Source organism: Pezoporus flaviventris, unplaced genomic scaffold (genome assembly GCF_033815535.1).
Source record: "Pezoporus flaviventris isolate CSIRO_AGI_PZ_B2104156 unplaced genomic scaffold, CSIRO_AGI_Pfla_v1 ptg000013l, whole genome shotgun sequence".
NCBI classification, from domain to species: Eukaryota; Metazoa; Chordata; class Aves; order Psittaciformes; family Psittacidae; genus Pezoporus; species Pezoporus flaviventris.
Genome location: NW_026892561.1, coordinates 10,252,151 through 10,374,046, shown reverse-complemented (window position 1 = coordinate 10,374,046; position 121,896 = coordinate 10,252,151). Strand labels below are relative to the sequence as shown.

Genomic DNA, 121,896 nt, shown 5'->3' with positions numbered 1-121,896 from the left:
TGTCACACTTATTAAACTGAAAATATATTCCTTGCTGCATAAGAATGCTGCAGAAATATTATGTACAAATACCCAGCTAGGAGTTATCAAAGTCTTCTGCTCAAGTCATGGCATCTGTCATCAAGGGTTTAAGCCCTAAATGAAATCAGTAGCAGCTGTAACCCATTTAGATGCCAGCTAAGGAAGAGGAAGCTTGTTCACCTCTTCAGCAGGTGGGTTGCATGGAAGCAGAGAAAAGCAAGGTATATTCTTACTGAATTTATAGTGCAAATCCTAGTACAGGATAATCTTCCTTCTTATGCTCTACTCTGGTTTGTCTTTGTTACAATCAGCACTTAATGCCTGTAATTATCTCCTAAAGACTTTGGGGCTTGACTCCTCATTCTCAGACACAGTGATGCACACAGTGCCTCTCTAAATGAGTGGGGCAGAGCCCTATATCCACTCCCACCACCTCAGCAGACATTAATGAGGACATACCTATGCACAGACTCTCTCCTCTGTGGTGTACCTAGTACCCACAATCTACTGCCCAGCTGAGGATGGAGTGTAACGTTCAGCTTGGCAGTGAGTAAGGGATGTCAGTGCTGCACCAGGAAGGCAGAAAGAGAACTGTGATACAAAGGTTAAAATGGCAGTGCTTGGCCGGTAACAAAATGAAGGAGTGAGCATGTCCTAACTCAAATATGTAACATTTTCAAAGAGGGAGGAAGGAGGAAAGATTACATTCTGGGCCAAAATGCATAGCTGAGAGCTAACACCTAGAGAAACACATGCTTCTCTGTCTGAATAACAGAACTTCACAAAAAGGGAATAGTGATGCGGAAGGGGAGGTGATGACATTTAAAGGAGGGGACACAATAACAGATTTATGGATTATAGGGGAAATGAGAGACACAAGGGTGTCTGCCCTGGAGATAAACAGAAGTGAAAAAAAGATCAACTGAATCTTAAAGCAGCTCCTAATGATGTCCTATATGCTACCCTTTTAAGGAATGATTTGTATGTGATATTTCTAGGCTAAAAATATTACACACTAGTGAAATAGCATAATCCTGCAGAAACAGCAGGAAAAAACTTAACAACAAGAGAAGAAAAGGGAAAGATCCTCTGTTTCTGCTCAGCTTCCATGAAGCTTATGCTAGCCTGTGAGATCCGGTTGTACTGTCATATGGCTTGAATGGTCTTGTTTGGTCAGGTTTTTTCTCCTTTAAAGCGATTGCTTTCTTCAGAAAGACATTGTGTGCACAGAATACATATGCTGTAAGCTACAAATGAATAGCATCCTTCCAGATCTGACAACCTGTGCATGTGTCACAGAGATATTCTTCTCGTATGTGTTGTATGTCTGTGCCAAGAAGGATGAACAGAAATATACTCTGTACTTATGCATAGTGTACAGTAGTTACATAAAACCACGTTTTAACGTAAGCTGTCCTTTCAAATGATTCCTGTTATCTTAACTATTTGAATGACCAAAAAGTTAGATTGTTTCTACTCTGCACCATCTAATTCAATCCCATTCAGAAATGATCACGTTTCATGGCTATTTTAGACCTCCTCCCCCAGCTTAAAATTCAAGCAGTACTAATGGAGGATGTTAGAAGTGACAGTTGTACCATGTCTTTTCTGTGTACAAGAGCTGCTAGTGACGGGCTGAATATAATGACAGTGAAACAGTATCTTCTCCAGGTCTCTTACAGTGCCAGTGCAGGCTGACCTTTGTGGCTTTACCTGTCAGGTTCTGCAGATGAGTGTTATGAGCTGGTTGCCAAAACAAACATCCTGGGGAGTGCAGCCATGTTTCAAATCTCCCCTTTCTATAGGAAGGGAATTTGTAATGAAAGCATGCTCTGGATGTAGTTCTCAAGCATGCTGCATGCAGCAATGAAAAAATGTCTGCTTTCATGACAAAAACAGTGGTTGAGATGGGCTCTAGTTCAGATGCCAGATGAAATAAATTTACAGAAATAGCAGGGCTGATGACAAGTACAGAACTAGTGCATGGCTCCAGCTGTATGAGGAAGGGATCATCTGAGGCAGGAGGCCGGCACTGTGCCATCAGGGATGGTGGGAGGCAAACAAGACTCAGCCCAGGAGAACACACTGCCAGGCCTTTGGCCGGTGTGCAACGACAGAGGCTCCCAGGCAAAGCTGCGCTGGAAGTCTGAGATAAAGTGAAGGGGGTAAAGGGAAGTGATGTTGTTGGCATTAACATCTCTTGCTCTGTGTTACAGGAGAGCATGTTTCTGTGAAATGTACCACTGGCACATTTAAGAGTACAGGTTCCTGGGATTTCACAATGCTTCACTTTAGTGACCCTAAATTTCAAATTATAACTCCCACATCTGTCACTAATGCGGGCAGCAAAACTTTAGAGAGGTCTGAAAGCCATCTGGAGCCACAGAGAGCAAAATCCCTGGAGCCCAGACCAGGAGGAAGGTATTAACCCTCTTAGTGCTGGTGGAAAAGCAGGAAAGCCAGTTAATATTACTAAATGAATGAGTTTGTGTGTATCTCAAAGCCATACTGCAATTATCTGCTTTCCTTACCAGCTCAGGGCCCTTGAAAGCATAATTATAACAGAAGCACACAAAAAGGCTGTATTGTCTCTTTGCCCCTGCTTGCAGACAGGAGCAACCTGAGGGTATCATGCACAGGTCTGTCGGGGGGTGGAAGTGGCCGCAGGGAGCATCCCAGCGTATCCTGCCTTTTGAAAGGCAGGAACTCATTGTTCTTAAACAGCTCAGTTACCCTAACAGGGGTTGCTCTCAGAGGCTGCATCCGATTGTAGCTTCCTAGCTCTGGCTTGGTTCTTGCAGATGATATTCCTGTGACAGACAAGCCTGCTCCTCTGCCACTTGTTTAAATGAGTTCAAGAGTTCTCAGCTTCCTGACAACTCTCCCCCCCCCCCCCCCCCCCATTTGTTTTATACCAATCAGTTAATTTGCTAACATCACCCACCATATCTTCTGATCTTAGGCAAGCTGGCTGGGTTTACTGGTGCCTTTATCGCCACAGTAGAGCCACAAGTGAGGAATGCAGGTCAAAAGGGAAATAAGGAGGAACAGCTCTTTTGAAATGGGGAGGAACAAGGTCAGGGCTGCGGGGCAAACAGGAGAGGGTGGAAGCTCTGAAAAGGGATGTACTTTAAAAACAAACTCATGCTGCACTAATCCAACTGCTATTCAGCTTTATCCTGCTTTGCTTATACATTGCTAGAAACCCCTTTTTATCTTCCTTTGTTTCTTTTTTCTTTCTCTTTCTTATTTTGCCAGTTACAAAGTCTTCAGGACACAGCCCTATTTTTCTTATCTATTTTATAAAGTGCTCTGTGTATTTCACATGGCATACTTTTATTAATTTCTGATCAAGGAATGTTTCAAATGGAAACATTAGAACTGATCAGAAATGGGAATATTTTTTTACAAAAGGTTGCTGTTTGGAGACTGCTCTACCTTTTAGTCAGAATTTCTGTCCTAACCAACAACAGAGCTTTTTTTTTTGCTCTCTTCCAGTTACTTGAGATTTACAGGGGTGTGAATGAAAACAGACTGCAACTTTTGTCTTCATTACAAAAGGGCAGAGATTTAGAAGAAAAAGATTCACTGAGCAGTTTTATTAGAATAAAATGATCCTATTTGGCTTTGGCAGATTTGTGCTTGTTTATGTCTATGGAACGATCAGATATGCTCATCTTTGTTTTTTTCAATGATCTGCATGTCCTAGGTGAACAGGACAGTCTTTCTTTAACTCTCACAGTGTTCTTCCAGATCATGGTTGAGCAGAGGCATGACCATGAAGAAACTTGCTTTTACTTCTTCCAGCCATATACCAGTCAATAGAGAAATCCATTTGCTTTCTACCTAGCACTAAAGTAGAAAAAGAAAGTGTCTTTTGTGTGTGTGTGTTTGAGCACAGCAAAGCAAACAAAAGTTTAGAGTAAACTTTTTCAAATAACTCTTTTTCCTGGCAGAACTTTCGCTGCTTTCTGCTGGCTGAAGGGCATTGTAATTCATGCAATAATAGGGGAAAAGATCTGCTGGTAGAAACTATTTACTTTAAACTTCTGTTTGTTTTGCCTCCACTCTAGGAAAGAATGCAATATTTCTATGAAGCTTTGTTAATTTTTTTTTCCTCCCTTTGACTGACTTCAGCACTGGTGAAAGCACCCGATCAACAAACAGGAAAGAAAAGGGCTTTCATTCCCTGTAGGACTGAGATAGCATGAACTGCTGCACTGCAATCCCCTTTGTGAGCGAATGGCTGTTACCTGGTAATAACCCATGTACTTGGGCCAAAATTTTCAAACAAGTCTCCTAAGCTCAAACACTGGCACTGAATTCAATGGTGGAGTCACTAAACCACTTCAGACACTAATTTTAAAATAGAATAAGGTACATAAGTGCCAAACTATGGGTTTAATCGGTTCATTGCCATTTGTGGGAATGCTGCCACTTTGAAGAGCTGTGTTTCAGATCCAGTTACCAGACACACTGACCTGGGAGCTGGTCCCCACATGAGGACAGAGATCCCTGGGAGGTGAAAGCCCCATGGTTATTGCACCCATTCATGGTGCCTCATTGCTTTGCAGGCAGCAGAACATGAATTCCCACCCTAAAGCAGCTGGAAAGTGAGTTTCCAATAGTTTCCCTTGTCACCTGCTGTGGACTCTGTGAATGCCTGTGTGTGTGTGTGCTTTTCTTACTAAAAAAAGCTGAAGATGAGAACATGCAAAGGGTCATATGGATAATGTGCTCGAGCCAAAGTGTTATTTTTCAGGGCGGTGTGGTATCTGACATTTTGTACTACTTTCTCATATGTAAGGAAAAGGTTGAGAAAGGAGGAGAGTGGAGATAGTTTGTCCTCTCAATGCAGAGGTGATTCCTAGAAAGAAAACTGCTATCGTATGTGCTGGATCCAGTGTTTCTGGGAGATGTACCCTATATCCTGTTGCTTAATAACAGTGCAAGGGTTGCTTTTTCCACTCTTAATTCATATCCAGTGGCAATGGCAACACTGAACCACTTAAGTGCCTAGTAGCTGGGAGCAGTGGATCTGGGTAGGGCATGCTCCAGCTCCTGTAAGGGTTCAGATCTACATCTCTTACTTGTCAGGAACACTTGGCAGTTGCCTGCCCATAAGCTGGGATTCAGCAGAGTAGGGGCATGTTTTCCTGACAAATCTCAGCTACTAAAAACAAAAAAACCCATGTGGCCAAGAGGAGCCTGAATGTCTTCCCCTTTGGAGGTGCTCTGAGCCAAGAAGTGGAAGTGCACTGAGCCAGGAGGAGGAAGCCTGTGCTCTGAGGGCTCCTTCCAAGACTTTCTTTTTTTACCCTTTTATATTGTTCAGCTGCTAGGGATGAGCAGGAAAGGAGCAGGAAGAGTGAGAAAACAGAAATAGCCCTGAGACTAGAGTCTAGAAGCCAAGGCACCTCCCTGCTAGTGTCTCAGCTGCAAGGCTTTACTGCTGGAATTTAGTGCTCCAGCTTTTTTATCTGCAAAGATGTGTCAGGGAAGGGGTAAGCAACTCCTCTCTTTCCCTCTCTCATTATGTTAGGAAAGCGAAGTTCACACTACGGTGATTTTGAGGCAGTCTGCCGTGATGCCAGAGGTGTCCACTGGCCTTCCCCTTTGAATGATGCCATGGAGGGGGCTGGGGAACCATTCAGGCTCTGTATCACAGCAGATCTCCATGTACCTGCTCTTCTCTGTGTGAAGGCACAGGCAGAGCTGGAGGTGCCTGCACTGTCAGACACAAGCAGAGAGGTATTTGGTGATTGCAAGAGAGATACTGATTGCAGATTTGAGAGTCCTGATTTTGGCTGCTGGCCTTTAAAAAGCTCCTTGATGTGTCTTGAGCTTCTATAAGATCTGACCCTACATATTGATCTAGAAAACATTAGATTTATTTTGGCAATATGAGCTCCATTCCCAGGATGTTCAGGAACATAGATCTTCAGAGCCAGAAGGGATTAAAAACTTCACCTCCTGTGTAACAAAAACCTAAGAACCTTATCCGAGAATGTCTGCCTCAAGCTCATAGCTTGTGATGAGATATTGCAAGAGTCTTAAAATACCAGGATCTCAAGAATTCTTGCCCATTCAGCCCCCTTCCCTTTCTCAAGTCTGCTGCAGTTCTTGAATAAAAAGCTCCTGAAAATACGTGTGTAAATGTGGGGAATTTTACAACAAGCTTGCAAAGGAGGCAAATTTGTTAGGCCTTTGAGGAAGCATGAATACCATAGGATTATAATTCATTGTAATGTCATGGCAAACTACAATTTCAAAGTCATAAGTCTTCCATTTTTTAGCCAATAAAAAATTTAAAGGAACAAAACCCCAATTTGCTTTATAATCAATAAAATGGACAACTTTTTTATCTTATTAGAAGAGGCTGTCGGTTGCAGTCAACCATTGTCAACAGGCTGTTTGATCTGTCAGTGAAACAAATCATTACCAGGAACACAGTGCTGCTGCTGCGGCTTTTGCGGTGTTTTTAATGAAGACTGGCAATACTTCTATTCCATTACAAGATTCGGAAGTGAATTTGTTGGAGTCACACCCTGGCTTTAAGTAGAAGAGTAGGGTTTAAAAATAATTAACTGTCCTATTCCAAATAACTCAATAGATTCAGGAATCACTCAGAACAAAGCAGCTCCCTGTCTCTATGAATGGTATTTAAATCTAGGGTGGCTTTTTATGCTGGTCTGCTTCACCCTAATTTTGGCACTGCATAGGATTAAAGGGCACACATGGCTGCTCTCGAGTAGGCTAATCGAGGCAAATAAGGAGTCTGCACCCTAATATGTAAAGAAACAGGAGGAGGAGAAAATATGAGAGTGGGAGGGGGTGAGGGGCTGCTTGGCAGGTGTTTCCCACCCTGGTTCTGGCAGCCCCTGTACATTTTGGCCCTAAAGTTCATGCTGGCATCCAGCACCATTGTTTCTCTGTGGCAGGTAAGGTGGCCATCCCTGGAAAGGGGACCCTCCTTGCCACCCTGCACATTGCTGACTCAAGCCCTCCACACCTTTCCTCTATGCTTTCATGTCCTCTTAGGTGTTGGGCCATATAACAAGGTAATAAAGGTGAGACAGGGCAGGCTGAAGCCACAGCCATGTGTTTCTGCATTAAGAAGCCCTGCAGCCCCATAGCATTTCTCCTGCAGCACCATGACTGCTCACTTGATGCAGTTGCTGAAACATGAGGGTCAGGACAGAGTTTCCTTCCTACCAGCCCTGAGGGAAAATGTGCAGCCTTGAAAGGAGGGGTACCCTGGGATTAAAACTAATCTGAGGCTGAGATGATAAATGTAGGATGAAAGCTCCTGTGAAAGGCATCTTCCTAATTCAAAGGTGATGCTAATGGAAGACATATCCTTAGGTCACATAATTCCTGAAATAAACTACAGAGGGGCCAAGTAAATTAAGGACAACTGATTTGCAGGTCCTCCTTCACCTCAGACTGTGTCTTAGTGTCTTAGGCACTTAGGTCATATAAAAAGATCTCATCCACCTGCCAAAATAGAGGGGGCTGGGAACAGCAGCACCCCTGCTGGGTGCTGCCTATCATTTGTTCTTTGGGGTGGGGGTGTGCTTGAGAGAACAGGTAACTCTGCCCCTGGGAAAGGGTTATCCTGGGATGTGGCTGTAGGTAGTCAGTCTTGTCCTGGCCATGTCTCCCTGAGGAGCTGGGTTTGGGAGTCCCCTCTGTGGCCTTTGGAACTGTTTCAGAAGCTGCTTGAAGCTGGATGGGACCCAGAATTGTCAACAAGCTGAGCAGCCTCTCACAGTCCTGCTGTGAACTGATTATCACATCTAACAAAATAATTTGCTGGAACAAATAACACTTCAGGCTCTGTTGTTTCAGGTGAAACTTAGTCCTAGTAAGTATAAATTTATAATAACAGCCACAGCATCACGAGTTTCCCAACCATCAGGCTTAATTCAAATGGATATTTCAGACCCTTATGGGGACACTCTCTTCTTTGTACACTGGAATCTGGGGATTTGCACACATAATTCCCTTTAGAACTAATAGGAGTTACAGTATGCACATATATTCCCCTCTCACTGCAGACATTTCCCCCTGAGGATAACAACTACGTTTTAAATTCTCCTTCTGTGACAGGTTGCTGTGATGTTACATATGCTCAGACTTAAGCCCCAGCTCCTTCCAGGAGGCATGCACCTTGCAGCCCCCTGGCAGCACTCCCACCTCGGGCTTTCCTTTGCAGCGCGGTGAGACTTCCCGTGAGCGACACCGAGGCGTTCACAGCAGATGCTGCTAAGAATTTAAGCACGGAAAGGGCCTCTTTGCCTCGATCCCAGAGATGAAATAGGTGCTTGCGGACCCCCCTTCCTTGCTGTCCGCCAGCCCGGCCTCGGTGCCCGAGTGCCCGCCAGCGGCGGAGCCCGAGTGCCACCTGCCGGGGGGTGCCGGACGCAGCTGGAAACAGCCTGAGAGCGGGTCCCGATGGAAAACCCCAGCCCAGGGTGAATGAGGAGGCAGAGGGGACATCAGAACTGCTGCCGGAGGCACAAAAATCTGTGCCAGTTAATAGCGGTGGTGTAACATCGGGGGGTGTTGTCTTTGGTGGGAGAGGAGGAAGGAAATACCTATTTCCTTCTAAGTCCATGCAGAATTCATGTGTCTGAAAAACAATGAGTAAGGATTCTTAGGGCAGATAGCTCAAAAAGGGAAAGAAAATGAGAACTGACTTCGTTCTGCTTCCTGACATTTTTTTCACAGCCATTAAGAGCACTGCTGCAAAACTTCTGTAAGGCTCTTCGCTTAAACAGGATTTAACCTGATGTTTAAATGAGCTGCCCAATCAAGGCCTGCAGGGTACTAGAGTATACTGCCTGGAAATGTACTCATTATACTATGTTGCATTTGCAATGTTTTGCAAAAGCCTGCTCGTCTAAGGAGATCTACTCCCATAAAATGCATTTGTAGCAAAACTGTAGTGGTGAAAAAAAGGTCATAAATATTGTGCTGTGCCTGACCAAAACCAATTCATTGTGTCCCATTCCCTTTTTAGTGAGTGTGAAGTTGACCCTGTTGAAATTAATGGGTTGATGCTTTTACAAAGCATGTGTGATAGATAAATCAGATTATGTAGAGGTTGATAGGGCAGTTGCTTTTGAGAGCAATTTTGGGGTTTGTTTTTTTTGATGCTGATAGCTTCAATGATATTCAAGGTGCTGGTAGCTGCAGTGCTCCTCTGGCAGACCGACTATGTTATTAGAGTTGGAGTTGGCTGATCCCCAGCTTGCACAGTGTTGAAGAGCTGAAGAGAGAGTCTTACTGATCCACACATCCCTATGCTGTGCCTACAGCTGAGACGGTGATGTACCCTGCCTGCTGAACTAGTGTTAGCCACCATTCTTCCATGAACTCAGAACTGCTATTCTGTTGTATGTATGAATTACTAATAAGAATTTCCCATCATGCTATATGTAAAAGGCAGGACACAAATTTATCTAGCAGCAGAATGTGGAATGCCCAAGTCACCTTTTTCAATAGTTGTGTTTTAGCCTGAAGTGGGCTGTAAAGCTACAACCATTTTGTCAGCTTTTTCCAGCTTCTTTACAGATTTAACCTCATAGAACTAGCAATTGTTACATGGAAACCGTGTCCCCATGCACACAAGCACACACACACCAGAGTTCATCCCTTCTTCACACATTAAGCTTCACTACTTTATGCAAGCTAAGTATTTGGCCTTCTGTGTATTTCCGTGTCTGCAAACAGAAAATCTTTCGTAATAAGTCTCTTCTGTATGCTACGAAATTCTGGAGGATCTCCCAGCTCATTGCAATTGTGCGTATTTTAGATCAGAGAGGTGATGGCTTATACTTGGAGGCTCTGAAGAGAGTGTTGCATGTTATGCTAGTGACACAGCTTTGGCTATGGGCCCTGATCCAAAGCCAGTTGCAATCAACTAGTCAAAGGTCGTGTCTACACAGCATAAAGAAATTGTAATTGCAGCTTGTCCTAGAATTACCCTTGGTAGTTTAAGCCAGCTAGTATGCGAAATAATAACACAAGCAAATGTATAGTTGAAAACTACCAAAATACAAAAATCTCTAATGTAGGTGGATAGTGCCTCCTGAAGCCCACCTCCATACATATGCAGAAAATGACCAAGTCCATGTCATGTTTGTAGCCAACACTGGGCCACCTCTGCACCCTGATGCTGCAATTCCCTATATGGCAGCCATGGTTGGAGGGGCAGCAGGACTCTTCCCTGCCCCAGCTCCTGCTGCAGTCCCCCATGAGTCACACAAGGCCATGAGTGCCAGAACAGGTGTCCCAACTGCCCCTTGTCTCCAGACCAGAATAAACCTGTCCACATACCAGCCAAAAAAGGCCAGCTGCTGGAAAGTGATGATGGCAACACAGTGCCAGCTGCCATTAAAGGGGAGAAGAGTCTCATCTTCATAGCCTGTGGAAGGGCAAACTTTGAGAACATGAATGAATTTTCGTAAGAGACAGGAGGTACTTTTAAAAATTAAAATATATGTTAGTCATACAAATGTATATAACTAATACATTTAGATGTCTCTACAAGTATTTTACAGTATTTGTATGATTTCTTTAAGCTACCCTCCATATTTTAGGATCTGGACTATGATTTCAAAGCATATACCCTTTTTTTAAGAACACAGGCTCTCTTCTTGCAATAGTGAGAAGCAGAAAGGAAAAGTTGGTGAACTGGACTTCTCCTGTTCCATTATCCAGACTTTTTGTGTTACCTATCATATCTCTAGGAAGTTACTGTTGAGAGCTTATTTTGCTGTTATTTTTTAATACAATAACAGTGGCCATTATACAAAAGCAAGGAGATCTCATACTACTCTTAAAAAAACACAGAAACGATCATACATTTCCGCAGCACGTGCCTTAGAAGTGGTGTGGCTTGCCATAAGCAGTCACTGATTGTTTTAGCTCAGTATCTATGAATGCTGTTGGGCCAACCTGAAACTGGGGGAGAAGGGAATGGGGAAATTGGTGAGCGGGGAAACAAAGAGGCAGAAGAAAAGAAAGGAGAAAGAAGCATTACATTGCTGACCTTTCTTGAAGGCAGACTTCCAGCAGATCACTTTGACCTGTCTGCTGTCTACCTGTCAAAGTGATTATTTGTTGTTTTGCAGTGCCTAGAACAGTTGCAGGGTAAGGGTTTATTTACTGTTTTGCATCATATTGAAATCATTTACTTTTACAATTGTGGACAGCTGGAAAAGGAGTTAGGGAATAAGATAGGAGAAAAAAATTAAAAGCGCTGGAGAGAAGATGAAGGACTTTAAGACAGGGCACCAACCGTTTTTAATGCTTGAGATCACATAACAATCCCTTATTGAACACCAAAGACTACCATATCCATAGCTGGAAAGTAAAAACTCTTTTAGTCAAATGTCTATGTACCAGTAGAAGAGTAATAAACATGAGCAGATATGTTTATCTTTCACCCATACTTTAATGAGAATTAAAAACTTAGAGAAAGGAGTTACTATCATCTGTCCCTGATTTAAGACATTGAAGCCTAAATCAAATGATTTAGTAAACATCTGAATAGGTCATTTAAAATGCTCTGGTCTCTGCTTTTAGCCATGTTGTTTGTTCAGTCCCATATAAACTCTCGCAAAGCAAAAACATAATACCCTGCCTGATTTTTAAAATGAACAAGACTTCTTTTGCAAAATCTCTTCTCTACTACCCAGAATTGTTGGTGTTTTTTAAAGCTGATGTGGGTTTTGGGGTTTTGGGTTGTTTTTTTTTTTCCTTATGAATTTACTACTATTGGTTTTTATCTGTTGCACTGATTTTGACAGAAGAACGTTTTAAGACCAATAATATAATGTTTAGGAATAATAAACCTACTGCCCCATGTTGGCAGTGCTATTCTTACAAAGCCAAGAATTCTGTCTGTGAGAATAACCAAAAAACAACACCTAAGAAATTTTCTTTAGAAAGCAACAAGCATAAGTAATATTTTCTTAGTGTTTCCACCAGCGGCATTGGGTCTTTTTTGATCCAAATAGGATAGCTCTGTATTGGCCTTAATGACTATTTGCTTACGAAGATTTCCAATTAGTCATGTAAATTTTTCAATAGCAGGAGTGTTATGTGCTTGAGGACACATTCAGTGCAGAGGATTCTTCTTTTGTTTTGAAACTGCTACTTGCACTTTCATTTGATTTGCCCAGTATTCTTATTAAAACACAAAACAAGCAATTGTTTCCACTTCCTACCTAGTCTTTCCATAATTAAAAAATAATCAGACCAGTTTCTGGGTTTATTCTTTGTAAGAAAAACAAGTTTCCCTGATAATATACTTACAAGTATTTTGCCAAGAGAACTCTTCTCACAAGTTCCTATGCAAATATAGGTATACCTAGGATATGTGCTTATATTTGAACTCCTGTCTGTAATGCTCGTTTAATTTAATCAGAATTACATGCTCACTAGGATCCAGCATCAGAAAGTGCAATATTAACTTACAGTGCCAAATTAATCTTTCAAGATTTTTTTCTAACTGTTCATTCATATTTAGGTTGATTTTCCTTTCCCTCTACCCAGAAGAAAGGACTTTGCAGCTCATGTGCATGCAGTGCTGCTTGTCAGCCGTCCCCGCCTTCTAGCTCCTGACACGTTCCAATTTCTGGTCAGGCCCTTCAAAACAAATCACAAAAGTCTGCGCAAATATTTCATTTACTTTATTCACAGAGCAGGTATGTGAGAACACTAAAGCTCTGTGCCCTTATTGATTGGGTTTTAGTGAAATCAGAGTAAAAATTCATGTACCAGATGATTTTCAGACAGCCGCTACCACAGAGCATTTCACTGATGGATGTCACCAAACAGGAGGTCACACCACAGCATATGCACTCGATTGTGCTGTGGAGTGACTTCATTTGTATGCAGCAAGGACGGTGAAGCATGGAACTGCCTCTGAAGTGTAGAGTCAATCCTGCAAACATTTATGACACTGCAGGCTAGTCTGGAGAGTTTTACCTTGCCCTTGTCCATATAAAATGTTTTGTCAATCAAGATTATCTGGCCAGAGCTTTCCTGGAGTCTCAGCACTACCAGTTCATCGATCAAAGGGGTGGAGGGACATCAGGGAGAGTCTTTATAGCATGTCTTATGGCATTTTTCAGAAAAAGCCACTGAACCAGAACTTGGGGTTTCAGACCTCAGTTTTCAGGGATTGCTTTGGATAAACAAGAATCTTTTAGCCTTTCCATGTATTGCCATAGCTTAAGAACAGAATGTAGATCTTGTCTCTCTGTTATGTGGAGTAAAGTCATCTCTTTAACACTGTCTTGTGTCCAAAGAAACTTGATCTCAACATTATTTTGTAACATGTTGAATAATGAACATGTAATCAAAATCTTACCAAATATTTGTCTGAAAAAATTACATGAGGGTAGAAGAGCTAGATTCATATCTGTACTGAACTTTGGTATAGGAGAAATCTGAGCCTAGGTTTTCCACATCCCAGACCTTATTCCTACTCCATTTTGTGGAGCACCGTTACTTATTCTCTTTCTTCAATTTAAGCAGGGCTGCTTAAGTCCCTGTGAATCAGATTTTTTGTTTTCAGATTCTTCTCATTCTATTTTTTAAAATCGCAGAAAATAATCACAGTAAAAAACAATTCAGATAAAAGGAAACATTTTTATTTAACCCCAAGCAATTTTTATTTCAATTGTGGATCATTCTGGAAGGAAAAAAAAAAAAAAAGAAAGAAAAGAAAGAAAGAAAAATATTAGGCTCAGATGGACATCAAATTACTTGGGGATTTTTAAGAAATGTCAGTGGGATATCAGAAAAATCAATTATTTCCACAGGTCTTTTCTTAGCTCTTTATTCATACAGCCTGCATGTCTCCCATTCCTTTCTCTGTCTTTCTCCTTTTTTTTTCTGTTCTTTTACCTGTTCTTCTTCTCTCAAGATCATTTTTAAGAGTCATCTCAGGTTTATATTTTCAGGCGTACTGCTTGTTATCTTACAGTCTGCAAGCAAATAAAAATCTTCTGTATCTTCTCTATCCCAAGGAGGTCAAATGCTACAAAACTGAAGCCACAGCAGGCTTATCTTAAATATAGTTTCAATGACAAGGGTGGGTTACTTATATGTGTCTTCATATGTTGTTTTCCTGAGAATTTAAAGTAAAAATTCATTAAGTTTTACTGAATCTTGGTCACCTCAAAAAAAAAAGAAAATCTAATTAAATAAATTCAGATTTTTAACTTTGTTTTTTGTAAACCAGCAGTAATTGTTTTTACTGTGCAGTGATATAACCAACCATACCAAGTGCTATGCTGAAACTGAGCTAAGTGATGAAAACATTTAACAGCATACTTAGAGAAATACAGAAGAATAATGAAAATTGTGAAAAATCATAAGTAGACATCATGCGTGTGTATACGTGTATCTCTTTCTTAAGATGCATGCTAATTCACAGGTTTAAATTAGTACAGATCTAGCAGAAATGAGGTGAAAATCAGCCCCACATTTTATAAGTGACTCCTTATGCGGTGACAGCAGTGATGTTTTGCCAAGTATGTAAATGTGCTCAGGTGTCCATAAAGTCGAAAGGGTTACTCCTGGGTGAAGCCCGCTCTAGCACAGCCTGGGGTGTGCAGGCCAGAGATATCCCAATGCAGGAGCTGTATGTGGATGTGCGGGTATGGGTTGCAGCATACAGAGACAACAAATTTGGCTGGAGAGAAGCCACAACAGCAAAAGGCACATGCTTATGTGAAGACTCTGACAGAAAAATAGCTGGTAAAGGAGGAAAATGTGCTTAAGGACAAGTGGCTTTCAAGAGAGGAATCAGCAGTGGCAGGGAGACGGACATGCCCGAGATTAAGTTTTACTAATGACTCAAAGCCACACTTTGACTAGTTTACCTCCACAACAGCTCTAGCTTCACAAGTTAAGCTGAAGCATACATTCATAACTTCCATTTTCTATGTATGAGTTTTGTAGGCACACAGTTACACTAAATCTGGGCATTTGGATGTCTGCCTGCCCAGGACTGTGTGTTTATTTCTCGTTTGGGAATAGAAGCACTGGGTTTGCTCATGGAAAGTAGTGAATGAACTCCTCTGCAGGTGCAATCTTAATGTATTCTTAAACTGCTGGCCTCTTTGCCTTTTCAAGTTGAGTTTTATAGTGCTGTTTTGGGCTTGTGTTGTGTTGGTTTTGTTGAGTTTTTTTACAAAAGTAGTCCAAAATGTTCCTTAAAAGAGATTTCTTTAACCTCCCAGAATCTTTTTAACTGGCTTTGCCCAATGCTTAACAATAGCAGGGAGATGGAAGAGCAGGGAAAAAAGGTACACAAGGATCATTTGACCATTGGCATATGATGCCAAACACCAATGTCTATATTCTTTGTTCTTTCTAGTAATGTAACTTTCCAATCATGTAAAGTACAGCATGCCAGGAAACTTGTAACAGTTAATTCATTTCTGGCAGTTCCCAACTGCCAGAAGTCAAGGGAGCAAAAGAGAACATAGTGTAAGCCACAGTTCACATGGCTATGCTACAGACCACGAAGACTGTTGATTGATGCAGTGTGAGTTTACCCTCCAGGATACAGCTGAGGTTATTGGTGGGACAAGGAACTGAAGATTGTGTTGCAGCTATTGGCTCCATTCATGAATTGTTAATGTAGAGGAATAAAAGAATTCACTCAAGGCAATCAATTTCCCTTTAAAAATACAACAATTCACCCCAAAAGAGTGAAAGAAGGCTTAAGTGATAAATTGCAGGAATATTGCTTTCACATTTGACACCCATTAGCCCTGTTTTATATTGGGAAAATAGTATCATTAAGCAAAGTAGACAGTGCTTTACAACTATTAGCTTATGAAAAGATTCAGCTACTACATAAAGATAACTGTTATTAAATAGGAGCATTTTGCAAAGCCTTTAAAGGATAAGAAGCAAGAAAAGTTGTCTTTAGTAGTATAAGTCTTTTTCTACATGCTTTCACAAAAAAAAAAGCACGTCTCACATCTTTAAGACAGAACAATCGGAGCTATTTGAGTTGAGAGGCACTTAATGGGAAGCTAGTTTCCCTTAGCAATAAATGCATATGCCTGTATAAGCTAAAGGAAGTTGCTGTCCTCCTCTGAAAGCACAGAAGTGAAGTAATTACTGTGCGCTGAATTCCCCTGGTGAAATGGTAGTGACTATTGTTTTGCCCCAGGAGGAGCCGTTGAGCAGATATAGGGTGGTCAGTATCCAGTTCTCCAGGGTTAAGGGCCAGGCTAAATAGTGCCTCCTTCATCTTCACCAGCCTTTCCAGACAAGCTGAAACAACTTTCACCAGCAACTTTCTTCCTATAGTCCTTTTCCAGCACAGATCATAAACACTCACTCAGTCTTATAATACACTATCTTGTAAGCTGTTAAACAAATAATATGTGACCGAGTTTCAAAACTCCTGCCAAACAAACCTTCCTCCTAATGTCCAGAAACTGCTGTCCTTTCTATCTCTGTGTCTACTTTAAGGCAGATAAAGCCAACTTCTCACCATGCTTTATCCATCTGTAACATGTCTTCCGAGCACATTACACCCCAAATGCCCCTTAGAGAAGGAAGAGTATAAGGCTGATAGAGAGGGGCAGTTCATTTTCTAACCTATGCCCTCTTCATTCTGAACCGCAAGCATATATGTCTGTTGAAACCATTAGCTTTCATCCCAAGTGCCCAGTTATGTCCTAAAGCAAGACTCAGCAGTATTGCAGATGCAGGGATTTGTGAAAGGAAAGAATGATAGAAGTAGGATGGTGAGGACTACATAAAACATCAAACCACAACACACAGGAGCAAGAGAATTCAGAAGAAGGTTTAGGTTTTTGGACTGAGTGCTGGCTAGAAAAAAAAAAAAAAATTTAGAGCTCTCGTCCTTGCTGTTTCTTATGCTTTCTGAACTGTGGACACGTGAATATATAATCAGGTATTTTCCCCTTAATCTTTACCCCCATATTTGTTTTTTTTTTTTGAGGTGAAAACATTTTCTAGTTCCATAAGAACTTTCAATTCTAGCTGGCGCCAAACTCTGAGGTAGAAATCACTTAGGATAAGCACTGATCCTTAATGACACAAAGCAAAAAATACTTAGAAAGACTTTGTTACTAGCTTGTAAACATAGGGGCAAGGAAATGCCTTTCAACCAGCATGTGTTTGCCTTTATTTTGCCAGGACCCTGTCTTAGAGTTAGTTCAACCATCACTTGTCCAAGTATCTTCTTCCTTAGTCTCAACAGTTGTCTGCAGGAGCAACTGCTCTTCACCATCTGCTGACCAGACTATCTTCACCAACTCATTTTCTTCCATCAGTTACTCCTTCATTCTGTTTTCCCTCACCTCCATGATTCATTTTATTTTTTGCCAGCCTTCCTGATCTTCAGCAAACAAGAGCTGTCTGCCCCCAGCATCGCAACAAAGCTAAATGCAGAAGAAAATCTGAGATACGCTCCAGCAACCAGGGGAAGCTGGGAAGAGACAGCAATATTTGTTTTCATTATTGATCAGTATTTCTAATATAGGGTTACCTCAGCCTCTCAGTCAAGACAGATATTTCTTTGACGTAGATGCTGAGTCTTCACCTAGTGAGAGATTTTCTCTGCCTTAAAACTTTTATAGTCCAACAGGCATGACATACTATCCACATTTTGTATTAAGCATGATTTGCTCCAAGAGCAACATGGAACCATAAATTGAAAGTGGTTCTTCTCAGGCTGTATCCACTGCCTCAACCACAAAACCAAGTTCTGTGACTCCTGCAGGCTATTTAGCAATTGGAACTAGGAAATATTTCACAGTCTCTTTTTCTTAGTATCTGTAAATTGGGTCTTACTGAAGCCAAAAGGGTTGTTTCATTCTGGTGATGTTTGTAAGTTTGCTGTGTTTTGTCATGTTAGAATTCAAGCTTATATACCACTACAGCTTTTTGGTGCTAGATGAGAATTTTTCCTCAGTACTAAACTATTAAAAATATTTAAAAAATCAGGTCCAGAAGTAAGTACACTCTTACTTCAGCTGTACATCAGCAAGCAATTCCAGCATACTTTGCTTGCCTCCTTTTCAGAGCTACATCAGAAAAGTTAGTGCATAGCACATTATGACTACTGACAGGTATTTTCAAGCATGCCACTGTTTTGTAAGAAGCTTTGTACTTGACCTTCTTTGTAATCAGGAAAGGTGTTACTTGGACTTTCAGATGCCTGTCACATGCATATCTAAGTGATCCAAATTGTATCTCTGTATATTGCAATTATGCTTAATGTCACCGTTCTATCCCACATATTTCATTCTGGCCACTTATGAAGTGAATGAGCAGCACTTTTTCCCCAGCCAAGCATTCATACAGCTGTGCTGAAAATTCGATTTCATACCCATGTCATTTTCTCCTACAACTTGCCCAAGTTTTATTCAAGTTATCTACAGATCATTCTATTCTTCCCAGATCAACAGCATACATTATATTTGCAGTTGCCATTTGATTGGCAGCAAGCATACTATTAGGTGCTAAACAAATCTGAAAAAGTAGGTCACATAAATTTGCAGAGTGTAGTTTGCTGAATACCTGTGGAGATTTACGTATAGTACATTGTATGGATTTCTTCCGAGCAGCCTTTGCCCACTATGTGCATTAAGAATGATACGGTGGATGGGAATGTTCTTCTAGCAAAACACCGTTCATGCTTTCTATAGGACTATCCTGGAGCCAGAGCCAGTGCACCTTAAAACTTGAGCATGAGCTGAGGAGTATAAAAGCAAGAAAGTAACTTAAGGACCAAGAATATACTAAAGACTGCGGAAACAGATATCAAAAAGGTACAGAGAAAGAAGTTATTTCACACTTATAAAACTTTTTGCCTAATATAATTAAATGGAAGCCAGGAGTAACTCTCATCTCATCCTCTAAATACTTCCATAGTCCTCACAGCACATCAATGTGAGCAATATAGTGTCAAACTAAGTCCCAATCTAACACCACTGATGTAACTCCAAATTATCAGGTTAGATAGAGGCAACATTGTGCAAAAATCTATAGCCTGTGTTACTAAAGCCCCTAGTTTAGGTACCATAATGGTTTCTTTTGGCCTGTAAACCTTTGAAATGATCATTCTACTTTTTAAAGAAGACTCTTAAACATCTTAAGGTCATTGCATTGGGTTACAATTGCAGCTATAAAATGACCAGTAACAAACCAAACACATTTTTCTGAAACATGCTTCTTATGTTGCAGACACTGCTTCTCTCACTCATTATAGTGAGATCCCTTATTGCCCAGTATTGTACTAACTCCGTCTGGTCTATTGTACTGTTGTAACACTCCTTTGCCCATTGTATTAGGTTAGCACCTCCTTGGCTATAATAAGTATGAAAAAAAATTCAAGGCTTAACTTGTCAAATGGAACTTTTCAGTGACTTATTGAAAGAACCCCTGCAGTATTACAAAATGCAGGTTTTCTGTCATCTAACTAAAAGATCTCTTTAGAAACCTTCATTTTTTATGTGTGTAAAGACAATTTCTTCTAGTGAAACTCTTTGATTCTTCCCTGAATGAAAGCAAGTGTTTTAAAACTTTTTGAGGTGCCCCAAAGGCTCACTTCTATACTACGGAACGTGAAAGACTATGAACATCTCACATAATCGCCACATAGACACATTGCAGTGTGCTCCTGGCAGCAATCGTTCATTACATTTTGCAGGCTTTCATAAAAAAAAAAACCAAAAAAAAAAAAAAACCTGAATAAAACCAGGGAAGAGAAACTGTGAACTGTATTTCTTCATCATGAGAATCTGGGGGAAGCAAGGCTAGAAAGAAAGCAGTTGTCAGAGGTTGTTAATGAGGTTAAGATAAATTGTTGCTGCAGAGTTCTTACCTAATGAAACATAATCAGAAACAGAAATGTGAAGCAAAAAGGTATCCTGCTAACCTCCTTTAAGCAGATATACTCCAAGTGTTGCTGTCTTTTGTACTTTGCAAGAAAATCGTAACATTTATTTGTACAAGAGAAGCTCATAAGTCAGCATTCTTTTCTGTCCCCTTAGGTTCTGCTTGGAGCACCTTCCACCCGCCACAGCATATGAATTTCTGCCATCAGAATAAGTTGCTGTAGGTGAATCAGGTCCTTGGACTATCTTCTTACATAGTTGCTGTTTCTCCCTTTCTCATCATTCGTTACGCTGTAATGCTGAGGTGAAGCTGGGCTTTTTTCCCTTTTAGCATCTCTATGGCAGGCATTAACATACATTATAATGAGCATAGCATACACATGGGGAAGACAAAATATTTTATACAAATAACTCTGCTTTGGTCTTTAGGGATAATTTTGTAAGGGGTGTTTGGGGGGGTTGTTTGTTTTGTTTTTTTGGGGGGTTTGGGTGGTTTTTTTTGTTTTGTTTTCTTATTTATTAGCAACAGATATGGTGAACACCAAAGGCCAGTTTTGTGAATGTTTTTTATGGAGACAGTGCATCCCACATCTTTGAGTGCGCAAAGGAGGGAAGAGATGGGGCAATGTCAGTACCTAACTTGCTGCCGCAGGGCACCACAGGAAGAGACAGCAGCGCCTTCAGGATGGTTTAAATGAAGCTTCCCTTCCATTTTCTGAACAGTTAAGAGGAGTACTCATCTTTGGTTTTATTTGGTCTGTTTCATAGTTAGTGCAGTTTAAGTCCCTATGCAGTGATGTAGTGAGGGGTTTAGAGAGCTGCAGCTTGGGCTGTTTAGGAGATCAAGGAGCCATCTGATCGTATTGTTGCACTGTGCTTCTCATTCAGCTTTGAGTTTGGGGCAGAGTCATTGTGTCTACAGTGCCACCGAGTAAGAGCCAGGCTGAAAATGGTGAGAGATAAAAGTTAAAATAACTTTTCCAGATAGCAAAGAAAAGCCAACTGGGGAAAACAGAATATATGAAATTCAGGGTCTTGCAGAAGTGCAAGACTAAGAAAATACCTGAAGCTCTCTTTATATTGTTCTGAAGGATACAGGAAGGGATCAAAGAGAAGAAAAAAAAAAAGTTTACTTTTGCTTCTTTTTTTTTCTGCATTGTGCTCTTGCTCCTTGCTTCAGATGGGAGAGTGAAGTAGACACCTTTTTCCAGCCTTCTCATCTGAAGGATTTTAAATGGGCTTCAAAACTGAAAAGTAGAATTTCCTATATATAGCTATCTTTTTATCATGTAGCTTCAAATAATTCTCATTTGTTTCCAGAGTACTGTTTAGTGTACTTTTATTTAAGCTGTTTAAAATATCTCTACCTTCTTTTCTTTATTTTACAAGGACAAATCTGAATCATTGTTCCCTGGGACAGAGAACCAAAAATAGACTTCTTAATGCTGAGGTAATAAAATGGCCAAATATTACCAGTGTGTTTCAGTTTAAATCCCTTTTTCCCTCATGTTATTTCAATCTGGCTATTGAGGGGACTTAACAGTGTCTCTGTAAAAACAATAGGTTTCCAATTAAGTATCATTAGGTGGACAAAAATATCTGGTTTAAGTCAAAGATCTTATGAGGCTCCAGAGTAAAATGAGTGACAGTGAAGGTAAAGTGCTATGACAAGAAATCAAACAGCTCCTTCACTGGGAAATCTGGCATCCTTTCCTTCTCTCCAGATCAATCTGAAGCTGCTGTTGGCTTCTTGTATGCCTCATGCTCTTTAGCAAAGTACACTCCTCTTATATCTCAGGATTGAGGAATACCCTTGTGAAAAACCCAACTGTTTCCCTGAACCTGCTCTTTCATACATTTACTGAAAGTTTTCTCCTCACCCCTTGTACCAACTTTCATTGCAGGCGTGTAGAGCCCACTTCAGTGACTAGTCTTTTCACTGTTTATGAAGAAACACACTGCCTTGTTTTGCCTTTGGTTGTTGTTGTTGGCGCCTTATTTCTCACAGGCAGAGGTCCATTGGCTCAGTCCAGGGCCATTGTGAAGATCTGTCCACAGGTCTCATCCTTCCTACGGGGAAGAGGCAATTTGCCCATCAGATGGAAACAAACTCCCATTTGCTGTAACTTCAGGATGAAAAGGCAGACTGTTTCAAGCCCATTGCTAACGTTCCCAGAAATACCTTTAATGGTCTTCATTTCAATATACTTTGAACCTGCTGCTTCTGTAATTTATCTTCTTCAGCATAAAATTTGGCTCACATACCTGTGGTTCCACATGTAGTGTAGACAGTTCTATAACATTAGAACCTATTAACCGCTAACTTAGAAGTCTATGGTAGCTATATTTTGTGAATGCTTAGTGAGGTTTGAGCTGGTAGCCTATTTGCTTGGGTTTCCTTTTTTCTTGTTTACCAAGTGACTGGCCTGGCTTTTCAAACTGTACTGTGAGATCAGTTTCTTTTCCATGCTTCATTAAGACAGAGCGTTTGTTACCCTCACTTCAGACATTGCCTAAGTCTTGGTATATGCACTGCTGTCACTCCCTTTTATCTTTTTCTATACATTTCCCAATGTGTTGGGTGAGTTGAAATTTACAGATGGAGCTGCTGATGTGCTTTCATGTAAAACATATTTTCTTTTGCAGCTGTATGTCTCATATTTTAATTTCCCTTTGTTGTTACCAGCAGTTACTTTTATGCCTGGAAGATGAGCTGTTCCTATACTCCTCCATAGCTTCTCCTAGACACATTTTTTTGTAGATTGCTTGGTGAGGAGAACTGAAAGGTTATAGGGCTGCTACCTTCCAGAAAGACACTGAATTATTTAGTATCAACACTTCTACCTAAAAATGATAGCATCTTTTGACTCTAAGTTCAACAATGGCATTGCCGTCATCAGTTAGAACAATGGCTTGAGCATACTGCTTTTACAGATAGCCCAGAAGCTGTCTGGAGAGCCTAAACATGGACAGATCTGTAATGTTTATGAGTAACAGTTACACTGAGAAAGAGATTCAAGTTTATAAACACAAAAAAATCTCATGTTAAAAGTCTTGGCTGTGTTAATAGGCAGTTTTGCTGTAACTCTGTGTGAGATGGCAGCCACAGGCACTGGCGTTGAAGAATAGATGCCTGTGGTGGCCAGACCAAAAATGCAAGTGGTATAGAATGTTTGTATAACTTATTAGGAGTTAAAATAATACATATGTTTAAATTCATATATTTATTATACTGTATAGGGTTATATACTGCATGTATTTGTAAGTGCACAAATACAGAATGGAGTGGTAAAGTTAACATTCATTTCAGAAAACTCACAGATACATGAATCCAAATAGTTTTGTTATTTGTAGGAAAGGCCTTAAATCTATGTTTAAAGAGTATGCCAAATTCTCATTTACTTTTACCTCTTCAACTCTTCATTTTAAGTACAACAGTGTCCAGAAATTCTGGGAAGATTAATAGGAATGTTCGGATTATGTATTAGATAATACTTATGCTTCTTTGTATTTTGTAGCATTCAGTTACAGGGTTTATGCACTAATGATCAATTCAAAGGAATCTAATTGTTGTTATAAATTCTCTATAAAAATAAGAAGGTAGTATCAACCGATATCTTCCTATGTTAAAAATTTTGAAATATTGGGTTAGATACAGAGCTGGGGTAAACTGACTCAATTCAATGTAATTTGACTGAGCTACACCAGTTTATCCCAGAAGAAATTCTTTCTGTGAATGAATCACAACTAAATTTCAGGGGAGAAAGGAAAGCCAATAAGACTAAACTGTAGAAAATGTTCATGAAGTCTCTTTGGTTACATTCCATTGCCTTCTCCAAAGAATTAAAAGAAAAAATTGATAATTGTGTCCAATTTCAGTTCTGAATGCTCTGGTCAACAACATTGTTTGTTGACTAGTGCAAAAATTCCTTGAAAATCAGTTTCAGAAGTTGCTTTCCCAGTCATTTGCCTTTGAACACCAAGAAAATAATAATCCTCCTAGTGTTTATCCAAAGGTAAGCAAAATGAAATTAATTTAGATATGACAATAAAAAAAAAGTATATGAACATTAAGAAACTGAATTATTTCTGAAATAAAGTCTTAAAGAACATTTTCAAATGTTCTGAGAGGCACCTATGATAGAGCAGATTTTCAAGCCCTATTCATATTGAGAACTATTTTATTCCTTGAGTGTTTGTACTGAAGTTACAGTGATTACTCAAAGAACAAATCAGTGTCAGTATATGCTAGATATAGCTCCAGTTAAACTCCGTGAACAGATACCATTAACTTCAGTGTCAGGTAGTGAGCGTAGTGAGCCAGAGCCTGCATTTAACTTTTGCCTATATTAATACTAAAAAAAGCATTTAAAATAGGGTTTGAGCAGCTAAACATTAAGGCTGCATATACCATGCTGGAGAATGGCCTTGTAGTGCTCTGGCCATGCTAAATTCTTCCTGCAGCAAGAAACATTCCCTATTGTAAGTCTCTTAGAATTGTTTCAGTCAAATTGGTAAGAAATTTTCTGCAAGATGGGAAACAATGCAGGTGTGTAAGACACCGGTAACCTGAAAATTGCAGGCCTGGATTTGTATCCAGATCTTGCATCTCCTGAATACACAAATTTGTTCTCCCTTTAGTCTCTATATTAGAGGGCAGAAATTAATTCTTCATAGTCCTAACCAAAGATGTATTCAAGAGTTAGTTTGTCCTCTGATATTTACAGGCACCATGGAATCATAGCACTGTAGTCCTTCATAAGCAGATATGAATATCAGTGCTTCATTTAATATTTTAAACTGTAATTGTCTTATACAGAAAATAGGATTATGATTAATACATGCTGTACTGGCTATAACCATGTAGCAACTTTCTTTCCAAGTAATGAAACATACGGTGCTCGATTCATTATTGAACTGACTTTCACAGTAACTTAACTAAATTGTGTTCCTATTTTTATATAATTATACCTTTTAATCTTTAGAAGTTGTCGTCATTGATTAAATACTGGTAGGGGATTTTGCTGCTCATTTTTTATTTTGTTGAGGGTAAAGTCAATGCTTGTTGTTTGAACTGGCAGAGCATTATCTGCTCCTTCCTCAGGAATAATACACGGCTTATCTGACCCATGACCTAATGTCACTGTGACCCAGTGCTGTAAAACTAAGGTATCAAAACCTCATATATTCTGTGCCAAGAGTAAGTTCATACTGAGCTTGCTCCTGATACCATAAACTTATCTGATACTCTGACACTAGAAAGTGATGATACAGATCCATTTTGTACTTGCAGTGGTTCTGTGGTATAAAGGAATAAGTCACTAAGGTGAAGGTCTATGAAAGAGAAAAATAATCATCATTATACCTGAGGATATAGGCTTCTGGGGAAAAAAGTCAGTGCTTTCTCCTCCATTTGTAAAGAATATTGCATATTTTGGGTGGAACACCAAAATAAGTAATGATTTTGAGAATTCATTACATATATATATACACACTACTCCACACCTTAAAAAAAAAACAAACAAAACAAAACCAAACCCCAAAACAATCACAATTCCTTTCATAGGAGAGCCTCAAATTTTGCCCAATACACTTGGCCTGATGTAAAGAAAAAGGAAAGACCTCAGAATTTTCTTCTTTTTAAGATTTTTCCATTGATGCCTCAGGCCCTGTTCCTCCAAGAACAGAAAAGCATCCTCATGCAGGGTTACATAAGATCATGTGTCTTTTTCTGAAGTGACAACTTCTTTATGTGCTCACAACGACTCCTGCAAAAGGTTTGTAGATGCTGAGTCTGCTAAACCTGGTATGCTCCCTCTTCCAGACATCCATCCTAAGGCACATGGGATGGCCTGGAATCGCCTCACCTCCCTGCAGCAGCGCTCACATTTTATACAGTCAGAGTACATTGGAACTAACGTTACACAAGTATTTTTCTATCTGGACGCATTACTTGCCGTGATAGATCTAACTAAGCATGCAATTACAAGCAGTACCTCAGTTTGTAGGTGAACTTTTAATGTAGTGCACAGAGCTCTCCGTTATCCTATATGTGCAATCACCATTTCATCCCCAAAGTGACCAAGGTGGAGGCATGACAAGGCTAAATTTCAGGGCCTTCTGATTTCCTGTTAGTACAAATGCCACAGCAGCTAATCACTCTGTGACCATGAAGTCTAAGTTAGGGTTAAGATAAACTTGAAGAAGTTATCTTTAGTGCAATAGAATTGCATAGCAAACAGCAGTCCTCAAATATGACATGACTCAGATCTCAGATGGCAAATTGTCTAACATTTAACCATATTGAATGACTTGGGAAATAGTATATACTGCATTGGGGTGGTGAGGGTGGGGGTGGAAATCCTGAAGCCACTTAATCAGTATGCTGGCTGACGAGCCAATGACGATAGTGACAGTAGTGGGCTGTTAGGCTTCAGAATGTGTTTTCCATATATGAAAAAAAAAACCCTTTGAGCATTTAGGATAGCTGAGGTATACCATAACAATCTGTTTTCAGATTGAGAATGTCAGAGTTTAATTCCATGCTAGTCTTTTTCTCAGTTTCATTTTTTTCTCTGGAAATGAAAGGCAAATCCATGTTAGGTGTCAAGAATAATCCCACTGACTATTCCATCAAAATGCACAAAGATGTGGCTTTGGTTTAACAACGTATATTAACTAAAATATACCAAAATAAAATTCTCAGCTATACTACAAATCTAGACCAATAGCATCTTTCAAACCATTCATACACTGAAAGCTAGACAAAATAAAGATAGCATTCCTACCTCTTTCATTTTTCAAACCTTGTTTCCAAATCCCACAGTTATCACTCCATTAGGAGTGTGCTAGCATCAAACTGGGATAACAGGAGGGAATTGGGCCTGTTTGTTTCTTCCTAGTAAAAGGAATGGAGGTAAAAAAAAACAAAACCAACCCCTTTTAAAGCAAACTAATGTAACAAAATCCCTTTGTGAATGTACTAGGATCAGCATATGACATTTTAACCCAACCCAGAACACATTCTTATTCATAAGACAATGCTCAGAGTCTCTAGAGAAAATAATAAACATTATCTTGGAGGCTATGTTACAATAACAAATGCTGAATATTTTGAGGAAAAAAATCAAGGATGAATGTTATGAAACAGGTGTGAATTATTTTTTAATATATTTTGAAGTAAGGTTTCTTCATCTTTAGAAATGAGGAAAACTGAAGGCTAAAAATCACTCTAGCTTAGCCAACTGATTATATCTATTTTAACCTGCTATGGTTGCTTGGCAGATCTTTTGCTAATCCCTGCTCTGTCATTAAGCTATATATTAGCAGGATGGAAATGCCACCACCGCACCATAATTCAGCAATGTGAATACAGAACCAGGAGAGTGCAGAGCTATCAGCAGCAGTACAACAGGAGATAACAAGACCCTGTTACTCAAGCAGAATGTGTTATGTAAAGACAATTGCAGTGTAGAAGCAATAGCTCTAATCAGGTTAATTAGGCTGTATTCATGTTTCATTTATGGTACAAGTGACCTGTAAATTCAAAGCAGTCTGCCTCATCTTATTGCACTCCTTATACAGCCATCATGTTCTCTGTAACACTCAGCACCATATAATTTCTTTCTTAAAAAAAAAAATAAAAAAATCCCAAGATATCACCTGCTCCTTTTTAAAAGTTTTTTTTTAATTGTTTATGACTAAGAAAAGAAAAAAAGGAAAAGATACAGGTTGTGTATAAAGCCCATGCCCACATTAAAGTTCCTGCCTTTGCAACTGAATTAGGCACTTGGAAGTTGTTTGTGGAGGGCCTATTTAATTGTGCTTTTTTTTATTTTTCATGTATTTTCTTGCTCACTAACGTGACATGTTGAATATTTAAGAAAAATTGTACTGGCTTTGAAAAGTGTGGCTCTCACCTTTCCTCCTTTTATCCACTTCCTTAAAGTGATAGATTGCATGTTGATTCCCTCAGAGCTAGTTGGAAGGACATGTCTGCTTTGGAGAAAGTATTAGAGCCCAGTGCTGTGACCCTCAAATTCTAGCTGTGTCTTCTCTTTGCTTCCTGAACGTATTATGTTGTCCCTTTAAAGTAATAATGGGTCCACCAATTCTAAGATCACTTTTTCCTCATCCCCAAGAAAACAAGGCTGGGTGGAGAAGAGCTGTTGAAAAGAGAAAAGACATGCTGCAGATGAAGAAAGCACAGCAATGTATGCAATCTTAATTATTTTAACTCAGTGTCCAGCAATCAGGTATCTGCATGCTGATTGTGAGCCTAGACTCCGTGCTCCCCATTAAAAAAAAAATGCGGTATTTTCATTAAGCAGTTAGAACAAAATTATTTATGTTATGCTTTAATTATAGTCTTTTATTAAACTTGAAAAATGCTACAGCTCCATTTTAATGTCCCTTAAACATTATTTCCATATGCTGTTAATGCTTAAGTGAATAGTCTTTCTTGTACAGTTCTGCATATAATATAATATATGTATTTTCTTATACATTCTGTCCTGTAGAGGTGTGGCTGGTTGAACAGAATAACACAGTATCACTGCAGAGGTCCAGTTGTTGTGCTGATGAGCAGTGTCATAAAAAGCAGGATGACAGAAGCAGGAATGTTTTGCATGTTACCACTTACAGTATTACACTGCTGCTGTGCATTTACTTTCATTCTTGCTGCAAAAAAACGTGACTGTAGGGAATTTCTAACTATATTTGACAGCGAATACATGCCAGAAAAGGCATGCCGCTGAATTTCACAGGGCCCGCAAACTTGGCGCATCTTGTCATATCTCACACAAGTTAACACCCTGGAAGAAAACATCAGGGAAAATCCATGTGCACTTAATTTTTTACCATCTGAACACACACTGAACCAACAACCCAGTTATTAATCTCTTCTAATGGCTCACATGTCTATCATATATTTTTTAATATTTTATTAGACACACATGTAATTTCAAGGAAAGCCTGACTACTCATCCAATTCCATACCTTTCCCTTTATGAAAAAAAAGCTGCAATATTAAAATTCTCCAGATTTCAGGAGGTATTGGTAGCAAAGCTATCCAAACAAGACAGCCCTCATTTACTTTCTGACTTTCCCTGTTTTTCCAGCCCAGGCAGCTGTGAGGAACAGCAACAGAGCAGAGGGGCCACACCACTGCTTCCCTGACTTCAGCTCAGGTGCACTGGCACCACAGTAATAAACTTCATTATTCCTCAGTCAGGTGGCACCACTCCAAGTAAATGAAGTAATCCTGTAAAGGGACTGCTTGATGGAGCCTGCAGTAAATATATTCTCAGGCCTGATAGTAGAGACCTCAGGACCTGTGCTGAGGTTTCATCCTTCTCCTCCCTGATGAATAGCAACAGCCAAGAAAACCTTGTTCTCCTCCTGGAGGGTAAAGTCTAGCTGCCTGACTATGTGCATTACTTGCAGGTATATTGTACCTTTCACAGCTGCAAGCAAATACCAGGTATACATTCCTGAGCTCTCCTTCCTGACCCCTTAGTAACCCTTGTACCCAGGTGGGTTTTTTTAAGTGATATTTAGTTTACCATTTGACCAAAAGACAAGATTGAACTTCAAGTAAATGTTAAACACTTTCAAAAAATGTTAAACACTTGCAAAAGATTAAAAAAAAACTTGCAAAACCAACATTAGGGTGTAAAATCCTTTCTGATTTAGTTTTGCTAGGGACTAGTCTAAATGTCATTACTATAAGTACGAAATTCTAGATGTATTTTCTCAAGAGTGGCAGCAGCCAAAGACTTTTGAGAACCCACTGAGAAGGACCTGATACTCCCAACTCACAGAGGTTCTTCTTGAAATGTGGCTAGGTTTTTATTAGATTCTTCTCATAAAGAAATTAGTTTTCCTCCCTTTTTCATAGTATAAACTTTCACCATTAGCCAGAAGCTAATGTGAAGGTGATAATGACAAGGTTTTTCTTCCCAGGTGTGCGTAACAAGACGTGCTTGCAGACACTGTGGCAATTAACCGGGGAAAAACAGTTTCTCATTGCATGCCTATGAGCTCTAAGGTATCTCAATCCTAAGTCTATGAAATCAATCACAAATTCCTCTCTAAAAGTAGAGTTTCAATATGACAGCAAGGTGTGTGTCTCCAAAGCTGTGACCCTTATGAAGAGCAAATTATCAGGAGGCTGAAGACATGATTGGAGAAAGCTAAATTCTTTCAGGAATGATTGAGGATCCATTTTTATTTATCTTAAAATTTTATAACTACAATGTGGAGAAATGGGGAAACAAGATATTTTGAAAAGGAAATCTCTATTTCATATAGAAAGTTAGTAGAAAACATGAGGTGATTTGAAGTTGTCCGCATTCATGACCTCAGAGATGTTTATTTTTGATTGATCAGTAAGCATTCTAAAATACACTTATTTATCAAACTAACATGCCAAGAGAAACATGTGATAACCCATGCCTTTATAAAAGAGAACCCAGCATGTTCACCTTTACTTTTTCTCCATCATGAGGGGCTTGACATTTGCCCTGGTTTTAACAGTGGTGGGTAAGTAACTTATCTGCTTTGATGAATTTAAAATAATATATTGAGGAAAATGTTTCAGAATCTAAACATGGTTCACTTACAAACATGAACTTTAGCATTTTATAGAAAAATTATGAAAATTTTTTCTTGTTTAGGGAAAAAAGTCATTTTGCTATATGCTGAACTAGAAGTTAATTAGAAAGAGTTATGCTATATGTACAAGATGAGATATAGCCTTTCATACTAAAATACATTAACATTTTGGGGTTGGGTTTTTTTTTTTTGCTTTGTCATTTCATTACTCTTTCTTTTTTTTTTTTTTCCTTCTCTTTCAGGGAGCCAGCATCTTAATTACCGTAAGTAATTTCCCTATCAGCTAATATAATTATAATGAGTGAAATTCAAAATAGAATCTGAAAAGTATATCAATGTTTAATATAATTTTGCAACAGCTAATTTTTCTCAGGTGCAATACAAAAATGAACAAATTCATCTTTTTTGTGCCATACACTCTAATACAGGTACTTTAATATGTTTTGTACAGTCTTTATGATGTTTTATGGAAACCATTTCTTTGCAGAACCCGATTTCAGTGAAAACAAGGTTTATTCATTTAATTATGAAAGCATACTTCTCAGTGGACTTCCAGAGAAAGGACTTGCAAGAGCTGGAATAAGAATAAAAAGTAAAGTGGAAATTAGTGGTATTGGGCCAAAACTTTGTCTTATTAGGGTAAGAAAATGTATTCAGTTTGAAAGGTAAAATTTTCTTCATACTTGACTTATTTTTTTAAGCTTTTGGGAAGTAATTAATTTTCATCATGTGTTGTGCTTACTCAGGGAGAATGCAAGTAACACTATTTTTTTTTCATGCAGTGCCCTAAATTCTATTTGCACTTTGTCAGGTAATTCTCAGCTCAAGCCAGGCTTGGGCTTGAAGGATTTCTTCTGCTTTGTGGTCAGGGAGACAATGGAATGTAATTTGAGATGCACAATAATTTATTACTGGATCAATCCAATTGTTCCAAACTGTACAACCTAAGATTATTTAATCAACTGATTTTGTAACCAGCAAATGAAAGGCAATAAAACATGCGACAGTAGCTGGATGTGATTCAATATTTAGCATAATTAATGTCATCTGGTGGCTTCTTGTTCTGCAGGGTCCCAAATGACATTCTTTGTTATCCTCAATTGTATATTTTTACTGCATGCTGAGTAATTACTAAGAGTTTTGATTATGTGAAAAACACTTGGCTTTAACAGAAGCCTATACGTGCCTCTAATGAGTGTATTGAAATGCATCCCTCAGTTGCTTTGCACAAACTCCACTTAGTCTTCTGCATACGTGGAAGAAAAATGATCTTTTTAAAAGCTTTTATTTGGCAAATTGAAAACTGCAGATTAAAAAGACTGGTGACTGTCTGGTAAATGCTTGTAAATGTATAGCCTTCCAGCCTGAATTAGCCTTGTGTTACTAGATATTTTTGTAAGTTCAAATTCTAATAGATATAGATGAGAAATATTGCTTTCCATAACCTTTGCAAGTGGCTGGACTTTTTTGCAAAACAACAAATAAATAAGAGCCACACATCTACACTGGTGAGTAGAAGGCTTCCCCAGCAGACAGAAGGCAGAAGCCACCTTGTGCTTACCCCACATTCTCCCCCATTCCTACTGAAACAGCTCTTGGGTAAGTCTTCAACGTTTGACTCCTGTTCCCCAGTGCTTTTGGGAAAAAGTTTACGTTTCAAAAATAAATACAGAGATATTTTCAGGCAAGAAAAAGAAGATAAAAAAAAAGATATTTTGGGGCAAGTTCTAAGGGGTAAGTTCTAAATGTAACTATACATTTCTTCCCTTCTGCTCTGGGAAAAGTTTATTTTGCTGCTATTATATTTAAATTAGTTTAGAGGGATGGTTCAGGGAATTAATCTTTCATCTGTAGCCTAGTAGTTTGCATTCAGCCCAAGCAAAAACCTGTGTTCCCTGGGCAGTTTCCAGCTGACAATTTTTTCATCGCAAACCTGCAGGTATGAATTGCCAGATGTGTTCAAAACTAGAAGATAGCATAAGTCCTGACTGGGCCCTGAGGGCTGGGGAAAACTACCTCATCCTGATATTGCAGAGCACTCCCAAACTTGCCTATATGCAATATGCCAGAAGCATGTCCGAGAGGCAGCATGAAGGATTTGCTCTGTAACAGCCTCCTCTGTAAGCTTCAGTTACTGGGGTTGGCAGTGATCTCCACCAACAATAACAAAAATAAATATGAAAGTGCAATCTCCAGAGGTTTGCTGTATGAGGATTTAGTTTGTGTGGCTTTTTGAGAAATTAATCCGCATCTTGCATCACATCACCAGCCTGAGGTGTCAGAGAAAAGTCTCTTTAAATTGTCAAAATATATAGAAGGGAAGGGTCCTCTAAGAAACTAAGCTAAGCATGCCCTATTCCCATGGGGTAGAAATCATTTGAGTTATTCATAGTTCAGCACAACTTTCTACTTGCTTGGATGTGCCCCAGGTTGAGGCTGGAGTATGAAGTACAAAGTGGGGTTGGTGCCTAAGCCTTTGGCTCTGCAGCAAAATGCATAAGGAAGGACAATTTTTGTAATCTACTCTCCACTGCTCAAACTAATTACGACTATCTGGCTGGCCCAGCAGCCATGTTGTTATTAGTTTCTGACTGCTGTCTGTGCTCTGTGACCCCAGCGAGAGAGACGACAGAGTTCACAACAGAAGTTAATGATGCTTTATGCAACATTAACTTTCTCCTGCAATTTCCTGTAGATCTTCCATACCACTTTTGGGTAGCAACCTGCTTCATGTACCTACTCTCTGGCTCATTTCTTCATACAAGTCAACCTTTGGCAATATGGATTACCTATGAAACAGAACAGAGTGCAGTGACTGTGGAAATATCTCAGTCATTCACATTACTCTCTCTCCTTTTATATATGGAAATATGCATATTGATACTAGCTATGTTAAATTGTAACTTTTAAGATTTCTCTTTGAATAGGCTCTGTGTTATTTAATAGTGTATTTTTGATGTGAGTAAAGCTCTAGATGCTTGCATGCATTTAAAAAAGCTACTTGAAAAAATTAGAGAGGAATTATTTTCCCCCTTTGTTCTAGATCCACTCAATCGAAGCAGCAGAGTACAATGGTGTCTGGCCTACAAGCTCATTCTCTCGGTCTCTCAAACTGACCCAAGTATTAACTGGGGAACTTAGTACTCCCATCAAGTTTGAGTATAGTAATGGCCATGTTGGAAACCTTAAGGCTCCTGATTCTGTCTCAGATGATGCTCTGAACATCTACAGAGGAATTCTGAATGTGCTGGAGCTAAGTCTAAAGAAGATGCAGCATTCATACAGCTTACAAGAGGTGAGCATCTTGTTTTAGTCATTGTGGTCACTTTCGCTTCAGATTCTTAATACCATATTTTCTGAATTTGTTCTTGACATAAGCTTCTTCACTAACAAAAAACACCTAAGCTTGGAAAATCATGATTAAGTTGTCCTTACAGAACAAGATTTGATGGAGCTGTAGCTAAACAGGATGACTGAATAGCAGATTTTTAATCTGGTTGATCAAAGTATTTCTGTAAATGTATGTACAGTATTAGACCCTTAGCAAATCGGGCTTGTGATTCTAGAGGAAGCAAATTTTTGTGAAAGCTGAAGCCTAAATAAAATTTGAATAGTGTATTAAAACAAGCTTAAATGTGCAGCACAAGATTAAAGCTAAAATAACAGTAATTTGACTTTTTTGGCAATCATATATACTTTAATCTCTTCTAGCTCCTCTTTTAGGAAGGAAACAGTATATATGCCATGACATTTTTGGGGCTGTTCAGCCTGGAGAAGAGAAGGCTGCGTGGAGAACTCATAGAAGCCTTCCAGTATCTGAAGGGGGCCTATAGGGATGCTGGGAAGGGACTCTTCGTTAGGGACTGTAGTAACAGGACAAGGAGTAATGGATTAAATCTTAAACAGGGGAAGTTTAGATTGAATATAAGGAAGATATTCTTTCCTGTTAGGGTGGTGAGGCACTGGAATGGGTTGCTCAGGGAGGTTGTGAATGCTCCATCCCTGGCGGTGTTCAAGGCCAGTTTGGACAAAGCCTTGGGTGAGATGGTTTAGCGTGAGGTGTCCCTGCCCATGGCAGGGGCTTGGAACTAGATGATCTTACGGTCCTTCCCAGCCCTAACTATTCTGATTCTATGATTACTGTAATAGCTTTAACAGTTGCAGTTGATGCTGTAGGAATTTCCACTGTTTTTCAGGTTTTAATATCTTAGTCAAGGTAAATCATCTGATATTACTATTCACCACAGAAATTGCAATGTGTTTAGTTTTTGCAAAACCATATTTACATTGATTAGACTACATTTGATTTAGAGATCAGCAAAAAAATTGAAATTCTTATACTTTCATGTTACTTTTAGTAAAAATGCAGACCAGGGTAACTTTACTTTTTTTTAATTTATTTTTATGTAAGTAGATTTGTTTCTGGGAAAAGAACTGTATGATTTAATATTTTCATGCTGTTTGTTGTACATAAAAATCCTACTGGTGGTGTCGCGTATTCTGCAGTGCTATTTTCTCATATCTCATTTTACATCTTCATTCTTTCTAATTCAGTTAGCAATATGTCCTACTCTTGCTGTTAGGCAATATATGTGACTTCACCTCCTAGAATAATTTCCAAGTTTTCTTTGCTCTTCTCAAACAGCAACTGATTAATGAGCTTTGGCACCCTTCCTTGACAATCTCAAGTCACTCTGTAAAGGAAGATAAGCATTATTAGTCCCAAAATCTGAAATGCAGAGAGGTTTAAAGGACTTTACCTGGAAAAGTCTATATTGCACCCTGCTGGGTGTCGGGCAAGAGTATCTGAACTAGCCATGAACTGCACACAGCTAGAAAGTGAAGCTAGGCAGGAGGCTACTTCTTCCCACTGAGCCCAGTGGGCTGGAAGCTCCTATTTGAAGTATAGCTGTCTCTGCCACACCCTGCAGTCTGCAGAGGAGCCTCACACCCGTACTCACAGAGTACCAGTCTGTCAGAAAGCATGGGCAATTCTTATTTCCAGCTCTTACCGAAGTCATAGTGTTTTTAGGAATACTGTTAAGCTAAAGATGAAGTGGGTATGTCTTGCCTCCTAACCACCACATGACTATTTTGCTGTTCTGACATAGCCCAGAGCTGCTCTCTGGAGTGGCTATGTTATAAATAACAATAAAAAAAAAAATCATGAAAATAACCTCTCCTCCTAAAATGCAATCTAATACTTTCCTCTTCAAAACTCTCATTGACTGAGGAGATTCAAGAGCTCTTATAAATATATATGCTTGAAATATTATTGAAGATCTGAACTAAAAATGAAAAGAAAACCCACAATCAAAACTCTGCTGTCTTGAAATTCTTTTAAATTATTGCAGTTCATATTATGACAGATCTGATATTTCAAGGCTTGTTCCATAGGCATGTATAAACTGCCTATAAAAGCAAATTTTAAGGGCAGAATGTCATCTCCAACCTTAAAATACTTTGCTGATGAGATTTTATTCTGTATGATCAAATTATTTTGTCACTTTTTATTAATATTCCTGAAATCTTATTTCATAATTGACAGCTCCAACTGGCAACTGTTTCTCACCTTTCTGAGGCTCCAAATTTTGTCTTAGTGAAATTCTTGAGAATTTTAGTTCTGTCAGTGAAACTGATTTGCCTTGCTGGAAACCTGCACATGTGAAAAAGAGGTGAAAGTAACAACCATCCCAATTTTGCTTCTGAAAAATGCCATGAATAAAAAAGCATTCATTTCTATTAGGAATTTTGAAAATACAGAATTAACCAGGAAATTCTATGTGGGGAATAGATGAAGCTTTGCATAGAAGTGCAAAGCTTCATCAATTATTTCTGATCACATTTTCATTTTCACCAGGCTGGGATTGGAGGTATTTGTAACACAACGTATGCAATTCAGGAAAACAAGAGAGCAAGTCTAGTTTATGTGACCAAATCCAAGGACCTGAACAGTTGTGAAGAGAAAGTGCAACTGCTCACAGGTTCAGCATACACTCAACCGTGCCAGACCTGCCAGCAGGTAAATTAGAGTGGTATTATGTAAATGTATTTTATATTCATATGCAGACAGCCATTTGGCATCCACACTATCTCTTGCTTTGTAACACTTAAAAATGAGAGAAGAGTCAGACCTGATATATCTAGTTATCAACATTTTCTTTCTGTGTGAAAAATCAGATCACAGAGCAGCAGAGGTCTGTGCTGCAAACTGTCATGTACTGCAGGCACACTTCAACTAGCTCAAACTAGATGGCTTGGAAACCATTAGTTATCAGCATGAGTTAATTCACCTACTCTGTTTAGTAAGCCAGGTAGTCATGATGTCCAGTTTCTGCTCTTCAAGATAGGTACTGCTGCATCTTCACATAAGTCTGCCTTTGAAATAAAAAATTGTGTGGCTTATACTGCTGCTTTCCTCAGAAAATACATCTCCTTCTTAAGGGAATAACCAATTACTTATGTTTGGGGAAAGTTAAAACAAGCTAACACTTCTTAGTAGTAAAAGTGAGAGACTCACCAGCATTCCTGCCCTCTCCCATGGAAGTGTGCAAGCAGAATTCACATAAACCCTTATAGTGCAAATGAACAAAACAGCCCTAGAAAATGAATGGATTGAAGTGAGTGATATGATAGCTTCTAGTCACAGAATTTACAAGTTCAATGACTCTCTTTGTTTCTTTGCTTCTTTATATTATAAAGAGAAACAGGAATTCCCGGGCAACTGCTACTTATAATTACAAAATCAAGTATACACGTAATGAAGCTGTAATTACACAAGCTGATGTTGAGGAAATCCACCAGTTTGCACCCTTCAATGAGATAACAGGAGGAAATGCTATAGTGGAAGCAAGGTACTGTACATATGCCTGTAATTCACCAAATAACTCAGCATCTCGGTAATCTGATCAAAGTCCATAACTGAAATACTTTACTTCCACAGCCTATTGTTTGCCAATATTTAATTACATAAAATCCCAAACAGTTCATAAAAACAACCTTCACTGTTGTAAATCTGAAACATTCACATCACTATCCAAATTTTATTAGCTAAACTTGGCAGGGTTTGACTATTTTATTTTGCACGGATATTTGATTTATGTCAGAAAAGCCAAAACAAATGTAATTCCATCTGAAAAATTGTAAACTAATATATTTGCAGTAAAATATTTTGAAAGACAGTTACTGAAAGAGAATTTCCTGGAAAATAATAATACAGTAAGAGACCCTACAGACTTTCACAAGAAACCTAGATAGAGCTTTGGATTCTGATCTACTTCCTAAGCACAGACTGCTTGCAAATCTACCATCAAAACTGTTTCTTGATAGGAAATTGAGTTTTATTGCAGAAAGATTGGGTACAAGACATGTAAAATGTATTTGCTTTTCCGAAGCAAATTTTGCATATTTCTTAAACAGGTTTGGGCAAAATGAGAATATGATTTTCTAAGAAATATTGCCACTGCTCATTTTTATCTCAGGCCCCCAGATTTTCAACGTTTGAAAACTTTTTTGTCTATATCAACATCAGTTGGAAAAGTTTTTAGTTACCTGCTTTAGTGATGGACTCTGTAGACAGGAGTGCCCTTCTGAAGAGGGAGGTTTTTTGCATAAAAGTCACTGTACAGAAGATATACCTCAATCCCACTCTTCAGTTTCTGTATTCTTGCATTGCTCCGTTGCTTCTGCAAGAATCTTGTTGGTATAATATACAGTTTTGAAAACTGCAGCATCAGAAAGTTCATGTCAATAAATCACTGATTAACTTCATTAATATGAAAAGCATGTTCAGTTTAGCTAATCAACCAAAAAAAAAAGACAACAACAACAAAGAAACAGTAAAGTTGAAAGTGGCTTTACTATCTCATGCAATCAAGGTGAAGATAGGTACAGTTGTAGTGCTTTTACATAATTACACTTTGTTGTAACCAAGCGTTAGTCCAGAGCCAATGCACTTTTGCTGATTTAAACTGTCCTGCAAGCCTGCATACACTGTTTTTCCTCAGGTGTTAAGCCCTCAGAAAGGGTAGTGCCTTTTCCTATTTTCTGTGGATCTTTTGCGTTACGCAGCAGAACGGGCCAAATATGAGATAGTTGGGAAGATGTGGATGTCACCCAAGTCTTCAGAAGTTATTTCCACAATGCGCTTTCTGTGCTTAGAGGGAAAAAAAAAAATAAAAAATCTAACCTCAAGGACTTAAAACATTCAGAGCTGATTTTTCAGACCTCTTCAAAATAACCCTCTTGCAGCACCTTTCAAAGTCAAGACAGGTTTTACTATTGTTTCACTGTTTTAATCCTATCTTTAGTATTCACTTACTCTTCTCTTCAGAGTATAACATTTTCCCATCTATTCTAGGCAGATATATATCTTCCTAAAATTATGAGAATCAAGAGATGATAGATTCATCATGTTCTGGAAGAGAGAGTAAAATCTGTCTCAGTGTACCTGATGTTATACTTTCTCATCCAAATGCCTTTTCAATAATATTGTGTAAAATTTCAAGAGAGAAAAAAAATCTCTGCTGTTTCTGTAGCAATTTCTATTCAAATTCCAGTGGCTTGCAAAGCAGTTATATGCTATTTTCTGCAGCAGTTCTCTGCAATCCATATGGAAGGAGTGGATAGAAATGGTACAGAAGATCATCATAGAGATTCCAAAATAAACATGCCAATTTTCTATAGAGATTTTGAGATACTGTGTAGTATAGTAACATTGCTTTTGGGATGTTTTCAGTTGTTCAGTACAAATGCCTAACTTTATTATAGTGTCCTAAATGACCTATTTCAAACATAATTGGGGGGGTAAAGTGCATCCCTTTAGCTGAAAATGTAGCGAAGATGATAGAAAATATTTACAAAGACAGTCTCTCATTGCAGTTACTCTTAATAACAAAGGATGAAGGTTCTGTTCTCCTTGAAAAGTTTCCAAAAACTTAAGTACTTTTTGAAAGACTAATCCTGAATTTATCTGGCCCTTTTTGTTTGGGAAATCCAATTTGAAACTTCATGAGAACCTTTTATCTTCTGCAGTCCCCAGGACATTCAGCTTGCCAAGAAAAATGGGGAGGGAATTGTAATAGTGCAAGTAAAAAGATTGTAACATTTCTTATTGTATCTAACAATTTTCAATTCTTTTTGAAGCTTCCAGGAGGCACAGAGACATAAAAGCTTTTATGAACTTCTTAAAATGTTTAGATTAAGTGATGATTTCTAAAAAAGTTTCCACCAGTTATTTTTCTATAATCCTTAATTCCCTCCTTAAGACACAACACACGGTTCCTGTGATGTTCAGGCAGCAGCTTCTCACCTCCCTCTTCATCCTTAAATTCTCAAGCCATGTTATTCCCAAAGGAAGGCAAAGGCTGGCTCTGATCTGAGCCCTGCTTTGTAAGTGATGACCTTCTCAGAGTACAGTTCTGAGCATCATGTCCAAATGTAGCTGTTTTTTTCCCCTCTATAACAAAACCCTTTTGATAAAATTGCAGTTGCATTGCGATGCAGGGAGACAGAATTACTGATTTATTTTTTATTTGTACCCTGTATCTCCCTGGGTTTCTCCATTCCAGGCAGAAACTTGCTTTGACTGATGTGCAGAAGGAAATGGCAGAGGTCCCACCAAAAGAATTTCAGGATCGTGGGTCACTTCAGTACCAGTTTGGCAGTGAATTGCTTCAGCTTCCTGTCCACTTATTCAGAATAAAAAATGTGGAAAGCCAGGTAATGTTCAGCTACTGGATGGACTCTTTGTAGGAGCTTGGAATCTGTGCATGTGGGAAACAATGTGTGTGAGCTTCCTGCATTTCAATCCTCCTGCAGATAGAGGAAAGTCTGCAAGACCTAGTAGAGACCACATCTGAACAGCTTCCCAACGATGCACCAGCAAAAGCCCTCAAGCTTATGCACCTCTTCCGGGCAGCAAATGAGGAGGATTATGAGTCGGTGTGGAAGCAGTTCTCCAGCCAGCCAGTGTACAGGTACAAGCAATGCAAGCAGTGATTCCTGTGCTGACAAACTCTTGAAGACCATCTGGAATAATTATGTTTAAATGCAGATCTGGAAAATGGTCCTTGCCTTTCCCATTACAGGCGCTACATTTTGGATATAATTCCTGCAGTTGCCAGTCACCGTGCACTCAGGTTCTTGAGGCATAAAATGGAAAGGCAAGAACTCACCAACTGGGAAGCAGCTCAGACGGTGCTTGTGGCTCTGCACTCAAGCACACCAACTAGGGACGCAATGGAGGAAGCAACGGTAGGATTCCCTAGACACTCTCCAGTCACTACTGATTTTAGTATCTGTTGTATTTGTTACTTTGAAAGGATGGCAAAGTCTTTGAAAATATAAAGGTTTTATGTCCTCTAGTTAGGTTGAAAGGAGTTTATTTCCTGTCTGTCTTAAGGGGAGGAAAATGCAAATCAAAGGGGAAAAAATGAATCCAGAAAGAAACGGGAAAGAAAGAGTAAAAGTACCCCTCAGGGACAGAAGTTATTGCTGCAAACAATGGTGTCTAGGGTCCCTTTGTCCAAATGTACTTTATAGTTACATCAGATTGGAGTTCTGAGTGTCTACAAAGACTGGGGAGTAAGAAATACATATTTGTTATATCCATTTGTCCTGATTGACCTAGCAGGATGGGTATAAATCAGAGCGGATCTATCAAAATCAAGGGAATTATGTCAGTGTGGACCCCACGTGGGAGTAAGTCCAATGATTTTTACAATTTTTCACTCTTCTGCAGGGTTTAATTCTATCTTCAGACACAGGAGCTTATCTCTGCCTACCCTAGGTAGAGAGCATGAATCTCAGACCAGCGTTTTGCTCTCTGTAAAAGCCATGACAGTCTGGCTGTTACTGTGCAGTAAGGCCCTACTTCCCACTCAAGGAAGCAGTGCGCTGGTGCCTCCTGTCAGCTCCTACATTTATATGAAATATTCCTGTCTGCCCAAAGTACTGAGGTCCATTCACAATGTACCTCAAGGTTTTTGTACCTATAGGTGAAGCAATTATAAAACAGTGATGAATGTTTCCTGAATAATATGTGTTTTTCCTTCCATTCCATAACTGGGTGATTTCCTCCCTTTGGATTAAAGTCTATGCCAAATTTAAATCTGAAACTCTATAAAAGTAAGAGATCAGTCTTCCAGATGTTACTTGGAATTACTTTATGTTTGCATTGTCAAATATAGTAATATCCACTGATTAACTGTAAATACATTGATACAAAAATATCAGTAGCCTGGTTTTACCTTGCATTTGGCAGAAACATATTTTTTAATTTTTTTGCTTTTCATTAATGGTGGTAATGAATAACTGCTTTCTTCCCAGCTCATTGTGAAAAAACATTGCCCACGCTCAAGTACTGTACTTGGAAAGGTTTGCTATCTCAGCTATGCGTCACTGTGTCACAAACAGTGCTCTTCATCAGACTCCTGCTCTGAATGTCTCCAGGTAACCATATAGTTATTTATCTTTTAAAAGAAAAATTAAGCCATGAGTACTTTCTTCATTATTTAGAAACCTGTATTTCACTTCACTACAGTGTTTTCTTTGGGGAAAGGAACCCCAGTTGGTTAACTACAGCATTTTTATCTCTAGATTAACACAGGAAAGAGTGAGAGGAAGAAGCACATAATTCACAGCACTTTCTATCTGAGTATCTCTGAGTGCTTCACTGCCAATTAGTAATGAAAGAGCATGGCATTGCTCTGAAATATTTTAAATATAGGTACTTGTACATACTTATAAATAAACTAAGTGACACAAAAGCCCATGTTTTTGCCCGGAGTCATGTAGCCCAGCCATTTCTCAGCCAGAAGCAGAGCCCAGTCATCCACAAAGGCTGTAAGCTTTAAATAATAGTAATACCCTCCCTGTTCTGCACTGCTTTTAATCAACAAGCCTGGAAACAATTTAAAGAGGTAGTAAATAGCGTTTGCTGTTTCTAGAGATGCACATCATGGTATACAGAGCTTGGCCATTCTGCAGTGATAGAGAGTAAAAGAGAAATAGGTGTTTTCTTTAACACTGGTCAGTCCACCAACCCCAGTAAGAGCAGGATGTGCCTGCCATGCCTGCATTTTTTTCCTGTAGTACAGAGACATGGCCAACATTCCTACATGTGTCTGTTGTGTTACGATTACCACCAGTGCTCTTGAGCTAATTAAATCTGAAAAGACCGGTTCCAGGAATGGAAATTCTTTCCCAAAGGAAATGATTGTATAGGCTTATTCAATGCATTTCAAATATCCATTCATTTGATTAGTAATATCAAATAGACTGTTTCTGCATCATCAATGGATCTCAAATGTGATATTTTATAGCATAGGAACTGTATTGAAATGATTCTATAATGTCTCAGGGTTTTTTTTAGAGCCATTAGTTAACATTGAAAACAGTTTTCTATTAGGATTTAGTTCTTATATTCAGCCTTCACACAACTACTTCTAATCTTGCCACGTGAATATTAGTGTGATCAAGTTGCTTACAACAAAGGCTGAGGGATGACCTGATTATCTTGTTGCCAGCTATTAATCCGTACTAAAAAGTGGCTGTCATAGCTGAAGTTTAGAGCATCTCCACTAGCTATATCTTCAGGAATCTTGTTTAAGGGTCTGAAGAATTTAGCTGTATCTACATTTTTCATCTGTCTTCAGCCAAGAGATATTCAAACAGCATTATTGCAAGGTTCCTAATTCACCCCAAAAGGCAGTGGGAACTAGCTCCTAGCCATTATTTTTCATTTTAAAGCTCTTACTTGATAACTTTAAGGCACAGTGATGAAGAAACTGTTCATTGCAGCATTCTTGGCTATGCTCGTTCTATGAATAAAATGTCCTATTCATGAGGACAGAAAGAATTTGAAAATATTTAAAGTAAGTGAATTGAACAAACTGAAATTATCAGAGTCAAACCTCAAAATAGTCTGGGGGATGGGATATAGATAAGAGCTGGAATTGAACTCAACAGAAAATCTGTTTTATTTTTTCAGCTACTTCATGGCTTTGCAGGAGAGGTATTGAGCAAATCTAACACAGAAGACATTTCCCTGGCTTTGAAAGCCCTTGGGAATGTAGGACATCCAGCCAGCATCAAGCACATCAAGAAATTTTTGCCAGGATATGCAGCTGGTGCCTCAGATTTGCCTCTCAAGGTCCATGCAACTGCTGTGATGGCCCTGAAAAACGTAGGCATGAAAGATCCAAAACTGGTAAGGAAACAAAGCTGCCTCCTTTGCACCTATGACAACCAAACACAAGGTTGATAATCAATGGGTGATGAGCAGATTTTTTTCTTTTTTTTTTTTTATTTTTTCAAGTATACCTTTAATATGTTGTGGGTTTTTTAAAATACTTAGTCATTCCTTGGTATGTCTTATTCCTTTTGACATTAATCTCTAGTATTTCAGACTGCAACAAAAATTCCATTAAAATGATAGTCATTACCCTATTATTGAAGACAAATCAGTATTTCCATTGCAAACATTTATTTTCCAAGCACATTAGACAGAAAGCTAAATCATTGACCAAAATATGTTTAGTGCTACTTCAACTTTGGTATGTGAAAGAACCACAAAACAAGGTTTTCAGAGAATTGACATTTAATACTGTCACATCTAATTGTAATTCAAGACCAGATCTTACTGTAAATAGATACTAGAGGTTTGCATCCTAATTACAAATTTACAGACATTGTGTGGGTTTAAGTCATAAGCAGAACATTTACTAAATGTGACTTTTGTCCCTGAACGGGATAATGATTAGATATCACATACAATGGTTACACAGGCATACTCTCATCCACCACAGACATCACTTTACAATCGTTTTCAGTTTAAAACAAACTGCTTCAAAAAGAAAACCTTGCATTTTCAAGATATTTTTTTCTGATACTGATTTTTTGTTTTACATGTCTTTTCTTAATGTAAAAAGTAAAAGAAAAGCTTTCATTAACTATTCTGCTACTAATCTGTCTGTTTTTTCCGTTATACTGTTTTTGCATATGATTCCCAGGTTTGAGTGAACATATTGATCCACAGACAATAGTGTGCCAGGGTATGCTTTTAAGTTAAAGAATAAAGAAATTTACCAGAGTGCAGTAGCTAGACAGGGAAAAGTGGGAGGAGGAGAGAATAGCAAGGGTAGGAGTTACAGTATTTGCCAGGGAAGAAAAAAAAAACAGTTTAGTGTTTGAAAATGATGCTGTGTCTCTGATTGCCCTTTGGCCTGGCTTTCCACATGTGACCCAGACCACTGTTTAGTTCTATTTTCTATGCGTTTTCTTTGGAGAAAATTGATCTGGAGAAAGTCAATGCCTGTGGCTGGATTTTTCATTGTTCAAAACTAGTTTAATGCCTGGTTTGCAGCTAGCTACACACCCATATTTGCATTAAACAGACTTAATACACAGTCTCCCTTTTCTATTTGTTTAACATTTAATTTGAAATGGTAGTAACATTTAGAAAGAGGCTACTGCATCCTTGACCACTTTTACCTTGGTATTTGATAATCAACATATTTAAATCAATAAAACCAGAGTGCTTCCAAAATTTGTGGGAGTTTTCTGGATCAGACTTTCATCAGAGAGCTAGGTGTGTATCGTCCCAATCAGGACAGGACTTTGCAGAGGGACTACCAGCACGGTGTTACACCATTCACATCCATTTCGAAGCTAGGGTTAAAGGCTTCAGCACAACTAGTGGAAACTGCAAAGGTTCCAGTACAAAATTAGTCTTGACACTGAGTATTGCTGAGGTCAAATATATGGGTCATATTGGTCACAGGTAGTACTGTGGAAATTACATTTGTTGCGTAAACTTTCAGTTTTAAGCTTCCTAATTGGCATAGAGATTTCTGGTAATAAACTGGATTTTATTAATTGCATTTTTATTCCATTATTTAGCAGAAGTGGCCCCAGGAGATCAAATGATTAGAAATAAGGCATACCAAATGATTAGAAATAAGGCATACCTTTATGGGTAGGGATAAGTGATCACTGAAACCCCTTCTCAGGTGTGTAATGGATCTGTGAAATCTCTTTTACCTAGTGTGGTTATGCTCCAGATACATTTTGCTGTAGCTCAAAAAGAGGTAATGATCTTGATGTAGAAGTTATCCAGCAAAGTCTGATTGTGTAGGAAGTCAGACTACATTACCATAATGCCTCTTTCAGCCCTCAGACTGTGAAACCAGGCACAGTATTGCCATAATAACTAAATACTACACATTTCACTGATGATGAATGGCTATTAGCAAAATGTTCAAACACACTGTAAATTTGAGCGCATCTATTATTTTCAGGTCCAGGCTATTACCCTTGAGATTTTCCTGAATCAAAAACTTCATCCTCGGGTCCGAATGTTAGCTGCAGTGGTTTTGCTTGAAACCAAGCCAGGTCTTCCAATACTAATGACAGTAGCTGATGCTGTCCTGAAGGAACCTAGCATGCAAGTGGCAAGTTTCATCTACTCTCACGTGAGGGCCCTGGGTAGGAGCACAGCTCCAGATCTTCAAGCAGTGTAAGGAAAATCTGGATCCCTTCCTTAGATGAAAAACTAATTGCAAACTAATTGAAGTGCTAATGTGCTCACTGAATTTTTCCAGGGCTTCTGCCTGCAGAATGGCCATCAGAGCATTAAGTGCCAAATTTGACAGATCTGGATATCAGTTCAGCAAGGTTTTCCGGTTCAGTATGTTTAAAGGTAAGATTCAGAAGATTTTGTAGATATATATATACAGTTCAATGAAAAAAAATTGTACAGTATGAGAACCCAATTCTCCTAGCCAGCTGTTTAGCTGCATGTTGTTCCTCCCTTTTCTCTCATGTTCCATGAAAAAATAAATAAAGAAATAACAATCTCAGGCTTTCCATTTGGAGAGTGTTTATGTCCCCATGTGTTTTGCATTGTACACTGCCAGTATGAAATTACCAGAGGACTTGTGGGGCTCTAACCTTCCATTTTCATTAGCCAGAGAGGCACATGCTCCTGTATCTAATGCTGTAATCTCAGTGGTGCTTAGTAATTTCATACTATTGTTCAGCACCAAACAAACAGAAGGGACCTAAATTACTGCTGAAGTGAATTAATTTCTACCAGTGCTGAACACCTACAACTCTTACTGAATTCAAATATGACGCTAAATAATCTTCACCCCCAACAGTAGTGCCCAGTGAAAAAGAAACTCTGCAGATGTGACAATTCATTGCACCCATAAGCAGTTAACTCAGGCTTATTGTCTAAAGATTTTTCTTGCATCTTCCTACCAGGATTCTTTTCTGGAATGAGCAGATCCACATATGGGAGGGATCTGGAGGCTGATCAGTTACATCAATGGGAGCTGCACATGAAAATGTATTCAGGAGGGCCAGATTAGAAAGCAGCTCTTGTTAGGCCAAATTGTAGCTATTTCTATTTTCCATGTGTGTTATTTTTCTCAATAGAGATTTTTCAAGCAACTCACCTATGTAAATGACCATGACAGCATCAGTGATTTGGCATATGCAGGTGGCAGACTAGGGAGATCATATCTACCAACACAGTCTCCTTACACATGCTGTTTATATAAGAGCACCTGGATGTTTTTAGTGTTTTTGTTATTCACTGGTACATGCAAACATTATTTTCAAAGTGATCAACAGAAAAAGAGACTCTGAAACACCTGAAATGCACAGTGCTAAATGTACAAGTTCTTTTGCCTTCTTTTTGGAGGGAGGGGAGTTGTTTGAAAGATTTCTGTAGATCTTATTGTTTCCTGCCCCTGTTTCATCATTTTTACATGACCATTTAAACTGCTCAATAACAAAAATAAATGTAATACATACCACAACAATCACAGTAATAAATTATACATATGCTTGCTGCCTCAAAGGTGGAGACAGCACGCAAATAAATACAGTCAATTTTTTACCATTTAAAACGCATTCAGGAAGCAATACATTTTCCAGTAATAGGCAGATGTGTGTTTCTAGTTTTAGGTACTCATTTTCTCATCCTATTTTTGATTTTAAAATGAGCTATCTGGATTTTCACACAGTGAAAAAGAGGGGTGCAGTATGCATGAGGGTAGCTGGCAGAGGGATATGTAAATAGCATCTGTCAGACATGGTCACCACAAACAGTGCTTCCTGCTCTACACACTGCCACTGAAATCTAAGGGATGACCCAGCTTCTGCTTAACGTGAGGACTAATGGAATCTGACTCTCAATATGCACAGACTCATATTATTAAGTCTGTGTACTAATGTTCATAGGTACCAAAGACTGGTTTCTTTGATCACTGATATTTTTTCCCCCCTTCCCTAGGGCAAGACATTTAGTCAGATACATCCAGGTGCCATCACGCTGTCACAGTAAAGTGGTTACAGTACATGATCTGACTGTATCAGTTGGATTTTCCATTGAGAGACATTGTCTGGAGAGAGGTTTCCTTGCCCATGGCAGGGGGGTTGAAACTAGATGATCTTAACATCCTTTTCAACCCTAACCATTGTATGATTCTATGATGAGCATTAGCGCTGTGTGAATGCCCAAGGTATGGAAAATATCCATGCTCTCTTCTCTTATGCCATAGGAGGTGTCATAAATACTTGTATTTTGATTGTAAGAGCTGTTATTGAACCAGTGCGTTTTAGGTAGGTAGTGCCTAGCACTTTGGTTAGCGCAGGAGCTATATACAGCAAAACGGTGAAAACAATTTAGTAAAATGCCAGTTCATACAGACCTACTAGGCTAAGTGGATTGCTTTTCCAACAAACTATTCCTCAAATGCATGAAAAGTTGGAATCTGCCATGATAAATTAGAAATCAAAATTAGTCCTAGCAATCTGACAGGAAACAACTGAATATGAGGAGTAAACAAGGGTGAAGGATCATCCAGATCCCTATCTGCATGCATGGATTCAGAAGAGAATAAGAAAGTGTTGACACACAAGTGAGATATTATCTGAAACCCAGAGAGTGGCACTAGAGAAGTAATGTGGGTGTGAGTGTTCATAACACCCCCATTTGTGAACCAAGCAATAATCTTTTCATTAAATTTTGGCTAAATAATTTATGAGAATTTATGCACTGCTTTTCTGGGAAGAGGTCAGAGACTCACTCCCTCTCGTAATATTTGAAAATATATTCACCAATAATTTCCGTGCAGGCACTAAACTTACTGGTCTGGATCTTCCAGGGCTCTGCAATTGTTCTAGCTGTACTGGCTTCCCAAAGCTTATTTCTGGTGGTGCTAGGATTTAAGTATTTGGTGCCTATGTATAAAATGAGAATAGCAGAAAGTTAACGTAGGGACTCCTAAAATACTTCCCCGTCTTCCAACTAGTGTAGGATGAGAAGAGAGAGGAAGTCTGGAAAAAAGGAAGCATAACAGAGATGCCTACATATCATGACAGCCTTGTTCCTCTTGAAACCTATGGAAACTTAGAAAAGCCTTTGGATTACATTAACTCAGAAAACAGGACTGTATAGACCTGTGCCAAGATCAGGAAGAATAGGTGACTGTGCTCTGCACATAATGTCTGTATCTAAGAACATTATAGATGACAAATCTAATGTAGAGAACATAAATAGACTCAAACTATGCTTACTCAAAGTTCACTCAATAGTTAACAATTACTTAACAATTAGTACATTTCATCTAAGGAGTTACAGAATTTGGAACTAAATGTATTAAATTGCCTCTGAGTCATTTGAGAGACAAATCTACACCTTGCGATCTGTCCTTATAGGACATCTTTATCACTTTCCCTAAATGATTAGCAAAGGATGGCAAATCTTTTTTTATTTCTAATCCCCTTTGTCAAGTTGCCCTAAATGACGTCTCATAAAAGCATTTCATAAGCTGACGTTACAGAATCTGAATGGGTGTAAATGATATAGCAGAAGCAATTGGAAAAATAACATAATCACCATGCAATGAGCAGGGGACTTGTAATTTTACCCACTAATAGTTAAAAAATGCAGAATATTCTGTTTATAATTGGTTTATAACATCAGTTTTATAGCTGGGTTTTCTGGCTTTTCTCATATTGTGCTGTATCAGTTGAATTATGCAATTAGTAAATTGATACAATCTGTGTACTGTGGCTTTAAAAATTAACTGTGATGTATCTTACTGCCTATTTCTCTTCAGAGATTCTTATGAGTGGACTGGCAGCTAAATATTTGGTATTGAACAATGCAGGCAGTTTAATTCCAACGATGGCAATGTCCCAGCTGCGGACACATTTCCTAGGCAGAGTTGCTGATCCCTTGGAGGTAATTTAGTCTACCTGCAGTTTGCCCTCTTATCCCTTGTTATGACCATCATCCAGATGGCATTTACACTTTACTTCTTCCTGCAGGTTGGAATAACAGTTGAAGGACTGCAGGAGATATTTGCTACAGGTTACTCTCCTGACAGGGACTGGGAGACCGACTATGACTTCAAGGAAGTCCTGAAAAAGGTAAATTCTCAAGGAAAAGAGAATCTTTAAGGTATTGCTACCTGAAATGTTATGAATAATCAGGCTTTCTTCCTCTTCTCATGCAGCTCTCTGACTGGAAGGCATTCTCCAGTGACAAACCTTTTGCATCAGCCTACTTGAAGATGTTTGGCCAAGAGCTGTTTTTCGGTGGACTAGATAAAAATGCCATTCAAAATGCATTGCAGGTATAGTTTTGAAAATACCACCACTAACACATCAAATGCTTTAAAATTTTATGCTTTCACAAATTCTGACTCTTCTTTTAATTTCTGATTTCAGGAGGGTGTTTTGTCTTTAGTATTAATAAGGTCAAGCTATAATCATTGCTAGCAGTCTTTCCTCTGAGGCATATTTAATGACATGCATCATGATATTCGAGTTCTGTTTATTTACACAGTTTGAACTCTGTAACTGCAGGCATGGTATGGACCTGAAGAAAAAATCCCTTCGATAAGGAAAATAATCAGTAGCCTTCAAAGTGGTGTAGCAAGGCAGTGGACCAAGGCCTTACTCTCCTCTGAGATCCGTCGTATTGTGCCCACCTGCACTGGGTTTCCAACAGAGACAAGCTTCTATTACTCTTCCATCACAAAAGTAGCAGGGAACGGTAATGGATTTCAAGACCTGAGTAATACAAACATTCTTGTCAGGACTGGACGGGATTTTTAACACTCTTTTTTTTTTTTTTTTCCTCTCTGTAATAGTTCAAGCACAGATTACACCTTCTCCAAAATCTGATTTCAGATTGACTGAATTACTAAATGCCAACATTAGGCTGCGATCCAAAATGAGTCTAAGGTAAATATTTAGTATAAAATAAAAGAAAGTTTCTAAGCGACAGACGCCATAAAAATTCACAGCTGTCTGAACATAATCTTACCTGCATTATACCTTTTCAGCATGGCTAAGGAGATGATCTTTGTGATGGGGATCAACACATACATAGTACAAGCAGGGCTGGAAGCACACGCCAAAATAAATGCTCATGTACCTGTGAATGTTGTTGCCACTGTCCAGATGAAGGAAAAAAATATCAAAATTGAAATTCCATCATGTAAAGATGAGACTAACATAATTACTCTAAGGTAAGACATAGCACTTATTATCTTTCTTTATAGCAATGCAGAGTCTACAAATAGAACAGTTGCTTGTCTTTGAATGACAGCTTGGGTAACTGGCAATGATCACTGTAGTTTATTTGTTTTAAATGAAGTGACATGTACCAAAGCTTTCCTTGAAAATATGCATTACTTCCTGTGGCTGCAACCTGAGAATGCTACTTAGGACTATTTCTCAGTTATTGAGACCCATAAGCTATTTGAAACACAAATGGTATAAAATTTCTAATCCAGTGCATATATTTGGACTGGAGAAATTAAGTAAGATATAAGCCAGATGAATGCTACCATTTATAACAGATAACCCACATATATTTGCATTTAATGCCTTGAAGCAGAGAGGATTTTGTGTTTCTTGTGTTTTTACCTTGTTTCCCTGTGGCTGCCATTTGGTTTTCTTACCTGTTAGGTTTACTTGATTCATTATCAGTGCATGCAGTTACAATACACTCTGGAAAACTGTTGCAGCCAGATGCCAAACAAATGAAAACAGATGGAAATACAACTACAAAGAGAGGGAGGAAACAGAAAGAGTATGTCCAAGGAATCAAAGCAGTAGACCAAAGAAAACCTTCACACATACACATGAAAAAATACTGAGAAAGACAACCCGAAAATTCATCACAAAAGAAAAAGCATCACTGACAACAGAAATCAGCTATTATACAATACACTGAAATGTTAACAAGTTTCTGCTTTAGGAATACAGCCGTAACAAAAGAGCTCAGTTGCTTGATCCAGCTGCAATTAGCATTCATGGCTGCTGGCCCAGAGAAGCTCTGCAGGTCCCCCAGTTTAACCACCGGTTAGGCTAATCATTATTCTCCCTTGCCCTTTAATGGTCACAGACCATCCTGCATACTCCTCCCTAAGATGATCCCTCTACTCCATCAAATGTGATTGTAATCAGGTTCTCTGTGCAGACTGGGGAAGGTTTGGGCAGTTCATAGAGCTAAAATTAGCTGTGTGTTTTCTTTTGTTCTGTTTCTTGTGAAGACCAGGACAGTCTGCTCCCAGGGTCATCAGGACAGCAGGCACCTGCTCTCCCTAGCCCTGTGTTGGAGAGGGTGAGGTGGATATTAATGTGCTCAATAAGGATGCCGAACTGAGAATTTTGAACAGTGATATGGAGTTCAGAGCCCCAAGCAGAGCTGCAGGTTTTAGCAGAAGGATCCTCTCTGCAAAGCAAAATAAAAATAGTTTCCTCCTTTGACTTAAGGGGATATCAAATCAGACACAAAAAGGGTTAAATGCATTGCCAGTATCATACACGAGGGATTACAGCAGAGAAGTCCATGAGTTCCAGCCCAAGCACTGTTTTAGACCCTGCAGCATTATCATTTATAAAGTGAAGTAGTCACTCGGAAATAGCTCTATAATGCTAAGTATGTGAGAAAACTAAGATTCACTAGCTAACTTTTAGTACCATCAAATTTTCTCCAAAAAGTATTCCTGTTCACTGTTACAAAACAAATGGTCAGTGGAAATCACACAGAGCAATGAAAGAGCAATGAAAGTGCAATAAGTGAAGGTAAAGCAATAACTAGCAAATATAACATTGAACTACATCACTGGCAAGGTCAAAGACCAAGAAACGTAAAATCTTACAGCTATGAAGAGAAACAAGCAGGCATGATAGAGAGAGAAAGTGTACATGTGTACTTTATATAGAGTGAGTCAGTTTTACATAGACTTTCTCTTCCTTTTGCATAAATCCTATAAAGAATAAAGGACCTGTTGAATTCAATATTTTAGAGATATTCTGACAACTTCCCTTGTTAGCTTTAAATATCCCATTTAAAGAAACATTTCCAGAAACTATTGCTCTTTCATTTGTTTGTGAGCTCTCTTAAAAATATTTTAGCATTGAGTACTTTGTCTTGGTGGTCAGTGGGTTACATTCTCTAGTACTATGTCATTAGAGGAAGTCAGGATGTGATTTTATTTTCCACTTCATCTCTCAAATCCAGTCAAGGGAAGCAAACAGTCTTCAATAGCATTAAGGTTGGTTATATCCTACACACCATACAGGTTATAACCTGTCACAGTTGTGGGGATTTATATAAATTTTCAGGAGCTGAAGAGAAACTCAGGTGGGCTATCACAGACTCTAAAGAAAAAAATAATGAAACCTTTTGCAATAGAGAGATTACATTCCCAAGATAAATCAGCCCATTACAAACTCAACTTTCTTTATAGAAAAATCAGAGCAAAATAATTAATCATACCATAGAGAGAATACATAACATGTGTTTCAATTCAATCTTATCAAAGTTAAATTTAATTAAAAATAATAGTTATTTTTAAGGCTCTTTTAACATAATTATTTAGCAGATGGCTACTTAAACATACTTTTTAACAAAATTTACAAGAAGAAGTAAAAATCAAATAAATTTCAGGGAAAATTAGAGCCCTGTGATTAAAGTATAAATATGGAGAGCTGCCAGGAAATGCACTTTGCAAATATATATTTATAATAACATGCTACTGAAGTATATACATAAGCTTGAATACAGTTTGTATCACAGAGCTTTTTTTGCTGGTTTTAACTGTAGGATAAGCACAAATTGCTTCACATAGGCATTTTATCAGATGAATTATGAAATTACAGCACTGTGTACAACATGTATACAACTCAGGTAGCTGAAAATGCAGAAGAGCCAGTGAACACTGTGAGCTCACAAGGCAGCATGGTGTGTCTGGAGAGCAAGAAGGGAAATGCCTGGTACTCCAAGTTGCTGGTTTTATAACACCTTTCAACCAAGGTCAGAAGGATGAGGCATAGGAAAGGCAGAAATTATTGTTTCGCCAGAGCAGAAAGAATGCTAAAGATCTGTTTGGAGGACAGTCCCTTGCTCCTCATTTATCTGGGTATAATTTCATGCTGTGCTTTAAAACCTGGAAAAACAGTTTTTTGCTGGGTGGCTTTTTTTGTTGTTGTTGTTGTTTTTTTAAACTGCTCTTCTGTCCCCATGTTAAGGATGTATGTAAGGCCACGCTCATGGAAACATTAGTAGGCCCAACACAGCTGAATTGCTTGTCCTTTACCCCTGCAGTGAATTTGGCTTATATTATAGCACAGCTTCTTCTCTCATCCAAAAAATACACTAATACATATTGGAAAATCTCCTTTTTATTTTTCTCCCTTGTGTGAGATCAGAGAGTACAGATTCTTTCATACCATAGCTTTAGGCCTTCTTTGTGACTGTTTTTCTTGTTAAAGCACCAGAGCTGGCTCTTGTAGCCTATTTTTACTGTGCCGTGTGATTCTGCAGACATTGACATGTGTCACCTGTGATGCAGCTACATTTGTCAGCTCTCTGTGCTCAACAGGGAGGAATCGATCTTCCACTTTCATTAGGTGGCAGAAGTAGACTATTGGCATAAAAAATACTACAAAAATTGGTAAGAAACCCCAGGGCTTTCTGCTTGGAGACCCAGCCTGCAGTTCAGTGGTCATTTGAATTATTGAATGGGATTAAAATAAAAAACATTTTCCTTTTTGTCTCTGTACCCAGATGAGCCATCTGAAATACAAGTTGATTTGTATTTTCTTTCATCCTCTCAGCTTGTTAGGGAGAATACTTTATTTCAGATTCCATTCTTCAAGGTTCTCCTATCACCCAGCGTGGAGCGTTGCTGTCATGTCCTTATCTAAAAAAAGAAAGGGATGGCAAAGAAAACAAAGCCCACTGGTGACACACATTTTATTGAGGTGTTCCATGAGAAGAGCAATTGTGTGCTTTACACTGCACACAGCACGGTAGGAGCCTTCAAGAGGAAGAGAGGGCTATCAGATGAATACAAATTCATCTTTCAAATAGGTTAGACTGGAATTGCTTAGGCTACTACCGTGTGGACTGTATTAAAATAGAGACCATTTTGCAGACCGTCTTTCCATTCACTGTCACAAAGGCCACCTCCATTGGCAGACCACAAAAGCCCCGGGGCAAGCAGATCAACTTCATACTTGAGAAACAGCACGTGGGGAATTTTGAGCTGGATGTTAGCACTGATAAATGGCTAATAAGGTAGAGTTAGCACTTTAATAGCTGAGAGAAATAGGTTTTCATCTCTCAAAAGTGTTCAGCGTTGAGGATGTTTCTCTAACCCAAGCCAAAACTCACAGTTATCACAGCACTATAACAACTTCCATGAAGATCATGGGGTATGGAGCTGGGGGGTCAGGATATTTAGCAGTGAGAGTCTCAGTCTCATGCTGCACCTTATGTCACCCTTCTTGAGTCCTGACTAATACTGTTAGAGTCCACAATACTGGAAACAATGTTCTGAGCACATTTACGTAAATAGGCTCTTAACCTTCCTACACATCTCTCTGTGATGTCTTGTCAAGACATGGCCAGTGCATTTAAATCAAGCTGGAGACACTTTATTTGATCATTTCAGGCTCCTTTCTTTAATTTTGCTTTAACAAAAGTTGCATAGGAAGCAGCTTTCTGTAGCCACCAGTCCAACAGGTTGCTTTTTGAAGTTACGGCAGTATTTTCCCAAATATAATGTCAAAGAAAATGAAAAATAAGTAAGTTTAGCAGTGAACGCACAGAAGATGAGTTTAAAAATTTAAAAGTCCAGAAGATCAAAATAGAAGACTCAAAAAATTCAATAATTGACAGACATGCTTCTAAGTAAGTGGTCTGCTCTTCAAGGTGTTAGGCTTACAGACATCCCATCAACCGCAGTGCTTTTAATCTGTACATGTGATTCTAAAAGCCTAACTGAGCTATCTGCCTCCGAGATTGGTCTGTGCCTTTATTCAGTCTTAGCAGCCCTGAAAATACAACAGGAAAAATGCTGTAAATATCTGTAAAGCAATTTGCAAGGTATGACACTTGTTGCCGAGTACATGCTACAAGGCATTATTCAGGTCTTTTCCTCAGCAGTGCTCTATCAATACAGGTTTCCTCTAATGTTTTTTCTGCAGGTCTAAGACATTTGCTGTTACAAGAAATATTGGGGATTTGGATGCTAGTAAGATGACTCCGGTTCTTCTACCTGAAGCAGTGCCTGACATAATGAAGATGTCCTTTGATTCAGATTCTGCATCCGGCGAGACTGATAACATCAGGGTAAGTGATGTAGTGTCCAACTATTCTTTTGGGGGCTTTAAATCAGTGGAGGCCATTTATTTTCTCCATAGAAAAATGTATAATGCACCTCTGACCAAATAAGTATCTCAAAATAAGTCAGGTACAAACTAATAACACAAATAGCCCTATAGTAATATTATTTTAAAATATAGAGCGTAATACATCAGATTTGCCTCACTTTTTCAGAAGTAGAAACATTTTCTTTATTAATTAATTTTACACTGCCATCTACAGGATAGGCCCACAATCTTTAAAATACTTTGCAACTATTATGCAAGCATCACGTTCCCACGGCAGCCACTAACATTCCACAAGACACTCCATTGCTCAACTTATAGAACCAAATTTAATGCTTTAAGCATCCTGATTCACGGACAAATGGCAGTTTGTGCGTCAAGTCAAATGGCTTCCTGAGCTGCAGTTTTCCATAGCAGCCAGTACAGGCTTTCTATGATGGGCAGAGTTGTGAAAGCATCACCATGATAATCCATTCAGTGAAAGACTGACAGAGATGTGGGATACACCGTCCTGTTCTGGTTTCATTGTTGTCCTGCAGCTCTGAAGGCTCTTCACATAAAATGAGAAATGAACAGAGGATGAGTACGGCACTTTCCTATGGAGAAGTCAATAGGCAAATATACTTTCAGTGGCAGAAGTTTCTAATATACTGGAACAAGTAAAGTTCTGCTTCATGCCTCTGTGCTGCCCTTCTGAAAACTCAGCACTCTGCAATTATTCTTAAATAAACTGCAATTGAAAAATGGCATTTACTGAAGCATTCCACAGTATCATTAGAATTTCCTTTGGAAAGCAAATAGCATTAAAACTCCAGTTTTTAATTTGTTTTTCAGTGTGATTCATACAAGTTTGGAATCTTGTGAAACATGGTAAACTGAGTAAAAAATTAATTCCAAACCCGTATTACATGTGAAATGAAAGCTTATGATTATGGGTCTTTAGCTACTTGCTTTGTTGCTCCAGGAAGTCATAGTTTTCATTTCATGGATTTGATTCCAGTTTTAATTAATCATAATTTTTCTGCAAGCATACGTAGCACATGTATAATTCCATAGTTTTGAGCAGAAATTTCGAACATCTGATATTCTTTGACCATCTAGTTAATGTAGTCTCATATTCATGTCAGACCTCAACCGAGACAGAACTTTCATGCACACAGATGAAGATTCTGTTGTTTGACCCAATCAAAAATCAAAGGAAAGAACTCCAGTCAGTCTAGAGCACTCTCAGATTCATCAATAACCTGTTAACACTGTCTAATACTTCAGGAAAACAAAATCAAATATTTAGAATTACTATGCGATATGATTTTCCATTCTTATAACCTGAAGCTCTTTTTACACTAGATAGTCTAATCGAGCCATTCAACTAGTAATTTTGTCCATTTGAAAGCCAAGTTATCCTACGTCACAGCATTGCTATCTCAATAAACTGATTAATTCCCCCTGCAGAACATAAGTAACTATTACCAAAACAATATGAATCATAACACTCAAATATTTCTCTTACAACAGATTAAACTGCTGTCCAGTTTAATCTGACATCTGTATTATCTAATAGGACAGGCAGTCTGCAGAAGATGCTTCACTGGGAATTTACTTTGGACGCTCTTCTTCCCGAAAACAGCCATTTGTTCAATCTATGTGCTTCAATGCAAGTACATTTGGGGTTCAAGTGTGCATTGAAAGGAAAAGCATACATGCAGCGTTTATAAAAAATGTGCCTCTTTATTACCTATTTGGAGAGCATGCCCTTAGAATGAGCTTCAAGCCAGGTAAATACAACCATAATGGGTGTATAAGTAAGGGTGTGTATATGTACATGCATATTTCTAGATATACATATCTTTTGTATCTTAAGTACCACTAAAACTACCATTAGACCTACCACCCCTGCTGGTATTGGCAACAGAGTATGCTTGTAGCAGGAATCCATTTCTCCCCTACTCATCTGAGCAGTGATTCCTCACCTCTCCCAGCAATGCCGCTCAGCAAGGCTGGCATCAAGCAGAGCTGATCTGTGCCTGCAGAGCGTGTCTGATGTGTCCTGAATGATTGGATTTGGGATTCAGGCACAGAGCAATTGGACATGGGTAAGAGATCTGATGCAGTGTCCTGTAGCTACACTGTAAAAAGTAGACTTTTAAAGGGTATTATGGATTAACCCTGCCAGGATCTAGTCCTTAATGTCTTAATCCATGTCCATAGGAAGTGAAAGCACGGCAGGCTGCCAAATCTAGATTTCCTAAGTATCAAAATGAATGGCCTAACCATTGGGTCATTCTTCACTGTTCGAGAGTTGAGCCCCAACTCCTCCATGATGCCTAATTCACTATCCCCTACTACATTATGTAGTTAAGCACTTGACTTAAATCTGCTGACCATACTGTTTATTGACTTGAAAATAATCTAGTATCATGTTAATATTTAAAAACTTGGTTACTGCCAGTATGTGCTTTAGCTGTTACAGAAATTTTGTAACAAAGTTTCTGAATACCAAAAATAATCAGTGACCATGTACTTTTTCATCTGGGGAAGAATGGCTAAAAAAAAAATTATAGCCAAAAATGGCTTATGCCATCATCCAGTTGCTGATAGTAACAGCAACGCTAATTGCTGCGTAATTTCAGTTTATACAGAGGCGCCTATTGAAAAACTACAAGTCACAATTCAAGCAGGAGACCAAGCTCCTACAAAAATGGTACGTTTAGTAACATTTGAAGATCCAGAGGAACAAGTACCTTCCAGAAAAGAAACGCTTAAAAGAGTGAAGAAAATCCTTGATGATACTAATGACCAGGTACTACCATAAAAATCCACTTCTAGATTTGTGGGAGACATTACACAAAACTTAGTTATTTGTATTTCTTTATCTTCCTTTGCTTAGATAATACAAAAAAGTTGGAAAATAAAGACAGGGTTTTGGGTACACAGTCTTTCTGCAGGTCTTTTGCTTGCATTCATCTCTTCTGCATGTGAAGAACATTAGAAAGAGCAGGCTGGTTTTCTAGGCGTTTCTGAAAATCTCTTGGAAGACACAAAATAGTTATGTGCTCAAAAAGGTAATCCATTCCTTCCAGCACTGTAACTGGAGCAAAAAGGAATGATGCCTACCTAGACAACTTGCCCTGAGATGTAACAGCTATGGTAATGTTATTACATGTTCCATGTAACTGCATGATCAACTATTTCTACACATGTTGCATATCACAAAAGTGTTTGATGTATTCTTCTGTGTAGTTTTAACATGTTATTATAAATTTGCCTGCTTGTGATGTATTGCAAGAATGCTATCAGGCATACATCGTGTCTCCTAAGGCAGCAGAGAGACTTGTAGCTCTCTGTATCTGATTTTACTTACAGTTTTCTGCAGCAGCACAGAAAAATAATTTTGTTTTTCCCATGATACCATTAACCAGGGGATAATAAAAGCCAGAAGCTCATCGTCCAGTGCGAGCAGTGCCAGTGGAAGTGCCGAAAGTGCAGCAAGTAGCCCCTCCAGCAGCGACTCTGACAACAGAGTGTCACAGGCAGCCGCCCAGATAAATCTGAAAAGAAGACAGTCCAAAGCCAAAGAAAAGAAATTCTACCCTTTTGGGGACAGTGGTGGCAGCAGTAGCAGCAGCAGCAAAAGCAGTAGTAGCAGTAGTAGTGGCAGTAGTAGCAGCAGTAGCAGTAGTAGTAGCAGGAGTAGCAGCAAAAGCAGAAGTAGTAGCAGCAGCAGCAGCAAAAGCAGCAGTAGTAGTAGCAAAAGCAGCAGCAGTAGTAGCAGCAGCAAAAGCAGTAGTAGTAGCAGCAGCAGTAATAGCCCCAGCAAGAGCAGTAGCAGCAAAAGCAGCAGCAGTAGTAGCCCCAGCAAGAGCAGTAGCAGCAGCAGCAGCAGCAAGAGCAGCAGTAGCAGCAGCAAAAGGCCGAGTAGCAGTAGCAAGGGGAGCAGCAGAAGCAGTAGTAGCAGCAGCAAAAGCAGCAGCAGTAGCAGTAGACCTAGCAGCAGCAGTAGCAAAGCATCTGGTATAAAGCCGAAGGCTAAGAAGCAGTCCAAGACCACACCATTTCCACTTGTCAGTGCTCCTGAAGAAGAGAGAAGAGTCCATGAACGGAAGCCTAAAACACAGAGTAGCAGCAGTAGCAGCAGAAGCACCAGCAGTGGCATCAGCAGCAGCAGTGAAAGCACTGGTGCTTTCCACCACCATAGCAAATATGACAGACAAGCTGAGATGAAACATGTCAAGTCCCAGTTTAACAGTCACAGTAATGATGTTTCTACAGAATGGGTAAAATTTTCTAATGCTTTGACTCCTGCTGGGAGGTGATCTTTACTGAGCTGTAGGTAATAACTTCTTTTGGAATTTTGCAGGAATACCACCTTCCAAAAGTATACCAGCTCCGCTTCAGGTCTGCTAAAGTCCATTGGGTAAGTCCCTAATTCAAATGTATGTTCTCATGATGGCTATGTTTGATATGATCAAGCATATTACTGAAGGACTTTGTTTCATTTCAGTTGAGAATGCCATGCTGTCCACTAAAATGTTGACAATAGCCAAAATAAGAACATTTATTACTAAAATGCTATTATACTATATCCTTCTGTTGTTGCAGCACTTGCAATCCTTAAATTTGGGTCTTTGGGATAGATGCTGTACAATGCAATAAAAATTAAAGTTAACAAAGACTGGGGGGGGGGGGGGGGCGATTATAAAACAGCAGGATCTTCCAATGGGAATAACCATGTCCAATGTTTTTAGGCAATCATGGAAAAAAATCATCAGGTATGTGGACTGTATCAGAAACAAGATTCAGTATGCATTATGTCATAGAGGTATTTTAAGTATATTTTAGGATGACAACATACTGGTTTTTGTAGGTGTTATCCTTAAAGTTATTATGTATGCTGCTTGTGAAACAGGAAGATGATTTACAGTGTTTTTCACTAATCTGTGATCTCTTTCATATTTCTAAAGTGTCAGTTTTCATGGACAATGTGATGTTGCTCTTTGCAGTCACTGTCTATGCAGCCTTCCTATCAAGCAGAGATGCAGATGGATCCAAGGCGTATTCCTATCCAACATATTTCATGTCTGCATATGATAATAAAAATAACACTCTAGATATGTCTATGTTACCTACAGAGGGAGGCTAATAACTCTGTCGTTGATGTCTATACTTGTAAAACTAGAGGCCATGTCATAGTTTTTTAACCATGTTTCTTAGCATCCAGGTCGTAAGATATCAAGCAGCTCATCGTCATCTTCCTCTAAGCTGGAAAGCAGCCACAGCAACAGCAGCAGCAGCAGCAGCCACCACCATGAAGAAAATACTGACCACAGCTCAAAGAGGAAGTACGCGAGCAGAGGAGACAGCAGCCACCGCAGCCGAGGATGCAGCCTGACACGCGAGGTACTGCTACTACCTGCTTGGTACAAACAAGCAGCTGGGCTTTGCTGGGTGCAGAGCAGGAACTTTAGATGTGGTGGCACTCGAACCAGCTGAGATAGAGCTCAAACGAGCACTTGAACAGCTAACATTTAGACTCGGAAAGTACTCTGAAGTCAACTTTGTAAATTCAAAGTTGAAGTCCGTTGAGATATTTTCTCCCAATGAAAATATCTTTTTCCAAATTCCCTTAGTTTCAGGGTTTTGTTTGCTGATTTCTTGGGTATATTTTCCTTAATTTCTAAAGGTATTTGTGTATGTGAAACCTTGTATTTCATGCAACTTGAAGGGAATGGGGTTGTAAGTTAAAAGGGAAATAATTTTCTTATGAAAGCCCAAATGAAAAATAAATTGCATCAAGGTAAAAATGGGGAGGGAAAAATAGGTTTTATTTAAAGATTTTTTTTTAAAAAGTTTTTTAAACTTAAGTCCACCTAATTTAGATGTAGACCTGAGGTCATGAGTACATGAAGTGCATAACTGAAATCAGATTCTTCATTGTCATTACTGATTGGTAAATGTTCCATTAAGCCCAGGTCATCTTTATCTTATTACACACTTAGTATTCTATAATTGTACTAAGAAAAGGTATATACACAATAATAGAACAAATAGCTCTGCAAATGCAGGTAATGTCTATGGGAACTCTGCTACTGAGAAGGTTTTCAAAATAATCAACTGGCTTGAAGGAGCTGCAGTATAGTAAAATGCACTGTCAATGTGTATACTGTTATGAAGATACCTAGTACGTATTTATGCAACTATTTAAAATATTGAACAAAATCTTACTGTGTGCATAGAGATAGTTTGGAAGAGTCTTGGATCCCTCATCAAAACAACCATGTCTTTAAAAATTCCTGGTGGTAATGAAATAATTAAGAGTCCAACCAAATTTATCCTTAAATATTGGGGTTATAGAAACACATACTTCAAACTAAACAGATGAAGGATGAGAGCTGCTTCCTGTTATCAGCACACTTAAACTGGACTGTAGGATCTCCAGTGTATACACAGAAATATTTAAACACAGATGGTTGGGGGCTCTTTTTCAGTGCAACTTCCTGGGAGACGTAATTCCACCTGGCATTACAATTGTGGCACAGGCAGTAAGGAGTGACAACAGAAATCAAGGTTATCAAGCCACAGCATATGTTCGTTCTGATGCTGCCAAAGTTGATGTGCAACTAGTTGTGGTTCAGCTGGCTGAAACCAATTGGAAAGCATGTGCTGATGCTGTAATACTCCCTCTGAAAGCACAGGTAAGCACACAGGCAGCTTTGCTCAGAGTGACATCTAAAAGCCCAGTGATTTTTTAAGTACAGAGCACCTGATGATTAGGAAAACTAGACAGGAAAAACATATATATTTTGAAATGTTTCACAAAGTTTGTGAAATTTCAGAAAATGTTCCTCTCTTTCACTATGTTTTTTGCATTAAAAATAAAAAAGAAAAAAACCTAGCCACTTCAAAATCTGCAAAAAAACCAAGATACCGATATTCAGGATATATCAAGAAGTATTGGGGAAGGCTACTGAAAATTATAGGGCAGTCTTCTAAAAAGAAAAATTGCATATTGATTCTGAAATTACCAAGTCTAAAGAAATCTTGAAATGATGAGAAACCCAATGTTTTATGAGCTGCTTTAAGACAGGAATATATATATGTAGTTCTGCACAACCTAGCAAACTTATTCTACTATGCCACAGCTTTTTCCAGATGTAGTCAAAAATTCTCTGTGAGCTTATTTATAGCAAAAGAAAGACTTGGAAACATTAAGGATCAGCATAAAGTTTCAGGAAAGAACTAAAACTTGCATCTTGAAATGGCCAAGGGTGGTTCTGTGATTCTTTTATGAAATTTGGGTGACTGTTTCCCTGTTTGTAAAGGCCAGACTGAGATGGGGCAAGGAGTGCCAGGACTACAGGATAGCAGCTACAGCTACCACAGGCAAACTGGCGAGGAAGCCAGCTGTGCAGCTGAAGGTACAATGGCGAAGTCTTCCATCATGGTTAAAAAAGACAAGCTCGGCGTATGTAATTTGTTCTTTCCTAAGTTATTATTTTGCTTTTCTTACGCTAGTTGGCTTTATGAAAACACTGAAAGAATTTGATAAATTTTTTCAACCCAAACATGTTTGGTGTTTTTTTCTGGATGGAAAAAAGAATTTCAGTTCCACGAAAGTGTTTTTTGAATGTGTTCTAATTTCTCCACATGAAAATCCAGAAATACCTCAAATATTTAAAAGCTTTACATGGTTAGTTTTATTTTCCACATTAAATTATTTGATATTCCAGTTCAAAATGTCTTTTTACTTTGAAATGTTCTCTATTCAATTGCAAAAAATAACCAGTTAAAATGAGCAGAATAAAACCAGTGTGTTTCCTCCAGGTAAAAATCAACCATTTAATTTGACCCAAAGTATTATTTCTTTGACTTTTCAATTTGTCCATTGTTTCCCTAATTTTTCAGAACTGCAGGTAGTCCTCGTTCTCCCACATCTGCATTTCCTCGAGTACCTGAGTTTGTCACATCTTGTTTACCTCTAGATTCATGAAATACGTTCCTGGTGCAGCACTTGTGTTGGGCTTTTCAGAAGCACATCAGAGAAATCCATCTCGTGAAGTTATAGTAAGGGCGGCTGCAACATCTCCACGCACAATTGATGCAGTAATTAAAGCTCCTGGGGTACATGTCAATTTTTATTTTCCTTTTCCCTACCTTGAATGGATTTTCAACTAATAATATTTCAACATTTAATGTAAAGAAAAAAAAACAAAACATTCCATTTTAGACAAGCTGCTATATGCCTGACTACATTACATGAGTTTGAAATATATACAAGAGTACTTCTGATTTTGTGTTGCTTTTGCGCAATGTATCAATAAGTTGAAAATCAGGCTCTGTAGTCAAATGCTTTGTTTCCATGCTGAGAACAGCACTTAGGCCCAAATCGTTCCATGTATGACTGCACTGCACTCACACCTTTATTCATTTTACCCAACATGACTAGTTCTGTGCGATGTGTGAGGGTCCCAGAGCAGATAACAGAGGCCTTGATAATGCTTTGCACTCTGTCGCAACCATATGCAGCATCTATTTGTGTTGGTATTCAAGTCCCACATCTGCAGTAACTATGCTTGATGAGACAGGTCTGAGCAAGTTATAACAGCCACAAATACAACTCTGCCTTAACCAAACTGGAGCAGTTAGTTACACTGTCAGAGCAGCTTGCACAGGCTGGATCTGCAGAATCCCACGATTAATTGGTCCTTCTCCACCAAATCCCTCTGCACTGCTTTGAAAAATTTTCCCTATGGATCCCTGGCAAATTAGTAACAGCTAGCTATTCACACATAGAGAAATTAGTGTGTCTTTAACCTTCCATGGTGGTTTAGTGTTACAGGATCTTTAATATATGATAATGAAGACACAGGCACAGTAGGCATTAATTTGCTTGTTTTGGTAAATGTGACTTGCAGCTACAGTGAGGGATCTTACCCCAACACTCGCCTGCTCATCATGCCAATTTTCAGCCTGTAATAGATGCTGTTCACTTTTCCAGACACATCCATCAACTTATTCAGTTACTTAATTTGATACCTTATTTTTTAAGAAGTCAATTCAATATCACTTAAATTTCATCTATATCTGTTACTTTCCAATGTCCTTAGCAATTTCTCTAAAAGTATGACTAGAACAGAAGACAATGGTTCCTCACAAAACACAGGTTTGGGTGCATCCTAGTGAGACTAGCACAAGTGCAATTGTATACATGCATCTTCAAGATGTTTTTTTCAAGATAAGAGACTTATTTGTTTGCAGTCATATCCTGAGCAATATGGTTCAATTTATCTTGATGTATTTTTATTTCTGCTTTTTCAGGTAACACTTTACTATCAGGCACTCCGAATGCCATTCACTCTGCCCTTAGGCCCATCTCCAACTTATGAGACTCGAGATATCACTGCCTGGAATTTCTTTCCTGAAATAGCTTCACAAATAGCACAAGAAGATCAATGTAAATATTATTTATATGCTTGTCTCATGAATAAGCAATGTTTGTAGATCCACCCTCTGCCATGACAGGGCCTTGCCTTTCCTTGTAGTGGTCTTACAGGGAAGCATGGCATCTCTGCTTTCTCAATAGCTCATTCCTTCACTTAGAAGTAAGTTTGTTGGCAGATGTATGAAGAGACTCCAAACTGATATAAGTATTCAGAGTTCACGAATCACTCCTGTCTTCGAGGGCAAGGGATTCTCTTTTTGCCCCTTTAAGAAGGTGCCATCTCTGCATTGAGAGGTGATGGTACAGGACAGATCATGTATTTTCTGCCCTCTATTTTTTTCAAAAAGGAGTCATATGAGTCTCTAGCTGGTAGGTGCCTAACACTTCTGTGGGAACTATGAACTAATTTTTGTCATATTTAGTTATGATTTCTAGTTTGTCAAGAATTTGCTATGATTTAGTTCCTGTTACCTTGAATTTCATGGTTTTGTGAATTTAAGCATGTAATGAAAATCAGTACAAGTATATCTGTATCTGGTCATTATTCTGCAGTGCTATCCTGTCCTTACACACTCTGGCAGCACTGAAAGTTCCTGCCAAGGAAATGATGAAGTTTCTTTCCCGTTGCTGGGTATTTCAGTTTCATAGAGGTGGCTTTCAATACTTTGAAGCAACACATACACCACTGTCACATCTGCAGTTTCTTTTCTGGCTTTGTTTTACAGCCACATGTGAAGTCAGAGAAGGAGATTTCAAAACATTCGACCATGTGAGCCATACATATTCTTTCAATAAAAGCTGCAACCTGATAGCGTCCCAAGACTGTACTGAGCGCCCAAAATTCATTATTACTACGAGAAATGTTGATCCTCAGTCTTTCTCAAGAGAGGTTCACATAAATACATCCTCAGCGTAAGTGTGATTTATACTCAGGGCTCAGAAATGAGGTATAAAGTTTTAGGGAGTTAGTCTGGGGGTGGGAAACCTGTAGCTCCTAGGTAAAACTGGTTTGCAATTAGATATTTGGGGAAAAACAGGATTTCCAGAAGGAATACTCATCTGAGACTTTTTGTTTAGTTGCTCTTGTCTTCTATTTCACAGATGCCATTATCTGATAATGTGCTTATTATGTCCCCATGCTGTCTTTTCTTTAAAGGTTGAATCTCAAAACCCAAAGTTCTACTGAATTTTCATTCAAAGATCAGATACTCAAGTTGATTCTCTGCTAGCTTTGGTCACACATATCTCTATTTTTCATATTTTAAATTAACCACTAGTTTTTTGTTTTGGTTTGTGGGTTTGTTTGGTTTTTTTTTAATTTATTTTTATTTCTCTGAAGGAACATCGCAATCTATCCTGCTGCAAATTCATCTCTTCTTGTGACATGCAATGAAGAACCAGTTCTATCACGCAGTGGAGTTTCCAAGTATGAAAAATGTAAGCTGTGATACTCACTTTTGCAGGACTTAACGTACCCAGAAGCTAAATATGTTAAAGATGTTTTTTACAAATTCCACAGAAATATCTCAGCGTAAGGAAAATACAAGTGGGATTAAAGAAAATAAAATCTAGGCTTGACTTTCTTAAGATTTGTACTGGCTTACATTCCTGTTTCCTACAGTATATACACTTTTACCTCACTCCACCACAGCTGGCAGGTAAATAAAGCCCCTTCTTATTCATGTGGTATGTCCAGGTTGGTGGTTGGTTAGAAAAAAACATCACAGTTAGATGCTTTGTTTCAGATACTTAGCTGGAGCACCAGCAATGTCATTATCATTTCGAGATTTAGCAGACTAGATACAAAAGTCAGATTCAACTATAGGTAACAGCAGTAGAATATTTTTACACATAAAGAGATAATTTATCTTATTTTTGCTTTCTCTCAAAAAAAAATCCCACTGTAGCAGCAAAATTATCATCGTGAAGGAAATGCATTAGGGTGTAATTTGTGCTCAGTTTCTCCATTAATCTGAAATTAAACAGATCACCTTATGATTCACTATCTTTTTACAGACAATGTTAAAATTTCAAAAAATGAGACAACAGTTAGCGTGGAAGCTCCAACACATGGGCTGAAGAAAGTGACTTTTGATGGTGTGATCCTTAAGGTATTTGGCTTACTTTCAAGGTTACTACTTTCTTTCAGTTTAGTACCTTGGCAGTGTAACAGACCAACACTTCAGTATTCACTACAAAGATGTGCTGTTTTATAGGTTACTGTTGCTTCATGGATGAGAGGAAAGACCTGCGGAATCTGTGGAAATAATGACAGAGAAAAACACAACGAACTCCTAATGCCAAATCGTAAGCTGGCACACAGCTGTTCTACATTTGTTCATTCATGGGTATTGCTAGAAGAATCCTGCTCTGGTGGTGAGTAGAACTGAAAACACTTTATGTTTCCAGAGAAAACAATTCCACTTTTCCTCTGCCAATAGCTAGAAAACATTTTTTTTTAAAAAGTAGCAGATATCTTTTTTAGTAAGAAAAGACAATAGTAATATATATCCGTTTTAACTTCATTAACTACTGTCTGATTAAAACACTACCCATGAATATAGAGAATACATAATACAGCAAAAGTCTTTGTCTCTTGAAGAGTTCAATGTTAAATAATTGATTCTACTGTAATTTCTTACAGAGTAGCTTTTTTCTTGGAGAGGCAAAATCAGGCCTAATCTTGCTCCTATTGAAAGAAGTGTGATTTTCACCACTGAATCAAAGCAGTTTCAGCTGTTGTCTGCAGACTTAATTTGAACAAACCAGTTGCATACTATGAATGTAGTGTCAGATCTGAAGTTTATGTATATGTTCAGAGTGCACAAAATTTCACTTTTGCTCTGCACCATCAGAGGGTGTGATCTCAGAGAAATATTTAGAAATACTGTTACTGTAACAGAGTTTACTCTCACATATAACTGGACAACTAATGATGGCCTTCCATAACATCAGTACAGTTTTGTTCTGGAGGTCTGCATTTACCTGGGACCTGAGATAACCTCATTGAAGTTAATGGTTGTTTTCTCCTTGACTTCAGTGGCAGCAGAATTGTACTTATCTGTGTGCCATGAAACAGAGTTATGTCTGGGATCCTGTTAAGTTACATTATACCTTTCTAGTGAGATAATTGCAGCATTATAAAAATCATCCAATACAAAAATTATCCTTGATGTTATTATATAGATGCTGCTTTTTTTTTTTAATCCATTCACTACAGTTGACATTTTTCCTAATGCAATGAAGTAGCCATTGTGCTTGCAATATCTCTTCTTAATAACTTTCAGACATGAGAGGTTATTTTCTGTGTATTATGTAGTTCTAAAAAACTGGGTATACATGATTCCATCTGGGTTATATTGTGCAATTAGATATTAAAAATAGCTCCCCTTTCAGAGTCTGTCTTCTATCCCCCAACTTATTATCACCCTATCTCGATAACCTCACTACTGTGAAAACGGTTTGTCAGACATCTGTGTTTTAATAAAAGCTGAAGAGAAAATATGGACCTTTATTACTGTAAGGATCGATTGGGATTTATTTCTACAATTTTAACTACCTTTCCTTTTTCTCTTAGGGTGCAAGCTGCAGCGCAGTTATGTGAAGCTGAATCGAAATCCTACTATTGATGGAGAGGAATCTATGTGCTACTCTGTTGACCCAGTACTGAGATGTATGAAAGACTGTACTCCAATCAAAAAAACTTCAGTTAAGGTTGGCTTCCACTGCTTCCGAAAAGGTACGATATTTTTCTCTCTGTGTGTCATGTACTGTAGGAGATCTGTCAGAGCATTCAAAAGAACAAAACACAGCACAGCCACGCACAGACCTGTATTGCTTCGGCTCCTCTCTGAGCTGTTGTTTTTAATCCCATTAGTATTTGCTATAACCACTGACAGTACTGGCCAGCTAAAAGCTAGTTTAGATGATGGCAGGTAGCATCATCTGAGAAAAACATTTTAGGTGGAAAAAGGGGCAGCTGTGATCAATACATTTTTTTTCACATTTTCAGGATCTCCATAAAGTTAAGATAAGGAACACTGAGTCCTTTTATGTACATTACAGCCTGCAATTGTGTGTAGACCAGGGCAAGCAAGGCAATTGAAAGTCAGTGAAGTAGTGTGACATGACTGCTGTGATTAGGCTGCCATGCTATGCCACTGTGCAATACATCAGCAAAAAACACATTGCTGAAATGTTCTCTAGATTGTTCCAAAAAGCAGTCTGGTTTTGAACATATTTTACACACACACACTCATGCCCCAGATTTTTAAAAATACTAGTTCTTTTTCCCCTTTCACTTATACCAATTTGCTACGGATACGATGCATTGTCTAACTCAGATTCACACTGAAGTTATATAAGCATGAGAGGAGAATCCAGCCTGGAACAGATATTTCCTTCCTCAATCTTTTAGTGAATTACACAGTACATGTATACCTTAGAGGGAAGCCTACCATTAGGGAGTATCTAATGATGTGGTCTCTTCTCTGTGTTAACCATTGTTGGCCAAATCAATTGTTGGCTGGGATAATCCAGTGTGGATTTTCTGAAGTCAGTGAATCCCTCTGTTGAGTAATAGTGGAGAGGAACAGAATATTTTGTGTCTGATTTTAAACAACAGCTGTGTAGAACTTCTCACTTTTCTCACGTTATTAATATCTGCAATATGTGCTGAATCAGCCCATAAAGTAATGAATATGTTTCTAGAATAGTCAACCATCTACAACAACCTATTCAACAAGTAGCACAGACTGCTAATAGTTTTATGACAGCTCCTTGAGATGTGAATTTATGCATCCTTTTATGAAAAGAAAAACCCACCCTCAACAAAAAAAAAACAACTTCCAAAGTCTCGTCATATTCATGTTCCACAGATTTCTTTTGTGTATCCACGTCTGTATCTCTGAAATGTTGTTACCCCAGGGCACTCACTGCCTCAGAATATTTGGCTATAATAAAGCTGTCTCATTCTCTCACAGAAATGTTTGAGAAAAGAGGAAAATCAGGAAAAAAAAAAACAGAAAACAAAAAAAGATTTATTAGTTGTCAGAGCCAGTGTTGTTTTAACATCAACTGCAGCCTTCACTGCTTCATTTACTGAACCAGAGACTGGGAAGTCTGCTAGCAGCACTTCTAATCAAGAGTTTTTTGGTTTTTTTTATTTAACCTGAGCAGAAGGGAGAGGAGTAGAGGGAAAAGGAGAAGGAGGAAGGGAAAAGGCACCATTTGTGGTTTTTTTAGCAAGGTCATTGCTTTTTCTCAGGCTAAAGATCAACAGGGATACAACACCAGACCTTAAAAACTTTTCCTTTCTTTCTTTGATAACTTGGAGAAGTAGAAGAAACAAAATCCTTATCTTTCTCAAGCTGAGAACATGTATTTTCATACACTGCACAAAGACCTTTTCTTAGCAATTTGTATGAGAACTCAGACCTGCTAGTCTGCATTTCAAAAGAGAGAGACCCCATCACTGTCACCAGTGGAGCAAGGATAAAATGAAGTACAAGGATGCAGAATTTCCCGTTGTCCTCAAATCAGTGAGACTGTAGTCTTAGGATCTTGACTGAGGCAGACATCAATCCAAACTTAAGTCCACATATTAGTTTACATTTCAAACATGCAACAAACCCTACCCATAGGGAGAGTCGTTACTCAGCCTGTTTGCCCAGGGAACTATTTCCTACATGGATATGAATGTGATCAGACCCACAGTGTGCCCAAGAGTAAGAAACATAAAAAGAATTAATGTACATTAAAAAAAAAACATAAATCAGGCGTTCCATAGTATTTCTCATTTCACAGCTTGAAAATATTATATATTTGTTAAAAGAATCTCCAGCACCTTTCTGGAAAACATTTATTATCCATTTTTTCTATGCAAAACCTGTGCTTCAGGTTGGGCAGTAATTTAGCCAAGGAGAGTATTACCATTTCAGGACGTAAGTGACTGAACCCATGCAGCAGTCTCCAGATTTTCCTGTGATGAGAGGTGGCATGTTATAAATGTACTGTCCAACTAAGGGATAAAACAAATGGAGGGAAAATTATGAAAGCTTTACCGATTCTCATTATACAAACTTAATCTAAATGGATGTCCTAATATTCTTCCAGATGCAATGATAAACCTCCAACTAGCTAAGAATATTTATTGGGAGGATGAATATCATTATTCCATTTAGATTATTTCAGCATTAAGGGATATGGCTTATTCAAGCTGCTGTTGATAAAGCAGTGTGGTAAGGTTAATACTGCAACTGACAATGCTCTGCCAGATTTCACAATATATGGGAAACTTTAATTAGAAGTTTATGAACCTCTGAAAATTCTCCAAAGGGCTTATCCTTCAGAATGAACTTTGACAGTCAGCTGAAATACGCAGTGTTATGCAGCACAAACATAAAAAGAGATTGCTGATGTATATTGCTGTGTGGTGGTCTTACATCTGCAGTGGCTACCTCCATCACTTTTACAGCCTCCTGCCTGTTGTCTTTGTGCTTTGTGAAATGTTATTCATTTTGGGTTTAGGGAAGTATTATAGTAATTATGTCATGGATGAAAATCCTGCTCCAAGTCAGTAAGTCAGTTAGATGTCAGTTGTGGGGGCAGGATTTCATTCTTTGGTTGATGAGGGAGTTGGCAGCCATCAAAACAGTATTTCCTTGAAATGTGTTAATTTGCTTGATGTTAGTTAACAATGGCTTCACTCTTCTGACAGATACCGCTGTAAGCCTGCTGGAATGGCAGAGAAGCAGCGATAAGAAATCTGCATCTGAGGATGTTGTGGAGTCTGTGGATGCTGACATTGATTGTACCTGTACCGGCTCCTGTAGTTAAGCTAAAAGCTTCAGGGTTATGCTATAGACATACTATACAAATAATTGAATAGCTGGGCAGATAAGAAGGGAACATAATAGCTGTAGTAAAATATTAAGAAAGGTGCTTACAGAAAATAAGCCTACTGCATTGCATCCAAAGTCAAATGCATTATGTACAGTCTGCACTGCTTAATAAATATGTTGTTCATTAAATAAGTATTCATGTGGTCCATCTCTTTATTTTTCCCTATCAACAAAGCAATCAGACCAACTATAATATTATCCAGAAATTCTGCTTCCTTTTATCTGCAATATAATTACAGCAGTCCTCTCTTAAAATTACGTTCACTAGGTGATGAAAGGAAAACATGATTACGGCTACTGCTAACATTCCATTGTACAAACAATTTCATATTTAGCATACTAAAGACACAGTAAGCATTTGTTTTCTTTTATGTTTTCTGGTAAAGAGCAAAGTCTGTTCTTGGAACTGTTCTGCAAAAAAATACATTTTACTCCCAGCAAGACCATTAGCTTTAGTACATTCTACAAAGGAATGATTGGACTGCTAGACTCCCACTGTAGCTTTCCAGAGAGCTATAGTGTGTGACACATTCCCCATTTTCATTTAAATTTCAATGGATGTGCTGTTGCTTCATGAGCTAAAAGCATGAATAGGAACTTTTTTTGTTGTTTACCATCTCCTATTGTATACCTATGAAAATGATGCCTTTAAAAAAATCAGGGAACAATAATACGTCAGGTAGCACCCTGAATTCTCTTAAAAAAAGTGATACTAAGAAAAATATGTAAGATCAATAACATCATAAAGCTAAAATAAAGTACAAGCAGGACAGTTAGACTGTGTTTAACCAGCAAAGTGTCAATCTGCTAGCTTTCACTAGGCCTATGCAGAAAGGCAATTCCCTCCCACCCCAGGAGGCCAGGAATAGGTGTCACCTTCTAACCCCAAACAATGGCACAATATCTCTTTACCTTGTACACAAAACAGCTGTGCAGTGAGCCATGATAGGTTTCCACTACAGGGAATAGCAGCAAGCATGCTCTTCCAAGAGAAGCCTTAGCATGGGCAAGGCACTGCTGAGCCCAAATGCTGTCAGGAAACTGTCATTAAAGAAAATACTTTTCTTTATAACTAAAACTGAGCTATCAGAAAGACGATTGAAGACTAAATAACTGAACAATTACAGAACAAAATTTCTCAGTGCTTTTTTATTTCCCAGAGCAGAGATATGAGTAACGTATCATACTCCTTCCTCTCAAGTTGCAGCTTACCACAAACTTTAAGACCCAGTTTTTCTCAATGTACTGCATTTACTTACTTACTTACTTCATTATTTCTGGAATAAAGTAAACCATTAGGAGTTTTTTCAAACCAGGGCTCAGTGGGGTAAGCCCTGATGCGTGGTGCCCTTAAACCTCTCTCCTGAGTATAACAAACTTTAAAAGGGGGTCACCCCAGCCTTAATTTAGTCTATGTGTTGTATTCGGGAACCGTTCTTGTGTACTGGGTCTATATGCAGATAGCCAGTGTTCTATTCAACAGCTTTTTCCATGCAACTATGTTCAAACTAAGACTAACATGAATTCTTGCACTGTTTTTATTTGTAATAAAGCATCCACAAGTTCCCTGTAAAAAAGATGTTTTGCTGACTCATCAGAATTGCTACACTGCCAAAAAGGCAGTCCCAAACAAGAGAAGAGTTGAAGAATATTGCATTACACTTTCCTTTAAAATCACACTTATATTACACCTGGAGAGCCCTTTTCTGGAGTATTGTTTTCACTGTGTCTTATGGGAGATACGCATTGACATACATAGGATTGGACTGTCATCTTTAATCCAACACCTTCTCCTTTAATCCTCTTGTTTACAAAAACTTTTGCCAGTCAACCACTTCAAATAAGACAAAGGTAGAGAAGAGATATAGTGAGAGAAGAAAAATGAACTTTCATGCTCAACTACTCGAACAAGAATTTAGTAACAGCAAAGAGCCATTAGTAAGAGAAGTAATACAGCTTGTAGTAAAACACAGTCATCTACACGGAAGCAGAAGCATGACACTAATTAACAATGATCAAGCTAGGATGTACAGTACAAAAAATACAAGCAACTCATAAAGGCAAATGCCTTCTCCTAGAAAAAAATTACAGACTGTTACAGTCATTGGAAAAGAACTTGAAGGCAAACACTGATCAGCAGTCTTAAATTAGTTTATTCTACAATGCCGATATATAATGATACATACCGTACAGCATTAAAAAGCAATAAATATGGCACGTCAGGGCTGTCCCTGATGAAGCCCTACTTTGGATCCTGCAGCAAGAAGGCACCTCCAGTGCCACAGCTAAAGGGAGCCACCAGAATAGCTAGGTGTCTCTTTCTTACTGCTAAATTGGCATGCCTTGAAAAAGGTATCCCGCCCATGTTAAATCACAGATGTTTGCCTTTCCCCCAACACATGCTCCTCTGTTAGCACTTTCCACTGGCTGTGGTGTTCACAGGCAATAAAGGTCCCAACAGCAAGACTCTGTATGGGACTGCTTGAGCCCAGAAGTCCTAAAGAAACTCCTAGTTGACACATTGTCCCAGACACAAGGAAAGAAAGGAGAAAATGCCCCACAGCATCAGAGCACAGCCAGGGAATTCACTCACAATCACCCTACCAGTAACACAGCCCAGGCTGGGATGCAGGCTCAGACAAAGAGGAAAGCAGTGGCTAACAAAATCCAGGCACGCTTCCTTCACTGGTCTGTGCAGGGCATGGCTGAGACACAGCTCGCGTTATCTACATTTGGAAGGGGCAGCTTTCATTTCTGTGCAGTTTCTTTTCTTTAGTGCCCTCTGCTGAATGCTGAGTGCCTTTGACTGACTGAAAGACCACTTTTTGTTGCAGCTGTAAAATTCAAATATAACAAAAGTTAGTAAAGTGTGAGTTTGGCAGTGGGCATGGCAGAGCAAAAGACTTAGAACCACCTCGTTTTGCCAAAGGACTTAAGTGCATTAGCAGTACAAGTGTGAAAAAGCCCTTCTGGAGTTTCTAGTGCACCACATAGATATTTTCAATCCATCTGGGAGGATATCTGCAGTCCAGATTTAAACCTCATTTGGAAATCATGCCTGTCCTATCCTATAAAGCAAACCAAAGTTATATAGCCTACCAAGTATTAAAATGTGTACTTCATAGTCTTAGTTTTTATGCAGTCTATTTTTCATTCCTAGTGCTTCTCAATGATATGAATTAATGAACTCTGGACTTAACTGTAGTAATCAAGGAATATGACCTTGCAATTACAGTACTCCAGTATTGTTTAAAAAAATGAGTGTCAAAAAAAAGATGCAGGCCTAAGCACAGGCCAGGTTTGAGTCCTAATTCTGCCTTTGTAACCCTGTAATGCGATTTTGCATAAGGCTGGGGATTTCTGTGCCTCATTTTCCACATCAGAATGATATGACTACTTACCTACTTGGGAGTCAGAAATGCTTACGAGTTTAAAGTCCCATATGTTTTTTGCAAGTTCTTCCGTGATTCTAGAGATGAAAAGCAAATTTTTCCACTAGATCTCCTAACCATGTGAGTATATTTTATTGCTAAGTTGAAGGTTTTCATTTTCAGATTCATCCAACTGTAAAATAACTATACATTTGGAAAAAATCAAAACAACATACTTAATTTGTTCATGGTCAGCTTTGGTTAAACCTGAGTGGATTATTATTCATAAAAGCCTAGAATTGGATCCTGATATTACAGCGGGATAGGCAAAAAGCTATTGGAGACACAGTCTTTTGTATCCTAGACAAAGACAACAAACCTTTTGTCCATCAGACCTGGCCCTTTTGATTCTTTAATTTTAAATGACAGAGACTCTTAGGAAAGCATGGTCATTCTGCTCTGGAGAAAGAAGCTGCAGTGTGATAGGAAAGAACAAAACCCTTAATATCAGACCCCTTCTGGAAATGAAATGCTTGCTCCGCAGCATGAGCATTAAAAAAAAAATAACGTGTACAATTCTAACCCAACTGAAGCCAATGCTTAACCTCAACAGAGCCAGGCTTTTACTCAGCATGTTTGAATGAGTTATTAAATGAAGTTTAGTTGTCCCTAAAAATAAATGTACTGTGTGGATCTAAGTGCAGCTGATGAATAAGGAACCTCAGGAATATAGCAAATAAAGTAGTTAGGGCTAAAACCAAAGATACCACAGAAAATTGCAGAAGGGAGTAGCTATTAGCAGCCGTCTGAGCTTTATGTTGAATCTCAAGGTCTCTCTTGCCATCTACTGGCTTTTTGCTTACTAACAACCGTTTAAATCTTTTTCCTCCAGGTTTATTTATAGGTCGGATACATTCCAGGCAGTTTTATATAAATTCTAATCAAGGTTTGGGGTGTTGGTTTTTTTTTTCCCCTCTAACCTCCACACTTGATTACTATGTGATTTTTTTTCCCTGTAAGTCCATTACAATTCTGTACCTTTCTGAACACCATTTCACACTGTCTCTGGAGGAAAAAGACATTGTCCAAGACATTCTCATTTCTGTTATTGCTGGATAGACAGTAATTACATTGCAAGCAGGGCTGGGAGAATAGTTTACTAAGAAAATCCAAAGCTGTTTGAAAATAAAGCTTACAGTTCTTCCTCAGTCTGTGTGAGAAGGTTGTTATTTTCATACCTGAAAATGCTTTAATGTTAAAAATAAAAAATAAAAAGTCAAAGAATCTGTTAATCTGTTTTTCCTTCTTTTTTCCTTGCATATTTTATATATATTTTATATGTTTTATATTTATATAATATATTGCATATATTATGGATAAATATGATCATAAATCTTCCCTTCATTGTCTGTAGCCTTTTTCTTCCTGACGTCCCAGTTTCCCTTCCCTATCTATCTGTGTCCACTGGCCTATTCAGCTTCTCTCAAGAGGACAAACATGGGCACCTCAGCACACCTTCACCCAGCTCACAGGGGAAGCAGGCATCCCTGTAGCTGTACACCATGCCCCATTTACAGGCTATTCATCAGCTTCAAAATTCACATTACACCCCATGTTAAAACATCAGCCTGATGAAGCTTTTGGAGCTTTATAGACTTGCTCTCTCCCTTCCATCTGTGCTTTCCTTCTACATTATCTTTCACTCATCTAACAGGCTAGGGGCCAGGGACATGTGTGATACAGTATTTGTATAAACTGATTGCTGATGTTAGCCAAGGTTGAAGTCCAGAGCCCAGCACGAGTTTGAACATCCAAGTCTTCTGTGAAATATCCTGGACTACTCCAATTGCCATCTGTAAAATAAAGGCAAAATTAATTCAAAATCTTTACAGTAAAAGCTATCTGGAATTCATCAGGTTATGCCCACTGCTAGTGCAAGTAAACCTGGGTCCTGTGACTGCACAGCTACGTTCTCCAGCATCTTTGATGCATTTTGCCTTTAGGCAAATTGTGAGCACTTTGGAGGAAAAATACTAATTGGAGACTTGCATCACCAAACCCCAAGTCCTGAATGAACTCTGTGAGGGTCGTTTTAACAAACACAGTGTGCTGAACTAGGGTGCTGAAATAACGGCCTTCAGACTTTTGCCACATCTTTGTCTTGTCTTACATTCTGAAGCTTCGGGGCACTTTTGTGACTCTTAAAATCTTCTCAGTAATGAAATGAATTTCAGAATATAGTAAGTGGCGACAAACAAATGTGACTAGCTCCCCTAAAACCTATCTCCATTACTTTTTTACATTATTTTCTCCATGCATCCTCTTAACCTTTGCAAATAGATGTAACTCAACATTCTTTATAGGCATTATATGAAGCAATATTTAAGTGCCTTGTTTAATAGTGGTCATATCTGTCTCTCATGTGGTTGAGAATTTACTCTAGGTAGAGCTGCTCCAATGCTTTGTTTTCTTGCCAGCTGATAAAAAGATAATTATAGCAAAAGAAATAGAGCCAAGAATTTGGGCTGAATAAGCTAACATGCTAGAATTCTACTTAAGTTCCTGCTTATGTGGTCAAAACAAAACTATCTTGGAGGATGATATACAGATTAGATTCACTGTGAGTGCAAGAGATTGGCAGTCTCAGGCTCTGTCTAGAACTGGCAGATGAATGTTTATCTCACTGAGCTAATAACCTGTCTACATTATTTCAGACTTAATGCAGATACCTTGGTATCTTTGAATGGTGTTCCACCTTTGTGAAATGTGGATATACCACTTCCAATTGATACTAACTTGAACATGTCTACACCATGAGTCGCAATTCCCCTTTGTCTCTGACATTACAATTTGCTGCATTACAAGACCCGACTTCTATGTGTCTGAAGCCAACCTTCTGCCTAAAGTATAATATATAATATATAATTGATATATATATTACATTTATATATTATATTCTATTATAAAGTTATATATAGAATTTTATATTATAGAGTATATAATTTTGTATACTAAGAGGAGTTAATCACTGTAAGTGGGACTGTCCCTCCAGACTAATAGCTACTTAAGCTATTCAATAGGAAATGCTGAAGAGATCACCATACACATCGCATTTCCCTAGGCTCCAGACCCCCTAGTATAAGTTTCCATACCTGAAATCATCTTCTAGGTTCTGACAGCTACATTGCCCCTTCTGAAACACAAGTGGGGGATGATGGGGAGGTGGAGAAGTCTCAATTTTCAGGTGACTGTTCAAACCATTAAATCATTGTTTAAAAATAGGTGGGAACCACAATTGTATCATTGAATGAGCATGATCACAGATACTGTGCTTTTTGTGGGGCTCACCTATAGATATAAAGAGATGTAGAGAGAACATCTTGCGTAAGGCTTTTCATGCCTTATGTGTGAGAAGGGGTTGAGACACACCACTTTTCCAGCATTTCTGAATGGAGACAAGCCTGTTCTTTGGGATGCTGGAGAGCTGCACAGATGGCATAAATTAGGCACAAATAGACTTTCCTGTTTAAAGGTACAGAAGGAAGTATTAAGGATTTCAATCTTAAGTATAAGCAATCACATTGCATATAAGTCTTTTACTTTCTTCTGTGAAGCTGGGCATCAGTCTCTACAGTGCTACAGCTTTACATTGGAAAATACTGATTCAACCAAACTGAAATGCTCCAGAGGAATTAATTGGTGACCTTGCCTGACAGACCAAAATAAATCTGGCAGGCAGGTTTCCCCCTTTGCCAAGTCCTCAGATCCCCAGCTGCGTCCGTGCGGATTACACAGCTCCCTGGGCTGGGTAAGGTTGACAGCTCCAAGTCCAGCAGCCAGCCAGCTCCCTCACTCTGCCTCCTGCCTTCAGCTTGGCTCTGCAGGCTCCCAGGCATGGCGAGGGCCAGCTGGTTAGCACTAGGCAGACAGGGAACCTGGCACTCCCCATACCTTTTGGCCAGCTGGTGGATCAACAAAATGGATTGCTCCACTCATGAGAAATGCTGGGATGCCGACATCTCCCTCATGCACAGAGTGAAAAGCACTGTGACAGCCTGAAACTTCAGTGAGATGTGGTTCCTTTTTGCAGCGTATACAGGCTGTTCTCTGCCTCACTTTCTTCACTCATGCAGAGGACAGTGGAGGTTTTCAGGTGTGCTGTAATGAAGTTACTTCATTTATATTTTTTAAAGGATCTGAAGCCTAAAGCACTAATGTTTTGTCCATTGTCCAGCATCCCATTCCAGCTTTCTCTCTATGGGTAGGCTGAGACTACCTGAATTAAGGGTCGAGGTTTAGGCTACGGGCACAGTCAAAGCTCTGTCCTCTGTGTGCTACTCAGTCCTATCAAATCTGAAGCTTTACATGAACACTTACAGAGAGAATTCGGGCCTAGCCAAGGCAGAGTCATAGCTCAGACTATAGTATTGATTTATATCATGTCAATATAAATATAAATATATACGAGAAGGAGTCTCATTTCTGTCAAAGCTTCTACCACCAATTCTAAATCTAAACCCTTTATAGTACAAATATTTGAATGTCACCTTCACTAACCTGCTACATGTCTTCAGCGTGGCACTGAAGAGTGGTTGAAATGTATACGTTTTTGCTCCTCTTGAACTCTTGCCTTATCATTAGCATTCTTTTGGACAACATTGCTTCCTTAAAAGTGTCATTTAAATGGGTTTTTTCAATTATTTATATATGCAACTGATTTGTTTTGAGATCAGGTAATCAGGACTGTACACCTGAACTGCCCCATATATAACGGGAATGTAATTATTGTCTTTGACTGTGTCCACCTCTTCACCATTGTTCCAGTCAGTGAGTCCTCTTTTAACTGCAGATCCCTATCAAACATGAGACAAACACTGCACTGCCACCACAGTTTTTGTCTGCGTAACATCCAATAACCTCTGTGCAATAGACAATGTGAGATTTTCACCACTGAAAGTTGCAAAAGTATTTGTTTAGCCAAGCTGCCAAAAGATGTATTTAATATTTTAGCTCGGCAAATCCTTGATCCAATAAAGCTCTCATTACATTTCCACTGTTCTACAAGCACTTCATCATTAGGACAATAAAATGGTGAAAACTAGTACATGTTTTAAACCTAAAGACCTCGAGTCAGTGGGTGTTTGGAATAAAGATGAAGTGTGATCACCCGGGGTTGGCCCTGTCAGGAAAATACCTGATAATTTCCATGTTACATCATCCTTGAATTTCAATCATTTCCTCAATAGTTGCACTCAAGCACTGAAATCATTGAACCTTACCATTTTTGTCCACATCAACATGAACACTGGGGGGGGGGGGAAATAAAGGTTTTTTTACTGCTAAAATGTTGGTAGATCTTTTAAAACAGTGTATGAAAAATAACATACCTGCTATAGTCTGCCATACTATTGCAAAGACTCAAGTCTGAAAACTGCAATAATTTTTCTGAATGACAGACTGAGAGGTTGCTTACTTGGTTATCACACAGCAATTTCAAAGCTACTGGGTTTCATTACTTCCTTCCTTCCTAGAAAGATTTCCTTCATATGAGAAGACCTTTCCTACTTTAAGTTCTTCTTTTTGCCTGAATTCTTCATTATACTATTTGCAGTGCTTCTTTTTCCCTTGTTAGGCAGAAAGCAGGGTCGCAATGAAAGCACTACATAATCAAGTTTGTCTCAACAAGCTGAACAGACTCCTACAGCAAACCCCCAGGAAAACTAACTGCAGCCCCCTCCACTCCTACCAGCTGCTGCTGTGCTTATGCTCTAGATAAGAGACTTGATGATCTCCTCTATGGCCTTGCCTTTGAGGGAATGGAGCAGCAGGAAAGTAGGTTTACTCACACTTCACCCTGACCTTTAGGTGAGAAGACTTCCCTGTAGAGTTATATGCTCACAGTAAACCCTGATAAATAGACCGAACAGAGTTAAATAAAATCCATTAGCTGTGTTGTCTGTAGAGGGCCCTTCTTTGGCACCTGGGGGTCCGTCATTTGCAAAACTGGCTGCCACTAGAGGGCAAACGTGACCAAGCCATTTAACAGAAGAAATCTCTCCACATTAATACATAATCAGTTTTAATTAAGGGTTGTTGTGTGAGAAGAAGCCTCTTTGTCTAGCTGTACCTTTAGAAAGGATACAGTAATGGTATCTTTCCCCAGGCATAGCAGTATCAGACACACTAAAATTGTTCACAGCTGTAGCTGCGCCAACGTGCATTGCCACTTCATTGCATGTGTCCCTAAGAATTTTATAAATATGCAAGCCAAACGCTCTTCTCAAAGAAATAAAAATCTGGTAAACATCTTGATATGATTCAAACCAATACAAGTGAAAACAAACCAGATACATTTCACCTTGTGAAAAGAATTCTTTTGAAAAATGCATTCACAGTAACCAGTCAGAAGGTTTCAAGAAAATTGTTGAGATCCCACTTCAGGAATCTGCTATTAAAGGAGGAGGTGAGACATCTAGACTGACTCCCTCTGCAAGGCACCTGCCTGGCTTTCATTCCATTCTGAATGAGCACTTTGGCAGTTCAAGTCTCATTCAATAGCTCTTTATAACAGCTTCACGGTCTGTTTCTGGAGATAGTCATCACATAATATGGGCATTTAGCTATTCAAAGTTAGGATACAGAGGTAGTTTCTAGTGTAACAAAGTGAAATGAAAATAGTAAAGAACATACAAAATGTGTAGGGAATAACTCAAGATGTAATTTAAAGTATGAGGAAGAAATAATATTTTTTGATAATTTCTTGAAAGGTTTGTGCAGTTTTTTTCCTAATGAAAAAAGATGATGGGTTTGGAAAGATTCTACAGTTGCCTGCAGAACTGGTATCAAAGCTCAGAATCTGGCTTGTCTGTTCTCCCCTCAAAGTAAGCAAGGCAAAATTTTTCTTCAAAGACAGGTCCAGCTTTATAAATGCAATGAGATGCAATTACACTTGTGTGTCTGGAGTTGCATCTGCCTCTGGTAGCAGGAATTGTGAAACCCCGCAGCACCAAAATTTTGTAAAGATTAGCCCAGCAACCACATAAAATATCAAAAGCTACAGGAAATTTTCAGCATTTTCCTTTAGCTCCTCAGAAGGGAAGTTGTCAAAGTAGCTGTCTGCTAAACATATCATATTCCTTACTATAGAAAGAAGGATGTCAACACTACATGTCAAATCCAACCCTGAGATATATTTTTTAATGGGCAGGATCTGACTTAGACAGATCCCAAATCTCTCTGCAATTACCTGCATCTGTAGGAAAGGCACAAAAGGATTTATCTTAAAGAGCTCTCAAACCATTTTCCAGTCTTGCTTTTTGTGACAGAAGCAAAGTAAAAATCTTAGGAAAATATTTTCAAAGGCATTGTTTGAGGAGATTGCAAGTTTTAGTTGTTCCTTTGCCTTCACACCAGGAATAGTTTGGATAGCAATGGTTTGCTCTCAGCCACCACCTGTCCTGGATGTCTGGTGACCCTTCTCCCATGAGCCCTAGCCTTCTGTCAGCACCCAGCCACTATGTCACACGATGGCTTTCAGGAAAGGACATACTCAGAAGTGGGCCAATGCCACCAGAACTATTCCTATACAGCTACAGCCTATTACCTTCAGAAAAAGCATCTGAGATGATGCAATGTCTGTCGAAACAACCATCTATCTCTACACTGTTCCTTAGCCAGGGACCTTTCAAACATAGTAAGAGAGTGCACAGAAATACAAGCCCATTAAGAGACAGCTGGACATTTTCAAGATGTTTCAGCTCATCAAGTATGCCAGCAGTCTCCCGAGACAGCTATCAAGGGGCATGCCATGGGAGTGGGTACAGACACCACTTCCTGAAGCCAGTGTTCACATGAGCACAAAAGGCAAATGAATTCATTCCTGCCAACACAGGCTATCATATTTTCCCTGCTAGTCTTTCTCCCTGTTCAAAAGCATATTGCACGCCAGCAGTAATGCGACCTAAAGCTTAAACCCTGCAACAAGAGCTCTAGTTTCCAGGAGCTTTTTCTGCAGGTAAAGGGAAGTCCTGTCAGCCAGGTGTGAGAATCACCATGTTTCATAGCTGGTTTCACAGGTTCATTTTTCACATCCCACTGCTCATGGTCACTTCAGAGCTGTATCCAGCTTTTTTACAAAAACTTTGTGAATGTTCACAGAGGGGAAAAAAGGAGAACCAAGCCTTTATAGTTAAAGGGATTTTATTTTTTTTTTTTCCTTTGTAACTAACCTTTGTTCTTTCCTGAGTTATATTCACAAAGCATACAAAAAATGTGCTTTGGTGGGCCAGGGAAGTAAATCTCTAGACATGCTTTGCAAATGCCCCTATGGATTCATGAGAGGAACACCAAGAAACTGCTCATAGTTAAGCCAGCAGTGCACAAGTATTACGGGATAAGACAGCACATTGGCTGCTTAACACACCTCGTTCCCTTCCTTTCTCCTTTTTTCCATACTTAGACAAGAGACTAAATAAATAAATAAATAAACGCTGTAACAGGTGATTGTCTGAAACTGTATGAACAAGATTTGCTCCCCTATAGGGGAATTCTCAGCTGTGTGGGTAAATTCTTGCCATTCTGGGATGAGCTGGCTGCATGCAGCAAGTCATCCTAGCCCTTTCTTTTCCTATGTTTCTGGTATCTTTCTCTGCTAACATCAGCCAATTTATTTTTAAGGGATATGTATAAATCCAGTGTATCTTAAAATTTTAGAAGGGGAGAAAAAGACTGAAGTGTCACATGAATTATGTTTTCAGAGTATGGTGGTCCTTAATGGGACAAAAGTATGTCAGAAATGTAGCACCACTGCATTCTGCTTCTCAGCTGATTCACATGTGTACATGCCCTGAGCACTCTCCTCAAAGGAAGGAAATATTTTCTTCGTTCTAGAGGAAAGGATGCTCTGGTGCCAAACAAATGGGCAACCTTCTAGGAGCTGCTCCCCAGACAGCCTTTCTGCAATTGTTTCTGGTTGAAGACAGCACAAGAATTCAGTTTTTCACAAAAACATAAGGTAGAAAAGCTTTAATTATTAAAAGAGTGTGAATTAAGCAGATACTGTGCTGCACCTACAGTGCCTTGGTGAGAAGGCACTCTGTAAACAGAATTATTATTTCATCAACACAGTAGACTCCTCACTTAATGGCTCACTAACTGGGCCAGAGATGGGATTCGATGCGAAGAAATCAATGACTCAAAGCAAGAGATTCAGCGAATATGAAACACCTAGTGCTTAGCTCTTAGGATTGCATATTGTCTCCTGTGGAAGTGACTCGTATCATGCAGGGAGAAAATAACACTCTTGCTGCTGCGTCCAACTGTATCCATAGGAGATAAGACTGAACTGGTGCTTGCTAGCACTAGACTCCCATACTTTAGGGGCTTTTTATTTGCTTTTTGGTGTTCTCCTTCTGTGCTATAGCTGCTAAATAAATAAGCACTGCTACTTCACATTTCCTAAGTGGTATTAGTGCCTTTTGTGTTTTTTTTTTGTAATTGATGACATCAAAGTCAGTATTTCTTAGTAGTGGTAGCCTTATTTTGGTGTCCACCAAATGTATACATCAATCAGGATGACTCTGCTGTACTGCAGAGCAGAAGCACCAAAGGGCATCCCGCAAAATTAAATGGTGAGAATAATGAAGTCTTCCACAGTTCCTCTCTCTTCTAACCATTATAACAACTCGAGAAAGCAGATAAGATAATTTCAACATGTGGCTATAGGTGTATGACTCTTCTTCAGACAGCTGGCTAGAGGGTAAATGGCAAGAGCAATAAGTATCTATCTCTACTCCCCAGGAGTGAGCATGATTCATGGATGAACAATACTTTATTTTCCTACTCACCAGCATACTGAGGCTTTACTGTGAAATTACTTCTTAAGTTTTCCCCTTCTCTTCAGTGCTAATTTGGGGATATAAGGCTCACTACACTGGCTCACATTTCACTGAAGTGATTTCAGCTTCTCTTCCAGATTCCCAGGGAAAATCTCAGCTTCACATTCATCAGCTCCTAATGCAAAACAACGAATCTTGCTCTGCAGAGAAAGGTTCCTGGTGCAGTCGAGAGTACCTGTGCAAAGGGGGAGAAGCAAGTTAAATTGCAGAGGAAATCCTTCATTAATTGTGCCAAAGGGCTGTACAAAACCTAACTAATTCACTGAAAGAAGGAAGGATTAATATCCCATTTTACAGGGAGGAAAGTGAGATAACAGAGCAAAAAAAAACCAGGAAAATTAACAGCTAGGATCAATGCAGCTTTGGTTCCACATCCATTCCCACAAATGGAGAACCAAATTTGGACAGAATCACTTCCATTGCCATGGTTGTTTGTTTATTTGTTGCTCTAGAAGGAACAGCCCAGCAAAATTTCTCTCAAGCAATTTTTATCAGGGTATCTTGTTACTTCTCATTTGGATTTTTTTCCTATCAACATGCATTTTTACCAAATAGGACAGTTAACAGTTAACATGACAGAAAACAATAATAAATTACACAGAACTGTGTTGAAAGCAGACTGCCATCTTTCATACATTTTTGAAGAAAATCTATCTTTCTGACAGAGCTTTCTGGCTGCTTTTTGTCGGGGGGGGGGGGGGGGGGTATGATACTGTGCAGAAATACCCTGTTGAAAAATGGCAGCTTCCAGTGCTTTCCTCAAAAAAAAGCAATAATATTTTTCTACATGTAATTGCACTAAATTCACCAAGAGCACATAATGGACAGGAATACAAAATGAATCATAGCATTTCTATATGAAACAGCTGTTCCATGAACTGGCCATGATGATTTTTGACTATATGACTGCATCTGTAGTTTGGAAACAATTAGCCAGAAGCAATTATTTATCTTGAGTTGTCACACTTGTTTTATCAGCTCTTCAGGGGGTTTGCATGTAATCATAGAACTTGCAGAGCTGAAAATGCAGGATTTTCTTGCTCCAGTTAGATCAAGAAATAAAATGCAAATCAATGACAGAATGTTTAAATAAAATTTGTATGATCCAATTTCATCTATAATTTTCTTCTTTTCCTTGTTAAGACAAAAATATTACATGCTCTCAAAGACTCAGGAGATCTCAAAATATATTTAGTAGTCACACCAGTATGCTGGAATCAGGAGAATGCAAATAAATCCCATCCTTCATTGCCTCATATTTTCCACTCCTCTAATTTGCAGTGGTAAATTTGAAATCTGAATAGTCTCATTTTTCAGAAAGCACTGAGCACTCCCCAGTGCCTTTTGCAGCCACTGGGACATGCCGCTGTGACTTTCAACACCTATGCAAATCTGGGCCGAGTTATCTGCAGTGAGACAACTAATGCAGCTGAGAAAGAGAGCTGCTTTGCCATCTCACAAGGGAATAAAATCTCTGTAGTGAGTGCTGGCTCTGTTAGAGGTAACTCAACAACACAATAATGTAAGCAGCCTTAGGAATAGACTAAAAGTCATTAGGAGGCTGGTTTTCAGAGCGTATCAGGAGAGGATATATGGCAGTGTCATGCACTCAGGAAATCGCGTTCAGGTTTTATAAACCACAAATGCAAATAAGGCCTGGCAAGATTTATACTGTGAACACATAAATAAATTTAGCATATGTAACCCATTGTGTAGCTCATCTGGAGAATTAATACTGTCCAGGACAAGATATGCAAGCATAGTAAAATTTTCTGTGTTGTGTGAGGTAAACAGGATGCAGGACAGTTATGTCAATTTTACATTTCTGAGACAAGAAGCAAGACACAAATGTCTCACCTATGCTGTTGACATTAGACATCATTTTCTAGGACATCCTGAGCAATTAGCCAAGTGCAGCAGAGATGCACAGAAGAACTTGTTATTCCTTGCTACTAAATTACCTGGCTGCTTGGGTATGGACCACTGCCTCTGGACAGTTGCTCTGAGCATTCAGTTTGGAACCAATAAGCACTGCTTTTCAGCAAATTAGTAAAGTTCAGACATTAACTGCTGAAGTATGTATTATAAGGCAATAGCCTTTCCATTCAGAGCTGAATTCAAACCACCCATTTGTGCTCATACTGTTATTTTAAAATTAACTATTTTATTGATAACCTCTTTTCTCCTTTTCTTTCAGAAGCAGCTTTTGAATGTGCAAGTACACTGGGGATCTGTTTGTGTTTTCCCTGTTGAAACATTCACCAGCCTCCTGTGCTGAATCCTGGTTGACCAGGTCCACACACACTGCCAGGCTTGTGTCCTCAAACAGTGCTAGCACTGCTCCTGCCGTCACTTTGCTCCTGCTTCCTGGGCACAAAACCTTCTACAGAGAAGGGGCTCTCTGAGGCCCAGCTGCTGTAGGTGCACAGGACAGGCAAAGAGCTGAAAAATGCCTCATCCTGAATGCCGAACACGAATGCTCTGCCTCACAGCTCAGGGGGTAATGAAAACTGAAGACACAAAGGGATTTTGCACTAGATTTCAGAAAAATCCAAGCTGAGCTGACAATCTAAGCACTTCTCTGTCAACAAAGGCTGTTTGGGATTTACAAACTAGCTGTCCCTCCTGAAGAGTCTGATTTATTTGGTATGCTTTGAGCAATCTTAATGCATGCCAAGTTTTTATTCACAGCCGTGGCATTTTGCATAATACCCGAGTAGAGTATTTGCTTAGGAAGTCGTAGACCTGGATTCCAGGCTTTTCCCTGCTGAGGAGGACTGAAACTATGGCTTCCACCTCCTGTGGGAAATGCAGGGACTGGGCCAGGCAGAGCCTATAAAGAAGCACAAACCTGGATCCAAGTGGAAGAGACCCAGGACTCAGTTTCTGCTCCCTGGGATGTTCAAACATCTAACATTAGATGGCATCTGGATTAAAAAACAAATACAAGCCAGAAATAATCAAGGACATAGAGACTGGGACCAAGAATACAGCACTTTTGGCCGAGCTCCATAATCACTAGGTTAGATAATGATGACAGTCCTCTTGGCAGACCTTATGTGCAACGTGCTGATGCAATTATATTATTTCAGTTCTGCAGCAGCTTGAATGCCACAAGGCATGTGTCCCTCTACTGCCCCTTCATGGCACACTGCAGACATGCATTCTTCTCTTTTATTGAAGCATTTTGGTACAAAGTACCTTACCGTTCCCTGGGTCAGAGAGAAGTTATACGTAAGTCAGTAACATTAATGTAACTGCAACTGCTTCACTGTTATTATTCATGTCTAAATTACAACTGCACATATCCTTGGTATCCATGGTACTGCCTGCACCTGGAGCAGGAATCCTTCCCATTTAATTTCAAAGATGTTCCATGTTTACAGCAGTCATCCATTTAATTGGGGCATCATCCCCCACTTTCAAGTAATATTTAATTAGTTCACAGAAGAAGGAAAGCAAAATTAAGAATCCTCTATGCAGGAATGAATACCCTAAAGGATCTTTAGAATAAATAGGCTTGAGGATTTTAAAGATAATGTGCCAAGGAATAGTAAGATGTTATAATTCATCTGCCCTTGCATTTATCAACACACCTCATCCTCCCCACAATGGGGATAAGATTTGCTGGATAGCTTCATTTCCAGGTTAGCAACTTGCAACCACGGAACATGCAAGAGACACTGCCTCGTTCCTCCTCCCTTGATGAAGCCTTTGGTGCACAAAGCCATCATCCTACAGCCCAGAGTTAAGTGTCTATGGGATGGAAAGGACATTTCCACCGGGCCTGTTTAAGTGGCTCTGAGCACAGCAGCTTTCATGAATCTCACCCTTGAGCCCTACTGATCCTATGAAGTATCAGACACCGAAGAGTTAAGACTCTAAGAATAAAATGTTTTGTATCTTCTTAGAGAACTAGCCTTCAGTTTTACCCTGTACAATTTCCAATCTAAATGAGCAGTTTCAGCATAGGTGCATTTAAGCCTGTAAAACATTCAGATTTCATAGGGACGGGGAGAAGTTCCTAAAATTCAAGTATTAGATGGCCTCCTAGGAGTCTTCTCTGTTAGCTCTCAATATAAGCCACTTGCTCAACAACAGCCATGAGCAGCTGTTGCAAGGGTTAACTACAATACAATTTGTCTCAGTGGAAATGCCAGACACTTGCAAAAAGCCAGGAGAGATAGTAGTGCAACATTAAAGTAGGTCACTACAGTTTCCACAATAAACGTCCTTTTTTCGACATTAACCTGCCTTTGACTCCCCATCCACAAAAGTGGGGACATTTCCAACAAAGTCTGCCGCATCGAATGTGCAGATTTTAAAACTTGGTGTTAGGGCGGTGCTATTATTGTGTGGCATGCATTGCTTGCACAGCAAGATTAGAGATCCATTTCCAAAATTAGGGTCAAATTTATAAACCCACACTCAGTGCATTGTCTCTTATTGTAATAGGATTTTTTCCTTCATACTCTTTCCTGTTTAATACAAAGTGAAATTCCATTTCATCTTTAGCAAATCTTTCAGATGAAATATAATTTCGACTAATAAAACCTCCATAAACACAATCACATTTATTATGTATGACTGCAACAGTCAGAACTTGATAATAACACCTGGTATGACTGACAGCAGCAAGGTAGCCATGGACATTACTCTTAAAAAGAAGGGATAAAAAATTCCATCCCAGTAATTTGAAAATACTTCTCTTTTGAAAGGGAAAGTGAAGAAAAAATACTTACAAGATCTATTCCTTTATCAGATGCCATGCCTATTATTGGTAATAATAATATTATTATAGTTTTAACTGTGGTGCTTGGAAACACCAGCCTGAGGTCAGGGCTACTGAGGTCACAGAGCTGCTTGAATAGAAGTGATGGTCCTTGTCATCAAGGAACAAAGCCAGAACAAGACAAACACAAGTAGAAGAAAATTGCTTTTGCCTCCATTTTTCAGATAAAGGAAAAGCAGCACAAGATGACAAATTTTAACAAGTATAAATCAGTACAGTCTCATGCACTTTGCCATCTTTGAAGTGACTGTTTTTCTCTGTGTATTAAGCGTAGTAAAGGTCATGAAAAGCACTGGTCTAGTCAGTCCTGCACAAGCAAAATAATATCCATGTCCTCAGTACTCTTTTGCATTATTTAGGGATTTTAAATATGCATATTTTAAATAACACTTTATATAAAGCCTAATCATAAAGCAGACCATTTCGCTGACATTTTTGTAGTCTACAAAAACCTCTCCAGTTCAGGAATTCCAGAAAACTACATCCCTTAGAAAGCATCAATTTTATGCATGCATTTCCCCAGCCACCTTGCTTTCTCCTCTTTTTGAATGGGTGTCACAAACTGGTATTTGGGTTGACCCAACTCAAACCAGATATTGCCTTTTTTGCTTGAATTATTTTTCTATTGCACCCTGCTTCTGCATTTTGCCTTTCACTATACCAACAGCTTTTCCAGAATAAATCTTTGCTGTTCAGCCAGATGTGAAAACAGCTTGCAAACAAGGTTAGTGCCCTTTTTTGGTTAGGTATGCCTAGCCCAGACTGCAACATCCTGACCAGTGTGCCAGACTGTTTTCACATTTCTTATTCTGTATTACCAAAAGGTCTCTTTGAATCATTAGGTCATCTACCTGTAAATAAGGCAAAAGTTTGTCAATTATGCTAAAAAATAAAACTTCATATGGCACAGTGGACATAATTTGCCTCAAATATGGAAAATATTATCCCCTCTCAGTCCCATATAATCTAAAGGAATCTTTCCAAGATTTCCTGGGTAATCTGAATCCAATCAGATTAAAAATGATACAAAAGATACGAAAGGTAATAAAATTGTAGTTCACTGGAGCCCATGGAGTGCTCCCTGACATTTCTTTTGAAACTACTTCTGTTGCAGTGGCAAGTGAGCGTTTGAGTTTGCTGCTGGAAACAAAGACTGAATTATTGTCTCTGCTGTGGAGGGAATGCTTTAATTTCTTGCGTTACAGTCATTTGGAAGTTTGTCACCTAGCCTGCAGATGGAGAGAGAGGGCTGTGGTTAACACACTAGCTGTGCTCCCCACAGAGTTACATGCCTAAACTTCATCTGAAACGAAAATTCAGCACTGTGGTTCTCACAGATAAAGCAGCACATGAACTAACAGCATGGCATGTGCATAACTGAACAAGTATTTCCAAAGCCACAGTCTAGTCTCAGCCATACTGTTGGGAATAGGGTTTTGAATACCTGCATATATTGACTAGAATAGTGTCAGACCAGGAACTTCTTAACTGATAGGAACTTCTGAGTGTTGATGCCATGGTATGAAGGAATTCAGAAAACGAAGTTATTTTCTTCTGCTTTGTGACTGATATCATCCTACTGTTTCTACAGCACTGAAAGTCTGCTTGGTATCTCTGACACTTCTGTCATTTCTAAAGCCTGTCAGGTGGCTGAGACGTGCATTTTAAAAAAAAGAACTTAATCTCACTTTCCATTTTTGATCACTTATAATTTTTAACACAAATATTGATCCAAAAAAGCTATCATCAGAATAAAGAGATTTTTGACACAAAATTTGAAAGGATTTATACACTACACCTTCAAACAATTTTTCTTTCTTTTTTTTTTTAAGAATTAATGTATTTGTACATAGGAAGAGAGATAATAAGCTAGAAGTATTGGTATACACATTCTTACCCCAAAAAGCATTCTTAAAGAGAATAATTACTCTGTAAGAAAGAGAAAAAAATTAATTCAACACATTTACAGACAAATCCAAGATAAGCAGCATGTCCTCCTTGTTGAAGTTTTCCTTATGTTACAGTGGTGACTGCTCTGAACTGAGGACAGAGACTCCACTGGAGCTAACAGAATTTCTCTCACTGGGAGCAGAAATTCCTCCTGCAAATACCAAGATGATTGTATCTTCACTCGGCCCCCTAGTCTTGTTACCACTAACCACCCCTCAGTATCTTTGATGTGACACTGAAGTGCTCAGTTAGGGATGTATTCAAAGTCTCACTGATTTAGCTTAATTTGAGTAACTTCCTGAGCAATTTTAAAACATTTTTTTCCACCTTGCTGCAATTTTGAACCAAAGAAATTAAAATATTTGTATCTTAGGGATGCTTTGATACCAATCCATGAGCACTGGTGCAGACCTGCCTCGTGCTTAATGAGAGGTATGCACAAGTTCTCCTAAACTATTCCCTGGAAAGCAAGAGAGATTATTTTCAAAGTTCTTTAGGCAGGTTTCTTATCCAACCCTCTCACTAAGATGATTAAAACAAAGTTTTAGTTATTTCATTGTAGAGGATCGACTGGTCAGCAAAACAAAAGACAAAAAAAATAGGGAAAAAATACACAAAAGAATAGTTTCTCATAAACAGTTGCAGTGCAGAATGAGCAGCTTTCTCTATAATTATGCATTTGATAGCACTGCTACAATCCTGTAGAAATAGAATTATTTTGAATAAAAAAAAGGCAGTAATTCTGCTCACAATTAAAAACATCAAGCTCATCCCAGGTGCTGTAAACACCTTCTACAAACATGATTTCATAAATACAATTGGGTTAAACTATTCTATGATCGACCTCATTGTGTGTTTCTTGAAAATGTTCCTTTTAAGGAATATTTCTTTAGAAAATTATGTTTCTTCATGCAATATTTGCATCTAAAGTGTATTTTTCCATTCTGAGCAAACTGAGAAATTAAAAAATCAGCTTCATTATGTTCCATTGCTTCTTGAAACTATTACTGGAGAAAGGACGGGATTTCAATAAGAGTTTAACTGATTAGAGAATGGGATGCATAAAATCCCTCCCTGAGATGTCTGAAAGTAACATTAGCAGTAACATTAAGGATCCAATCACCAATTCTATGCACATATATATGCTAAAACATACAAGTAGATTTTGTGCCAACAAAAGTCCAGGATTCAGAGCCCATTCTTCTCTATTTATAAGAGGATTTGCCAGTATGAAATTTAAACCCAACCCTTTCCACATCTATATAGCATATAGACATGTCTCATCCTTTCTGTTTTTAGGACATCAGGTTTGCTGAGATTCACTTTGTCTTTACTGTCACATATACCTTATTTCATTTATTACATCCTCTTTAGAAAGAGGTTTGTGAGGTTCCTCTGGACACCACTTGCTTTCTTCCATCGCTGTCAAACAAAGCATACACCTCTAAGGATGCTTCCTTCACAATCTGGTCTGCAGCTTTGGACTGTGAAGCAATCAGGGGGTTGTATTTTTGTCACAGGGTAGTTTTAAAACTTAAACCCTAAATTTTTATAGCACTTACCTATACCTTTGAATGAACAGGAGTGGGTCAGTGAATGCTAGAGTCTGGCATGGACTTCTCTACGATCTGAAAGTGTCCTGTCAATAGGGAAAGGGAAACACCAGCAGATTGAAGGAGCTGAAAAAGTAGAATGAATAACAGATTCCCAAAATGAGATGGCTTTCATTGTTAATCAGTTGCAAAGAAAGAACAAAGATGCATTAACCTGATTCAGCAGTTTGGTAGTTGGGTGATAATGTTTGTTTGCACACAGCCCTGTCCAGATTAGTAACATGGTAAGCGTTATAGAGGGCAACATCGTGTTTCAGTGGCTCAAACCTAATAAGAATCTACTTTCACTATACCTGTAGGCTTCACAAACATGGGAGGGTGACTAAATGTTTGTACTGATTCTTTTACAGTACTATTGCATAGCTTGGGTTCTTTCAATAGCGATTAATATTATTTGCCTAATCATGTTATAATAAATGATGTCCCTAGCAAATCTTCTCAGGTTGTATAAGAAAAAACTAAATTTCATCACTAAAAAAAACTGGTACTAAGAAACATCTGGTTAGAAAGAATAACATTGTGTCTTGCATCTTTTAACAAAATCACTTAGAACTTCACTTTTTTGCTTCTCACTAATTTAAAGGGAGGAAGGAGGGGAGGGAGAACAAAACAACAGCTTCAAAATAGAGAAAACTATGGTTTAAAATATTTTTATTGTCTTCAAGTTCAAGGCACTATAATTTTAGTTTAGATAACGTTACTCTCCTAAACTTGAAGTTGTGCTAATTTTTCTCTCTGTACATCTATATTTTTTTTCTCAGGTACAGATCATGCATTTCTCCCATCTTTTGCTTTTACTTCAAGTTTGATTTTCCAAGGGATAGCTTTGTTCAGCAGCAAGCAGGCAGTCATTTTAGCTTCTTTATTCCCCTTACCCCTCATTCTCAGTCATATTCTGTTTTTATGGATATAAAGGATACACCTAAGGTGAGTTGAGACACTATTCATAAGATCTTTCTGCCCACCCCCACCACAATAACAATAATCAGAGACAAGATGTCCTTGTTCTTTCCTTGCTACCAGAACATTCAAGATTGACAACTCTATACTGAGTTTCTCAGTTAATCATACGTGTTCTGGTGGAAATTATTACCCTTACTGCAAAGCTGTGTATAGATACAACTAAATGCTCATCTTTGCAATAAAGAATGTGCTCTTCTGTAAAATAATTACTCCATTATCAGGTGTGCTTTAAGTATTGTGAAGTTGCTAGTCATTTTTCCTATTCTGTAAGGATTATAAAAAAGAACTTGAATTTCCAAAGTACAGGATTTAAGACTATCAATTATTTCCTTCATGGGTCCCTCCCTTTCTAAAGAAAATAATCTCTTCTGAAGAAGGTGTCATTCTTGTAACAACAGAGTTCAATATCACACATTCAGTGAGAATGTTAGACCTAATTCAAAGTCCAAAAATTCGAAGTTCATGGAAAATATCCTATTACCATCAACGTGCTGTTCATCAGCTCCATTGAACAAAAGCTTCCTCTGACTTAAGGTCCTGCTGGTAGCTGTCAGGCTCTTGAAAGTTTTGATATTCTGATTCTAGTTACATCAGCTCCCAGAGTAAGATTTATACAGTTTTTTTCTCATCTTTACTGGTTTGGTATATTCAAGTCCTCCTTCCTTGCTTCAGAAGCATGTTTTATATAGCTTACCTTTTAGATATTTACTTCAGTTTGTCGAAATGACAAATGTTATAGTGACCATGCCAGCAGTAATACCCAAAGTCATATCCCTTTTAAGATACATAGGCTTTTGAAACCAAAGTGTTTCCCCCATTGCTTTGAAATCCATGTGATACTAAAACTTGAAAGAAATAATAGTGCATAATTATCATTTCCTGCAAAAGACATCCACTGAAATAACTTACAACTCTGAATGTTAAATGTAGCCAAACTCATTTACTCCTTCAGAAACATCAGGAAGTTTTTTTATTCAATAAATGGTCTTGAGAACTGATGGGCTAAACAAGGCTTCCCTGCCAGGTGTCCTTTTATGAAATAAAGCATCACAGGAAGATGTCAAGGAAAAGTGGAATTAAGACACTCACGAACACCAGCTGTAGACAGAAAAGAAATAAATACCGCAGGACAAGAACAGAAAACAGGAAATCCAGCCAGGAAAATTACAGGTAGGTAACAGACCTTACAAGTACAGCAGATAAAGGAAATAAAATAACATAAGTACATCATCAGGGAAGGTGCCTTACATCTAGTCCCCCACAATCTAACTCTACTATTTCCTTTAGTTTTTGCATCCAGAACCATCATTGCAAGGGTTTTTTATTTAGAAATGGAAGCTAAGCAGAAATCACAGCTGAAAACAGAACTGTACTGGAAAATATCCCAGTCCAACTGAGTACTGAATATTTATCCTCCAGAGGAGAAGCAAGACTTCAATGAAGACTTAGTCCCAAACCCACAAACCTCTCTGCTCAAAGGCAGCAAACAGCAATAATTCAACCTGCATGAACCAAAGCTGAAATATTTTCTCTGTGCAACCAAAAAGAAGAATCACAGTGACAGATACCCAGCATTTTTTACTAGAGACTGATCTTTTATTTACTACAATCTGTAAGCAATACTGCCACACACTTCTCCCCACAACCCTCACACCCAGGGAGCACTATAGAAATGCAGTCAGAGATAGGATAAAATAGGTAATGTCAGCTGAACCCAGGAAAGACAAGTTGTAGAAGCAATAGCTCTAGCATTCACATCCCCCTGCCCCATTCCCACTCTACAAACGAGGCCGTTCACCTTGTCAGGGCAATGGATTAGCCCACGCTATCCCAGTTAGACCACTTCCAGCTCTTGTTTTTCCTGATGCTGGGCAGAGGGGCAATGTTATAACTTGGTATGACATTGCAGTCAGCAGGAAACACACCTGTGTTGTGGAGCAAGGGGTCTTTCTGGACAGACTTGCTATACCATTTTCTAGATAGTCACCATTACTTTGAAGGACACACTGATATTTTAATCCCAGATGAATGCATTTTGCTCCTCCAGCTCATTAATGCCAATCTCTTCTACAATATATAAGCTCAGTAGCTGGTCTTCACTGGCCTCTCCTGGATGATTTATGTCATCAGCTTGCAATAAGGCATGCTGAAGTTTCCCTGCCCTAGATCCACTCCAACATTCTAGCTAGTTTGGTGACTTCTTTCCAGTCTTTCAAATCCATTATTCAGCAAGCTGATGCTGATGATGCACTTTCAGCAAGTTTGCTTTCATCTTTCATTTTGTTAAATGCAAATTGGATTTGAAAATGAAGGCGGACACTGCTGTAATCATACCGGCAGATAAGAGTGTTATTCAGCTGTCAACAGAATTCAGCCTAAATAGATCATGCCACAAGGAAGAAATTGTATCAATGACTTTGCTTTGCTTGTATTTAAATATTACATCAAACCTATATTGTCACAGGGGACAAAAAGTGAGCACAAGCTGCAAACATAGCATTCTTATTCTACATCCTTTCCTCTTTCTCTTACTCCTTGTAAATCCAAGGGGAGTTCTTACAGTGCAAAATTTATGCATTGTTTGCCAAAAAGATAGCAGGATGATAATAAGCCAGACAGAATCATTGCACAAGGTCCTACTTTATATTACTGGTCTAGATAAACTAATTAATTAAAATATTAAGAGCATGCTTTACACACAAATTCTCTGAAATTCCAGAGAGCTAAAAGTAAATAAAGATAAACCAGAATATGCAGATATATATTGTTGATACTGATTTGCTGGTCTATTTACTGTTCGTAATAAATAACATGATGGTCTGCTTTTATCAAAGTAACTATTAATAATTAATCAATTATATTTACTATTTCTGAACTACATGTGATCACACCCTTATGTGAAATACAAGCTAGCTGTGGCACAGTCAAAAGTATCAATGAGTATTAACCAGATTTTAACAATTACTTCAATAAGTCCTTCTTCATGAATTGAACAGGGTTTTTTTTTCTATGTTTGCTAACATTTTAATACTAAGGAACAATGCTCACTGTTTTTCTTATTAATACGATAATATGTTGAGGCTTTCATTAGAGACTGTAGTAGAGATGTTTGATTTTTTTTTGCAAAGGAGCAATTATTCTCTACAAGGAGGAGGGCAGTACAGCTACAATCTCTCCTAAGACCAGACTAACCCTCTAAAACATCTCAGCACAGGACATAACATTTAGCACAGTCATAGCTTGGGTTTTAATTTAAGTGGTGACATTTTATTAACAAGTGGCAATGCCCTAAGAAGATGGGAGGGTTAAACACCAGGCCTGAGGTTGGCAAGACTCACCCAAAGTTTTGGGTATGGTGTCAGAATCGCTCCTGACATTTCTCATTTATTCTGGTCTTCTGTGCAAGCCCCAAAGTCTTATTGTCTCATTTTGATTGCAGCAAGCAGCTTTCTCATGAACTAAAGAGCTATAATTTTGCACACTTGCCACTTACTAAAAATGCAGTCAGAAATGGAAATGAACATGCTGGAGAAATACTTAAAACCTGCAACCCTTCTAGTGAAGAAAAAGTAAAAAGGAGTCAATAACCCTGTTGACACAATCAGAAAGGGGACCCAGCCTCTTATCTTGCCTCTCTCCAAGACAGAAAACTCAGGAGTTTTCTGCCCATACACACCAGGGTCCCTCCATGCCCGAAGGGTTTCAGAGGTGGCTGCTGCTCTGAGCTGAGCAACTAATTCACTCATTCTTCTGCACAGGTTCCCTGAGAAAACTGAAATCAGGTTTCCTTCATCTACCAGACAAAAGTCAGCATGAAGCCAAGTGCTGCAAACGGATCTTGGACCTGAGTATCTTTATCCCTTCAAAAGCTACAGAAGTATGTCAAAATGTCCCTTCAAGCTCTCACATGTTTACACTGACAAGCGTCCAGGTAAGTTTGGACCAAGTGTTTTGCAGTTCAAGGATCTCATTGCTTCAGCTGGAAAACAAGGAGTGAATAGCACTTTGCATATATGCATAATTTTATATTGGGGGGGGGGGAGGCTTTCATTTAAAAGAAATCTTATTTGTTTATACCAATTCTAATCTGAATTTCTTTGGGGTTATTTTATTTTTATTTCTAACCAGACCATAAAAGAATGAACAAAAGTGTGCTGTGTACTCTAATTATGTATGTATATCTGGTATGCTTTCTGCAAGACTGTGAGCACCCCAGTGTTTCAGTGTCACAAGAAAACCCACCAATATCGCTAAGAATTCCAGTACTTGTATACTCTGACAGATGGAGGTAAACCTTTTTGTTTTTAAAATATACAAATTCTTCAATACACACTAATGCCAGAGCTCACTCAACTCACAACCCCTTTACTGTGTCAAGGATTTCTTTGTGCATAGACATACTTCAGAGTTGGGGACTGACACATTGAGATATACGTACTTTCCCAACTGAGATATAGCAGACGGAGAGATCTGCTGTGATTTAAACCATGAGCCTGCAGCAGAGGGCACTGTGAAAGCACCATATGCTACAGTGCTGCGCTTCTGTGGAAAAGGAAAAAGGACACTCCCGTCGCGGGATACCTGTGCCTTCTTTCCTGATGCTTCTCTCATTTCCCCTCCTGGAAATGTGACAGTGGCTCCTCCCCTGAGCAGGCATCCAGGAGGCAGGCTGGATAATCACACCATGCTCCTAACAACAAGGCCAACTGATCCTTTAGTGAATGGATGAGTCAAGGAAACCTCCTTGGGCTGGTTCATGACTAGTGTAGACAGCCCGTCACTCCGGACCCTGCATCTTTAGCATTGCTGAGAAGATGGAAGGAGAGCTATAAAGCCATGAAACCAGTTTCACACGAAACCAGTGAATAAGACACGCCTGTACAACCAATAGATATGCCTGGTCATAAAGTCTGCTTGGGACTTTGCTGGTTTAACCTCGAAAAGGTCCCTGGGAGAGTCAATGCCATTAAAATACAGTCATTTTCATTTGGAAGCTGAAGGCACTTCTCCCCTGCTCTGCTTTCATATTCTGCAATATCAGATATTCCCAAACACCCTATAAAGAGGTTAAACCTGCAGAGCTGAGATAGTGAATATTTACAGCAGTGCTCATCAACCAGCTTCTCTGAATCTGTCAACAGCTCCTTGCAGGAGGAATCAACCCCGTTTTCTCCATCTGCACAAGTTCTTTAAAGAATAATTTCAGACAGCAAACGAACCATTGCAGAGCCATTAAAAGAATAAAATAATCCATAAGTAGCAGTAAAAAAAGCACAATAAGGAGCACCTAATGTTGTTAGAAAAGTCAGCTATGTGTGGACAAAGGCTGGCTAACACATGAGAAAAGTATTTCTTTACTGTGATTGATCTACAGCAGACCTACAGCCAATGGAACCAGATGGTGGGGCTGAGTTTTTGTAAACACACCTCTTCTAGAACCAAAAAAGCCCAGTTAATCAACCATAACCTATAAACTATGCTAAGTGGTGCCTGTCCAGCAGCATTGGCTGATGGTTCCCATTAGGGAAGCAGTAAAGAAAAGTTCCTAGGTTCTTCAGAAGGCATGGAATAATTCTAAGTGTGAATCTGATGGTTCAGAAAAGATCGGATTCAACTTTCCAGTTCTGTGATGGAGAATACATTTGATTTGAATGGGCATGCTTCACTTTTAATTCAGTATTTTTAATCTTTCACCTAGAACAGAGGCCTATAGAGCTAAAAATCTGTGCAGCTGCAAAACCTATCTCTCCCAGAGTGGGCTCTTTGGATGATAACTATAAAAAGGAGATTGATTATTGGCTTGAACTGTTATTTGACAAAAGGTAATAGTGTTCTTAATCTAGCACTGTAATGATATTTAATCCATGGCTTTCAAAGAGATTTTCTACAAAACAGAAGATGAAAGGAATTTCCAAAGCAAATAGACATAAAATATTCATCAAGGGAAAACTCTGATTCCAATGATTAGTTTGCAACAGCCTTCTCAACCTGCAGAACACATTATTTTGTTCATTGGCACAGCATCACACATAACCCTGCTGTCAGTCCCATGAAGATTAATGACCCGATTAACGAGTAGCAGCAGAGCAGCTCCATTAGGTACAACAGATAAGAACCAATTTCTAATTTCAACATGCTGTAGGGAAGGGATGCCATCCAGAGGAACCTTGACAGGCTTCAAATGTGGGCCTGTGTGAACCTAATGAAGTTCAACAAGGCCATGTACAAGGTTCTGCACCTGGGTCAGTGCAATCCTGAGCACAGATACAGGTTGGGAAGACACCGGACTGAAAGCAGTCCTCTGGAGAAGGACTTGGGGGTGTCGATTGATGAGAAGCTCAGTATGACCTAGTAGTATATGCTTGCAGCCCAGAAAGCCAACCATGTCTTGGGCTGCATTAGAAGGAGCATAACCAGCAGGTCAAGGGAGATGATTCTCCCCCTCTACTCTGCTCTTGTGAGACCCTTCCCCCAGTACTGTGTTCAGCTCCAAGGCCCTCAGCATAAGAATGATGTGGGCCTCTTGGAGTGAGACCTGACGAGGCCACAAAGATGGTAAGAGGGCTTCATAGGAGAGGAGCACCTCTCCTATGAAGACAGGCTGAGAGAGCTGGGTTTATTCAGCCTGGAGAAGAGAAGGCTCCTGGGATGCCTGACAGCAGCCTTCCAATACTTAAAGGGTACCTACAAGATATCTGAAGAGGGACTTTATACAAGGGTATGTAGGGATAGGACAACGGGGAATGGCTTTAAACTGGGGTGCGTAGGGATAGGACAAGGGGGAATGGCTTTAAACTCAAAGCAGGCAGATTTAGATCAGACATAAGGAAGAAATTCTTTACTGTGAGGCTAGTGAGGCACTGGAACAGGGCACCCAGAGAAGCTGCGGCTGCCCCATCTCTGGCAGTGTTCAAAGCCAGGTTGAATGGGGCTTTGAGCAACCTGGTCTAGTGGAAGGTGACCCTGATCGTGGCAGGGGCTGGAACTAGATGATGTCTAAGGTCCCTTCCAACCCAAACCATTCTGTGTTTCTATGATTATGAGAATTACAGTATCTTAGCTGACAGTATTTTCAGGTATAAAATAAATTTCTGGGTTTTTTTCACCTGTGCTCACAGAGAACAACCTTATCTGACCACAAGATGGCCCTCATAGTATATTGTCTGCGGTACGGTGTACACCATCCCTGCCTTGTTCATGATGCATAGCTCATAACGTTCTGGTTTCACTTTTTTAATATATATAAAGTCTATTTCTTCTATGTTGCCATTTCTTAGCAGAAGAGAAAGCAAACATCCTGAATCTATCAGATTAACTCACAGACTCTAGGGGAGTCACGTTGCCTCAGGCTGAGTTTACTACTACATTGTCATGGGGCACAGGACCTCGCACAGTGGCTTCACCACAGCCAGAAGCACATGATGTAACTGCCCACTGGAACCTCTGCACAGCCACACATCCTACAATATAATTTTTGCACACCTATAGACATTGTGAAAGAATTGTGTGCATCTGGAAATGGGCACCAGGTCAGATGCCAGACAAGCACAGCTTCTCCTTGCTCCCCCATGGGTACGTTTTACATCTTCTTGTCATTGTATTCTGAAGGATTGTTGGTATTGCTTCTGCAGGCATATACAACCTGGTAGTGTTTCACTTCCTGTGTTTTCTCCTCAATAGCCATATAATCAGGCACAGTAACATCAAGCAAGGAAGTTGAATAGTTTATTTCAGACTCTGTCTTGCATTCTTTAGCTACAGTGACAGGGCTCAGGTATCTCCCTTTCAAGGCTGATGCCAGTTTAGAATTGGGGAATTTCATATGAGCACTTCTGGAAAGTTTAGCTCAAGATGATGCAAAGCAGATCAAGGAATTAAAGACCTACATAATTTTCTGCCTAGAAAGCTTGTAGCTTCCTGAATGTGTTCAAAATTTTAAAATGGAAGTGCTACAGTAAGGACTGCAGCCCTGTCTCAGCCCAGCTGAGAAGCTTTCTAAAAATCATAAAAACACAGGATCCTTTCATGACAATATGATGCTGATTTACTGAGGTGTGGGACTATCCCAGAACAGGACAGGGTACCAAGTACAATTCAAACATGGCCCTTGAATAAAAGGGCAGCAATAATTTACTGTCCAAATGTTAGTCAGGTATGCCTACTTCCCATGGACTTCCAGTGCTCCAAAACAGTGACAAGAAGCACAATTTAAAAAATTTCTCATGACAAGAAAAGAAGCTGAAGGTTTTTCCATCCTTTCTAGGTGTGTAGATCCTAACAGGGCAAAGGAACTTTAGTGCTTAGGTTTTGGGGATTCCAAACTTGCCAGCTTCATCCGCTCTAGCTTCATTCTGTCACTCACCTTTGATCTGCGCTTGCAAGCTAAAATGCAGATATTTCAGACAGCAATGCTAATCTTAAACAGTGTATTTGTTAGCAACATCTGTTTAGCTGATTCATGGCTTGACTTCACCAATGAAGATTTGGGAATTGCTTTACCCACGCTTACTACAAGCACACTGATGACTAAAAAGGCCAATGTGAGATAGGCAAATCCGGCTGCAAAAAGCACATTGAAAGGTCTCTTTGGGTGGTATAGGTGGGACACAATTCTTTCTATGTTGTCTTTTCTCTTCGAGACTAGTTCTGTGTGAGTTCTCAAAGGAGTCAATGGCATTATGTATGGTGTATCTCCAAGTCACCCGATTGGAGGCCAAGGTGGACCCCTGATGGTAGTCAATATGGCCAAGACTAAGGTATTGTTTCAAGGAGTCCTTATATCTCTTCTTTGGGGCACTTCTCTTGTGGCAACCGGTGGCAAGTTCACCGTAAAACACGATCTTAGGGAGACAGTGATCCTTCATCCTAGAGACGTGCCCTGCCCAGCACAGCTGCAATTTCAGCAATATGGCCTCAATACTGGTGACCCCTGCCTGTTCGAGGACAGTAACATTTGACACATAGTCAGTCCAACGGATGTTTAGAATTGTACGGAGGCAGCGCTGATGAAAGCGTTTGAGGAGTCTCAGGTGATGACGGTAGATGACCCATATAAAAGAGTAGACAGTACAATAGCTCTAGAGACGCTAATCTTTGTACTTTTCTTCAGTTGTTTATTGTACCAGACTCTTTTATGGAGTTTTCCAAAGGTTCCATATGCCTTTGCTATTCTGTTGTCTATCTCTTTGTCAATTGTGGCATCCGAGAAAATAACGCGTCCCAGATAGCTGAACTGCTGAACTGACTTAAGCTCCAATTGTAATGTGGGGATGATGATAATCTTTTTGTGGTGCGGGTTGATAGAGAACTACTATCTTCTTCAAGCTGACTTCCAGCCCAAAAACCTCGGCTGCCTCAGCGAAGCAAGATGTTAAACGCTGCAGAGCTGCTTCTGTGTGGGCAACAAGGGCGGCATCGCCAGCAAAAAGCAGTTCACGGACAAGATGATTTAGGGTCTTAGTGTGGGCCTTCAGTCGCCTTAGATTGAATAGGCTTCTATCCGTGCGATATCAAATATAAATGCCATTCTGTTCGTCGAGGTCTACCGTAGCCCTTCGGAGCATCATGATGAAGGAGATTGTGAATAAAGTTGGTGCGAGAATGCAACCTTGTTTCACACCGCTGGTTATTGGGAAGGGTTCAGGGAGTGCATCGCCATATCTGACTTGGCCTTGCTGATCCTCATGTAACAGAATAATAATTTTGAGGAACTTGGGGGGACAACCTAATTGTTCCAAGATCAGCCACAGGCCTTTTCTGCTCACTCACCTTTGATCTGTACTTGCAAGCTAAAATGCAGATATTTCAGAGAGCAATGCTAATCTTAAACAGTGTATCTGTTAGCAACATCTGTTTAGCTGATTACTGATCATATATCATTCAGTACAATGAAAAGCTTATGTGACATATTTAAAAAGGCCCAATAATAAGTCAGTTCTTTAAAGGATGAAAGATGAGTCCTTGAGCAGTTCCAGAAAACTTAGCAAAAGCATTGGAGACACATTGAAACAACTATTTCTTGATTATCATCTCAACACATAGTTCAAATACAAAAGGAAAGCACTGTATTCCATTAGAGAGCAAGAATTCAGGATCTGTAAAAACAGAAATAGTTCTTTGTAGATAGATAAGATGCCAAAACCAGTTATAGCTAAATAGCACAGTTATCATTTTATGTAAGCAGTCTACCTTTGTATCCTCTTTAAAATGCTGAAGATGTTGATTGATGCCTTTAACGCAAATTAAGAGTTTTCCATAAGGAATGAAATCTAATTCCTTCCTTCCCTAAAAAAGAAAGGAAAAAAAAAAAAAAGAAAAACATAAACATTTGTACAGCATTGAGGAACCAATATTTTCATTGCATATCAGCACTTACACTTCCGACCTATAAGAGTTTGGGATACCAAAAAAAGCACAAGAAATAAGCAGACCAAAGTCAATTTATCTCCATATTTTCTCTTGAATTGGTGACAGTCCACAAAGGGTAGAAGAAGGGAGGAAGCATCCTCTCCAGTTCTCTCCTAGTTACTGCTGCTACTGGACCTACTGAACTCTTTCAGTACTGACTTCAAAACTGAAGGCTGCGCATTTCTTTTAGTGTCATTTACACACACACGTATCAGTAGCAAGATTACATAGCTTTATGCAGAGGATGGCCATTGAAATCTGTGTGTAAAAGAAATTTTCTTTGATTTGATGACAAATCTGAAAAATTAGCCTTGAGTTTTTTGTTTTCCCCCTCCCCCCCCTATATATATATATATATATAAATAAATGAAAAAAGTTTTTTAAGCTCTCTCTTGCATGAATTAGTAACTCACAATGAGTCAAGCTGTGTGAATGTTTGCATGAACTCAGAGCACACCAAAATGCATCACCCTCATATGCTTACAATCAGTAACCTGGCTTTATGTCTTCAGTTTCGTAGAGTCTGAGTTTGAGCTTTTAGATCCATTTGAAGGGGCAAAATTCAAAGCAAAAAACCAAATAAGCAAATCCCTACAGAAGCTGTGTTTCATTAGTTCATTCCAGTATACCTGGATGTAGATTTGAACTGGGCTTGTTCACTACTGCAAATAAGTTATTAAGGACACTTTTTCATGGCTCCCTGTAATCCTTTTTTCTACCTCCTACACACCATTTTGTTCATCCTCTTTAAATTATTTTTTCTTTGAAATTGTCTCCCTACTTACCCTTCCTTCACCCTCCTGAGGGTAGACCCTCTTTTACCATTTTACTTTTTTCTTTACTTTTCCATGGGCTTTATGTAAATTGCAGTTATAGATATATACAATATTTTTAGCATCACTCTCTATGTGATTTCTCTAGAACTGCTAAGCAAACACTGGTGGTAGACTTCATGTAAGCTTGAAAACAAGTATCGCAGAGGAAAAAGCTTTAGGTATAAACAGCAAGCAGAGCCCTTAAACAGCAACATGTCAAGAAGCCAATAGGCTATGAAGCAGCTGGGCAGAAATGGCTGTATTCCTTCTGGCAACCCAGATGGAATAAGAGAAAGGAGGTAAAGGTTTTCAGTAGCATAAAGACTAATATTTTCTTTATCCTGAGAGAAACGAATGCATATAAGCCTTTCCAGGATTTTTTATCACACTGAAAAATTTGGTTGCAGCTCTTTCACAAAAGAAAAAACAACAACAAAAAAAAAAAAAAAAAAACCAACAAACAACAGAAAACCAACATTTTATCAATTTGTACACTTTCTGCCCAGAAAAGGGCCAAAGAAATGAGACTGAAAAGCATGAAAGTCTTCCTGGAATCAGAACTCTTCAAACCATTGGTATACTGGATGCAGAAATCATTTGGTTTTGGGGCTTTGCTTGTTTGTTTTTATGTCAATGGAGCATCATTGCAGTCTCCATCATGCAGAAGAGAAGCCTGGATGTCACTGAAAAAAAATTCTGCTGCTGCACACTTCCCCACTGCTCTTATGCACAATAAGTCACTGTGAAATATATCCAGACCAATTCATGTCACTGCACTGCCTCTGCTGCTCGATTGTTGAGGCAGGTGTGTTACAGACAGAACTTTGGCTTTATCTACTCCTCATCATTTCCCAGACATCTGCTAAAAGGCAAAATAAATGGGCTCATACTCTGCATGAAAAATTAAGCACTAAGGTCAGGAAGATAATTTTATATAAAAAGTACTTAACCAAAATTGATGTAAGCATGAGTCTGCCTGATTACCTCTGTGAACTATTGTGCCCAAACTGGAAAAATAATCCAAATAAGCCCACAGAAAAACGTAACACTGGGTAAAAAAAAAAAAAAAAAAAACCCACACAAAAAAACCAGTGCCAAATAATTTTTACAAGTCTTTAGAAAAAACAGTTGCAATTAAATCACTTCAAGCTTTTTTGAGATTAGTATCCATAAGCATACCAGTAACAGGAAATAAACACCCATTCTTTAAAGTCCATTATGTTTTCTTTCAAATCTATTTATCTTTAAAATAAAAAGATACTTTCAAACTTCGGTTTAATCCAAGGTGAAATTGAGTTTTCAATAGGAAAGTGGGATGACCTGAAAGAACAACTTGTTTTGGGAACTTATTATGTGATTTTCAAGCTCTTCAATATGTGAGTTTCAATCATAAATTATATTCCCAGAAACTTTGATTAAAAAAGAATAAAACCCCAGACATATTTAACCTCTGCTATTGCTAGCATCTTCCATCATCCTGACAGCTTTCTTCTACTGCTGAAATAAGACCATGAATTACCCAAAATGGTTGTCTAATACTGGAAGCTGGAGCTAACATTTCTCTAAAGCTACTGAAACTAATTCCTTTTCACAATCATTTGAATGATTAGGGACACTGTATCACATTGCATATATCAACATTTTGCAAATTATTTCTCTTAATACTGATGTTTTTCACAGTATCACACAGTATCACAGTATGCTAGAGATTGGAAGGGACCTCGAAAGATCATCTAGTCCAATCCCCTACCGGAGCAGGAGCACCCAGATAATGTTACACAGGAACGCGTCCAGGCGAGTTTTGAATGTCTCCAGGGAAGGAGACTCCACAACCTCCCTGGGCAGCCTGTTCCAGTGTTCCGTCACCCTCACTGAGAAGAAGTTTCTTCTCAAGTTTAAGTGGAACCTCTTGTGTTCCAGTTTGTACCCATTACCCCTTGTCCTATCATTGTTTGCCACTGAGTAGAGCCTGGCTCCATCCTCGTGACACCTCCCCTTTATATATTTATAGACACTTATAAGGTCACCCCTCAGTCTCCTCTAAACTATAGAGACCCAGCTCCCTCAGTCTTTCCTCATAAGGGAGATGCTCCACTCCCTTAATCATCTTCGTTGCCCTGCGCTGGACTCTCTCCAGCAGCTCCCTGTCCTTCGTGAACTGAGGGGCCCAGAACTGGACACAATATTCCAGATGCGGTCTCACCAGGGCAGAGTAGAGGGGAAGGAGGACCTCTCTCGACCTACTAACCACCCCCCTTCTAATACACCCCAGGATGCCATTGGCCTTCTTAGCCACAAGGGCACAGTGTTGGCTCATGGTCATCCTGTCGTCCACTAGGACCCCAGGGCCCTCTCCCCTACGCTGCTCTCTAACAGGTCGTTTCCCAACCTATACTGGAACCTGGGGTTGTTCCTGCCCAGATGCAGGACTCTACACTTTCCTTTGTTATATTTCATCAAGTTGTTCCCTGCCCAACTCTCCAGCCTGTCCAGGTCTCGCTGGATGGCAGCACAGCCTTCTGGCGTGTCAGCCACTCCTCCCAACTTAGTGTCATCAGCAAACTTGCTGATAGTACACTCAATTCCTTCATCTAAATCGTTGATGAATATATTAAATAATACCGGTCCCAGTACTGACCCTTGAGGCACTCCACTAGTTACAGGCCTCCAACTAGACTCAGCCCCATACACTACAACTCTCTGGCTTCTCTCCTTCAGCCAGTTCGCAGTCCACCTCACTACCTGATCATCCGGACCACACTTCCTCAATTTAGCCGTGAGGATGCTGTGGGAGACTGTGTCAAATGCTTTGCTGAAGTCAAGGTAGACCACATTCACCGCTCTGCCATCATCCATCCACCGTGTTATTTCCTCATAAAAGGCTAAGAGATTGATCAAGCATGATTTCCCCTTGGTGAAGCCATGTTGACTGCCCCTCATAACCCTCTTATCCTTGATATGCCTTAAGATGGCACCAAGGATAAGGTGTTCCATCACTTTCCCAGGGATGGAGGTGACGCTGACCTGTCTATAGTTACCCGGGTCCTCCTTCTTGCCCTTTTTGAAGACTGGAGTGACATTTGCTTTCCTCCAGTCCTCAGGCACCTCTCCCGTTTCCCAAAACTTGGTAAAGATGATGGAGAGTGGTCTAGCAATGACTTCCACCAGTTCCCTCATCACCCGCGGGTGCATCCCATCTGGACCCATGGATCTATGGATGTCCAGATTGCTCAACTGGTCTCTAACCCATTCCTCATCGACTAAGGCAAACCGCTCCGTTGACCTGACTTCGTCTAAGGTCTCAGGGGTACATGGCTCTTCAGGACTGCCTCCAGCAGAGTAGACAGAGACAAAGAAGGCATTCAGTAACTGCCATCTCTGTATCTTCTGTCACCAGGGCACCCATCCCGTTCATCAGTGGGCCTACATTGCCTCTGGTGTTAGTTTTATCTACCATGTATTTGAAAAAGCTCTTTTTGCTGTCCTTGACCCTTCTCGCCAGGTTTAATTCTAAGTAGGCCTTAGTCATCCTAGTTGCCTTCCTACATCCTCTAGCAGCAGCCTTATATTCCTCCCAAGTGGCCAGCCCCTCCTTCCATGACCTGTAAACTCTCCTCTTCCACTTGAACATACCCAGCAATTCCCTATTTAGCCACGCAGGTCTCCTGGCCCTCTTCCTTGACTTCCTACGTGTCGGGATGCTCTGATCTTGAGCTCGGAAAAAGCAATCCTTTAATGCCAACCAACTATCTTGGGCCCCTTTACCTTCAAACAGCCTTGCCCATGGGATTTCCCCTAGCAATTGCTTGAAAAGGCCAAAGTTTGCCCTGCTAAAGTCCAGGGTTGCAATTCTACTTGCTATTCTACTGGTCCTACCACACAAGATCCTGAATTCCACCATCTCGTGGTCGCTGCAACCAAGGCAGCCCTCAACCAGACCCTTCTTGTTAGTGAGGATGAGATCCAACAGCGCTCCTCTCCTGGTTGGCTCATCCCCCATTTGCAGGAGGAAGTTATCATCCATACACTGGAGGAACCTCCTGGACTGTGGCTGGGTTGCCGAGTGGTCCTTCCAGTAAACATCAGGGAAGTTAAAATCCCCCACGAGGACCACGGCCTGTGACTGTGAGGCCGCTCTCAGCTGCCTGTAGAAGGCCTCGTCAACTTCCTCACCCTGATCCGGTGGTCTGTAACAGACACCCACAACAGTATCCCCCCTGCCAGCCTGCCCCTTAATTCTCACCCACAGACTCTCAACTCGCTCGTCATCTGTCCCTGGACAGAACTCGGTGCATTGTAGTTCCTCCCGCACATAAGAGCGACCCCACCACCCTTCCTGGCTGGCCTGTCTTTCCTGAAAAGGACATAGCCCTCCATGACTATATTCCAGTCATGTGAGCTGTCCCACCACGTCTCTGTAATTGCCACCAGATCATAGTCTCCTGACTTAACACAGGTTTCCAACTCCTCCTGCTTATTTCCCATGCTGCGCGCATTGGTGTACAGACATTTCAGGGAGCGAGCTGAGCACACCGATTTCACCCTAGGATTATAGGAGGCCTCCCAGTCTTCATCAGTTCTGGAGCGCTGCCCCACTGGGGCAAGCCCAGCTACAACCCCATCCCCCTTTGAATCTAGTTTAAAGCTCTCCAAATGAGCCCTGCTAATTCATGCCCCAGTATCCTTTTGCCTCTGTGAGATAAACCTTTCCCACTTGTCATTGTCCAGACTGGTGCCCTATAAAACCAGCTGTTATCAAAGAATCCAAAGCCCTGCCTGTAGCACCAGTCTTGAAGCCAATTGTTTATGGACTGAATCTTCCCATTCCTTCCCACATCATCAGTGGAAGATAGAAGGAGTGAGGAGAAGATCACTTGAGCCCCAGACTCCGTAGTCTTTCTTCATCCCCTTCAGACTGCGGCAAGCAGCTTCCCCCTCACCTGTCTGGAAGATCAGCAGCGGGTAGTAGTCTGCCGGGTGCACCAGGTTGGGGAGCGCCCTAGTGATATCCCTGATCCGGGCTCCAGGCAGACTACACACTTCCCTATGATGAGGGTCAACTCTGCATATCGGGCCCTCTGTTCCTCTCAGAACGCCCACTACAGTGACCCTTCTTTCTTTCTTACCAGAGGCAGTCTTGAGGTGCAAAGTCAACCCCCTTTTCCTATGTGGCCTTGTAGGCTGGCCTTGCCCCACATTCTCACCTACCTCTCCTTCAAGATCCAGGGCCTCGAACCTATTACAGAGGGACACCTGGGGAAGCAGGGCAGGAAGGGGGGAAGGTTTCCCACGATGCCGAACTGGAACTCGCTTCCAACCCTCGTCGTCTCTTTGGTCCCCTACCTCTGCGCAACAGCTACAGGGCAGGGGCTGTCTCGGGCCATCCCCCTCTGTGTGAGAAGGCAGGGGGTCCTTCCCCTTCTGGGGGGTATCTCCCTGGAACCGTTCCGACTGGCACACCATGGAGTTATTCCACCAGTCGATCTCCCTTTCACACTCCCTGATGGTCCTCAGTGTCTCAACCTCCTCCTTAAGTCTTGCCACCAGGCTAAGCAGATCTTCTACCTGCTCACACCTCACGCAGGTGGAATGCTGTCCTCCCTCCCCCGGCAGCAGCAGGCTCTGGCACTCCCTGCATCCAGAGACCTGAACAGCCACAGTTTGGGATGGGGTCTCTGTCTGAGTTGCTGCAGTCTTCCCACTGCAAGCTCTCTTTCTGGAGGCGACCGTATTGGTCAGCAGTCTGGGACACCAGCAACAGGGTCAGCAACACGACCTGTTTGTTCCTCCCTGCGCCTGGTGGGCAGCGACAGGCCGCTGTCCTCTCAGAGGCTCTTTCAAGGCCAGCGGCAGGGGGGTGGTCACCGTCACCGTGGGAATGCCCTCCTCCACGTCAGACGCTCTCTCGCAAGGGCTGCTGTGGCTTCGGGGATAGGGAGATGTCGGGAATCGCGATATCTCTGCGCTATCCCTTCTGATTTTCCTAATCTCCATTGACCCTCGCGGTCGCTGAAGCGTGCAGGCTGTGGCTCTAGCTAGGCTAGCTCCCATCAGCTGACTGATCAGTTCCCGCCAAACAATTTGAATAGACCCCTGAAACACATTTGAGTTCAAAATTAGTCTTTAATGCAGTCAAATACAGGAGGCAGGGAACTGTTTGGTTTCAGTATTTCAAAGATATCCTTCCTAAATTGCAATAAGAGTCCTTGCTCTTTCCAGACTAACACTCATGTTAACCTATTTAGCCTCCCCTCAGACAATGATTAGATAAAAGACACCATTTTCTGTGAATGTTGGATGCAACAAACTTCTTGGGCACTCTCCTTTGCCAAGTACTTTGGGAAAGGTGATAGTAAAACTGTAGAGCTCCAAGTCCAAGGACAACACACTCTACGAAATCACAGTAGGCCTTGCTAGGACATTTATAATTGCAGGGATACTTCGATTCCCTCAGACACAATGAAGAAATTCTTGGTGTGCCCTAATAATACTGGCAAGGTATTATGGTCAATCCATCATGCAATTTTGATTTCCAGTGGTGAGAAGTAAGAAGGTGAACCAGCCCAATTTTAGCAGTGAAGAAAACATGCTGAAAGTGGGCTCAGGGTAGCTTCTTGGGTATTCTGAACTGGGGCAGCTAAAAGAGTGAGGCTGGCCATGATGCTTGAAATTCATTTCTGGTGTTACATCTGTTTGATGTCATTGTATGAGGTCCTTAAGACCTATCTAAATAGAAGGGCACCATTTGCTCAACTCTGAAGACTGAAGGCAAAGATTAATTGATAGGAATCAGGGAAAGATTAATGGAAAAATTATTCCCTTGCTAAACACGAGGTTCAGTTTCAGACAGCTTATTATTTAAGCACGTATGATATATTTACTATATTTATATATTTAGGCACAGAGGTCATAAGCCTTTAAACTAAACTGTGTCATCTATACATTTATCCAAAGCAGTTTTGGATACCAGAATAATCCAGCTGGTATCTTTCTTCCAGTGCCAACATTGCTTTTGCCACCTAGCATTGAAACTCTGTAAGAGACAGCAGCAACCTGTTTTTCAGAAGCTGTCTGTTTTCTGGCCACATAGGCAATTCAGCAGTTTATAGCATAAAATCTCAGGGCCTACAATTAAATTTTGTGTATTTCTGGGTGGACAGTTTTAGTTTTTCCCTTTTTGAATTATTTCTATATTGAACAGCAAGTTCAAATTTGATGAAGCTGCTTGCTTTTGCTCTGATGCCTCATGTAAGCTAACTTTTGGAAGAGTGTTCATGTAGATCAGCAACTCCACCTGCATGGGGTGTTTTAGTCATTACTTTTCCTTCGTGCACTGACCAGTGAGTACTACAATTCGAGTCCCAGGAAGCTGTTTTTCCTCTTTACCTTCATTTTCCTAGTTGTACTTTTTTTGCAATGAGGTCCCTGATGCCTGTCAAGGCCATGCCCATCACCTGTGTGGGGAAATGATCCCTCCTCCCTGCTCAGTATACATTTTAGCACTATATTAAATTCTATTAGTTTCTTGTTCAGAGATAATACAAAGAGCCCATTCACCCTTTCCCCTCAAGGTGCAGAGGGGAAGTGCTTCATGAGCACATCTCAGCCCCTAGAATTTTCGAGATGACAGGGGACTTTATGGTTTCTTTTTTCTCATTTAAACATTTTAAGAAGGGCCATTTACATTAAGGTCTATTTCTTTGGATATTCCTACAGGAAGCACAATGGATAATATGACTTAATTCTATCTCAAAAACTAACAAGTAAATGATCACAGAATTCTTGAGTAACTTTCCAGTGATCAAGGCAAGTCTTTTACCAGACAGGGTCTAACTTATGCAGCTTTCTTTTGTGTGTGCAAAATTCCATTTTCCTCTGTTCATCTAACAGTGAAAGTCACCAGGCCCAGGTTGTTACTGAGGCTGTTATTACATGCTTTATGTTTAGAGCAGTGCTCTTGATACTGTGAAATTGAACTACCTCAAAAAGCTTTCCCATTTTCCTAGGAAGGACCAAACAAATTACGGGGAGGAAAGAAGATTAAAATTTTGACATTTACTGATGTAAATGGATTCTTATAAAACAGTTTTATATAATCCATATGGTAATTTGTTCTTATAAAGTAAAGGAGACCCACATTTAAGGGCCTGCTCTGCTCTTCAGGACTGGAATCTCATTCTCTTATAAACTACATAGCTGCCCCTGTTAGAAGAACTTTGGCATCTCTCTCTGCTCTCTAAAAATTATAGGCTATTCCTATCAAGCCTTTCCATGGAAAATATTCTCAAATATTTATGTGTGTACACATAAAGTGAGGCTACATAAGTACAAAAATATTCCAAACAGCAAAAAATGTAATAAAAAGAGGGGGAAGCCAAGAGGAGAGGCAGGTTTCTTGGCTTGCTGAACACTTTTAATTGAAAATTTGGCAAAAACAAGAACAACAAAAAAAAGTACATTTCCAGATGAATCTTCTCTTCCTAAATCTTGTTTGGGAGTAAGCCAACATGAAAGAGAAATTAGGAAAGCAATATGACTACACATTTCCCACAATACAGGTCAGAGTAAAATTGAATGAGTTTCCTGACATTAGATGCTCAGTCCCATTTCTCACTGCACCCTGATGATGTAAAGCCTTCCCAGGAGAAAAAATGTGGAGAAAGACTGTTTCCACAGAACCCTCCCTTCTGTTAAAATGAGCATCTGAAAACAAAGAACTCCAAACAGACATGGGAAAATTAAATTTATGTGGTTTACCTTTGAAGCTCACTTTTTTTTTAAAATCAGATATATCCTGTGAATTTGAAATAATAGCGATATCAAGAAAAAATATATATTATTATCAATTTTTTTTAATTAAGTACTGTGTCTGAAGTTGTTTTGTCATTTTTTTCCTTCATTACAACATAGAAATGTTGTATCAATATTTCTAAGATGTAACCATTTGCCTGAGTTCTTCTGTATGAGGCATATTACCAGAGCTTTATTTAGAAGAACCATACGCATTTATACAAATCTACAGTAAACTGTAGAAATAGACATATTTAATCTAAATATGCTATGTGTAGCTTCCATATGAACTAGTAACTATGTAGGTAAAATGTGTTAAAACAATTTTAGATGTGTAAATTTAACCAGTAGAAATAAGCTCTAAATAGATTATTCAGCTGGGCTAGATTCTTATGTTCAGGAAGATAACTGCACTGAAACCTTTACAGACATAAGCAAAACCAGTGTACATTTTACAAAAATAGAAAAAAAAACCACATCCTAGCAGGTTTTACTCAAAGTACTGGCAGTGTCCTACTAATCAATCCATTTAACCTTATTTATGAGGCTAATTTCTGACAGTGAAAAAGGCAGATATATTAAGATGCTCTTTAGTATATCAGTTATAGCAAGATCCCATTGAAATTGAAGTCACCAAAGTTCAAACATGGAATAAAATGTATGCTTGTACTGCGACATACTTCAAAACTGTTTTTTCACAGTAATCTGGTATTAGATGACTGCACAGCAACAATACTGGTGAACTGTTTATTAGTGATGAACTGTTCCAATACTGATGCTCCTTTACAGAACATTCCTTATTTGAGTAGAGTACTACTTTCTCATTACACATTTTGAGGCTACATAGCTATGAAAATCCAACTCTTTTCTGAGAGTTGTCCCAAGTCACAGATTCACCACAGAAACCTGTATGGTGCTCATCTGAATGTTGGGTATTAAAGTGTTTAGCCTAAAATACATTAGGCCCAAATCCTATATGACAGAAATCAAACAGCATTTTACCACTAACATCAAAGTTCCTTGAGAATAATCAGAATTTGACTGCGCAAGATCCTGAGCAACCTGATTTAAAGTTAGACCTACTTAGATGAGTGGTTTGGATAAAATGACTTCCTGAGGTCTCTTGCTACCTAAATTATTCTGCTAGATTCCCCAGAGAAAAAGAATCAGTAGGTAAACGAAAAAATGCAGAAGCAGAACTTGAGAGGTTTTCCCAGTGACTATAACAGAATTCTGCAATAATATTGCTAGAAACAAGTTCTTGAAATGAAGAGACACAAATAACAGCTGAAAAAATATTTTGTTGGAGAGTTACTCAAGAGTTACACAAAATGGTCAAGTGAACCTTTCAAAGCACATGGTGTCATAGGCTTTATACACATAAATCCCCCTCCTTCTCCAGCATTTTAAAAAAGCCCTTTGAATGTTCTACTTTTTCCCTTTCTACAGATACAGGGGAAAGCACAGCTCAGATTATCTAAGTGAGTTAACTGCTTTTCCTGTTTTCTTTCTTTTTTTTTTCCCTGTTTTAATCAAACAGCAAAACTTTTGAAGGGTACAGCATGAACGCTGAACTCAGGTGAAGTTGAAAGCACCAGGACAAACTAAATATCCCTCACTCTTAGCTGAGCACTAGGATATGTGCAGTAATTCAAAGGCTGAACAGAAAATTAGAAGTTTACAAGAGAATGGTAGCGAAAGTGCATGGAGACTTCTGGTTCAAATATGTCAGACTTGACACTTCCACTGACAAGTACAAGAAAAAGCAATACCATGAAATACGATTCTTTACATGGCAACAACTACAAGCCTCAAAGCAGAAATCATTAAAATGGTTACCAGAATGAAATATTGAGCCCTAAAGCACATAGTTAAGGATAACTTTACCTGTCAGTATAAAAGCAACATTTTTCTAGCAATTGCCAGGGAGAAATTTTGCTTATTAAAAAAAAAAAAAAAAAAGTAAAAAAAGAAAAAAATCTATTGAAAGCTTAGAAGAGAACTGCAAGAAAACAATTGGCAGTTACTGGGAAATTAAATTGTATTGTGGAAGTTCTGATTACGAAAACAGGCTGAAGATTAGATTTTTCTACAGAAATGCTGCTTTTCTGGAACAAAAAAGCCTGAATTGAATATAAGATGACAAAGAAATGAACTTTACTTCCCCTTTCTGTTTTGGCAAACTACTTTTCCTCTTCAGTGTCAAAGCAGTTTCCTGGTTCTTTAAAAGGTTTAAACTAGTTGATTTTTTTCATGCTCCACCCTGTGTCACTGAGGTATGGTGTTCAGACACTGATCCTGATGCAGAATCCAGTTACCAAGTCAAGGGAGGCAAAAGCTAAGACAGTTGAGATCTACAAAAGTTTGATTCAGCCTTAAAAATTTTCTTTAATTTGCAACTATATGCACAGTTTCCTGAATACTGTGATGCATGTTTACTGTCAAGAATTGTTTTCCAGCTTCTGATCCCTTGTGAGACTAAGGGCTGCAAAGCAGCTTGCTTCTTCAGTGCAGTACAAGACAAGAGGGTGCTGTAAAAAAGAAGAAAAACTGGAGATAGCACTGCACCAGCTGTCTGAACCATCCATTTCTCTACCCTCTGACTTGTTCCTGGGAAATCTCTATGGTTGCACCACTGAAAAGAATATTACCAACATCCCTTGAAGACGTGTTCATTAAACAAGCCTCTTTATTAGCTTGCTCAACAAATGAACATGAGTTGTAACTCCAACACTTTTGTTTTTTCCAAGAAAGAAGTCTTTCCCAGGGTATGTTATTATATCTAGAGTCACAGCTCCTGATACAGTTGAACTAACAGCCCTTGACCACCACTTCTTCCTGCACTCACTATTGGCTCAGCAACAGGGATGAATGGGATTATGAACAGCATCATGTCATTTGCAAGACAGAATCTTGCTATGTTAGACATACACCACAAATGTTTAAGAAAGACGGGGAAAAAAAGAACACATTGAATTTAAGAACTCACATTGAAGGACAGGTCAAAGAAAAAAGCCCAAGTTGTTTTAGATGTAAACTACAGACACTGAAAGACAATAAATATGAATGTTTCTTGACCTCTTCTCTCTGTTTTTCTGTGCTGTATAACATTTCTGAAGTAACAGCCTGAGCCTAAGGACAGTCACGAAATCATTGCTGGACTGGTATTTCTGGGTAAAAAGCCATTTGGAGCAGAATGAAAACCAAAACATAAATACTAGTTATAATTCATGGAAAACAAATAGGGACAGCAATAAGGATTCATAGTAACACGGTAACACTATTATTGCAGTCAAAGAAAGCAGGTGGTTAATGGGTTCAGTAACTGCTTGAAGCATCCCATGGTTTGGAAATGTTCACAGCTGTTTAGAAGTTTATCACATAGTGTTGCCAAAACACAGTCCCAGAGAGATGTAAGGAGCACCTTGCTCTGTCAAGCTGCAGCAGACCACCACTGAAGTAGCTCAGCAGCAGAATCAGAAACAATAAAAGCCTCAGCTACACCAAATACAAAGTAGAAGCAATCACAGACAAAAGATTGCAGAAAGAGCAACTCCATGACTTTGACTTCTGATTACAGTGATAACTGTAACAAGGGTGGAAAATGATATGCACAGAAACAAGGAAAAGATCTGTGCTTTATCTTCCCCAGGAGGCAGGATGGAGTCTCACAGCAGATCCATACTGTAGGGCTGGGTGCTCCCTACATCTGCAGCTCCTTCACAGGCACCCCTGACTTCAGAGTCAACCAACCAAATTCGTCTCTCCCTTCGCTCCCACCCACACTTTATTAGCCGAAACGTCTGATTAACTTGGATGTGAACTTGAACGCCACACTGTAGGCATCCAAGTTCTCTTGGGTGCCGAGTTCATCATAGGCTTTGGTTTGACTGTAGAGCCCTTCAGAAGAAAAAACAGAATACTGAGGAAAATCCAAAGAGCCTTCCCTTGACCAAGGATAAAAAAAAAAAACACTATAAAATGAATTTATCATTTCATACTAACACTTGTAATCATGCACTTCAAGCAGGTTTCTAAAAACATTTTCAGATTAAAAGAGAATTCTCTAACCAAGGAATAAAAAAAAGACTGCACTGGTTTATGAGGTCACTAGAGATTCACATAGAATCATAGAAGAATTAGGGTTGGAAAGGACCTTAAGATCCTCTAGTTCCAACCCCCCTGCCATGGGCAGGGACACCTTACGCTAAGTCATATCACCCAAGGCCTCATCCAACCTGGTTTTGAACACTGCCAGGGATGGAGCATTCACAACCTCCCTGGACAACCTATTCCAGTGCCTCACCACCCTAACAGGAAAGAATTTCTTCCTTGTATCCAATCTAAACTTCCCCTGTTTAAGTTTTAACCCGTTACCCCTTGTCCTATCACTACAGTCTCTAATGAAGAGTCCCTCCCCAGCATCCTTATAGGCCCCCTATAGTTTTTTTTCAGGAATGAGATGTGTGAACCTTGTTATCTCAATTCATTGGCAGAATGGAGGTGTCTCCAGCCATAATAAATCCTATCTTCCATTTCTCAAGCCAGTAATAAAGCATAGAATTCAGTAAATGAGCCTAGCCTCATTACTGAGTCCTTTGAATCATTCTTGAAACTATTTTAAAAATTTCCTCCTGCATAAGTGTTCTTAAATCAATGTTATGCAAAGATATAGGAATTTGCTTCCCACCATGTAATAGAAGAAACCTATCAGCTACAGAAACTGCTACTTCACTAATATATGAAAAGCTTTTTTTTTCCAATAAATTATTTTAAACCACTATTTTTTTTCTTCTGCTCTGATTCTGAGAAAGAGAATATAAAAGTGAAAAATGGTATCTTCCAACTCAATGCCTTTTCTGAAATGATTCACTATTCACTGTTTTAAAGTGAGCATCCAGTACAACTCTTGAGTTAAGATACAGTGTTTGTCACAGACTTTAACAAGCAAGAGATATCAGGGCTTTCAGTATGAGAAATGCAGCTCCTTTGGTTCTAAGTAAGCAAGAGATATTATAATGTTGGTATGGTAGCCAGGGCTGAAAACAGCCATTTTCCAATTCTAGATAAATGCTGTGCTTCCTTCTAATGCTTTTGCTTTGGCCACCTCCCCACATCAGTTAGCATGGCCACAGTCTCCCCTAGTCCTTTCCCAACCTCAATTAAAAACTAGTAAGGACAGGATTAGCTGGCAAAGCAAAAGCACACAATTATACTGGGTCCTTTGATGTGCTCTGATTCTCAGCAATTAATAGGTTTGTCCTCTTCTGATATTTTACTCTGTTTTTCATTACTACAACAGTTAAACACCAGAATGCTCTGAACTTTTTATTGTATTTGCCCTCTACTTACCTCACCAGCAGTACAAGCAGACTGCTAGCAGTCCTGGAAATTTCCTCCAAACACTTTTTTTTCCATCTCTGTAATCCTGAACTTCTTCCAGTTCTTTTTAATTTGTAGCAAAGAGAAAAGATGAGTCCATGTTCTTGGAAAAGTTTTGAAGCAACTTTCACCCATTTTAGAAGTGTTGACTATAACTTATTGAATCAGTGCCAGGCCAGAGCGTTGAAATCAAAGATTAAAAAAAATTGAAATAACTCATGCTTTCCTCATAATTAGAAGGAAGCAGGTGTTTGCATTGTTTCAGGACATTATTTCAGCACAGCACCATATTGCCCCATATTGTCTATTACATTACCACAAACATTGTGACTATCCATCATTCGTATTAGAAATAAAAAGGACAGCAGTAAATAATTAATTAAAGTTAATATATCGTTACTTATAAGACATAATACATAGGAATTATACACAAATAGCATGAAGAAATGAAAGCCACATACCTCTAAAGAAAAAAATAACCTGTTGTGAACACTAAGAAACAGTGAACACTAATACCCAGAGAAATGCATGAACCTGGATTAGAGCAGGGTGAGAGCAAGAACTAACCACGAAGCTCCCACCTTTACAATGAGGAAGACAGTATCTGACCAGAGTGAGAGTAATAAACACAAACATGTGGTATCAAACTACTGAAACCCCACTCTATTTTTTGTACCTGTATAATACATATATATTACTTAGTTTTCCTGATGCTCTGATCCTGAGGAAAACATATAAAAAGTGAAAAATTAAAAATGTATACATAAGTACATATGTATGTATGTAAAGTGTTAGAGTATCTTTTTCCTCCTTCTTCTGTGGCTGTCCTTTGCCCCTGAAGGACAACATCTTCATACCTTATACTGTAACACCTAAGAATAAGCAGAAATTAAAATTAAGCAGGGAAAAGGTGAGAGATAACATTATGAAAGCAGAGAAAGGACAAATAAGAGAAGAAAGTTAAATGAAGATGAAAAAAAATAGTCTTGATGTTTTTATTACTGCAGTCTCATTTCATTCTGGTCCCTAGCATAAATGAGAGAGACAGTAGCTGTGGAGACGAAGAGGGGGGATAGTACATTCACACCTGAGTGAAAGAAGTATTAGCCAGTTTTAGTTTACAGAGGAGCAAATACGTTTACTGAACTAGCCACACTGAACACATGGAATTTGCCATTGAGAAAAGGCACACAGTGGAACTACAGGCATAGAGAAGCTCTCAAGAGATCTACAAAAATACTTGCACAAACTATAAATCCTATCACATAACAAAGCAAGCAAAAGGCAATTGTTCCAAACACCTGTGTTCTGTTCATCA

At 39.2% G+C, this 121,896-nt stretch overlaps 1 protein-coding gene across 1 annotated transcript; it reads left to right on the top strand.

Annotated features, from left to right (window-relative positions):
* Positions 1 to 14,675: 14,675 nt before the first annotated feature.
* Positions 14,676 to 72,734, top strand: LOC133268245 (vitellogenin-1-like). Its single transcript, XM_061451093.1, has 35 exons — positions 14,676 to 14,802; positions 30,791 to 30,811; positions 31,036 to 31,187; positions 33,592 to 33,843; positions 36,409 to 36,570; positions 37,251 to 37,402; positions 40,118 to 40,268; positions 40,368 to 40,525; positions 40,637 to 40,802; positions 41,877 to 41,999; positions 43,540 to 43,758; positions 45,848 to 46,065; positions 46,151 to 46,248; positions 49,682 to 49,806; positions 49,893 to 49,994; positions 50,081 to 50,200; positions 50,433 to 50,622; positions 50,720 to 50,813; positions 50,915 to 51,100; positions 56,076 to 56,220; positions 57,820 to 58,033; positions 58,889 to 59,058; positions 59,678 to 60,532; positions 60,616 to 60,672; positions 61,470 to 61,655; positions 62,744 to 62,950; positions 63,578 to 63,720; positions 64,238 to 64,376; positions 65,574 to 65,709; positions 66,423 to 66,609; positions 67,037 to 67,134; positions 67,714 to 67,808; positions 67,914 to 68,073; positions 69,275 to 69,436; positions 72,416 to 72,734. The coding sequence occupies exons 1-35, from the start codon at positions 14,676 to 14,678 to the stop codon at positions 72,532 to 72,534; spliced, it is 5,889 nt and encodes a 1,962-aa protein (XP_061307077.1). The 3' UTR covers positions 72,535 to 72,734.
* Positions 72,735 to 121,896: the final 49,162 nt, after the last annotated feature.

What these genes read in the sequence shown, in the direction of transcription:
- LOC133268245 (XM_061451093.1), top strand. Translation starts at nt 14,676, where the DNA reads ATGCAGGAGCTGTATGTGGATGTGCGGGTATGGGTTGCAGCATACAGA. An exon ending in GAGCCAGCATCTTAATTACC is followed by an intron (nt 30,812 to 31,035) that starts GTAAGTAATTTC and finishes ATTTCTTTGCAG; the next exon opens with AACCCGATTTCAGTGAAAAC. An exon ending in ATGATGTTTCTACAGAATGG is followed by an intron (nt 60,533 to 60,615) that starts GTAAAATTTTCT and finishes GGAATTTTGCAG; the next exon opens with GAATACCACCTTCCAAAAGT.